Source organism: Alligator mississippiensis, chromosome 8 (genome assembly GCF_030867095.1).
Source record: "Alligator mississippiensis isolate rAllMis1 chromosome 8, rAllMis1, whole genome shotgun sequence".
NCBI lineage: Eukaryota > Metazoa > Chordata > Crocodylia > Alligatoridae > Alligator > Alligator mississippiensis.
The window spans coordinates 41644214-41786420 of NC_081831.1; the positions used below are offsets into that span (position 1 = coordinate 41644214).

General features: G+C 47.9%; 4 protein-coding genes and 2 long non-coding RNA genes across 8 annotated transcripts; 3 read left to right on the plus strand and 3 right to left on the minus strand.

The window, feature by feature from the left end:
• Positions 1-11927: 11927 nt before the first annotated feature.
• Positions 11928-38717, minus strand: MORC4 (MORC family CW-type zinc finger 4). 2 transcript variants are annotated; one of them, XM_059732708.1, is made up of 17 exons: positions 36799-38717; positions 36649-36721; positions 35546-35678; positions 33084-33302; positions 32028-32174; positions 30588-30753; positions 30157-30285; positions 27948-28067; positions 27364-27455; positions 25548-25646; positions 24984-25112; positions 23248-23325; positions 22750-22810; positions 20979-21169; positions 13426-14152; positions 12927-13219; positions 11928-12150 (listed from the first exon to the last, which is right to left on the minus strand). In XM_059732708.1, the coding sequence occupies exons 1-17, from the start codon at positions 36841-36843 to the stop codon at positions 11997-11999; spliced, it is 2856 nt and encodes a 951-aa protein (XP_059588691.1). In that variant the 5' UTR covers positions 36844-38717; the 3' UTR covers positions 11928-11996. The 2 variants fall into 2 exon arrangements, with proteins under 2 accessions (XP_059588691.1, XP_014454709.1); XM_014599223.3 differs by lacking the exons at positions 33084-33302; positions 35546-35678; positions 36649-36721; positions 36799-38717 and adding an exon at positions 30953-31079 and having other exon boundaries at positions 32028-32116.
• Positions 38718-38819: 102 nt separating this feature from the next.
• On the minus strand, positions 38820-48412 carry RBM41 (RNA binding motif protein 41). 2 transcript variants are annotated; one of them, XM_019487975.2, is made up of 8 exons: positions 48305-48412; positions 45744-45860; positions 44650-44842; positions 43819-44023; positions 42670-43064; positions 41134-41281; positions 40215-40274; positions 38820-39560 (listed from the first exon to the last, which is right to left on the minus strand). In XM_019487975.2, the coding sequence occupies exons 1-8, from the start codon at positions 48310-48312 to the stop codon at positions 39487-39489; spliced, it is 1200 nt and encodes a 399-aa protein (XP_019343520.1). In that variant the 5' UTR covers positions 48313-48412; the 3' UTR covers positions 38820-39486. The 2 variants fall into 2 exon arrangements, with proteins under 2 accessions (XP_019343520.1, XP_019343519.1); XM_019487974.2 differs by having other exon boundaries at positions 38820-40789; positions 48305-48411.
• A 1411-nt stretch (positions 48413-49823) lies between these two features.
• LOC132252146 (uncharacterized) lies at positions 49824-65577 on the plus strand. Its single transcript, XR_009463942.1, has 2 exons — positions 49824-50782; positions 63022-65577. It is a non-coding gene; the product is annotated as an uncharacterized LOC132252146 (long non-coding RNA).
• On the minus strand, positions 51720-75035 carry NUP62CL (nucleoporin 62 C-terminal like). Its single transcript, XM_006275488.4, has 12 exons — positions 74616-75035; positions 72733-73124; positions 68502-68612; positions 67880-68020; positions 63217-63312; positions 62292-62403; positions 61973-62117; positions 59673-59722; positions 59393-59527; positions 58852-58963; positions 56717-56783; positions 51720-51943 (listed from the first exon to the last, which is right to left on the minus strand). The coding sequence occupies exons 1-12, from the start codon at positions 74921-74923 to the stop codon at positions 51852-51854; spliced, it is 1761 nt and encodes a 586-aa protein (XP_006275550.3). The 5' UTR covers positions 74924-75035; the 3' UTR covers positions 51720-51851.
• A 180-nt stretch (positions 75036-75215) lies between these two features.
• DNAAF6 (dynein axonemal assembly factor 6) lies at positions 75216-104325 on the plus strand. The gene is made up of 6 exons (XM_006275487.4): positions 75216-75386; positions 92857-92923; positions 94800-94905; positions 98490-98586; positions 99342-99427; positions 103468-104325. The coding sequence occupies exons 1-6, from the start codon at positions 75231-75233 to the stop codon at positions 103595-103597; spliced, it is 642 nt and encodes a 213-aa protein (XP_006275549.2). The 5' UTR covers positions 75216-75230; the 3' UTR covers positions 103598-104325.
• Positions 104326-111564: 7239 nt separating this feature from the next.
• LOC109283310 (uncharacterized) lies at positions 111565-115214 on the plus strand. The gene is made up of 3 exons (XR_002090422.2): positions 111565-111843; positions 114606-114750; positions 114830-115214. It is a non-coding gene; the product is annotated as an uncharacterized LOC109283310 (long non-coding RNA).
• The last annotated feature ends 26993 nt before the right edge of the window (positions 115215-142207 follow it).

Sequence of the window (142207 nt, forward strand, 5' to 3'; positions counted from 1 at the left end):
ACCAAAACTAGACTCACATTACATTTCTGGGACAACAGATCTTGCTTCAGGGACCTGAAAGGACAGGATCTAAACAGATTTGTTTCCAGAAGATAAATGGCCCCAGCAATAAGTTTTCCAGCGGAGAGCTGCTACAAGCAATGCTTTCAAAGCAGCTTACATTTATTTTTTTAAAACCTTTAGTGGACTCCTTGGAATGGAATAAACTGAACTAAAACCCCCTGTAACTAAGGGATGAGTGGCCAGGTGTTCCAGTTTCATACTATGCCTCACTCCCACTTTCCAAGCTGCCAGCAATAAAGGAGATTCATCTTTCAGGGCCTGGATCCTTCCATCATCCTTCAGAGACAAGATACTTCACTGGAGCAGAGATATAAAGCCAGCTCTGTTCCCCAGGAAGCAAGTGTGACAGCCAAAGCAGCCATTTCCAGGTGGTAGAAAGGATAGTGGCCTTTTCAGGATAGCACTGAAGAATATAGCTGCAATTTCCCACTTGGACAATGGAAAAATCATCCTCTTTTGTATCATAGGCCAAGTTTTCAAATACCTTTCCCAGAATCACTCACTATATTCGAGTACCTGCTGAACATGCATGGAACATAAAAGAAATGGCTGCTATTGATCACCTGAGCAGTGAAAAGTCCCATGCCCCAGGCATATTTTGAGAGGGCTAGTTTTTAAGCTTCCCCTGCTTTTTAATGGGGGAGAAGAGCACTGACAGACAGTAGAGTTAAGGGAATTGAGGAAGTTACCTTATTCAAAAGCCCACAAACTAAGTGACGTGGATGGAAAAAGTAGTAAACTAGATTGAAGCCTTAAATTTCTCTAGGTCCAAGTTAAATATATTGATGCCCTTTGAGTTATTCTTTCATAGCTTAACTGTAAAGATAGTGTTGCTCTTTGCCTCCAGATTTTCCTCTCTTCTCCACTGGATGCCTCAAGTTCATCTCAGTGGTGCACAGTAGATACTAAATTTTCAAAAGCACACCTGAAACAGGGGCAATTAGACTCTGATCAGCCCTACTGTTCCAACAATTATATAGGCTGCTTCCCCCAACACACCTTTATTGTAATGTTATTTGTAGATAGCAATCTCTGCAACAGGCAGATAATGCCAGTGTTGACTGTTGATCTTAGTAAGACTAGTCCACACCATTGCTTAACAGAGAGGAGTCCAGATACAGGAGATATGGGTTGCACATGCCCACAGGAGGAGGCCTGGTAGATAAGAGATTGCAGATATAAAAATAATCTGCTTTTGTTTTTTTACCATCATGCAGGGAGGCACTTCAAGAGCCAAGTGATTCCTAGGAGAATCATTTCCTTGCTTTGCTAGGGAAAGAAGCTATAAACTCAGAGTCACAGACAAATAACTTGCAGTCCCAAGTCTTCCAGCTACTGGAGAGGAGGACACCTGAGGTCAACAGTAGAGGATTCACAGCCTGTGAAAAACTGCTGCTACAGTGAGACTATTAAGACATATTAAATTGCCAACTGGCTCAAGCACGTTCCCACAGGCCAGAAAGTAAACACCCCAGAATTTATAAATTAGTAGTTCCTTTGCTTTGAATAATGTCCCTTCCACTAAAGTGAAAGAACCAGCCTGTATGCTCTCGCTTTAATGGGCAGCATCACAATGGCACCCATGTGGTCTTTGTGACTCATGAGTCATCAGAAATAGAATCTGCAATTGAAACTAAGTTAACAAGACTGCTGGGATGTGAGCCAGAAGCAAATCCAGCTAATTGCCACCATTTTATTAGCTGTCCGTTGCTAATGAGAATAGGCAGCCAAGTATTAGACTGAACCCAGACCCAGAGCAAGCCAGTCAAGTGTGAAGAGATCATTTTTACATAGTCACTTCAGTACATAGCCACACTAACCAAGAGGAGTTGAGTCCACTGCTCCTAACAGAGATACAGTATAGATCAGGATTCATCCAGCACTCAATGAAACCATGGTAAAACTGAACGTAGGATGCCTGCCAAAGGATTTGGAAGCATCTGAAGCCCTAGGCTGGGGTGGAGGATACTTACCAGTAGGAGGGCCATATATGGTTCTTGAATGGTTCACATGGATTTGGAATTGACTTGGCTGATTTGACTTGGGACTTGAAATTGTTTCCTTTAAAATCAGGGGATGTCACTGGGACAAGATCACTATTTGAGAAAAAGTGTCACTAAGTCAGATGAGCATCTAGGCTCACAAAAAAGAAAATATCTATAGCAAAGGAACTAGAGTCTAGTTCACCTTTTCACTAGCAAAAGCTATTCTTTGGTTTTATTTATACCCCAAAGCAAGAACATTTCTAATATAAGCAAGTATTTGCTCCAAAAGCCAGAGACAAATAAGATTAGGGTTCAGAGGAACTCAGAGCAAAAACACCATAAGATTCAATTAGGCAGACACTGATACAAAAAATCTGTTGCTTTAAATCCACTGGACACAATTGAAGGAACCTTGCAGAGAAAATTAAAACTTAGGAAGTGAGGGTCTTTGTTTCCTGCATTTCATTACCATATAGCCCAGTGACCAGGGCCTTTAGTGAGGCCTTTCTCCAGATAAAACTCAGTGAAGAAAGGAAACAAGCAGACATCTAGCAAGAGGAAACTTGTTAAACTATGGCAAGGGTGTCAAACTCATTAGACTAGACCGGTAATACAGGTTTGTAGGCTGAATGAGTAGTGCTGGGCCAGTCTGGCCCATGCTGCAGTCTGAGACCCACAGCAACACGACAGGCTGGATAATAAGGACCCCATGGGCCAGATCTTTGACACCACCATATTATAATAATACAGTGCAAATAAATTTAAACACTGGCTAAGCTTTCAAGGCTGCAATAAAGAAGTGCCTCATTTCAGGAACAAAGAAAAATAAAAGAAAAAAAATCTACCATCAAGACAGCTAAGGACCCAAAGAGACTAAACATCAGTGGATCTTATTCCCTCAGTGCTCCACTCTAAGAAAGTATCTGCTCATTTAGTATACAACAAATGCAATAGGGACAGTGAAATTTTAGAAAGATGCTAGGGCTAATGGTTAAAGAAGCTGTTTTGGGCAGAAAAAGATAAAACTTATGGCTATGATTTGGGGAAAATTTCCCAAATAGAGCTAATTTCTATTTGTGGTACCAGAGCTATGAAAGTTCACTAGAACGAAGGCAAAGATATTTAATTGCAGAAGGAAGGTGCGAAAAGGAATTTAGCTTCTCTGATGGATAAGTCTGAATAGGAAAGGATTTTGTTATATGCAAAGCAAAGAAACTGATTAAGAGACCTTGATGTTTCTACAGAGGCAGCAAGACTGCTCAGTTATCTGGAAAGCTGTTTTCAGATTCCAAAGCATACTACTAAAATTAGTTATCTAATATCATTCATGGATCTTATTTAACTACAGCAACCTTTGTTAATTTTTCCACTGGTGAAATCAGAGCACAGAGAGTATGGCAAAAGCACTGGCAGCTATAGAATAACAGGGGCACAGATAACAAGGATCTCTGGAAGTAATCCTTTCAAATAAATAACAAAAAAAGAAACATTAAAAGCTGATTCATCTCCAAGCCCAGGGAATGACAACAGTGAACAAATCTGGACATAACATCAGTTCAGTCACTGATAAGGGGGAGAGCTGGGATGGAGTGCTGCCACCTAACACCCCATGCTGCTGCTGTTCTGCCTCTTGCAGGGAGCAGGGTGGGAGAGCCCAGCTCCCCCACCCTGTGTGGTCCTCAGCCTGGCTTCAGAATCATCATGGCACTCCGCCACGCTTGGAACGCACTGATTGGCTGTTTCCATCAGCCAATCAGAGTGCAAATAAAGCATTAGGGAAGGACAGATAGACTTAAGTTTTTATAATATTAGAATGTTAAGAATCATGAACCAAAAAATGACAAAGCCATAAGTGAAATACATAGCGCCCGAGCGAGGGAGTAACATGAGAGGGATAGGAGTGAGGAGGTGAATGCAACTAGGGTACAGTAAATACAATGTTAGCCCCAGGGGGCACAGTGCCAAGATCAGGCCAGACCCTGGGTGGTGGCAGCACTAGCCCCAGGCTAGCAGGTGTGCTCCAGGAAAGGGGATCGGCCAAACATGAGGCACCCCCAGGGAGGCACTCAGAGCCTGGAAGGTGGTCGGGCACAGTGAGGTGGGTGGGTCAGCGCAGGAGCACCCCCTACTGGCCTGTCACAGGCCCAATCTAGCACATAGCTCACATTCACCTGTTCTGGCCCACAGGCCAGGCCACATAATTCATTCAGCTTGCAGCCCTGAACTACTCGGCATCACTGGTTTATTTATTTACACTATGGAATTTGCAGAAGGTTCAAAGGGAGAGCTTATGGGAAAAAAACATGCACGGCAAAGTCAGTAATACAGAAACGGTTGAAGAGCGCTAGCAATTCTGGGTCTACTATGTTGTACTTGATGTAACGTACCAGGTATTCATAGACTGTAGAGTCTGAAGGGACCACAATGGATCATTGTGTCTGACCCCCCGCCCCTGGCAGGAAAAAGGACCGAGGTCAGATGACCCCAGCTAGGTGACTATCTAGCCTCCTCTTGAAGACCTCCAAGCTAGGTGATAGCACCACCTCTCTTGGAAGCCCATTCCAGATCCTGGGCACCCTTACTGTGAAAAATTTCTTCCTAATATCTAACTTAAATCCACTCCCAACTAGTTTACACCCGTTATTCCTAGTCACTCCCTGGGGCGCCTTAATAAACAGCGCTTCCCCTATTCCCCGTTGACCTCCCCTAATAAATGTATAGGCAGCCACAAGATCTCCCCACAGCCATCTCTTGTGAAGGCTGAAGAGATTCAGCTCTCTCAACCTCCCCCCGTAGGGTCTATCACGAAGGCCACTAATCACGTGAATGGCCCTCCTCTGGACCCTCTCCAGATTCCCCACGTCCCTCTTGAAGTGCGGCGTCCAAAACTGGACATAGTACTTCAACTGCGGCCTGACCAGTGCCGCATAGGGGGGGAGCATCACCTCCTTTGTTCTATTAGTCATGCACCTGCTAATGCACGACAAGGTGCGATTGGCCTTGTTGATGGCCTCGTTACACTGCCGGCTCATGTTCATCTTGGAGTCAATTATGACTCCAAGATCCCTCTCTGCCTCCGAGCTGCTGAGAAGGACACTCCCCGATCTATAGGTGTGCTGGGGGTTCCTCCTTCCCAGGTGGAGTACCTTACATTTATCTTTATCAAATTGCATCCTATTTCTCTCTGCCCATTGATCCAACCTGTCCAGGTTGGCCTGAATCTGCTCCCTGCCCTCCGGTGTACTAACTTTGCCCCATAACTTGGTATCATCAGCGAACTTGGAGAGGGTGCTCTCCACGCCCTCGTCCAAATCGGTGATGAAGATATTGAATAATATCAGTCTGAGGACCGAACCCTGCGGGACCCCACTGCCCACCTCCCTCCAGGCCGAGAAGGAACCATCCACCACCACTCTCTGAGTGCGGTCCCTAAGCCAGTTGGCCACCCACCTGACTGTAGGCGTCCACTCCGCAGTCTGATGTCATCTTCCTGGACTTTAGGAAGGCCTTCGACACAGTTTCACACCCCTATCCTCATTGGGAAGCTAGCAGCCTTGGCTTCCACATCCAGGAAGTGTGTGACCTGGTCATAGAAGGCTGCAAGGTTTGTCAGGCAGGATCTACCTGTGACAAACCCGTGCTGGTTTCCCCTCAGCATCGTTTCCCCTGCTGGGCCTGTACAAATGTGTTCTTTGATTATTTTCTCTAGCATTTGCCCAGAAATAGAGGTAAGACTGACTGGTCTAAAGTTACCCGGCTCATACCTTCTCCCTTTCTTGAATATGGGCACCACATCGGCCCTTCTCCAGTCCTCAGGGACCTGGCTGGAGAACCATGAGTGCTCGAACAGCTGTGCCAGCGGCTCAGCTATGACACTGGCCAATTCTTTAAGCAGCCATGGATAGAGGTCATCCGGGCCTGCTGACTTGTACCCATCCAGCTCCTCCAGGAGCGCCTTAACTATTGCAGAACTAACCATAGGCAGACTGGTGCCATGTGGACATCCATCAATTATCGAGGTGGGGGAATTGGCTTGGTCGGCACATAGAAATACTGAAGCGGAGAACTCATTGAAGAGCTCTGCTTTTTTCCCTGCGTCAACCAACTGTCCTGATCTGTCCTGCAGGGGCCCTATGTTGCACTGAGCTTTCTTTTTGCCCGCTATATACCTGAAGGACTTTTTATTGTCCTTGATTGTTGAAGCCAGCCTGAGCTCAAGCCCCACCTTGGCCTGTCTGATTCCTTGCAATAGTGTGCCAGGGATATATATTCCTCCTTGGTGGCTGCTCCCTGTTTCCATTGCCTATACATCTCTTTCTTTGTCCCCAGACTCTCCTGGAGTTCCCTGTTCAGCCAAGGGGGCTTTTTTACCCCCTTGCCTGCCTTCCTACGTAATGGGATAGACTCCTTTTGAGCCCCAAGGATCACTCCCTTGAGATACCTCCAACCCTCCTGGACCCCCATATGCTCTATGTTCTTGAGTTGCATCCCCTCACTAACTAGCCTTCTAAGCTTGCTAAAGTTGGCCCTTCTAAAGTCCAACACCTTAGCCCCACTAGTTACTTTACCCACCCTTCGCTGGATAGTGAACTCGACCAAGTGATGGTCACTGTCTCCCAGGCTACCATGAACTCGCATGTTCCACACGAGATCATCCCCTGTTGCTAAGACCAGGTCAAGCAAGGCGCTACCCCTGGTGGGACTAGACACCACCTGGGTTAGGTGGAGGTCCTGCACACAGTGTAAGAACCTCCATGAATGGCTTGTTTTGGCTGTCTGCTCCTCCCAGCAGATATCTGGGTAGTTTAGATCTCCCATGACCACTGCCTCCCTCGCCTGTGTGGCGTCTGCTAGCTGCCCGGAGAATACATTGTCTTGCTCTTGATCCTGATGAGGCCTGTAATAGACCCCCACAAACAAGTCCTTTTCCCCTGGCCCCCCTTGGATCCTGATCCACAATGCCTCAGTGTTCCCCTCCTCCACCCTTGCCTTAATGGTGGAAGACGTATACTGCTCCTTATCATAGAGTGCCACCCCCCACCTTTTTTCCCCACTCTGTCATGCCTGAGCCCCTGAGTATGGAAGTGCCCCAAACTTCAAATCACATTGACTGTCATGTTAAGTAGTACAGAAATTATCTTGCCACACGATCTTGATTATGTTCTGTGATTCAAATTTGGGGGGAGGAGGGAGGGAAAGAAACAGTGGCCAAAGCAAACATGCACAAAATCATTAAAATTTAAATACAAAAGATATTCGATGCAATACTCAGTAAACTTAAATTAGATGGAAAAATCTGATGAGTAGTTTTCTGAGGGAAATATGCCAATTCAATAAAATCAAAATGCTACACAGAAATGCAGTGGTTCTGACAATTCTGGTGAAAGTTATGAAAACTTGTTTCAACTTTTATGTTACTGAATACAAGGTAAAAAGGTAATTGTGTTTCCCTGTAATTCCCAAATTTCAGTTTTTCATCCTCACTCAACTGTTCCAAAGTAAAATATTGAGATGTCAGCATGTCAAGGAGAATGGAATTCCTTATCCTAACCTGTTTGATACAAAATTGAATCAAATCAGGCTGTAATGCAAACACTCCTGCTGCCTGAGAACTGGTAGGACAGCTGTAAAAAGAAAGGTGAAAAATGGAACGATGGAGCTGTGAGAAGACGTTTGGAGAAGTACCATAACGTGGTGTAAAATCCTATCTAAATGTGATTTAGTAACCCAAGAAAGAAAGAATAACAAATAGATGTATTCTGCAGATCTAGTTTGAAGCATCAAGGCTACAGAAGCATCTCAAAGACTACAGGAAACTACAAACGTGGGCTGAAAATAAAATTAGATTCAACTCAGAGGAAAAACAACAAAATGCAAGTCAGGAAGGCTAGATTTGGGAACAACAGTCGATTACACAACTCTGTTATAAACCCTCATCACATCCATCCTTCTGAACAACATATTGCAATGCAATTGGCTGCAAAAAAGGGCACAGAATTATATGCTTGTACAGTTCTTGTGCTGGAGATGGCTGCCTGGAGTTCTTCTATTCCAGGCAAAAATTGTCACTTCAATCTGTGCCTTATCAGTAGGGATCCTGGTTTTCCCTGATAAAAAAATTGCAAATTCTTCACTAAAAAAAGTTCACAAATTTTCTAATAAAACCCCCAAAATGTGAGATTAAAATTAAAGGCCCCCCACAACCCCTCCCCCAGCCCTGCTGGTCCCTCTCACTCCCCCTCCACAGCTCCCACAGCCTTGCTGATGCCCCTCACCCCCCACCCACAGCCCCTGCTTCCCCAGCCCTGCCGGAACGGGCCCCCAGCTGCCAGAGCTACAGACCTGGGTCCACAGCCTCCTGCTCCTGCTCTCCCCTGCTGTGGGCTCAGGCAGGGCAGCTCCCCACCACCGCACAAACTCCCAGGAGGCAGGGGGACTTGTGCCCCCCAGATCTGTACGTGGGGCAGACGCAGGCTGCAGACTCAGGCTCCCACCCTGCTTCCCTCCCGCAGGGCCTCTGCAGGCCAACAGGCATAACCTGCTGTGGCACAGAACAGTGGGGCCACATGGAGATCTTGCCGCTGCGAGCTCTGCACTGCCCTGGTGACATGCCTCCTGCGTCAGGGCTGCAGTGAGGGCAGCAGCATGGGGCTGCACCCCTCAAAGCAGCGGCTTGCACAGGGGGCACATCGTCAGATCCCCACGCAGCCCTGCCGCTCCCTGCTGTGCCAGGTCATACCCACCGGGCTGCAGAGGCCCTGGAATAAGGAAGCAGGATGGGAGCCCAAGTCTGCACCCTGCGCCTGCCCTGCGTACAAATCTGGGGGGCACAGGTCCCCCCTGCCTCCCGGGAGTGTGCGCTGTGGCAGGGAACCAGCCCTCTCCCCCTCCTCCAGACAAGCCACCTATGGCCCCATCCTGCTCCACGCTGGGGCCCTGCAGCCATGCATTGCAGCCCCAGGCCCCAAACACCACCCAGCTGCACAGCAGCCCCAGCCCTGCTCATCTCCCTTCTTCCCTCCCTCCAGAGGCCTCAATCCCCCTCTCCCCTCCACTTACATGCTGTAGCTGCTCTGCAGGCTGTCTGGGGGCCACGTACATATCCATGCACATGGCGTCCCCTGTCTCACTGCCCTCCTCCCGCTCCCTGCAGGTTGGAACTCTGCCATCCTGCAGGGAACTCATTGCCAAGTTTGCGGGTTTCTCTGGTAAAACAAGAAATCTGCATTTGCCTCTAGTAAAAGGTAAAATCCATGGTTTACTGTTTTTCCACGGGAAACGGAAAACCCGGATCCCTGCTAATCAGGCCCTTGAAAGCGCTCTCCAGCCATGACCAAACAGCTGCAGAGGCTAGGGACATAAATTACACATAAACCAGTATAAGTGAGTGGAAACTGGTTCTACCCTGTAACACAACAGAAGATCAGTGCACATAAACATACTTTCAAAATGGCCAAAAATGGTTTAAGATAAACCTGGATGTAGTATCAGACTTAACTGATTTAGGTTAAATTGGTTTATTGAAATTTTGTCCCAGATCCCCTCCAGATTCAAGTTAACTCACATTCCCCCAGCATCCCAGGATGCTTTGCACCTCCCTTGCAAACCCCCTCTCGCAGGGTGGGCTGGCTAGCCATGGCCTAAGTTCCAGCCCAGCAGGGAAGCATGCTCTAGTATGCTCTGACCACAGCTTCTGGCCTGAGCCACTGCAAGCACGTGGCTGCATTTCCGGAATCAAAAGTAAATGTCTGCTCACTTGTTTATTAGTTCAATCTATGCAGCTTAGACTAACCTGTGAAGATGGAATTGATTCAGCCTCAGGCTCTTTAACTATCTGTACTTAGCCCATAAGGGCCTGATCCTGTGAAAATCTGAAGCCTCATTGCATGAAAGTTCAGACGAGCATGCTCCAAAATAGAACGCCTTCAGGAACTTGCGTCTGCACAGTCTAATACTTACCTGGCTTGACATGATTTGGTACGATCTGACAGATTTACAGCCGCAAGTGGTATAATTCCAGGACCAAAATTCAGACATTTGCTACCACCTATTAGAATGTTGGTTTCATAAATCTGGACGTCCCAGGGGGATACAAACAGAACCCCAGGGAACCCCTCCCATGGCGAGAGCTGAGGCTGGGGTAAAACCCCAGGAAAAAAAAACCTAAAAGCTCTAAGGAAGGGGTTTACTTGCCTCCAACAGGAGGAGACGTGCCATGCCGAGAAGAACAGCCGGCGTGGTTCATCAGCCGCTTTTATTTGCGGCTGGGAGCAGCGCCGGTGGGCGATATCACCAAAAACTGCTGCCTGGCAGATTTAAAAGCCGGTGGTGGGGAAGCAAAGGGGGTGACAGCAAGACCCGGGGGAGAGAGTGACGTAGTGCCCCAGGCTCCAGGATCGTCGCATTAGGAGATCGGCAGGAGTTCAGAGTGCAGCCCTCCAGAAGGGTTCCAACCCTCTCAAAAGGGTAAATGCCCGACTCAACAGGACAGCCGGGACAAGGAGGACAGCGTTGAGGGATCCAGATGACTACAGACACTGGACCCATGAGGGGGGCGGGCTGTGGCCCAGACCCCTGCTGTTTGTTTCTTTTCTTCTTATTTTCCTTTGGTTTCTTGATTGAAGCCCAAACCCAGGTCAATTGCGGACACTTCCCTGAGGGTCAAGAAGAAGAGTAGAGGCCACCTCGGTGAACCTGATGGCTTGGAGATAGGGCCAAGGCGGAGGTCGAGATAGGGCCAGTCCCATACCCCATAGACACCTGGGGCGAAGACAGATACTGAGGGACGGGCAAGAGGGAGCCAGAGCAGGAGCGAGCATTAAAGAAATGAGCCAGTGGCCCATCACCTGGTCGTCCTGAAGGCTGGCGTATGGCTGGGGTGTAGAGGAGGTGAAGCCCCAAGAACACCTGCAAGGGGCAGTGCCCAGTCTGCGGGTTTCCACAAGGGAGAGTCCTACTACTGAACAAAAGATCAAGTCGTGGAAGGCAAGTGTCAGGGCCTCCCTCGGGGTAGAACGCAGCCCAACAACCAAGTCTCGGGGATACGCCCCGAGGCCTGGACTGGGCTGTTACAGAGCGCCTATATCAAACTAGACGGGTGCACTGGACAAATGCTTTCTGAGGGATAAACTAGTCCATGATCTAAATCAAGTCAAAGCAGCAATGTTGTGCCTGGCCAATTACCTCATACTACATGTGAGGGTGTCCTTCCTCTTTTACCAGAATAGAAGAATTTGTTTCTAAGTAGGAAAATAATTGTATATTTTTAAAGGGCTTGTAACTGCAAGACGCCTCTCTAGGTATTAACATTCACCAAAACAGTGTCTGTATTTCTTGCTAAAAAACAATGATGACAACAAGTCCAAGGGGGTAAGAAATAACACAAGGCAGGTTTTGAAGCTGTCTCTTTCATGGATGTGAGGATGAGGAGGAGTACATAAGATGTACGTAAAGGACAGTTTGGGCAAATAGGTGGGTCTTACACAGAGTACCATCTGCTGAAAGAATCAAATCATTAATCAACACAGTTCCAAAACTCTTCAGTGAAACTAACACCAGGACAATGCCATTGTGTTACCAGGGGTCCCCAAAGCAAATTGGAAAGATAAAATTAGTTCAAGGAATCTGGTCTCCTGCCAGATTATTTATCACAAACAAGGCAATGTGTAAGACAGAACAGTCATCCAGAGATAAGACTTTCCAGAAATCAGCCAGCAAATCCCCAAAGCAGCTTTAAATAAAACAAAATATAGTCTGGCTAGTATACGAGGAGGGTGAAATTTGATCTCCACAAATTCCTGCTAAAAAGCCTATAGAGCCATTAGAAGGAAATGAAAAAGGAAGCCCTCACTGTTACTGAAATGAAAAGAAGACCCAGAGTGGGAACAGAAATTCTGGGTTTATTAAAGCTGCTGTACAAAAAGGCACAATGGCAGTGTGTAGGATGGGCTACTCTGACATGTGGTTCGTCTCCAGCACAGTCTGCAAGATCTCATCCACTTGATCTGACTCAAAGTTAATATCCTGCAGTTCCAGGTGAGGGAGTACTAGTGAGAGGAGCCGAGTGACCTTCAGACGCAAGTTCTTAAGCTTCTCCATAGTGCTGTAGGTGAAAGCAAAGCCAAGAGACACATCAGAGACACAAGCACTGGTCCCAATACAACTCCTTTTTCCTAAAACAAATTCCCTTAGCTGGGGCTCTCAGCTCCATCCCAAAGACAGTGTTGCCCTGGGAATGATCTGAGAGGAGGTTCTGGGGGCCAACATACAGCACCAGAAATAAGGCGGCTGCAACTCTGGTGCCAGCTCTGCGATGAGCTTCCTGTCAACTTTTCTCTCAACAGAGCCATTTAGTCCTCCAGAACCCGGGGCAACAGTACACACTTTCCACACCGAGAGTCTATGTCTTGGAAGAAACCCAAAGTTAGGTTTTTTTCCCCCTGAACACAGGTTTTATCAAAATACAGGCCTGACCTAACAGGTCAGATCATCATGAAAATGGAGGGTCCCATGCTTGCAGAAGAGTTTGGTACCTACAGGGCATTTCTATCTCATGATATAGTTTCCACTCCTTAAAGCAGCCAATATTGCGTAAGTGAAACAGGAATGCTCTGTACGGTCAATGTCCTGCAGAACAGAACCCAGAACTGGAAAAAGGGACTCTGTGTGAGCTGCCCATCAAGACTGGGCAGTTCCTTGGATTCAGTAATCCCCTTCCCTGTACAACATATGAACCCTTACATTTTGATCCACTGTCACTCACACAGCATCTTCAGGGCCTCAACTTTAGAGAAGCACTCCTAGAAGCTATTGTCCTAGATAATATTAACCCACATTCTCCCCCATCATCACCATGATATCATCCACAGGTTAACTCACATTTCTGACCTTTTTGAGTCTCCCCTTTCTGGACTCCTGCAGGAAACATGCGCCTCCTTTAGCACTTCCAGGTGCATCTCCGTCTCCCTGAGTCTCTCCTTTAGCTCAGTCTTCTCCTCTGTGGTCCTCTCCAGCTTTGCTTTCAGCTCCTGGAGCTCAGCCTGACGATAACCCATGTGTTTCTTGCTCCAGTATAAGCCTTCAGTATCCTGGGCTCTGAGGGATGCTAATTCTTGTTGGCTTTTTAGTAAGTCTGCCCTCAGGTTGCACTTCTCCTGCTCTAGTTTCTCCACCTGAGTTAAAGAAACAGGACGTGAAGATACATAGACAGCATGCAAGTGACAAAGTAAAAGCAGATAACCAGGTGGAGTACAGAAGGAACCCTAACCATTACCTCCCTCACAGCAGAGGGTAAGAAGTGGGGATTTATTTTCCCCATCCAATTCCCTGTTGGGACTTACCTGCCCTACTGGAATTCACAGCCTGGCGGTAAAGTTACCTTGCACTGGAGCAAATCCCGTTCAGCCAAGACACTCTTTAGTACCACTGAGACATTCTCTGCAGCTCTTCTCAGTTCTTGCTGCTTCACTGTGTCTTTCTGATCCACAGTCGTCAATTCCTGCAAGTCTCCTCTGTCTCTGTCCCCTTCAAGGGGAGGATCATTGGAGCTCAAAACTTTTTCCTCAACCTTTGGTCTGTCAAGTCTCTCTTCCCTCCCCAAAGGGATCAGCTGAATGGGAGCCCCACTTTCTGCAGCAGTCTTTGAAATGCCCACAACAGCCACAAAGGGCCTCTTGCCCATTTCCTCCATGCTACCATACATATTGACACAGACACTTCCACCTGCTACCTGGCTTTCTGCTACTAAGTTTGGCATTTGCTCTTCCAGGTCCCCCTGGACAACAGCCATTTCCTCCTCAACACCTGCCACAGGACTGTCAGGTGCTGGAGATTTGTCTTTGGAGCAGAGATTCCCAGGGTGGCTGGTGCCACTGGATACATCCTGCTGGTCTCTGGAAAGGCACGGGCACATATTCTCAGTCACACTCACATCCTCCTTGATGTTGGACTTGTAGCAGTCATCTTGTTTTGCTTTAGTGGAAACCTTTTGAAGAGAAGAAATGGGGGGACTGGTACTAGTAAGATCTGGGGGGAAAGATTCCACCTGTTCCTGGTATCGTCTCCGCTTTTCCAGCAGCTCTTCTTCCACAGACAGCTTGTGCTTGCTGTGAAGGAGAAGAGTAAGTCAGCCAGCTTGAACATTCCTGCACAGCAGCAACATGCTGCTACCCCATCATATTGAGCAAGCTAGTACTTTGTGGGGTAATGCTGATTGCCTACAATGGTTGGGATCAACATCCCTCTCCTTTTTCCTCTCCACACAGGTCAGATGCATAGGAAGGATAGGGAGGAGGGAGGTCCCACAAAAATACTGGATACTGGTACTGCTGTAGGTTGTCCTAATGCCATGTTAGAGGTAAGCTTTACTTTTAAAGCACTATACAGAATAGCCAGTTCAAACCCAAACATAGTAGAGGTTACAGAAATGTGGTGGGATTCATCCCACATCTGGGCAGTTAGCATTAGGGGCTATAGGCTCTACAGGCGGGATAGAGAAGGAAGGAAGGAAGGGAGGGGGTGCGGTGCTCTATGTCAAAGAGCAATACACATCCTCTGGCAGCAAAATGGGGTCGGAGAGGCAAGCTGAAGCGCTCAGGGTTAAGATTCAAGGGGGTCGTGGGGTGAGGGATTTAATGGTGGTGGTCTACTATAGACCCCCCCCAACCAAGGGGAGGGGCTGGACCGGGAATTTTCGGGCCAGCTTGCAGAGGCACTTAAGGCAAGGGATGTAGTTATCATGGGTGATCTAAATTACCCAGACATCTGCTGGGAGGAGCAGTCAGCCAGGTCGGATGGTTCCAGGAGGTTCCTGGCCAAGAGGAGGAGAGACTAGAGAAACTGGACCTTTTCAGCCTCCGCAAGAGAAGGTTGAGAGGCGACCTTGTGGCTGCCTTTAAGTTCATCACGGGTGCACAGAAGGGAATTGGTGAGTATTTATTCACCAAGGCGCCCCAGGGGGTTACAAGAAACAATGGCCACAAGCTAGCAGAGAGCAGATTTAGATTGGACATTAGGAAGAACTTCTTCACAGTTCGAGTGGCCAAAGTCTGGAACGGGCTCCCAAGGGAGGTGGTGCTCTCCCCTACCCTGGGGGTCTTCAAGAGGAGGTTAGATGAGTATCTAGCTGGGGTCATATAGACCCAGCACTCTTTCCTGCCTATGCAGGGGGTCGGACTCGATGATCTATTGAGGTCCCTTCCAACCCTAACATCTATGAATCTATGACCTCCACTTAACCCAGGAGGTGCAGTCCCACCAGAGGAAATGCCCTGTTGGACCTGGTCCTGGCCACAGGCGATGATCTGGTAAGGGGGTTCCAGGTCCTTGACCACCTGGGTGATAGCAATCATCACTTGCTGGAATTCATCATCCAGCGCAGGGTGACAATGACCTGCAGCAAGGCGATAGCCCTAGACTTCAAGAGGGCCAACTTTAACGAGTTGAGACTGGTGGGAGAGGCGCTGGGGTTCTCCAGGGCAAGGGAACTCAGTGCCCAAGATGAGTGGTCGTTCCTTAAGGAGACGATACTCAGGGCCCAAGGGGTGACGATCCCAACAAGAAGCAAGGGGGGCAAGAGTGCCCAAAAGCCCCCCTGGCTCACCAAGGACATCCAGGAATGCCTGGTTGCCAAAAAAGCAGCTTACACCCGGGGGGGTGGGGGCGGCTATCTCCAAAGAGGAGTATACCTCCGCTGCTCGGGCCTGTAGGGGGGTTGTTAGGAAAGCTAAGGCAGACATAGAGCTAGGACTAGTGTCCAAGATCAAAGATAATAAAAAGTCCTTTTTCAAATATACAGGAGGATGAAGAAGGCACCGGGAAACGTGGGCCCCTGCAAGATATGCTGGGCAATCTGGTGGTTGCGCCAGAGGAGCAGGCAGACCTTTTTAACAAATTCTTCACCTCCGTTTTCTTGTGCAGGGACAGGGACTCCCCCACCGTAATTCAAGATGGACTCGAGGGGAACACCTCCAGACCTAAGATTGAGGAGGACCGGGTTAGAGTGCTTCTAGAGGGGCTGGACGTGTTCAAATCAGCAGGTCCAGATGCTCTCTACCCCAGGGTGTTGAGGGAGCTAGCAAAGGTTATTGCAGGGCCCTTGGCACGGCTTTATGAGACCTCGTGGTGCTTGGGCCAGGTGCCAGATGATTGGAAGATAGCCAATGTGGTCCCCATCTTTAAAAAAGGGAGGAGGGAGGACCCGGGCAATTATAGGCCCGTCAGTCTTACCTCAATCCTGGGGAAACTCTTTGAGATCATCAAGGAACACGTCTGTGATGGGCTGGCATCAGGGATGATGCTCAAGGGTAACCAGCACGGTTTCATTAGGGGCAGGTCATGTCAGACCTACCCGACTGCCTTTTACGATCAGGTCACAAAAGCACTGGATGCAGGTGTCGCCATGGATGTAGTCTTTCTGGACTTCAGCAAGGCCTTTGACACTGTCAACCACCCCATCCTCATTAAAAAACTAGGTGCCTGTGGCATTGACGCCTTACACGGTCAAATGGATTGCAAATTGGCTGAAGGGTCGTACTCAGAGGGTGGTGGTGGATGGGTCATATTCGACCTGGGGGGAAGTGGGCAGCGGAGTCCTCCAAGGCTCAGTCCTTGGGCCCACACTGTTCAATTTCTTTATCAGCGATTTGGATGACGGGGTGAAAAGCAACCTGTTTAAATTTGCTGTTGATACCAAAATTTGGGGTGAGGTGGGCACGCTAGTAGGGAGGGAGAGACTGCAGCAAGACCTGGATAGGTTGCAGGGGTGGGCTAACAAAAACAGGATGCGTTTCAATATGGACAAGTGCAGGGTGCTGTACTTGGGCAGTAGTAACCAGCAGCACACTTATAAAATGGGAAACTCCCTTCTTGAGAACACGGAGGCAGAAAGGGATCTTGGAGTCGTTATTGACTCCAAGATGAACGTGGGCCAACAACGCGAGGTCACGGTCGGTGGGGCTAACCGGACCTTATCGTGCATCCACAGGTGCATCTCAAGTAGGGCCAAGGAGGTGATCCTCCCCCTCTACGCGATACTGGTCAGGCCACAGCTGGAGTACTGTGTCCAGTTCTGGGCACCCCACTTCAAGAGAGATGTGGACAACATTGAGAGGGTCCAGAGGAGGGCCACCCGCATGATCTGGGGATAGCAGAGCAGACCCTACAATGAGAGGCTATGGGACCTGAACCTGTTCAGCCTTCACAAGAGAAGGCTGAGGGGGGACCTTGTGACCGTCTATAAACTCACTAGGGGGGGGACCAGAAGGGTTTGGGGGAGACCTTGTTTCCCCTAGCGCCCCCCGAGATAACAAGGAATAACGGCCACAAGTTGTTGGAGAGAAGATTTAGATTAGACATCCATAAGAACTACTTCACAGTTAGGGCGGCTAGGATCTGGAACCAACTTCCAAGGGAAGTGGTGCTGGCTCCTACCCTGGGGGTCTTTAAGAAGCAGCTTGATGCCTACCTGGCTGGGGTCATTTGAGCCCAGTTTTCCTCCTGCCCAGGCAGGGGGTTGGACTTGAAGATCTACAAGGTCCCTTCCGACCCTACTTCTATGATTCTATGATACAGATGCTAAAGAATCTTCACACTGAACCACAACCCTAAGATCCTGTTGTGATCCTCATTTTACACGCAAGTAACCTGCCAAAGCCAGAATCTGCAGTAGAGTTGGGATCAGAGCTCAAGTCTCAGGCCCCTGCTCCTCCTCAAACTCAACCCATTAGAGTACACTCCCCCTCTGAGCTACTGTAGCAATGCTTGTGTATCCAGGGTCCTAGAATGGAAGGGTCTTTTGTTTGTTTGTTTTTAATATAACATCAATTTAAGGAACAGGAAACTGCCCTCTTAAAATACCCAATCCCAAATGTAATCTATACAAACCAGGGAGTTGGATGGCTGACTCCCACCCACACCAACTGAAACCAGAACACAACTTCTACCTGGAAAAATACACTGCTCATCTGCCATGAGAGGGGTGGCTGCTTGTTTATGTCCCTTTTATCTGATCTTTGAGCTGTTTAGTTTTGCTCCAAGTGTAAGACTGCATATTCTTTTCTTTTTATTGTTTGTTGTTTTATTGTTTTATTGTGTAGTTTTCATTGTAGTTTGTACAGTGCCAGCCTGCCAGCCAACACATGAAGGACAGAGAAGGTGAGAGACCAAAGCACTCAGATTCATCAAGATTTGTTAGCTGTAGAATATTAAGGATTTGCAATCCTATCTTTTTGCAGATCTTGCAAGTAAGGCACTGAGCTCAAAGCCTCTGAAAAGAGCAAGTAGAAACAAAGGTGAAATACTGGTACACTGGCTCAAAGAAAGAACTCCAAATAGAAGGCAGAGGTAAGGAGGAGAGAGATAGACAAGGACCAAGTGTCATGCAGAACCTTGAAAGCAAGGAGAAGCCAGTGATGAGATCTGTAGCAAAGACACGAGACACGGTCAGAGACGGAAGCACAGGTGTGGAGCCTGTTGGCAGCATTTTGAAAAGCCTGTGCATCAGTGCATCAAGTCAAGAGTTCAGGGTGGAGACAAGCAGCAGCTCCCATAGCTGAAACAAAATGCAACTGGGACATGGATCAGAGTTTAGGTGGTGGGAATGGAGAGGAACAGGAGGATGCTGCAGTACCAGGACAGAAGCAGCTCTGTGGACTACTCCTCTAAGCCAGTTACTTTATCACAAGTCCTTGCCACTGTTTAATCCAACTTCCATCAGGCTAAATAACTCAGCTAGGGCATTATTGTCTCTTCTTGTGTGTGGATAACAAATGCTGTGACTTTGACATTCCTTTCGAGTAAGAGACCATTGTCCTGACCAAACTCCAGTCTGGTTCATTCCATTCTGCCTTCCTGAATTTTGTGGTACTCTGTCACTCAAAAGTTAGCCTTTACTTTCAGCCCAGAAATCACAGAATCAAGAGTCAGAGAGATGTAAAGCAAGAAGGGACTTCCAGAGGTCATTTAGTTAACTCCCTGCCTGAGGCAGGACAATCCATAATCTAAACTCTACATAAGACTACCATCAACCCTGACAACACAGACATAACACCCTAACCTGCCACAGGTAAAACAGGGGAATCACAGCAGTCAATGTCCTGCTTCTATGAAATGTTCTTAATATGTGCTCAAGAGATCCCGGGTAGAGGGCCATGTCCCCTGCTACAGAGGATGGCAAAAAAACCCACAGTCCATACCGATCTGGCCATGGAGTAAAATTCCTTCCTAACCCCCAAATATGGTAATCAGTCTGACCCTGAGAGGAGGAGCAAGACCTAGCCAGGAATCTCGGCTTTAGTCCCAGCAGGAATGTTGGCACACTTCAAAGTTCCCAGCCTTAGCTGTAGCCAGCACCAATGCCTCTGAGGGAGGCTTAAAGACACCTTGTTTGCTTGGCAAACTAAGTATTCCCTCTATTCCCATCCCCACGTGCTGCCTAGCAAAGACTTTAGGAAATGAAGTTACTGTCACCATCTAGTCCACCAGCAGGTTTCACCATCTACTCTAGAAGTTCTCAAGCTTTTCATAGCATAAAATGTGTTTTAATACAGAGATTCTCTTGCACACCTCTCTCCCATCTGCAGCAGCAGCAAGTATTTCAGATGGAAAAGAGGCATCCCATATTCCCAAGTTCCTTCAGGGTTGAATTAGAAGTTGGCAATAAGCTAGCTGCATGTTAATTACCAGTACTTCACTGATCAGCTTGAGAAGGTCTACTTTCACCACTGCACTTGCGCTACCATTTAACTATAAGAGCAAACAAGCCACCACCACAAAATGCTCTTCTCCCCAAGCAGTCTTATAGAAAAATGGACAAACTGCACCACCAAGTGGATAGAATGGTGTACTACATCACTCAAATGAACGTAAACGTTAGTTCACTGACTACCAGTATGATGCAGACAACACCAGGACAAGATACAGGAGGGGAAAACACACACCTAAAAACCCGAAGTGCAATTCAGATTTCCCCAAGAAGCTTCTCTTGGCCAGAAAAAACTATTCACCTGTCAGTTACCAGAAATGGACTGGATTCTTCAGCTAGAACCTGGCTTCTTACAAGAGGTGACTTCACAGGTTTTGCTGAATCTCCTATCTCAATCTGATGATAGGAAGTGCATTCCCCTAACTCAAGGAAATGGAAGAGAATCAACTAGCATAGCACAAAGGATATCCAACAGGAATTCAGCTCAAGACTGACTGTACATAAAGGTGGCCCTTCCACTATTCTCACTGCTCTTCTCTCCTTGTCTGAAGTTAAAAAGGTCAAGGATCAATTCATGCACCAAAATTTAGTTCGTCTAATGAAAGATATCACAGTTACCTAAAGAACCTTGTCTGCTTATAAACTAAAAAATGAACATATAAAACACAGCCACCCACATACCTTGCAACATGTTCCTCTTTGACAGCAACATTCCAACTTTTGGCCTTTTAGCAGTTAAGGGTAGGCTGTATGGGTACTACTGGGGAGAAGCTAGAGAGGCAGAGATGTGCCTAGTAGAGGTACCCAGTAGGGAAATAAGCAAACTCCTTCTGCCATACATCCCTTCCACCAATGTCCCACCTGGGAACCAGCAAGTGCTGCTCTAAGAACAGAACTGACAGTTCGGCAGGAAATATAGTAACGCTGGTTGGAGCCACAATTAAAACAGAACTGTACGGTTCATTTATCAGAGCCCTGCATGTTCCCATTCCAATGCCAGCAAAGCAGTAGAGAAGCTGAACTGTCCAGAACATCTAGTTAAAAAGACATGCAGAGGAACAGAGGCAAATCTGCTGGCTCCAGCAGACACCCATTTTGATCAGATTCTCAGCTCACCCTTTCCCACTCCATCCCATGCTCTTCCTCTCCAGGAGCAAGCAGGCTCAGCCCCAGGGTAAGAGAAGATGCATAACTGACGAGAGTGCAGCAATTTGCACCCTACCACCTACCCTCCAGTTTGCAACATGTTTCGCTTTAGTGGCCCAGTGGTCCAATGGGCAGCACTGAACTTTTCCAGAGCAGGTGGAGGAGTGTTAGAGCCAGCAATCCCATCAGAGGCCTCTTCCTCAGGCTCCTGTTTCACAGAACTTATGATACAGTCATTCTCAGCAGGAGAGGGCTCTGAAGCAGGGGATGACACCTGGAAGGAAGGGAACATCATAAGACCAAGGCCCCTTCTCACAAGACAGCTGCAGTTTTGGACAGATATTTAACCGAACTGAAAGCAACAGAGGAGGCCACTTGATGGTTCAACTTGAGCCCCCTTTTCAGCAGGTCTCACCAGTAAGGGATTACACCAAGTCCCCTCAGTGGTTCCCATGCTTGAGGTTCAGCCAACCGAAAAAAAATCCCCATTGCCTCTAGCAATTAGAAATCCTTCCTCATTCACACACACACACAAGTGCGTGACCCTGAATCTCCCCCTAGTGGTGACCATTTCAGAGGGCTCTGTTAGCTGGATATCGAATCTGGTCTTTTTTGCCATTATCAGCCAAGGACTGAACCAAACAGCTTCACAGTCAGTGGCCTAAAGGAGAATTCCTCTCTCCTTCCTCCCCCACTGTCAATTTAACAGGTGGGACTGGTTAGTGTTTAGGACTGACAGAGTTTGGTTCTTTCTCAGTTTGGGGGATGGTGCTTTAGCTTCTCCAAGCCAGGATGTGAGGTGCTTCCTAGCACTTTAAGAGAACTTCCATGCTTGTTACACAGGGACACATGCAAGAGACAAACTGACTTTCTTTCTACAGACATGCATCTGGCAATATGGTGGGATGACCTTGTCATGAAAGAAACACAAATGAATAAGGAGACAGCAGAGGAACTGATGCCACTACTGCAAGAAGAGATGACAAACATGAGTGAGGACAGAGTAACCACCCGAAGACTTCCTAGGCTCAAAACAGATTGAATGCCTCGTACAGTGATCAAGCCTCATCTACTTACGTACTTTGGGATATAAATGTTTATTGGGAGTCACCTCCCAAGGAAAAGAGAAGGTGGGGGTGGGGTGAGAAGTTCTCCTGTCCTCGCCAGGTTTGTCCCTCCCAATGGATCAGGAAAGGCTAGTCTAGCATGCAACATGAAGGTACCTTTAGAAAAAGAGCATGCAAAAAGACTAAGCTGGGAATGGAGGGCGGCAGGAAGATGTTTCAATACCATGGTGATTGTTGGAAGGGAACTGTCCCTAAAGGACGGCCAACCTGATCATACGCTGCAACAGCCAGAGCTGCCTGGAGAACCCATCCTGGGCAGCCATGTCCGAAAGACAGTGCTCCTGAAAATTCAAAACATCAGAGTCTTTACATAACCAGTAAGCCTGGAAGTGGGGTAGAGGGCCAAACAAAACCAGCCCTGCAACCCCAGGATACCAGGCCCTCTTCTATTGAAGGGGTTAAAATCAAGCCCCTTTAACAAGGCAGAATTTGAGGAAAAGAGTGGTGCATGGGGGTTGTAGATGTCCTGAGCCCTGTCACATTGTTAACATCTGATGTCAGTGTTTCTCTGGTATTCATATCTCCAAGATGTGCATAGATAAATTTTCTTCTCATTTCATCCAATGCTTTTTGATCCTTGTGTCATCTCCTCCCACAGCAGATGGCAGAAATGAAAACAATAAAGGGAGTGGGAAGAGATGCTGCCATCCCCAGAAGCACAGGAGTCCCCTGCTCTCTGAACCATCTCCAAAACACAAAGCCTTCTGCACTCCCTCTTCCTTCTCACCTGGTGCTCCAGGTTTTCTAAAGATGATGATTTTCTCTGCTTCCTGTCTGAGGGCTGATCTCTGAATAATGAAAAGGAAGAAAACATTGAATTTTCTCTCACTATAATACTCAACAGGAACTAGCCAGTAGAAACTGGTAGGAAGTGCACAGATTCCTCTCAGTGTGAAGCAAGCTTACTGCCACAGCAGTCATACCACTTACATGAGTTGAACAAGCAAATAGTTTAGGCTAATTACAGGAGTCTCAGAGGGGCAGAATTTAAGAGTGGGGGAGGGAAACAAAATTGGACATGGTTGATGGAAACCCACCACCCACTTTGAAACACTGGCACAGGTCACCTGCACCACTGTTAGTCAGAGAGGTATTGCTGCTTCCTTAGTCTCATCACTGCCTACCAGTAGGATGTGTAAAAACAGAAAATGTGATGCGAGAACTTGTTTGCTGCCTCCTTGCTGCTCCTGGCTGACATGCAGGAGGAAACATGTACATACTTAACTGTTTCCCGAACTTTCTGTCATAGCTGGAATTCACCTCCTCATCGCTGAGCTCCTGTTCCTCAGGTGCTGAGCAGCTTCTGCAATGAGATCAGTCCATTGTGCCTGAGGATGCTACAACAGTTGTTCTCTACAAATTCCCAACATTTTTAGAATCTCCCAGACTTCCCTAAATTGATCACGTAACATATAAAATATAGTTGCTTTATCATTCTTACGTTTGATGGAGCATTCCGTGGTTCCTATATCATAAATAGTCGTGCTCAAAAGACGACCTTGGTACTATAAACTATACTACATATCTTAAGCCACAGCTCTTCTCTAAACTACATGGTCCTATTCAATTTAATCTCATTTCCAAAAGAAGTGTGTCAGGTATGCAATACATTTATTTAACTTTCCATAACCCTTTTTAAGAGGTGTGCCAAGCAAAGTATTCCATTGGAAAGGTTTCATAATAATCCAGGGTAATTTTTTTTATTCCACTCCCCTCCCCCCATACACACTTTTTGAAAAGCATCTTACAAACAACATCTTGGTGGGTTTGGTTTTTCGTTTTCTGAAAACCACAACTGCACAGTGAGCAGATGTTTTCCTTGAACTGTCCATAATGATATTAAGTCTTTCTCCCTGAGTAGTTACCGTTAATTTAGAAACCATCTGTACGTAAAAGTAATCTTAATCGTTTCTTTTAATGTGCTTTACTCTGCTGTTGTCTACAATGACTTTCAACTAAGCAATCATGTACCAAAGCAGATGAAGTAGGCCCCTTTAAAGATGCTCACAATCAATGTGTCAACTGCAGAAATAAATATTACCAGCAACTTTTTTCCAGATGGCAAAATTTGTAGTATATTGAACAGTCCCCCAATCCTTCTTACCCTCTCACCTCATAATTAGTTTCCTTAATATCCTCCCATGAAGAATTTATCAGATGCTTTCTGGAAATCCAAATGTTAGTAGGTAAGATGGAATTACTTGTTAAAACTGATTCTGCTCAAGAATTCTTTTAGATTGCAGCGGAGTGTCCTTTGGTAAAATCCCATTGGCTAGCCCAATAACATTATGCTTCGAGAGGTGATAAAGTCACCTCTCTAATAGTTGTTTTAGCCAGTTTACCTAGTTGGAAAGCAAAGCTCTATGGTGTACAATTCACATAATCATCATAAAAGAAGGCTAAAGTAAGATACAATTCTAATTCTCCTCCTCTCAAGCACTGTTGAACAATAGACAGCATGGTTTTTATTAGCACCTTCATTATTCATTTCCCTCAGAACATTTGAAGGAGTTCCAATCATTCCTGGTTGCTTGCTTAATTTAAAAGGCCACTTTTTCTAGCCCAAATGGTGGGGAGAGATAAATGGGCGGGGAGAGAAGGAAGGTACAAGCAACAACTAAACAATGTGAGCACTTAAGCAATGCTTCAAAGTATAACCAGAGATGCAACGGATGCAGCAGAGAGAAGAAAAGCACTTAGATAAGAACTAGCACAGTTAAGTACCTGTGTTTCAGGTGAGTTTTTTGTTTTAGATCTGTACTTTTATTTTCCAATGGAAAAGTGTAGAAGTCCAGATATGAACCTGACCAGAGGGGCTTCTACATTTTAAGGTACATGCACATCCACACAAAAGGGAGAATGAAAGCCAGCAAAAGTGGGCATGACATGTATGTGTATTTGAAGGGTATGGAGTGATAGGGAGAAAGGTTTCCCAAGGACTGGAACAAGCAAGCTCCTTACTTGTACTTGGGGTGTGGATGGAGGTAACAAAACCACTTCTCCGGTAACGACGATAGATCTATTTTGTCAGGCAGCTTCCTCCATTTCAAGCACTCCTCACACTGCACCCATGTCTGATCTGGTCTCTCTCTGCAAAAAGTGACACATGGCTGAAATGGCCTACATGCAGAGAAAAGCATTGAGGGCCTGTTGCATTTCATCCCCAGTGCATTGGGAAAGGCTGGACTCTATTAGCACCTGAACAGCAACAGAAAGTTCTGCTGAGACACCTTATATTCTAGGTGGGAAGACCACATTACCCTCCAGTTACCTGCCAATTCCCCTGAGCGCTCATCAGGAACATCCCTTTCATTACCCACTCTGTCCATCCCCACACATAAGCAATGGACTGGGTTGAAACTACCAAACTTACGACATGGATGGCATTTATTAGTCTGTCACGAGATCGCCCAATTAAAAGTGGAGATCAACCCACTAAACCCTCTCCCCTGTCTCTGCAGATGAAAGACCCACTGCTTTTAATGCTGCACTATGAGATTAGACTACTGTAAAACTTGTCCTCACGCTATCATGCTGGATGCATTTGAAGTTCCCAAGTTCATCCGGGCCATCTTTGCTTTCCAGTAAAGATTGAGTTTCTGTCCCAGGGCAGTAACTGTCCGTCTAGTGGGAAAAAGAGAAGAGTGAAAACTCAGGCAGATCCTGCTGTCTTTCTCACCAGATAACAGCTAAGAAGTGTAGAGCAACAGACCTCCCTTACTACCAGCCTTTGTCTTTTGCCACCCTTGCCAGAGACACCCACACATCCTATGGTGATAAGGACCCAAAAACGTGATAAGCTTGCTACTGTTGGGCTTACCTGGATTTTAGAACACAGCTTATATTGTGCCAGGATTTAACCCAGTATATATCATTCATCCCACACTTCAGAATCATATCTAAGTGTTTCCAGTACACAAGACTCCTAACTCAAGGTCCCTGGGGTCAGCAGTTTGCTGCTTCAAACTGTCTTTGAACCTTTCACAGGAACAAAACACCCTGTAGGCTAAGAGATGCACTTGTCTTCAGAACCAGGTGATCAGAGCTTCCTCTTGGATCAAGGAGTCAGGACATACATAGGGAGTCACTAATTTCTGACCCCAAAAGTTTATCAGTAGTATGAATTTACACAATGGGGCCAAGGATGGCAACTCATACTTGATAGCCTTTACCCAGTGGCTTTGTAGCATCATTTTAAAACTGAAGGTATAGCTCAGGGGTGGCCAACCTATGGCACAGATGCCAAGTGACACAGCCACCCTCTATGCGTGGCACACAGCAGATTGAGGAAAGGGGCCAGCAGAACAAAGGAAAGCAGCAGATCTGACATGGGAAGATCAGAATTGGCATTCTAAGAAGGTACAGAGCTTAATTTGTGGCACACCTATGAAAAAGACTGTCCCCCACTGGTTTAGCTAATACAGCTAACCCTATCTAAAATATGGGCGAATTTCTCCTCCTCCTTCCCCACCCTCCAAAGAGGGTCCCTTAGCCAAAGTTATTTACCCTTATGGTCTAATGAAATGTCCCATCCAGCTACTGATTAACATATACAATTAGAAGTACTCTCTGAGACTCAGGACAGCAATGAACTTGTAGCAAATTTGGTACAAACTCAAGCATGAAGGATTTTGGTAGCTGTTCCAAGGGAGAGAGAATGGAGCAGCCACGGGTAGCTTTTTCCTTCTCCCATGAAGGAAAGATCCCTTTCTGAACACTGAATAAGGGCTCTAGATGCTTAAAAAAAATTGTATGGTCCTGCTGTGCTCATCCTCACTCCCTGCTCTCTTCTAGATTCTATGCTTAGATCCTTTTCTAAAACGTTTGTTCCTGCAAGGTAGCATATACCTACAGGATGGGGGTGCCCAACTACACATGTAACTGAGAGAGGGTGGGCATAAAAGAGTGGCAGTACAAGCTCCTGCTTGCTGTTCCTGCCCAGAGCAGGGGGGCTGGACCCAATGATTTCACTAGGTCTCTTCCAGCCCTAAACTTCTGTGAAATTTGTGAACAGAAGACTCAATGGGCACATAGCTGGGCTTTATTTTCCTGTGATGAAATTCAAGTTCTCATAGTTTGGGAAACACTGCTTTTCTGTGTTCAGCAAACGGACATAGAACAGACTATGTTCTAGGTCATACGAGTCTTTCATGGGTGAAGACATGCACTGAAGACAGAGCTGGGTGAACATGGAGATTGTGCTCCTTCTCACCTCAGGAGACCATGGTCTTTCCAGATTTCAGGCATTTTATGGTAAGGGCATCAGAGAAGGAAGATGAGCCAACCAAGAGCTACTTTGTACCTAAAGCCTACTCATGCAACAGCTGCAGAGCCCCCTTACCGGTATTCCTTGTTTTCTTCAAAGTCCTGTTTGTTGTGTGCTGGTTTAAGAAAGTTGCACTCAATCACCCCGATTACTCCCACACCATCTCCCTACACCAATGGCCAAAAAAAAAAAAAAAGAGAAGGAAACAATTGTTTCAGACATTCTGCTTATCATGGTAAAAAAAACTAGCATCTCTGGAAGAATGGTTCTTAACTCCTTTGCAACAAAGGAACCAAGGCAACATAATCCTATACTGTACACTGATTTCTGTACCATGTGCACAGCAAGCACATGCATTAGACAGTCTCCTGCTACCATTTGGCTCTACAACAATAATAAGTGGTCTCTGAAGATGCAAACAGCTATCAAATCTAGGACAGCATCAAAATGAAGCTATGCACACTAAAAACTGCTTGTGATGAGAGGGCCTCAGATACTAGGTTTCCAGGTTCAATTCCTTCTACACAAAGGCTAGAGAAACTCTGGAACCCCATGGAACCCAGAAGAAAGGTTCTATTCAAGGGTCACTTCGCATGAAGCCATATGTTCATCCCCCTTCCTCGTTTCTGAGGCACAGAGGGAAAGCACTGACCACTCACCTTCATCTGGCAGCCAACCTTCTCGTAGGACTTGATAAGTCGGTTGTTGTGGTACATCATGATCCCACAGTGGCTTTTATTTTTGCAGTTGAACCCAAAGGTAATCTTCACTCTTTTATTCTGAGAAAAACCTTGTCAAAGGAGAAACAGACAGCAAGCTTGATAGGGGAGAAGAGGGGAAAAGAATTAGGTGCTTTGTAGGAAGGATATTGGCAGAAGGGATAAAAGCGGAGTAAAGGATGACCAAAAGGTAAGCCATCCAAGTTTTTCACTTCATAATTTCACAATGAATGATATGTGGAGTAGATGCTGCATTCCTAAAGCAACACATTTTCCTCTTTAGCAAGAAGACTAAGCTAAACCTTGGTTCCCTAGGGAGAGAGAGGCCCTGTATACACAGCCAGAAGTGTTGGATAACCACAACTGCAGTTTGTCTGATTTAACAGACTGATATAAGCAAATTGGATAACCAGGTTAAAACATGCCCAGTTCTCTCAAAGTGGTGTAGAATTGATTTTAAGAGATTACAGTTATAAATCACAGTTATAGATCACAGCTATTGTCATATATATTACAGTTGTAAGAGATTCAAACTCTGTCTAAAATAGGTGGCTCAAACAGTTACCATCCAGGTAAGTCACAAATCACTAATAAGGTGATGATGTTTGGCTGATTTGATTTCATAAACCTCAATGAATGCTGAAGTGAAGAATCCAAGGCACTCAATAAAATTCCACTTTCTTCAAGTTCTAAATTAATATGGGTTCAGTTCTGGACAAGAACTTCTGCTACTAGGCTTACAAAAGAAAGAACACATGAACAATAGCTCTATTTCATCAAGGTGGAGGCTATTCCTTTTAGAGGGCTATTTATACCATAGACATCCATATGGCATATTCTCCACAGAATGCCATCTTAACTTTATTTAAGATAATGTATTCCTCTAAGTCAGAGGAATTTTACTTTTTACTCGTGCTAATTCTACAGAACAAAAGCCTCTCAGACAACAAGTCAGAGTCAATTTCTTTTTGAACAGTGTCACCATAGCTTACTAAACTACAATCTGTCAAGCTATGCACACCTACCAAAAACATGCTTCCTAAGAAACTGCTGAAGGCAACATCTAGCCTGCAAAAGTTTACACTGCGGGGGATGGCACAAAAGCAAAAAACAACTCACTGGCTTTCCAATTCCTGACTCTGTATGCAGGGCTAGAAAAAAAAAAAAAAAAAAAAAAAAAAAATCGATTTCTTCAATTTTTCCACATTTGATACAGAATTTGAGTCAAATCTAAATCCTGGAAGACAAGAGTTACTTTTCAGACAAGAACCACTGTTTATGTACATTTAAGGGGTGGGGAGAGCTGCACACTTGGTTTTTCGATATTCAGTTTAAGACTTACTCCATTTTGTGGAGATTTTAAACAAGTAAGTGCAGCTTCCTTTTTTTTTTTTTTTTTTTTGCTTTGACATGGGACACCAGTTTTACTCTGTGGGCAGATTATCAAAAGAAACAAGTGAAGAAAAATGTTCTCATTTAGCTGTATGCAAAAATACTTAAAAACCTCACAAGGCCAACTTCCATTTTTTCAGGAAAAATAAAGTCAGCAAGTAAATAAATACCTTTGAGCTGAATAAGATCTCCCCTTTCTTCATAACCAAGGTCTAGTCAAATGTATTGGTTTATTCATAAGGCTCTTCCCTATTCTCTTTTAAGGGAGTTCATAATTTTAAAATACATTTCTGAAGCATTTTGCCCAAATCAGCTGGGCATGTCAGTCAAGACCTTGTTACCAACACAAAAATGTGGAGTCTCATGATTTTGGCTTGGGTTTTAAATTCAGCTGTCTGCAGTATGGAGGCATATCAGTTCCTTTCTGGCAGCTGGACTTCACCCATGCTTGAGGCGTGCAAGCATTTTTATACTGCTTTCACTTCTTCCATTGTAAGCAGTTGTGAGGACTCCTTCATGAACTGTTCAAACTGGAGTCTAGCCTCTCCGGAGGTAACGGAAAGGTGCAAGGAGAACAAGAATCAGCCTGAGTGTTCATTTAACGTTAGACTCTACACTATTGTCCTTATCCAGCTAAACCAACCCTAAATATAGACATGGGATTAATATTCATTGGAAATAACTGGTTCCAATAGTTGCCTTGATGCAGTGAAATTGCCATGGGAGCAGGAGCGCCATGAGGCAACTGTAAGGATACTACGAAGGTGGGTTTGTATACATTATATTCAATATGGGCCAAGCTCTTGGCCATCAGCTGAGTCTTCACCTTCTTCTGTCGCAGAACAATCTGCATGCGGGGCTTCAGGTACAAGATGCTGCAGTATGCCTGAGAACAGGGGACAGTGCAAGACAAGCATAATGAACACAGATTTCACCAAACAGGCGACTCCCCAACCAGTCCCAACCCATACAGCCAAGCAATTGAGTCCTGTCCAAACAGACAGACACTTGGCATCAGTCCTACACACTTTATATGCCATGTGAATACCTAAACTGAGAATGGCTCCTGTTGTCTGATACCAACATGAGTAGTTCAGCTCACAGTGCTTGCCTGGGATAGACATGGTGCAACTCTTGTCTCAGCACTCAACCACTTCTACAGAGCTAACTCCAGCCACCCTGACTCACCCGTAAGGAGTACTCTGTTTCTGGCGCAGAGGACTCCTGAATCTTCTCGAGGTGTGGAGGTAGTAGCTTCCTCCCAGGATTCTCTGCTTCCTCTGTGTTGAAGTCTGATATCCGAATGTCAAACCTGTCTGTATCAAAGTCTAGCTCTGGCTTTCCATCTTTATTTCTGAAAAATGCCACAAACAAGAGCTAGGAGAACATCCTGCTCAGCCATGGTGTATTAGGACCAAAACAAATTTAGAATAATTAAGCAATAACCTCAAACCTAACAGAATAAAAGTTCAATTCAGTCCTGACATAGGAAAAGTGCAAAAACTGTTCCTGTAAGTGCTACTCTTCCATTTCCAGAGTCATGCATCACATACCTTAAAAGTAGTTCAAAGTGTTCCCGTTCCTTTCCTGTTCCCCTTGGGGCAGTCATTTTTATAGGCTTAAGTCACACAGCATCAAAGTCAAGCACCTCATAAACATGAATTAGACCTCAAAATTGTTCTATGAGGAAGGGAAGAAATACTTCCTTGACTGACTTGACTACAAAAAAAGCATGTCTGTGGCAGACAAAAGCAAACCCCAACCTTCTGATTCCTAGCTCTGTTGCCCAAACAAAATTACACACAGGGAGAAGAAATCCAATGCATCCTAATGAGTACAAGGCAATATCTAGATGGACAATGTAGGAAGCTTCTGCCCTTAGGAAGCATTGTCCATGTAAGTCTTAAGCATTGTCCTACAGAAGTTCCTGCCCTCTTGAGGAAAAGGAAGCAATTGGCTAATATTTGGCATTGGAAAGCTGAGAAGCAGAGGGCCTAGGTCTCTACTTTCAAAACTGCACCCTTAGGTTAGATTTACATGAAGTGCTCAATTTACGCACAAAACGAAAAATTTTCCAACTGCCACCCCTGCAAATTCTACACTTAAGCTGCGTTCTTTGCTTCTTACACACCACCATGTCCAACACAAGGTGCATGTCCTAGCCAGGTCTTGGCAACAGCTGTGAAACCCGCTGCATCTAGCACAGCTACTAACATGGGCACTTAGGACAATTCTATTGCTTCACACAGAAGAATACACTTGTGAGCATTCTCTCCCAGCTGAGATGGATCTGCAGGGTTAACAGAAGTAAACAGCAACAATAGGACCATAGCAAAACAGGTCTCTACCATAGTAAAATGGTACAAACAAGACTGCTACAAACAAGAAGCATCCCCACAGAGTAAGATAATATCATATTTACATTTAAGGGTTAAACATAGCAAGCTATATAAAATTTGGTGTTTCTACCAGGAGGAGGAGGATGGATTGAACTGCCCCTGCTGTAATTCAGACCAGCCTTGTACTCAAACATTATGCCACTGAACTAGTACTTCTCCCCTCATTTTTTCAGTATTCAGCTTTCCACCTCCCAATGCCTAATTCCTCACGTGCCTGGGCTCCCAGTACCTGCGGATGTTCCAGATGAGGATACGTGTGCCCTTCTTGCCTGGAATGGCATCAAACTGTGACAGCAGCTCCTCCTCCGTGTTGAAGAGAGTATATTTCAAGATGGCCTCAAGGCTTGGCACAGAGTCTTCTGTTACAATCATTTTCTTTAGAAGCCACAAAATCAAAGAAAGAACAGGACTGGTCTAGATCTCCCCCCTTCCCTCCTTATACATTAGTGATGTTCTTGTCCAATATTAGAGGCAAGGACCATGTAAGGCTATAGCACCAACAGAAACATGACTGAGCACAGTTCAAGAGCACATTTGCAAAGCGAACCTGAGCCATGAAATAGTAACCCTGTAGGGACTTTGTGGAAAATGCCAACAGACATCAACCTTTCTGTGCATGGAGAAGTAAGGAACTGATATCATACGAGTAATGTTATGCATAGATGGCTGTACAGAAAATGTGCTAAGGGGTATCTGTGTATTCTGGGTTCCCACTGGCATAGAGGCAGCAGAATATGCAATGGAAGTGTGTAAGCATCGGAGTTATGCACTAAAGAAGAGTGTTACTGTTGCAGAAGTATAACTGAGGCAAGCACAGAGCAGACCGCTACTGGGATGCTAGAAGGGGGCACTCTGCAAAGGGGTGCTAGCGTTACTGAATGGATTCCACACAGAGATTAGCAGGAAACCCCAAAGGATTCCTGACAAGCTCTGATATAAAAAAGGATCGACATTTGATGGATGCAACTCTACGCCCCAGCTGCAGTGGCTCTTCAAGTGCTGAGCTGAACACTGTCACTATGTGGTCCTTTGAAAAGATTACACCCTCTGCAGCTGCTACTCACAGACAGCAGCACATACAGGCAAAACTGTGCAAAGCTACTGAGGTGCATCTCCAGTCAGTCTGCATTACCAGCACTGTGCTGCAGAAAGACTTTACGGAAAATGCTGAGTTTTGGGCTCCCTCAGTGCTGTTCTTCCCACATGCTGCCCTCCCCCGCCCCACCACCTCCCCTTAATAAGCAGTTCAGGAAGCATGGCCCCTCTCACTTTTCAGGGAAGGATATTGTTTTGCTGGCTGAATGGTACCAATGGGACAATAACAGCCTGAGCGTGGACACATTCCAGATAGGTCTGTGAAAGGAGCCCCACGCTGAGCGCACCTCCATTCTTAGTAAAGACAATGGCATCTTTTCCCAGCCGCATAGAGCCTGACTTGAAGCCATTGCCATACACCCCTATGGATGGGTGGTTCTTCTTCGCTGCCTTGTCCGTGAAGCCAAAGCTGGAATTCATTCAAATGGAAAGAGTCAGACAAGATAGTTACCTCAGAGATAGTGGTTAGCAAAAAGAGGGGATGGGGGAGGGGAGAAAGAAGAATGGAAAGAGATTTTAAATGCAAGGCCCCACCACACAGTGGATTAAACAAATGAATACTTTTTCCTAGTACAGAACTTCCCAGCCAAAGACTTCGAAGCACTTTGTAAAGATTGTCAAGTCATCCTACAGACATAGAAATGGAAGCTCACAGAAAAGAGATCTGCCAAAGATCACAAAGCAAAACAGTGGCAGAACTATAACTAGTAGCCAATTATCTTGATACCCAGTCTTCCTTTAACTGCTGAACCATGTTGACTGCACCAAAGAACCATGACTTACTGATGACTAATATAACCTGTGCTCCGTATTTACTCTCCAAGAACCTCCAAGTACTAATGAATCCCTAAACCTCTGTAGCATAGGGCTTGTTATCCTCATTTTATAGATGTGAAAAGGAGTTACTAGGAAGGAGCAATCTGCCAGAGTTTACACACTAAGCCAATAACCATCAAGTTCACTGTGCATCCTCTCTTCCTAATTCTCCTCTATACACCAGACAACCTAATCCACTCTTTCCCTTTGCTGTGCATGTGAAATGGAGACAGCTCTTCCCCTCCACTTCACACAGTGACAGAAAAGGGAAAGGAATGCAATGGGAAGGAAAGAGTGTCAACTTTCTGGCTTTGCCACACCTCACTCCAGCCTGTTTTGAACTAGTCCTTAGCAGTTTGGAAACCATGCCCTTATTGCAGGAGAAAGATTTCAAAATGAGTTTCCATGTACCCTGAAACTATCTTGCTCTCAGAATGCTAGGGGCTACAGGGGCCCGCTACATCCTTCCTCCGCTCCAGTTTTACATACACTTCGTAGTGCTTGTTCTTTTAAGCTCTTAAGACCAAGACATTGCTTTCCTCCTTCACCACACAGAGCAGGAAGGGGTCAAAGGTTCTGGTTTTCACTTCCTGAACCACTTGTCTGAAAAACTGTGGTTTTGTGTTCACAGGGTCTGAAGAAATAATAGCTCCTCAGCCTCTTACCCCAACCCCCTTTCAGATCTGTAAAGAAGTTGGTGGGCAACAAAAAACAAGCCACAACCCCACCCACCCCGCACACTTCCCAAGTGACAGTAGTTTGCAACTGGCCTGCTGGAAACTAGTTACTGAGCAACTAGGCTGGGACAGGTGAGTAAATGAGGAATCCCTATATATGTAATATGTGTGTGTCACATGTAAGTTGAGAGTCCAGGAGAATGTACCTCATGTGCATTCTCTACCCTTGGAGGTTTTTAAGACCCAGCTAGACAAAGCCTCGTCTCGGATGCTCTAGTTGGGGATGGTCCTCCTTTGAGCATGAGGTTGGACTAGATCAGAGGTTCCCAACCACCAGGCCACAAAGGGTTGGCTGCCAGGTTGTGGCATGAACTTCCATTGCTAGCAGTCACCTTCCGGGTTAAAGCTGGGCAACCCTGGGAGGGAGGCAGCCAGCTCCGTATGCCCAGTCCCACTCCTACTACTATGGCTATGCCTGATGAGGCAACCAGGCCAGGCCAGGCATGACCCCCCCAACCCCACCTGCAGTGGGGAGTAGGGAGATGTGGGCAGGGAAATGCCTGGGGCAGAGGGTGGGGAGGTGGCTTTGGTGCCTGCTCCTACAGAAGGCAGTGGAGCCCCTTCTTTCTGGGCAGCCCCAGTTGGGTCCTCCCCAGGCTACCACCTGCACAGCCCACTCCCCTTCCGGGTCCCCCAGTGCCTGCGGCTGCAATGCCCCAACTCAATCCCATCTTCATAACTCCCCACCACCCCCCATGTAAAATGAATAAATAAATAAATATGCAAATTAAATTTAAATATGTAAATGGAGTAGTTTCTATACCTGGTCCGGCAAAATTCTTTGAGTGAGTTTGCCGGTCCGCAGTATAAAAAAGGTTGGAAACCACTGGACCAGATGACCTCCTCAGGTCTATTCCAACCCTAATTTTCTATGATTTTATGTTAGAAAGCAGCTTGAGAGCATATGTAATTATAAGAGCAGTTATATTAGGACCTTGTACACTAGGAGGGAGAGGAAGGGGAGAGCAACAAAGAGGGAGCTCATTGTGCATCCAGAGTGGGACTCTTGAAACCTGAAAGCCTGTATCAGACAGCACTTGTGCATAACACTTGAATCTGGGTAGCAGGGCCATGCTGGGGCAAGTTCTTAGGCAGTTACCTGAGCATATGGTGAAGTTTGTGAGGTGTCATTCCAGCACCGTTATCTGTAAAGGCTAAACAAGCCTCTCCCTTAATTTCCAAAACATCAATGCAGAGAAGCTTGGCTGTTACACCAGGGTCGGAGGCATTGTCTGTGGAAGGAAGAAACCTGGCCAGTCAGCACCACTCAGGTGCTCAAGTACTCTCCCAAAGCTCTCACATTATCTCCTGGGAGCTGAAAAGTGAAAATATTTTTGAACTTTTTTTCTCCCAAGTGCAGAGAAATAAGACATACTATATTCTCCTCAAACTGCTGACTACATTCTGTAGGTATGCATGTAAGCATGACTTGCACGGACAGAGAATGAGGAAATGCTATGACGTGGCAAAATGGTTCTATCAGAACAAAGTAGGGAGAGCCACATAAGATAGGTGTAAGGAAGTTGCAAATGAGTTATGTAAATCATCACAAATGACTGTCAAAAAAACATTTACACACTTTGCTCTGTGTTCTCGACACACCACACGTTACAGAAGAAATGTCTTATTAAGAACTTTACCTTCTGTTTACCTGCACAGGTTTGAGCATGTCACAATACACCTGTGCTCGCACACGTGATGCTGTAGCTGGGATGGTCCAGAAATGAGGTGAGGCAAGAAGTCCTTGCCTCTAGGATGTCATAGGCCATTCCAATAACTGCCTTTCTAATACCTAAAAAGGCTGGGATTTTAGGACCTAATCTAGGGACCTTCCAGGACAAGGAAGGAAGCTCCAACAGGAAACTCACTTCTGCTGCCCTGGTGGGGCACAAGATATGGGACCTGAGACCTAGTGCGGCAGACGAGTGTTTGCTCTGAGCCTGACCTAGGTAAAATGAGGAGCAGGAAACAAAGTGCGAAAGGACGTGCCCCCAACCCAGGCAATTGTCTATTAAAGAATAATTGCTTCAGAGAAGCGGCGCTGGGCTGGTGCTCCGCGCCGCGAGGCTGGAGGGGCGGGGAGAGGAGAGGGCAGGTGTCAGGTCCTGCCACGTCCTGACGACCGGCAACACGGCCGGCCCTGGGCCGCGGAACTGCGGGGCAGCCCCGCTCCGCCCCGCCCCCTCCCGGCTCGCGGCTCACCGAGCAGCTCGGCCACGGCGCTGAAGGGCCGCGTGTGGCTGGTGCTGTTGCTCTGCAGGTAGCGCGGGCTCATCTGCGGGGGGACACACGAAGTCAGACGCGCCCCGGCTCCCGGCTCCCAGCCCCCGGCCCGCCTCGCCCCGCACCTACCGCGCTAAGGCGGATGCCCTGCTCCGTGCCCAGCCGGCGGGCCATAGCAGCGGCCAGCGCCCCGTGAGCCCCAGCTCCCGCTCCCCCTCTGGCCCTCCGCAAGATGGTAGCCCCCTTGCAGTAGGGCCAGTAGCGTCCGGCGTCATGGCGGCCCGCGCCACGGGTCGATCCGTACAGCAATATGGCGGCCTGCTGCTGCCGCCCGTCGAGGGCCTTCTTTCCGATTGGCTCCCAGAGACCTAATTTGCATGCGGCCTGCGTTATGGCCGCTACGGGTCAGCGCCCGGTCTTGGCCCTGGAGCTACCTTCCCCTGCGCCCGGCCAGTGACTCGCGGCCTCCAGGAGCCACCAGTTACCCTAGTCTGCCCCCATGCCCTGTGGGATGCAGGGAGGGGCGGCTGCAGGGCTTCTCTACAAACAGGGAATCAAAAGCACAAGACTTCAGGGAGGAAGGAACCTGGTTCTGCCTCCCGCGTTGAGACGGAATCAAACCCCTCTGGGCCCCTCTGACAGGTATTTACCTCTTTTGTCCTTAAAAAGCCTGCACAGCTGGCCAAGAGATCTCTCAGTGTTGCACCAACCACAGGAGAAAACTCTTCCCAAACGGTTTAACCTAAAATCATCTTAGGTGCAAATTAAGTTAGGTTTTTCCTCTCTTTTGTGGTCTTCCTCCCCACCCCCCACACATTCCAATTTCTGAACTTCACCTTGCTTTTTGCTCTCCTCTGGACTGTCTCCACCTTGCCTAAATCCTTCTCAAGAGCAGTGCCTCAAACAGGACACACATCTCCATAAGGGCTAGGAAGTATTATTGTTATTTTGCAGTTGAACACCAAGAATCCTTTCATCTTGTGATTCTAGGAATTGAGCCTTTCAGAAAACAAAACAAATGTCCCAAAACATACAATCTAATTTTAAAAGTTGACAACACCTTTAGGGATCCCAACCCCCAAGTTTTCTTTCCTTGTAAGATGCCACAGCTCTCCATTTCCCCCATCTGATTCTGGGAATCCTCATTAAGCTTCTTGTGTAGATTGATTGCAGCCCATGACTTCTGTCTGATTTCAGACTAGGGATTTCAGTAGGGATTCTGGGAATCCCTACTGCGCTGGACCCAGAACTCTGGCTCCCTCTTCTCACAAGATGCATGTATAATTGCACCACCAATACATGGCCCCTTCCATTGCTCCACCTCTGTCACAAGCCTCAAGCCAACCTTTCACCTCTTCTTTACCACTGTTTTCCTCTTTACATGTCACCACCCCAAAGCTGGCTTTGTACAGAATAATGCTAGGCCTTCTCATATAAGCAATGACTGCCATTTTGTATCCCTCCACTGCCTCCTTGTTGATTTCAAGATTGCCCTCGTTTTCAAGGGTTCACCTCAAATGGCACAAACAGACATCATTTTGTACTAATTTTGCAAGTGATAATACATCCACTTCTGACTAAGTATAAAGACACCCAGTCAATGGTCTCTGCCTGTACCCTAAGCACAGGCAAAGTCTGCATAGTTATTATTCTGGTACTGGTTTACACTGAGCTGAAACTGCATGTGTTTGGAGGGTAGTTGGAGCTTTCATTGAGGTGGCTGAAAACTAAAAGTATCAGTGGAAGAAAGGTAGAGCTTACACTGCTTAAAATCTCTGTAAACTGTGGAATTCTTCCAAAGACAAGGCTCGAACTGCTGAGGTTAATGGAAGTTTTTCCATGTAGGTCACTGGGCTTTGGAATAGGCCCCAGCCCTTTACACAGAATAACTTGGTAGGTATGTGGAGATAAAATTAAGGAGACTTGTCCAAACTCCTTAGCAAGTTCAGTGAAATAAGGCAGATGTTTGGGCAAGTCATTTCCCCATTTCTATGCCTGTATCTCTAAGATGTGAGTGATAATACTTACTGCCTCAGGGGCAGGGAGATGACAGCAGATTAGGAAAGCACATGGAGCCCCTCTGGTAAAAGGCAGACTCCAGCAGTACAAAGATAGCAACACTGCTCGGCCTGAGCCTGTTCAGTCTGAGCATGGGCATGAAAACACTAAAAGGTTTATTGACAAAAGGAAACAAAAGTGGACAATCCAGATACACCTCTAGCTCCCCAAACCTCCCCAACCTCCTGTGAGGTTCCATCTTCTCACTCCCCATGCCATTTGCTTCAATCAAGTCAGTCTGCAGTAACCCTCAGAACCACACCTTTTGGTGACACGCAAATGTTCTGTAGCAACAGGAACCCAACAGGACAGGGTGAACACATATTGAGGCCTCAAGTGTCTGTAGCATTCTAGAATGGTCCTGAGATATTTTGCCCAATAAGTTGCTGTCTGGGAGAATGAAGTATTTTAAGTGGGAAGAAACAAAGTCTGCCAAGGCAGAGGCCACGAGGCAGCTTGCAGAGCATCCTTTAGGACTGGGGGAAATAACAATACTTGCATGTCGTGCCTTTGTGTTGTTCCAAATTTCCCCTAAGCACCACACAATCCTCCATTCAACATTTGTACTCACATGGTACAAGGCTAATACAAGCTGACAAGGAAGACAATGGCCAAAAGAGTCAAACTGACAGCCAAGGAAAAAAACTAACAAGGGAATTAAAAAGCTGCAGACAGCTGGACTCCTGACTGGCTGCTTGAGAAGAGACCCAGCCGGTGTTGGGAATTGGTGCTCTTCGTAAGAGTGGCAGTTTCTGCAGCTCACTTTATTAATAAGGTGTTGGTTCCTTCAATCACCAGGCAAGAAGATTTCAGCTGCGACTCTCCAGGCACAGCTAGGATGGTGCAAAAGAAGCATGACATTATCCTACCATATTTAATGATGGAGGCAGACATTACAAAAGGAAATGGCATCATTTTTAGAAAGCAACAAGGTATTTATATCAACTACTGCACCTGCACAGGTACTAGCTGGGAACAATCACAAGAAGTACCAGTCTTCATGCTTCAGGATATTATTTGCGGTACAAGAGTGAGTGGTCAGGAAGACATACCAGTGGGGAAAAAAATCCTACTACTATGGCACTTTGCAGTTAAACACATTGTGGAAAACAGCAAATGGAGTGGGGACACTTTTGCCACTGCTGTTCTACTCTATGTGGCAACTGGGACTCCTGAAAGGGAGGTAAAGAGAGGCACATTGCACTGAGATCTGTTATCAGCACCTGTTAGTTGCAAAGGATAACATCTGGGCCTTGAGAACCGACTCTACGCTGAGGGCTCCTGTCATCTCCAAATTGGTTTCCTCAGAGCAGGGAAGATAACAAGTGCAGCTCTCTAATTATAGAGGCACATAATCATCTATGACAGAAGGACATCTCCTGGGAAAATATATTTATAAAACACATTTCCCTCCTCCTAAATAGAAGGTATTTGGATAATGGAACCAGTATATAGGCATAACACAGGAGGGAAAAATTAACACATACCTGAATGTGGTGGGATATAGGCATCCTCTCCAAACAGTGCTAAAGTTGCCTGTTTATAATCTGGACAGAAACAAATACAGCCCAGTATCACCCCTGGGAACACTTTGCACAGTGCCCGAGCAATGCACATCAACGTAAGATCCTCAGACTCCTTCAAACCAAACAGTCAAAATATGGACCCCATGCCAATGTGCTCCGTGCTAGGAGAGGCTGGTTCCATTCCTACCATCCTGGTAGCCCCCTCAGCACATGATGGGACTTTCTACCTTTCTTCAGCACTTCCCTGAAAGGAGCTTAGCCCCCAAGTCTCTCCTGTCTGACCTTGAGATTTATACAGGGATAGTCCTTTGCTGGTCCAGTTCTGACAGGGGAGTTACCACAGTCTAGGAGACCCTGTGTAGTATTTGTCTCCTACTTGGTAGTGGAGCTACCCACACTGTTTACAGCACCGCAACTGGGGGAGGCAGAGTCAGAACTTGACTGCCCCTTGTTCTTCCCAAACTCAATCACCAATGGTTTCCCCTGCAAGTTATATCCATTCACCAGCAGCAAAGCCTTCTGGGCAACCTCCACACCTGCAACAGGAGTGAAATAAGATTAGATTATAGGTCTCTGCTCCTCAAGCCCACTGAGCTCCACAACAGATTTTGTGGTCTTCTCCAGGTCATTAAGGGTTCTCATATTCAATCTACCTACAGCAGCTATACCATATGGTGGTGACATCACATTAGTAGGGCAGTGTAGTGAACAGCAGCCAGCATCAGAGATCCTCCTCATCCATGGAAGATAACCTCACTCTTATTCCATGGAGGGTCTGGATAAGCTTGGAAACAGAATCCTCTGCTTGTCCCAGGGCAAGTAGGCCTTCCAGCACATTGCACTTTTAGTAATAAGGAAAAGACTACAGGGAGCAACTCACTGGAGAAGGTGATGAAGGCTTGGCCCCTCATGCGGCCATTCAGCAGGCGGAACTGAATTGGTGGCCTGTCCTTCTCCTGGAATCGAGCAAATAAGGAAACCAGCTCCCTCACTGTCACCCGGGGACTTAGGTTCTTCAGATACAGCACCTGACCAGGACAAGTAGAGACTCAGTTACCACAGGTACGTCAAGTGACATTTCTTTACATCCAGCTACACCAGACCTGAACCTCTCCCTGCTCTACATTTGAAGGGGCTGACTCTATCCCTCTCAGGCACAGAATCTCCACTGTTCCACACAGAGAAAGGCATGCTCTATTCATTCATCCCCCAGCATCTTTTCAACCCCGCACTGGGAAGGCTGACTCTGCTCCTCTCACTTCCATAGGCCTCTGCCTCATATTGATGGCTGTATATTTAAAAGACAGAGATAAGCATATGTAGGCAGGATGGCTGGCGGCTCTTTTGAGGATTTATCACACTGTACATATGTGAGGAGTAGGGGTGTACCGATAGAGATTTTTTGGGTCAATACCGATGGCCAATTTTTAACAAGCCATATTGGCCAATACCAATCCAATTGCCAATAGGCAGCCCAGCAGCATGGAGAGCAGTGTCCGGCTGGTAAGTGTGTTGTGAGGGAAGGGGCATTTGGGGGGCAGATCAAGGCCCCCATGATGAAGAAGGGTGTTGGGCTGGGGCAGGGGTAGGTGATGCATAGCCGGGGCAGGGCAGGGCATGAGATAGAGCTGTGAGCAGTTCCTCTGGGGGTGTGTGGGAGTGCAGCTTCTGCCACTGCACATACCCTGGGAGGGCATGGGGGGGGCCATGTGTCCCCGGATTTGCACATGGGCGGGGCAGGTTGCCACTATGAGCTGGGGTCGTGGCTGTACCAAGCTCTTCTCAGTGGGGCGGGGTGGGGGGCGGATGGGCCAGGCTGTGCTCGGGATGGCAGTGCTGGGAGCAGGACTGCGGAGGAGCAGGGGGGGGTTCAGCCACCCCAAAATTCTCTGTAGCCCCCCAAACTTCCTCCCAGCCGATTGCCGATACTGTCAATTTTCTTTATATTGGTGCTGAGCCAGCATGGGACCAATGTATTGGTGCACCTCTAGCGAGGAGCTGTCAGCTCTGGTTATTTATATCAAAAGCTCTTCTTGCCAATTAAACATGGTTTAAACAGTTGGCAGTATGAGTCAGGCACTTAGACTGTTCAGGACTAGGTATGGAGGCAACACTTTATTGGACTAAGTCTCAGAGCCAGATCTTCCACCCCAACCTGGGACTGGTGTTGGAGCAGGGCTGACCATTGAATACCCCTGTAATCTTTACACAGAGGAATCTTCTCATTCAAATATCTCTTTTCTCACAGCAGAGGAAAGAAACTACCTACTTTTGGGGGGAGGGGAGAGTATGTACTCTTCAGGTGATGGCTTCAGTCATTAACAAGCAGGAACAGCTTCGCCACACCATGGTCCAACAGTAGCCAGGAAAAATAACATACCCTATATTATCACCTCTAGGTTGGCTTTTGCTGTACCTTGCTTGGCTTTCCTGGACTGTATGAGGCAAACCGGGGAATGTTCTGGATTTCCTCCTCTGAGAGACGGTTCTTCTGGATCTCCTCTTCTGGAATGAAATCCACAGACTCCTTTATAGCCACGGGGTTTGGGGTGGGCTGTTGGGCTTCAGATTCCACAGGCTTTGGTGCAGGGACAATGGGATCTCCATCGTGTTCTACCTTCTTTTCCTGGTTGGAAAGTAGCCTTGTTTCTTTATTCACAGGTCCAGTTAGGGCCAGGGAGCAAGGCCAGCATGGATCACCCTCTACACATGGACATTCTTCAGGTAACTGTTTGCTTAGCATTTCTTGATAAACAGTCTCCAGGTTACCCATTGGGTCCTTCTCACTTGCCAACCTCTTCTGAGCTTCATCTGATCCACAGTAAAGAAACACAGTGAAAGAACAATTATGTATATCACAGGGAAGCAAAGAGTTGGAACTTTGGTCCCAAGGGCAGGGAAATGCTTATTTGGCCAACTCCATTCAGCCTGAATCAGGAAGAAGTGCACAGGACTGGGATTCAAGAGACCAGGGCTCCATTGCCACCTCTGTCCCTGACCCTACGCAAGTCACTTTCCCCCTATATTCTTCCATATTCCTCCAACATTTGTGCCTCTTCAGATTGCCAGAAATTTGGGGCAAGGACTGCCTCTTAATAAGTACATGCACATGGCCTAACAGCCCTAATTCTAAATGAAGTCTCTGGGCACTGCAATAATATCAATAGTTAATGGTAAAATGGAGTGTACATGCTGCTATTAAATGTATCAGGCTGAGGTCTGCCTCAAAGTTATCCTCTGCCACCTCAGTGAGATCCAGAGAGTATTAATAGAGCAGCACTTGATCTTCCAGGGAAAGCATTTCTTAATGAGGCCTACTGCTCATATGTTAAACTGTTTGGAGAGCCCACCCTTGAAGGGTTCTGTTCACACAAAATGCTCCTGGCGAGAGGAAAGAATGCCTCCTATGCTGCAGGAACAGAACGATTTCACCAGAGGGAACAGGCAAGAAGGAAACACACATAGCTGCCCCAGATCTGCATTTCTAGGAATGCCAACTCCTGCAAACTCAGGTGCCCAGTGAGTCACTCCTAGCCTGCTAAGGAGGCAAGGGGAGCTCATATACCTTGGTGATAGAGTGCCCTCAGGAAGGAATGACGGTCTGTCCCCTGGAAGAGTGCATTCTCGATTTCCATCTCCCGCCGGCTCAGCTGTTTGCTGCCGGCAAATCTCTGTGGCAGGGAGAGGATGTGCTGGCGTTCTGTGATCTTCTCCTGGATGGCCTGCAGCCGATGCTGCGTGGCCTCGGGGGCTGCCCCCAAACCAGAGCCCTGAAACAGAGCAGTGACCATACTTAGAATGCCCACCACACCCACTTGTGGCAGGGCGATGCTGGAATTCAGACTCCACATCACTTCAGCCCCACTGGTTGTCCCCAGCCAGAGTTGTGCCTAGAGAGTGTCTATCCCCACTGGGTGAACACTATGATGCAGGAAGGCAGGAACCCAGAATCTTTATGTGAGGGGGGGGGGGGGGGGGTAAGCAGTTCAAGTGGGAAGAGGATTGGGACTCCTTTTTGGATCCTGAGATGGACTGTTTAAGATTCATTCCATCAAGTTTTATCTCAGTTGCCTAGGACTAGAATTGGGACCAGGGCAGGAGATAAATCAGCAATTTGCTCAAAAGAACTATATCACACTTCCAAAAGTCTTTAGTTCCTTTAACTAAGTAAATCCAGGCTCTGCTCCTGTTCTCCACTTTTTCTGTGAACATGGCTGTATGGATGATTGATCCCATGCAGCAGTTGTTTCTTGGCAGTACTTAAGACACCTCAAAAACTGCAGTCTTACTGGTTATTGTTAGTATGTTCAGCAGTGCTTGGGTGCTAGGCCCCAGTAAGCCTGAGATGGCTTTCATCCCTGTGTCCCTGCCCCTGCCAGTACAACTCTTTCCTCACCTTCTGTGCTGAAGTCTGGTTCTTCCAGAGTAGGATCTCTGAGTCTGAGAGCCCCAGTTCCCGGAGAGAAGCTGTTTCTTTGTCATTCTCCTGCAGTGCCTGGAACTGTGATAAAGTTAGAGCACCTGCCGCCTCCTCTCCAAAGGGTTTGTAGAAAGCTGCAGGGGCAAAACATCGTCGCTTGGACTTGCACCTGTGAACCAAAGCAACAACAAAGCAAAAATTCCTTGCACCTTGGAAAAGAAGCTCACAAGACAGGATGCTGGCCTGGATAGCCTGGACACACACTGCCTAGGAGCAGCCCAGTAAACACAGTTAAGAAGTTGTGCTTCTGCAGGTGCTATCGTCAAATCTAGACACAGCCCCCATTCTCCTACTAGATACTGTCTGACTGTAGGAAGCCTTGGAGTATGAAATACTGTCTATGTTAGCAGTGCTCAACCTCCAACCAGTAAGGCCATGCCACTCATCTATGGGTCTCTCTACAAGTCTGAAAATATGGCAGTGGGGGAGCGGTGGCTGTGTTAATTGCCTCTCCCGCGCTGCCATATTTCTGGACACATGGAGAGCCCTGTGGGCAGATGACATGGCCTACCATGCTAGACAGCCTGAGAGCCAGGGTTCACTCCAGAGCAAATCTCATGCATATGGTCAGACCAGCATGCTGGGCTGGATCCAGCATGTGGGGCCAGGTCAGCATGCCAGACTACACCCAGAAATCAACCCCAAATACCAACCCCACACCATTCATCCTGCCCACAAGGCTGGAACTTTGAGCACCACTGATCTGTCACCAGCAGCTGAAAAATCTAACTGCACCTTGGGTTTGCACATGAAGAATGCTGGGAGCAACAACCACACTCCCAAGCTCACTGCCTGAGTAAGACACTGCAAAAGAAGCTCCTGCTGTGAAAAGTCCCTAATAATTTCTGTTAGAAATTAAGCTGCACCACTATGCCCTCACCATTAGTGTGATGCTTTCCTGCCATCCTTTGTAATCTGAGCATCCTCGATTTACTGGTACACTTGTGCCAGCAGCAGTAGCCTATGTCCTCTGTCTTCTTTTGTATTTTGCCAGCTGGTTCAATACTCACTGTTCAATGGAGACAGTGGTGTCAAGCTGATGGTGAAGGAGGCTCTTCAGCTGCCTTTCTCCTTCTGTCTCCAAATCCTCCAGGAGGACATCATCAGCAGACAGACAGCTGTTGACCCTGGGGAATCACAACCAATGCACAGGTGGTCAGTAGAATACAAAAGGGGCTTCACTCCCTAATACACCACAGTGAACTCTTGGTAGCACACTGATTGCCCCATCCTTTATTAGGACATTAAGAAGACAACCTGACACTGCAGATGGGCTCCGAAGAACATGATGAAACTAAGACTAACCTGAACCATGGAGCTCCCACTAATACCAAGCATAACGTTGCAGAGAGTTGAGACTATTTCTCCAAAAAAAAAAAAAAAAAAAAAAGATATCCCAAGAGTATATTTTTAATTCAAATGGAAGCTTTTATTCTTATTTCCAGAAGACCTATTTTAAGAAATGGATCCTGCTTAGCTTCCAGTGACTTCATGTAAAAAGAAACAGAACGTAAAGCCATGTTCTTTTCTGCCTTTCGAAGGCACGTCTTGTTCCATGTAGGTTACTCTCTACAGAGTAAAGAAGGACATTAGCATTTACTATTTGTGATCCTTCAATTCTAGGTGTTCACAGAAAGAGGTAAGAATGGGACTAGGAAGGAACATCTGACGTTAGTCTCAAACTCCACCTATAATGTAGGAGGCACTGGATGATTCAGTTAACATGGGGAAGAGCAAAAATAATTAGCAATGCTGGCTTTCTAAATCATTATCAAGTCATACTTTGTTATGACGAATGAGTTAGCTCTCACTGTGCTCAAAACTGGTTCAGGCTGTCCATCAGTGGGAATCAAACATGGCTGTTTGGGCATGCAACTTCAAAAGGAAGACTTCCTGCCCTAGTTTCCAGCATTCAGAGGCCCAGGAAGGGCAGGGGATGGATCACTCTGGAGGAGCCCTGCATAAATACTCTTCTACTTGGCATCCACTCTGCTACTGCAAGATAAATACTGGGCTAGATGTGCCTCTGCTTTGACCTGATATGGAACTTCCTATGCTCTTAACTCAGTCACACAGCCAAGGAGGTGATACTTCCCCTCTATCGGGCGCTGGTCAGACCACAGTTGGAATACTGCATCCAGTTTTGGGTGCCACACTTCAAGAGGGATGTGGATAACTTGGAGAGGGTCCAGAGAAGGGCCACTCGTACGGTTAAGGGCTTGCAGGCCAAGCCCTACGAGGAGACTAGGGCACCTGGACCTCTTCATCCTCAGCAAGAGAAGGTGGAGAGGTGACCTTGTGGCTGCCTATAAATTACTCATGGGGGCGCAAAAGGGAATTGGTGAGGCTCTACTCACCAAGGCGCCCCCGGGGGTAACAAGAAATAATGGCCACAAGCTAGCAGAGAGCGGATTTAGACTGGACATTAGGAGGAACTTCTTCACAGTAGAGTGGCCAAAATCTGGAACGGGCTCCCAAGGGAGGTGGTGCTCTCCCCTACCCTGGGGGTCTTCAAGAGGAGGTTAGATAGGCATCTGGCTGGAGTTATCTGAACCCAGCACTCTTTCCTGCCTATGCAGGGGGTCAGACTTGATGATCTATTGAGGTCCCTTCCGACCCTAACATCTATGAATCTATGAAACATATAGGTGAACAGCTCTGTAACAGGGGACAGCTTTCTTCACAACCAGACCTGGAAAGTTTGTCCTTGGATCCTAAATGAAAGCTTTGATTCTGTTTAACTATAGAGGCAAGAGGAGCCCACTTAGACCAAGCTGCTTTGTGTTAACATGGAGATTTAAAAAAAATCTTTTCAGTGGCTTCATCAGTAACAACAAGCCTGAACCTTGGTACTGAAAAACTGCTAAAAACTCTTCCTGGAAAGCCTGCAGACAGGAGAGACTGGGAAGTCCTTATCACCACATCAGCAGCATTTCAAAATAGCTCATGACTTGGGGCAGCAGCATCTGACAGGACAGCCAAAGACAGGGACCAGACAGCTCAGGAGGTGAATGTTGGGCCTGGTCTGCGTCTCCCTCCCTGGCCAACCAACCCCCTTGCCAACACAGCCCACACTCACTCCGGAGCAACTCTGCTAGGGCAGGGCTGTCAAATATATAACCAGTCCTCCAAATCTGGCCTGTGGAGCCCCATTCTCTGGCCTGCTGTGCTGCCCTGGCTCTGGAGCAGACCCACACGTGGCACATGGTGCCACCCCAGCCCCTCACACTGGCCCGGCCCAGCCAGAGTGGGCATCACGGACTCCCAGAGACGTGGGGCTGGAGGGACCTAGTCCAGCCGCTGCCCGAGGCAGGCTGGTCCCTACCCAAACACCTATCCATGGGATAGGTGTCACGGCCCGGCTGGGGCAGGCACCACGCGGAGCGAGCGCTGGGCCTGGGGTGGCTCCACCAGCCCGCGCACAGGTCGAGGAGACGGCAGGTCAGGGCCAGGCCGCTGGAGAGTAAGCTTCGACCCCGCGCCACGGCGGGCCCCGCCTCTCCCCCGTGCCCTACCCCTGCAGCAGCCCTTCTCCGCGCCCCAAAGCCCGGGAGCGAGGGGCCGTGCTCACCTCCGCATGGCCGCCGGCAGTAGCGCGGAGCCCGCCCCGCCGCGCTGCCTAATGGCGGCAAGCGCCGAGCGCTACGGCAGCAAAGCGCCTGGGGCAGCCGGTGGGGAGGCGGGCCCCGCCCCGCCCCGCCCCGCCCCGCCCCGCCCGCGCGGTTTGCGCGCACGCAGCTGGGGCGGCGCTGCGGGGCCGCGCTCGCTGGCTCGGCTCCATCTGCCGGCGAGCCGACGCTGCCTCGGGACCAAGCCCCGCATCCCTTTCAAGCTCGCGGGGGCTCGGCCCTCCCTTGTCCTTGAAAAGTCGTTTCAGTCATGATTTAAATCCCACCCTCCCCCACAAGCCCGGTTTGAAAAGAGCAGTCATGTAACAGGTTTGGAGCCAGCCGCCGTTCCCATTGTCATCTGTCCATCTGCTTAGCAGCTGACTAAGAACCCAAGCCAGCTCTGCCCTGGGGTGCAGGTGCCTTACCAAAAGTGTTGGTGAGATGACAGTCGTCCCTTTGTCCACCTACCACCTTACTGCAACTTAGTGCCTAAGTGAAGCAACGTAGCTGCCTTAGCATTGAGCAACACTGGAGGTATGCTCTCCTCTTAGCTGGCAGAGGTAGTTGTTTCAGGGCTGTTCCAAGACAGAATATGCACTTACAGAATATGAGCATGCAAGTGCTTTATGGCAGTGCTCCCACGTGCAACAGAGATAACAGAGATACCCTAAGCATGGATGAGGAACAAAATGCATTCAGTATGTTTGATGTTGTAAAGTAAATGCTGACAGTTAGATGTTGCCTCAGCTGTAGGAGTCTGAGTTTTCCCAGCCCAATGAAGCTAAGCTGTTTCTCCCTGTGAAGCCTTATTGCTGTTTACCACAGTTTCATGCATAAAAACCAGCTGCAGGAAGCTGGAGTCCACACTATGCAAAAAAAGAGCAGTTTCTGCTCCTTGCCACCAGACGCTGAAAATAAAGCCTCCGCACCATCCACAAGTAAGCAGGCTCAACTCCCTAGCTGCTGCTACTCAGTTACTCACTACAAGCAACATTTTTTCCTTCATCCAGCCTTTCAAAACTAAGGTATCTACCTTAGGCCAGGACCCACTATGCAAGAAAATGGCATTTGTGTCTTGATGCAAGTCTCATACATCTTCAGTGTAAGAAAGTTACCATATAAATTAGGATCAAGTTTCACTATCTGTATAATTAGTTTAAAGGGGTGTAGGTTGTAGCTGTGTTGGTCTAGAGACACAGGCAGACAAGGTGCTTTGGGTAAATCCGATATCTTTTATTAGACCAACTTAAATAGTTGGAGAACAATTTTTAAGCAAGCTTTTGGGTTCAAAAACCCTTCTTCAGGCTAAGGAAGTTTCTGCATTTGGTGTGTGCTCTTCCTGGCTGGAATGAAAAGTCAAAAAGCCAGAGGCTGGGCTGGTATGCATATAAGACAGGCAGTCAGTGAAAATGGAGATTGAGGAGTCAATGGGTGAGACACAGGCGGGGGGGGGGGGGGGGGGGGAGGGGGGCGCGAAGAGAAGGGGGATGAATAGTGAAGTACCTGGGAAGTCAGCTGTCAGGCAGGTTATAATGCATCATAAATCCAATATCTATATTTAGTCCATGCTTTTTAGTGTCCAGGAGGTTGATGAAGTGGAGTTCTGAAGCCCAGAGCAGCATGCAGCTGAAGCCGGCTTCCCACATGCTGCTGGGGATGGAAGGAGCCCAGCAGAAGTGGTGGTGGAGCCATGTGCCACTCAGGACTGACCGGTGCAGGCAGGGGGAAAGTGCAGCTGAGCCCCTGCTCCTCCACCTCGGCTCATCCCGTCCCAAGTGGTACATGGCTCTGTCACAGCTTCTACTGGCCGGTGCAGACGCAGCCGGGCTCCTCTCAACCACAGCAGCACGTGGGAAGCTGACTTCAGCTACATGCTGTCTTTCCTGGCTGGTGCAGACTGTCACAACCCAGTGATTTTGGTGCCTCGACACTATGGAATTTTCTTGTCACATGAGAGCCTCTTGCACAGCGAGGGTTTTTGCTGCATAAAGAACCCGCGTGCAGGAGAGAGTTCCCGCCAATTTGCAGCCGTCTTTGCAGGCTGCATTTTCCCTTTGCAGCACAGAAGTGCACGGTGCAAAGAGTTCCCGCTATTCGAATGCAAATCTGTGTCCCGCTATTGGCTAGTGCTAAATTATTCACACGTGGTGGCTGGTAATTGGCTTGCTGGCCGTTTAAAAATTCGCGCAACTTCCGCCCAAGTTGAAGAACTTTAAGCACACTGCAGAGCGCCTCTAAAGAGATCTGACTTGTGGCTAGCTGGTCGATAGACTGATCACCTATTGATCCTTCTTCCCGTTGCCGAGCGCAATCCCAGACGTACACTTTTCCCGCTGGCTTAAGTTACGGACGGATTTGCTGGCTTTGGCCTCGCCAGCTGGAACAACTTACATTGTTGTTCAGACGACCGGACCGTTTCCGTCGCCACCACCCGCGACGTAAGTAAAGTTTTTACAACCATTAAACCTTGTCTGCCTCTCCATTCACCAGCCCACCCTGACAAACGAGCAATTTCTAAATCACCTCGAGTCAGCTCTGGCTGGCCGAGACACAGACCTGGCCAGGTCCGTCTCATCCGGAGCAGCATGCAGCTGAAGCCAGCTGCTGGGGATGGAGCAAGCCTGACTGGGTCAGCACTGGCCAGCAGAAGTGGTGGTGGAACCTCCTCCCTTTAGAACCAGCTGGAACGGGTAGGGGGAAAGTTCTGGGGGAGCTGATGCCCCTGAAACCCCACTGCTGGGGCAGGATGTTAGAGGGGTCACAACCCCTTGCTACCTGGTAAGTTGTGCAGGGGGAGGGACTTCCAGTGGCAAAGGTCAGGGTTCAGGATGTCTGGTCCCAAGATGGCGACCAGGGGCTGGGGCAACTGAAGGGGTGGGGCTACCCATGCGGTGCTCCACACCCCACCAAAACTCAACAAGTGGCCCTCCACCCGAAATAATTGTCTGCCCCTGATATAACTAGTTATGACCATTTCGACAGTGCTATTTTACCCCATTTTTGGCATCGCGTTTCAGAGGTAAAAGCATATGAAGCCAATACCATAACACACACATCAAGGTAATCCCCAGGAATGGCATATCCAGTTTAGGAACACACTGGGTTATTAGCACACCTACCTTTGTCTCACATTTTGGAATAGTTCCTACAGGAAGATGATAACGCAGCACTCTTTTCAATCGAGTATAATGGGGGATATTTGACATAAGTATATAAAAGGTCGGTCACTTGACTTCACAAGATTTAAAATTGTTGACAACAGCAAACACAGAGTAGATGCACAGGCTGTATGTACAAAGAACATAGAACTGGAGCGTAGACACTGCAAATTTCAATGTGATATCCATTAAGATAGATACTATGAACTACTGGAGCTTTGGAATGGAAAGTACTTTATTGTAATAAAACAAGATGGTATCATAATATTCACTCTGACCCCCCAACCCCCACAAGTTTTACATAATGATTATCAGATGAATATTCCAGCGGGAAGTTTTCTTGAATCGCTCAATCAAAAGTGATCCGAAAACTGCGTTCCTGCTCCTTGCGGCGACTTTCACATACTTTTGTCACCTCCTCCACCTTCCTCTGGAGCAGGGCTGTGGGCAAAGACACATAGGTGATCAACCTAGAAATGAACGTCCCAAGATACAGCTCTGGAAAGCACGGGTATGCATCAGAGTGTCCAAGATAGGGTTCAGAAACGGGGGATGGGGGGGGGGGGAAGGAGAGGGGATTTGCTGTATATTTAAATGAGTGGTGCTCAGTCTTTTGGCCCTGCAGGCTGATGAGTGGTGCAGGGCCAGTCTGCATGCTGGGATTGGTCCCCGCATTGCCCCTGCACACCAGCACAGGGCCCCACACTAGCCTGCGTGCCCAAGCATGATCACATGTGCTAGATGTCTGGTCTGCAGGACTCCCTAAGAGGGCAGAATCTGGCAGCAGGGGAGCAATGATACTGCTGCCCCGCTGCCAAATTTTTGGACCTATGGGGAGCCCTGTAGGCCGGATGACCAGGGGCTGGACCTGGCCCATGGGGTGCAGGTTGAGCCACCCATTTTAAACCAGTTGTGGGTTTTTTAATTACAGTTTTACTAAACTAACATCAAAGCCCTCTTCAGTATAAGCAGCTATAACAGCTCCATAATTGGATAGATGCAGTTTTATTTTCAAGCAAAGACAACTCCACTCCCATCACAAACTATAACCAGCTTTGAATTATGGTCTACCATGCAAGTTATAAACTAAAACACTAAATGCAAATAATTAACAGCTCCATATGCTGTAGGCATTACACTGAATGAGAAAAATCTTGGTGAAAGGCTAAAGTGACTCCTGAATTATTCTTTATCAAAGGCTAAAGTGACTCCTGAATTATTCTTTATCATAAGCTACGCAATGGATCTGTAACAGCATGGAGATATTTTAGATCTATTTAAGTTCTACACCAAATGTCTAGGATATGATAGTAAACTCTTCCCCCAAAATACATTAAGCAGCATGACTAACGTCTGTACTACATGTTTTCTTCCTTTGTTCCTTCCTGTAAAAGAATAAATTGTGGGGGTTGCTTTATTTTTATATATAGAATAAACTGAATACCAGCAGACACGCACATTATGCTTAGAATAGAAAGCAGAAAGGTTCATATTAATTCCTTGATTTTTGAAGGAGTCCGAATTTGTTCCAGGATTAAACAAAACCCCAGGAAAGCTCTCCTTGGTACAAGTGAGCTTTCCTCTTGCAGATCACATGATTAGAAGTAGTACATGTAATGAAGTACATGTAGTCACCATATTTTCAAGCATTGATAATTAGGCCAATTAAAAATATAATTATCCATATTCTGCAGAGGAGTGTGCTCCACCACCAGCTGTACCTACCCACATCTGAACCTGCTTCCCCATTCTCCTCTCCAGTGCCCCCCCCCCGCCCCAGTTCATTACTCAATATTCCAATTACAGAGCAGAGCTCTTGACAGTGACCAGTCAGCTCTAATAGTTTTACTAATATAAATTAATAAACATCTCCTAATAAAATTATTTGTGGTACTTGCAAGAGAAGATAAGACAAAGGTTTTCTAGACTAGATCCAGGTTCTCAGTAAACATCTGCTTTATCTTCAGGCACCAAGGTATACCTACTTTTCAGGAAATCTATTTAGAAAACAGCTGAAGATGCATTTACAGATCCAGCATCCAAGGAGCCTGCTGTGTGCATGTTCCAGGTTAATAACGCTCTATCCACTCTGGACTAAAGTGACATAATTCTTAACCAGAAACTCCCTCAGACAAGTTGACAGAAGTACAAATACGATCAGTGTCTAGATGAGCTTATCTGCTTTTATGAAGTAGCCCTGAAGGCATTTTATGGAAATGAGTGTTGCAGGGCACCTCGGTGCTCTGCTCCTAAAGAGGAGAAACTGCCAGGGAGAGAGCCCTGGCAGAGCCTAATGAGCACAGCTGCAGGTTGCCAGGGTAACAAGCGCAGCTGCGGGTTGCCGGAGCAACTAAGGGGAGCCAGCTGCCTGTAGGGGGCAGGGCCGGGCCCTTATAAAGCCCAGGGCTAAGGCTAGGCTGGCAATTCCCTGCCAGCAGCCTGGGAGGCAGGAGCTCCGGGAGTTAGGACGCAGAGAGACGCCTAAGAGCAAGTACCGCGGTTACATTGAGCAATGTTGGAGCTACAGGGCTTTGAGTTTAGTTATGGCCATGCGGCTCGTAGTTATAGCCTAGAGGCTTGTACTTTGAGTGTATGTTTGGCTCTGTTGGTTACACCCAGAGGCTTGGGTGAGGCTGTAGGGGTTGGAGGAGGCCTCATAGGGACCCCAGAGAGTGTGGGGTGCCCTAGCGCTAAGAGGGCGCAGTGTCCTCATAGGGACCCCATAGGGGTTGGGTGCTCTAGCGCCAGGAGGGCGCATTGACCTCATAAAGGGCCCCATGGGAGTGTGGGGGCCCCAGCGCCTGAGGAGGGCGCAGTGTCCTCATCGGGGGCTCACAAGGGAGTGTGAGGCCCCAGTGCCAGTGAGGGCGTGCTAGGCCCTGAGAGTTGCAGGGCAGAGTTGTGAGGTCAGGTTAGCTCAGAGAGGAGCGGCTGAGCCTCATAGGTGCCTCCATGGGACCCCAGAGGGGTGGGGTGCCCCAGCGCCAGTGAGGGCGCGGCCTAGTGCCAGGAGAGCGCATCATTTTCATAGCACCAGTGAAGGCGCAGCTTGCACGCCAGTGCAGGAGCAACTGGCGGCGAGGAGTGCCGCCAGTGGGTTGCGGGCGCAACCAGTAGGTTGCAGACGGGGGACATAGACCCCGGATCGCGTGCGGGGTACATAAACCCCAGCCCCAGAGAGGGGGGTGATTTCATTGGGAAGCCCAAGGGGGGCACGGCGAGCCCCAAAGAGGGGGAGCGCCATATTGCATTATTGGGAAGCACCAGGCAACGTGAGGCCCCTGCAGGATATGCTTGGCAATCTGATGGTTGCACCAGATGAAAAAGCAGACCTTTTTAACAAATTCTTAGCCTCCATTTTTCTGAGCAGGGACCAGGACTCAGGACAGACTCCGCCAGGCCTAGGGTAAGGGAGGACCAAGTTAGGGAATTTCTGGAGGGGATGGACGCGTTCAAATCAGCAGGTCCAGATGCTCTCCACCCTAGGGTGCTGAGGGAATTGGCAGGGGTCATCGCGGGGCCCCTGGCAAGGCTTTACAAGCGCTCATGGTGCTCTGGCCAGGTGCCAGAAGACTGGAAGAAGGCCAATGTGGTCCCCATCTTCAAAAAAGGGAGAAGGGAGGACCTAGGCAACTATAGGCCCGTTAGTCTTACTTTGGGCCTGGGGAAGCTCTTTGAAAAAATTATCCAGGATCATATCTGGGAGGGACCATAAACTTAGCAACTGTGGCAGTGATACCTACACAGCCGGATAGGTCAAAAATTGGCTGATGGGGCACACCCAGAGAGTGGTGGTGGACGGGTCGTACTCGACCTGGCAGGATGTGAACAGTGGGGTCCCCCAGGACTCGGTCCTGGGGCCTACACTGTTCAACATCTTCATCAGTGACTTGGACGAGGGGGTGGAAAACACGTCCAAGTTTGCTGATAACACCAAGATGTGGGGAGAGGTAGGCACGCTCGAAGGGAAAGAGAGGCTGCAATTAGACCTAGTCTAAGTCAAATTCATCTGGCCCTCTGGGCTGGTTGAGTGGTGTGGGACCAGTCCATAAGCCAGATAAATGGCATGGGGCTAACCCACGGAGCCCTATTCCTGCACTGCATGCCAAACCCAGTGCAGGCAGCACAGGCTCTGGCTGCTAACCACACACAGTGCCTGTCCCAGCCAGTCCAGGACATGTATTACAGACAACACCTGCTCCAGCTGGTCTGGGATTCCAAGACCCACACTGCACATGGCACGCATTCTGAGCCCTGCACATGGGGCTGGTTCAACATGCTGCATGCGGGTCCGTTCCAAATCCAGGGACAGCACTGGGGGCTGGATAATAGAGCTCTGTGGCCCAGATTCAGACTGCACTCTGTATGTTTGACACCCCTGCTATTAACAGTATCACAGAGTAGGGATGTTAGGTATACAGCCTGTGGGCCAGATCCAACCTGTGGAGCCATTCAGGTTGACCTGCTGGGCTACCCAAAGTCTGGGACATGTTCTGTTGCAGAATCTATGATCCCCAGACCCTGCTGAACTAGGCCATCAGTGGCAGGTGAGTAAAGGCTGTCTGATGTAGCTCTGTTACCCTGCAGCTGCCCAGCTCCATTGCTGCCACATGGCACTGCCACCCCCAGTTCCTCTACCACTGCTCCTAGACCCCTGACTGCCTCAGTCTGGATCCAGCCCAGGGTTTGCTACATGTTTGACACCTCTGTAATAGAGGATGGGTTAGTTCTGCAAAATCATGTGCTTGGTCTGTCTCATGAATAAAGAAACATTAGAAACAAAAAGGTCTTTGACCATTTCCTCCCCCCCCCCCCAACATATTTAACTGATGCCTAGGAATGCCTGGGTCTATGGACTTCTAAAAATGGAGAACAAGAAAGGGAAAAGAATCCAAATGGGGATATAGCGGGCACATGGGGAAAAGATTCCTTTATGTATCTTTATGAAATAATCCATGTTCACAGAAACAAGACGCACATATAACTGCACTTAAGTAGTTAACCTTTGTGACAAGTGAATTGTTCTGATCAATCCATTATCAGAGCTAGTCATGTTTAGAAAGTCACTCTAACTTCATTTAGCAGTGAACAAAGAGATCAGTAAGAAGCTTCCCCTCATTTAAGCCATCCAATTCTTCTTCCTAAGTTTAATTTAAACCTGATAGTTTGCCCAGTCTGCTTCTTCAATCCAAAACACTTTAACAAGGTTCTTACCCGAGTTCTGGTCAATCCACTGCAATGAATCCATATGTGCATTCAAAATTTTGCATATCTGCTGGAGCTAAAGAAAAAAAGACGAGAAATTTTAAATGTGAATTATTCCATTAGGGAAAGTGGAAATGAAAAGTAGTGAGGAAAATATCAGCTGGAAGCCAAACCAGTCTGATCCCAAAGATTCACTGACGCAGCAATGGCTAAACTGTACAGAGTAGTAGCGGTGCACCGATAAAGATTTTCTTGGCTAATACCAGCGGCCAATTATTAACCAGCCATGTCGACCAATACCAATCTAATAGCTGATTTAAAAGTAATGTAGCCAGGCAGTGTGCAGAGCAGCATCCAGCCAGTAAGTTTGTGGGGAGGAAGGAGCGTAGGGGAGGGAAGGGATGTGGGGTGGCAGACTGAAGCCCCCATGGTGAGGGAGGGAGTGGGGCTAGGACAGGGGCAGGCACTGCCCAGCTGGGGCGGTGAATGGACCCCAGGGTGAGGCACAGGGTGGAGTCACACAGGTGGCTTGTCCAGGGGCTGGCTTCCTGCCATGCGTGCACCCCCAGGGGAGGCATGGAGGGCATGTGCCCCCCAGATTTGTGTGCGGGGCAAGGGCAGGCTTCCCGCTGCAGGCTCAAGGGCAGGGGCTACATGAGCCTCTTCCAGTGGGGGAGCTGGGCCAGAGCTGCACTGGGAGAGGTGGCTACAGGGTGGGTATGGGAAATTCTGGGGTGGCTACAGCCCACCCCACAGCCACTCCTCCCAGAAATGCTGCCACCTGCTCCACCCCCACCTGCCCCAAGCACAGCCCCAGCCCAGCCCCTTCCACTGGGGAAGAGGCTGGTGCAGCCCCTGGCCCCAAGCCTGAAGTGGGCAGACCACCCTCACCCGATGCACAAATCGGGTGGGGGGGGCACATGCCACACCCCATGCCTCCCCTGGGGTGCATGCAGCAGCAGGGAGCCACCCCTCCTCCCCACCCCCTGGAGCAACTGCCTGCAGGTCTGCCCCATGCCCTACCCTGGGATCCATTCACTGCCCCAGCTGTGCAGGGCCTGGCCCCTACCCCTGCCCCTCCCTCACCATGGAGGCCCTGATTCCACCCCCTCCGCCAGCTTCCCTCTCCACAGACCGACTGGCTGGAAGCTGCTCTCCAAGCTACCCAGCTGCATTCCCAGTTGCATGCATGCTCCGGCTGTGCACATGCACGTGGCATTTAATCAGTGATATTACTGGCTACCCCCCAAAAAAAGCTGATTGCCGATATCAATTTTCCATTTATCAGTGCCAATCCAATATGGGCTGATATATCAGTGCACCTCTACAGAGTAGAATATTGTTAGTCACATCATTTAAGTAGAGCTGATGTAAAAGCATCATATATAGCTTTTCAGAGGGCCTTTTCAAAACGCTCTTGCAGCCTGGGGTTCCTTGAAATCAGAGGTGAGGTGCATGATAAAAAACAAAAAACTTAAGTCTTGAGGTACACTATGCAGCTTTTAGTGAAGGGGAAGTTCTCCACTAAGAAGCTTACAGGCAAGTAATTAAGATCTGTAGGTTACGACAGAAGCAGAAAACAGAAATAAAAGCAGGTGTATATGGAACGAACAACGCCTCAGATCTGTCACAAACATTACAATAGATCCGGGGGGGAGGAGTCACAGAGATGCTACCTATGTAAGCATACATGATATTTGCCGTTATACTTAGTCAAGAAGTGGCCTGCTCTCACTGGGGCATTGAGTAGCATATAGAGAGGATACTATCCAAAGTTCATGCCTCAAATTTGATAGCTTTCATCATAAATACAGTCTGGTGGGAAACACCCCAGAATTTAGCATTCTTATGTAAAAAGATAGTTCCATTTGAGAGCTGAGTTATAAGGAAGTTTTGCATTCTGCTGATAGCATTTATAATCTCAAAATTATCAGAGTGAAGCATAAGAATGTCACATTAGAATGGAGTTTGACCAAAAGAAGAGATCTCTACAGGAAATTTGCAAAGTTCTCTTTAAATCTCAATACAACTGAGACGAAAGGTATCCACAAAACACAAAACTTAACTCTATGTATGCATATCTGAAGCGTTCTAAGAAGCTTCTCTCCCACCACCTAAACGTATCAATCAAAGCTTATACTCACTGGGTCACTTGTGTCAGCAGGGCCCCCAGAGGTGTTCAGGTGCTCAATGATGTCTTTAAGATCTTGTGCCATGCGCTTCAACTGGGCATCTATGTTTTCTGCCAATTTATAGCTGCAACACACAGAAGATGGAGGTCACAAGGTTCAAATCAGTCTCATCTCACCAGTCAGTTCCCAAAGTATCAATGCATTGACTGCAGGGAATCAGAATTAAACATCCAGGATCCCTCTCAGTAAGGATATACCAGGTACATGGAGGTAACACTGGAAGAAGTATTTTGCCATACAAGTATTACTTTAGGAGTAGGAAAAATGAAGATGCTAGGATCATAGCTATTCTGGGGGCTTTTTTGAATATTAATGCCAGAGAATGTTTCCCCTCACCTCTCATGTAAGTCAAGACCATCTTCAAGAAAAGTGGTATCAATTTCACCAGCCTATCTAAATCTCCAATGTTATGCTGCTTTCCAGATTAAATCTTCCTGTTCATGAATGTTAGTATATCAGCTCTGCCCCAATACAAACAGGATCTTTTCCTTACGTTCTTTCCCGCTCCTCATCTGCATGCTGCAAGTAGATAGTCCCACTCTGTTCTTTCACAGACTCCTCCAGCGGGGTCAGCAAGTCTTCCAGCTCCTTCTGTTGTGACAGAATGAAGTCTAGCTCCTGATCCAACCTTCAAAACCAAGGATATACAAGTAAGCTACTGAAACCAACTTATAGGCTATAAACTCTATGGCACCAAGAGAAGGCTGCAGGGAGATGAACCTCAAAACAAAACAAAACAAAAGACGACTCTAAGCAGCCATTGTGCCTCTTACCTCTTCTGATCTAGTTTCACTTTCTCCACTTCTCTGTGTAATGAAGTAATCTAGAAACAGGCAGGAATAGATAATAGTTAAAAAGTGTTACCTAAATCAGGAATTGTCTGTTGTCCTATAGGGAGAGAAGTAGAAGGAGTAGCAAAACAAAACAAAACATCAAAAATGTATACATTTCATGTTTGCACATACAAATGTTTCTAGAAAACAAGAACCATCCACAGAGGCTAAAAGAACTTTAGTATGAGAATTCTTTTGGGCCAGATAATTGTCTACCACAGGGTCAGGCAATTATTTCAGGCAGAGGGCCACTTACCAAGTTTTGGCAAGCTATCAAGGGCCACATGGGTAGCCCTGCCTCTTGACAGGTGCCCCGCCCCCTGGTCGCTATCTTGGAGCCAGAAGTCTCACCCCCTAACCTCTGACCTTTGCCACCGGAAGTCCCTCCCCTTGTCCCTGGAAGTACTCCTTTAAGGAAGAGGATTTCTCGGGGGGGGGGGGGGGGGGGGGGAGGAGAATTACATACTAAAAATCAAACACCCATATGTTTTAATTTAATTTTAAAAATATATTTTTTTCCTGATGTGTGTGCATTAGTGGTGTATATTAGGGCTGTGCGAAGCTTTGGTCCCTGATTTGATTCGGTGGAGATTCGGCCCGATTCGGTGGCCAAATCTCCAAATCTAAATCGAATCAAAGGACCTTTTAATCTCTCCGAATTTAAATGGAACTGGAAAGGTTTGGCGATTTAGACATAGAGAGACAGCTTTAAATGTTTTTTCTACATACCTCTAGGTAGCAGGTGGCTCATGAATGCTGTGATGCTGGGGCACATGGAGCATCTCACAGAAGCATAGGGGACTCCCCGGCACACTCAGCAGCAGACTTGGAAGTGGACCACAAGTACTTCTGGTCCACTTCCAGGTCTGCTGGGTAGCATGCAGGGGGGCCCCCTGTGCCCCCCCAGCTCGGTGACTGGTGCCTTCTGGATGGGGGGGCACCTGAGGTCCCCCTGAGGCCAATCGCCAAGCCAGGGGAGTGCAAAGGGGGCCTCTAGTGCGCTCCCCAGCGGACCCGGAAGTGGATTACTTCCACTCCACTTCCAGGTTCACTGCTGAGCATGTGGGCTCCCCCACCTCGTGCTCTTATGGGACGCTCCATCCACCCCAGCATTGCAGTGATCATGAGTCACGTCTACTACCTCGAGGTATGTAGAAAAAACTTTTAAAGCTGTATCTATGTCCGAATCTTTGATTGTCTGAATCAGCATCAAAAATCTTCAAATTCGGATTTGGCCGAATTGAATGATCCGAATCAATGAATCGAATCATTGTCCCCAATTTGGGCCGAATCCAAATCGAATAGGGCCTGTTTTGCACACCCCTAGTGTATATGCATAAGTGATTGCATATGGGGGTTTGTGGGGATGTGTGTGGGGGGGGGGGTATGGAAGCCATGTAGTGCAGAGTGGCACCCGGTGGGTGGGCAGGAAAGTGGGAAAAGCAGTTGTTTTTTTTTTTTTTTTTTTTGGGGGGGGGGGGGGGGGGTCTATGGAGCCAGGCCAGCCCCCTCTCACCTCCCTGCTGGTGCAGCCCAGCCCAGCTCCAGAGGCCCCTGCCAATACGTGCCCCGCTAACGCTGGCGCCAGGACACCGGAACAGGCCCTGCGCTCCCACACACTTCCACTTCCCCCACCCACACCTTCCCACCAGCTCCCCACTGCACAGCCAGACCATGGGGCTCAGGAGAAGATGGCATGGCCCCAAGGACTGGGGTAATCCCTGTGGTCCTCCCCCACCTCCCTCCCCCCCACCATCTTACCTGAATTTCATGTGCCAGTGCAGCCACAAACAGCCCCACAGTCCCAGGCCTGCTGCGGGGGTGGGCCAGGCGAGCCCTACTGTTACAGGAGCCTACTGGAGTTTCCCTGGTCATCTTTGACAGGAGCCAGAGGCAGATAAATATTAATTTTATAAATTTTTCAGGGGCCCCACAGACCAAATAGAATGGCCTGGTGGGCCAGATCCGGCCCACAGGCTGTATTTTGCCCACCACCGGTCTACCATCTGGGCATCTTAATCACCAGGGGCCATATTTTTAAACTTGTTTAGAGACCTAAAGATGCAGATAGGCACCTAGTGGGATTTTCAAGAGCGCTTAGGATTCATAACTCCCATATACTTCCATGATATTTTTGTTTCTGAAACTCCTACTAGAGAACTGTCTACATCTACTGGTATCTAAATAACTTTAAAAAATCTGGCAGCGTATGAAAATAAATTGGTAAGATGTCATCTCACCTTTTCACCATTCTCTATCAGTGTCCGATCCCAGGCATTGACTTGTGTGGCCTGCTGGAGAAAGTGCTTCTCTTGGTCCTCCAGTTCTAGACTCCATTTGTTAATTAAACTCTCGAGCTGGGCATATGTCATCACTGGGGGAGTGCTAGGGGTGAGGAAAATAAAAGCTGAAATGGCATGGAACACTACTAGAGTCTGTCTGGAAGAGACTAGTCTGCTTCCTCTATTCCAACACAAACTACATCATGAACTTGAACGTTCACCTTCAAGTGTCTGCTGCTGAACTGAGACATTAAATTAAATAGCTAAATGGACTCACCTGGTAGTTGTGGTAGTTACAGTAGCAGTAGAAGTCACAGCACCAATGGTACCAGTGGTGGTCAATGGTTTAAGATTCAAAGCAAAGCCAAGGTTAGGGGCAGAAGTGGTACCTGGAAAGCAAGAGACTCAGTGGAACATTGCACAGAGAGGAGGGGAAAGCAAGGACACCTATGATACTGTGGACTGAGCATAGATTTGGAACTTGAGATGCATGTTTTTTTCACACTTTTGACCTGGACTCAGATCTCAGAGAAGTTATATCACTTAATTTCTTCCATTTGTAAGATATGGACAAGTAGTATCCACAATTAAATCACTGTGAGCTCTCTAGAAAGTTCTACCTGTACACACACACACTCACACACTTATTTCCCTATAATAGAAACATGGTCATTTTAAAAGTTGGCCCTGTCTGTAACTCAATCGCACATTTTTAGATTTAACTTTTCAGGGAAAACAGTCTTCCCTAAATAAGGAGTAGGACTTCTCCACTGCTGGAGAAAAACTCAGAAATGGAACATGCTCCAGCAGCAGAAGACATACCAGAATCCTGCGTTCCCTAGACTGCAGGACAGGGAAAGAGTATCTTGCTCTCTTTCTATTCCATTTCCACTCTATCTGGTCATTCCAAACCAATTCTGCTGCAGCTCCCAGCCTTCTTCCTTTACATACATTTAAGAAAATTTTCCATGCAGGTGAACAAAAAGGTTATACAGTTTATTCCACAGGTCTTACAGCACGGCTACACCTACAGTGTACCACTTGAATCACAGCAAGAAACAATGGTTTGTTTTCAGAGATTCAACGGAGGAAGACTAAAGCATGGGAGCTCAGGATGATTCAAGTCACCATGTCCCTTTAGTACCGAGCCTTTACTCTATGCTCTTCCCCCCACCCCATTCACTTGCAAAGCAAGTACTTACTTGTGGTTGAGCCAGCTGCAGAAGTTGTTGTTCCAGGGACCTTTAAACCAAATCCAAGAGTCCCAAGAGTGGAAGTTCCAGTTGAGGTGGCACCAACTGCAATCAAAAGAGAACATAAATTTCCTGAATGACTCACTAAACCAGGCTTCCCTTTTGAAAGTTGCTCTTGCTTTGCCCATAGACCCAAGCTTTTATTTCTACTGGCAAAGTACTGAGGGAATATCCAGGCACTGATGGCATCTTATGAAGGTTGAAAACCATGAAGACTTAAAACATAGACACTGTGGACTTCAGAATAGTTTTAAAGAGATGTTATCAATTCACTTGCCAGGCTACTAACAGTTCTGTTTGGCTAAATGCTGAACTGTCCAAACTGGAAGATAGGTGAAGGGACTCAGACCCAGGATTGAAGGCTGTCTGGGAACAGTCTTGACAGGCTGATATCTCAAAAGTTACATAATTTTTTTGAGAAATCTCTCCAAGAGTCTATCTGGTTGGGCACTACAATTTGACAGACTGATAAAAATGCAGTGTAATATCAGATGCAAGACTTTTCACCCCTGGGTGTATGATGAAAGCATAAAAAACTTACAGAAGTGCTTTAATAGAGGATACAAGAATGTCTGAAGGTCATTTAGGAATTCAGTGAAAAAGTCAACTAAGGAGCTGGGGAGTACAGTTAACTATGATAGAAGACAGTACATGCCTGTTCAGTGTGAATGTCAAAAAAAAAAAAAAAAGCTTTACCACTTGAAAGCAGTGGTTGAACACAAGAGTTAAACCATGGAAATGACCAGTGGATCAAATACAACCTCAGAAGACATTGTTAATAACCTTCACAATTATACATTCTAGCAGTCCTTCGAGGAAAGATATGAAGCCAAATCAATTTGTTAGAATTCCATTAATTTCAGCGGAATTAGATTAGGGTCCTATCAGCTCCCCTTTTTCAATGCAGAACAGACTCCATAAACACTGGATGCTGCAACATACATTATACATTTGGTTGGCGCAATCCAGCTAGGCTGCATTCCTCTAAATTCTAAGACTAAGGATCTGAAAATAACTGCCCACCACCTTCCAGTGGAAATAAGTTACTTTTAAGAAAAAGAACCCAAGACTTCTGTGAACACTGACTTGGACTAAGGGAGCAGTGTTGACAGAAGATAAATATTTATCTTTATGTATATTTAAGGGGATTAGATACATCTTTAACTATCAAATCTGTTATTTGATCACTTGGATCCAATAGTACTAATATTTGTGATTACTATCCAGTAATATTTAGATTTTTCTAAAATCATATAACTCTGACCCATTGAGGAAAGCAAGTTGAGTTTACAAACAAGATGCTCCACATGTAGTGTTACCAAGACTACAGGACTTATCTAAAAATGAAGACAGCTGAACAGCTCAGAAGCTCTTGTTCAATGCAAACCCAATTAGTATTCTGTGAGCACAAATCACAGCTAATCAGAACAAAAAACTTCAGGATATGGTGGTTAAAGTCACAGAATTACATATGTTAAATAAGGTGTGAGCAAAGCACACTGCCTGCATGCATGTAGCATGAACTGAACTAATGTAGCTATTGTTAACATAGAGCGTAATAGTAGTGAAACGTAACCGTGTTAGTTTTATTCTGTAAGTAACTTGAAAACTCCATTTTTGTACTCTTTTGCTTGACATAAGTAAATAAACTCTGTATGCCCTTTTTGAATAAGTAAATGTGAAAGGATAAATAGTAGAAGAATGGCATAAAGACAGGAGAAGAAGATTTAACTTTTTATGTAAGCAACAAGGTGCCAAATGTAAGTTACCAGTCAGTAAACTAATTAATAGATGGCTGATGAATCCCTTTGAGGCCAAGCACGAGAGAGAGAGGAAGAAAAATGCACACATCCTGCCAAACAGGCTGCAAAAAACCCCAAAGCTAAGATACTAACTTTGATGACCGAACTGACCTCAAGCTGTGGTAAGCTGAAGACAAATGAAAAAAAAACCCTCTAATTAAAGACTGAGCATGGAAAAACCCAAATGCTAAACAGAGACTTAAAATCCCTATAAGTAAAATGCAGACAAGCCAAAATGGGGAAATCCACTCTGCAACCTAATGAAGCACAGGCATGCATGCCTGTATACCTCTGCTCATATCCTCAATAAGCCTAGACCCGGCCATCCAGTGCTAATATTGAGTAACATCTGCTGATAAATATAACATCTTACTAAAGTAGTTTTGTCTGTATGTCTGTTTGTATGTATATTTGTGTATGTCTGTTTGTATAACTGGCATGTCCAAGCTTATGTATCTGCTTCATGTAATCAATAAACAGGGCATTTTGCCTTATTCCCCTTTTTAAAGTCTCGCTCTTAATTTAAGCTATTGGCAATTTGTATAACACGTGTGGCAAGCAAAGCACAGTGTGTGTGTGTGCATGGGTGAACGCAAGCACACCCCACCATACACATGCACCCACACCCCTCCTCGAACTGCCATACATGCAGACCCTCACACCTACATCCCCTCACAGCCCAGCCACCCTCCCCCATACACGTCCCCCACAAACCCCATACCCACCCACACTCCACATATCCCCACACACACACACACACACACACACACACACACACACACACCTATCCACCCCCTACAACCCCCGCCACACCTATACCCACCCCCCCAATACCCCCACCACTCACAGTATACAAGAGTACGACTTCATTTTATGCTATTATAGACACTCAGTTTTATATACACTACACAAACACAGGTAAATCAGGACAAAAATATTTTTTTTAATCAAATTAATGAATGTTTTAGATGTTCGCTTTTTAGAATCTAATTTTGTATTTTTTCTGGTTCCAAGATGGCCACACCCCTTGCTGAAAGGAGTACTTCCGGGGGCAAAGGGAGGGGCTTCTGGTGGCAAAGGTTGGGGTTAGTGGGTGGGACTTCCAGTCCCAAGATGGTAACCAGGGGGCAGGGCACCTGTCAAGGGGCAGGGCTACCCATGCAGCCCTTGACAGCTTGCCAAAACTCATTAAGCAGCCCTCCACCCAAAATAACTACCCGCCCCTAGACTAGAGACAAAGTACTGGCTTCTATTTACTACCTACTCTAGAGGTGGCCAACTTGTAGCACGCATGCCACAAGTGGCACGGGCACCTTGTTTTACACATGGCAGATAGGGGAGGGGACAGGAAGCACAACAACAGATAGCGCAGGGAATAGAAAGCAGAGCAGCAGATTGGGTAGGGGAGGGGGATCAGAGGGGCACTCTGGCAAGCATGTCAGAAATTAGTCATCTCCAAGATTGGCCCCCCACTAAGCTACTTTAACAGCAAATGCCACTCCTTTGGTGAAAATCCTAACTGCACCACTACTAAAGTAATTTAGCATAATTGCAACTGTTTCCAGGTGGATGACTGGTGTATTTTTATGGGGTAGAAAACTGAGAGAATGACTGGTATGTCAGGTGAGATTAGGATCATTTCTTTACAAAAGCAGAAGTGATCAGTATTTACTTGCAAGAAAGAACATTGCAGTAGCATATATGCAACTACTGTTGGAGGAGTTGAGTGCTTACACTGTGTGAAAACTTGAAGAACATGAAGGCCTGGTCCAAAGATTAAAGCACAATTGTCTAAGACAATAGCGCAGTCAGTTGGTTATCATCTATGAACTATGCAACTGCTAATGAGCCACTGGAAAGGGCAATGTGGTGACAATATCAGGAAAGGAAAGAGGTCAGGGGCAGACAAACAAATTGGGGGGAGGGGGGAGGAATCAGACACCACTCACACACATTACATCTGGGGTGCATAATACACAGATGCAACACTAAAAAGGGACTTTGCCCTTGAGTAGGTAGAGATAAGCTAACTAGTATTAAAGATGAAAAAGACTGTAGACTATAACATACAATTCCCCTTCTTCAGTGACTAACGCTGTTGCTGCAAACAGAGACTGCCAGCCTGCTTTCTCATCATGCACTTGCAAAAATAATATGGGAACTATATGCTAGGGGCATGTGTAGATGAAATGGGAGGCCTAAATTGAAGCAGTGGGTTTTTAAAAACTCCGCTTCAATTTAGGGCCCTTTAAACCCCCATGTCATGCACACACCCAAACTTACCTGCCTCTCCAGCAGCGGGGAGGGGAGGGCGAGCTGCCAGTGGGCAGAATGGTCCCTGGGCTGCAGGGAGGAGGGGGTATAGTGCTTCCCGCAGCAGCAGCCCCCTGCCAGGCAGCACCCACCCACAGGCACCCAGCTCGGGCAGTCCCAGGGGGCACTGTAGCCATAGAGGGAAGCACCAGGCCCCAGCACAGCTCAGGCAGACAGGAAGGCTCCAGGGAAAAAAGGCAGAGCCTGCCTTCCCAGGCTGCTGTCAGGCTGCCTGCAGAGCTCCTGAGAGGCACAGAGCCTGGTGCTTCGCTATAGGGCAAACTAAAACTCCTCCTCGGAGTTTTAGTTTGCTGCACCTGAAGTCATTTAAAGTGCGTTACGCCGCCAAATCTGCTACAGCTGGAATTACTGCACAACACACTGCCAACGCGTGCAAACACCAACACCATTAAAGTGGTGGAAAAGCATTTAACCCACTTTAAAGTGTCGTGCACACATGCTCCTTGTTTTGTCTACATATGGCCTAGGGCACTTACGTGAAAGGCCTGTAGCCGCAGAGGAAGCTGGTGCTGAAGAACTAGCTATGGAAGCAAACAGTGTCGGCCCAGATGAACCAAGGAGGGAAGCCGTGGTGGTAGTGGTGGTGGCAATAGGGGCTGTGGATGTTGCAGTCAAGCCTGGAAATAGAAAATAACCACAGATCCTTCTCTGGGACCCCAAAACACAGTAAACACAGATAATAGATCTATTCTTTGATAATTTTTCCCCTATTCATCTGCACCACTCCCTACTTTGTTGAGGCAGAAGGCTCCTCCACTATGGGTCCTGCCTTCCCCAAAAGCTTTCCATTCTTTGAATTCAATTTTCCATCTTAGCAAATGCAGCTCCTCAATTTCTCACCTCCTTCTCTTTTATATTACCCAAGAATTGTAGAATGCAGTTTTGTATAGAAAATTAAATAAGAGGGACTTGGAGAATTTTCACTGCCTTCGTGTATCTGTACAAATTCACAGGAAAAAAGTACAATATATTTGCCCTCCCCCTTCTCTAATTTATCTTCCTCAGGCTATTTCAAGAATGAGAATTACTTCAAAGAGAGTATTAAGGTCCCATCACTATGAACCACCTTTCAGGTACCATAAATTTATCACTTCTTACCTCCAGGTTTGGCTCCAAAAGATAGAGTGGGTCCCTGGCTAGTAGTAGGAACCAGTGCTCCTGTGGGTGCAGAAGTGGCTGGTGTTGATGTTGGCATTCCAAAATTTAAACCTGGATTAAGAAATATTGTAAATACAATGAAAGAAGAACAAACATGTGGTTCAAGAAGAAGGATCTTACAGCTGCACCTCCAGGAGTGTAGTATACCTCATCCAATGCACCAAATGCCCTGATGGAAGATATGCAGGAGAGACCAAACAACAACTGCGCACTAGAATGAATGCACACCGGAAATCCATCAAAGACAGAAACACCCAATTACCGGTGGGGGCACATTTCTCACAGGAGGGCCACTCTCTCTCCAATCTCTCAGTCCTGATCCTCAAGGGAAATTTACACAACACATCCCAGAGACGAGCCTATGAGCTCCATTTCATCAACCTGCTGGATACTAGAGATCAGGGACTAAACATAGACATTGGATTTTTGATACGTTACGAACTGCCTGGCAACTGACTCCCCAGCCCAGCCCAACCCCTGGCTTGTTTACTTTTCATTCCATCCAGGAAGAGCACGCAGCAACTGCTGCAGCGTCCTTAGCCCGACGAAGGGTTTTTGAACCCGAAAGCTTGCTTAATAACTATTCTCCAACCATTTGGGTTGGTCTAATAACAGATATCAAATTCACCCAAGGAACCTTGTCTGGTTCAAGAAGAGACACTGATATACCTATAGCTGCAGGAAAAGATTAAACAACAGTCAATTAGCATAACTGAAAACCACTCTCATCAGGTTAACACTGTTTTCTTTTTAATGAAACTGGATCCTGCACTGTCAGCAGACTAACTAGATCCAACAAGGACCTTCAGGCTATGAAAAAGTAGGATTTACTATAAAAGACTACCTGAAACCCACTCCCCACTACCCAAGGGAATAGATTTCCTCCCCTTAGCTCCCCAAAAAGCCAGTGTAATTTTCCACTAATATTTCAGAATCAGACCTTTTGCTGCAACTTTTCCCCCTGTCCAAGGTTCTGAAACAACGTAAAGCCTTCAAGACTCTAGCACAGAGTTTGCTGAAGGATTAATAACTTCGGGTGTGTTTACATGTGTTACAGGAGTTGGAGAGGCGGGGGCTTTAATTAGAGTGGCTCCAAGAACATTAGATAAATGAGCTTTAGATAAAGTGCCCCTAGTGCCATTTTGAAGCATAGGGATGCAGATACACAACATATGGAGGCTGGCTGGAGTGCAGCAATTACCATGCTCCAGCAGTCTCAATTAATTGAGTCTACTCTGACACGCTGTACTTATAGCACATTGCAGTAGTCTCTGGGCTCGTGTACAGGCACCCTTAAAGTCTTTCACCCACCTACAGATTATCTTTCTAAAAAAAACAGAGTATAGAAACATAACAAATTTCAAATCTATTACTTCCACTCAAAAAGGGGCAGAATTATTTCAGCCCCCAAGATCCAGATCCAGATGTTAAGACAGGGGTGGGCAAAATACGGCCCATGGGCTGCACGTGGCCCACCAGACCATTCTATCCAGCCTGTGTGGCACCTAAAGTTTAGAAAATTAATATTTATCTGCTACTGGCTGCTGTCAAAGATGACAGATACCAGGGGCAGGACCCATTGGAAGCTGGCAGGAGTTAGGAGAAAGGCGAGCCCGACACCACCCTACCCGTAGCCCCCTCCCACCCCCCACCCGGAAGCCTCTGCCTGCAGCCGCTTTCCCTGCAGACAGCTGCTCCAGCACCACATGCCCCTGGCTACATCGCATCGCTGGAACACGCCAGTACCCTGGGGCCTGGAGCAGAAGGGATATATGTGTCCATGCAATATGAGAGAGAGAGAGAGAGAGAGATTCAGGGTGGGAAAAGCACGCACAGTGTGTGTGTGTGTGTGTGTGTGTGCGTGCGTGTGCGCGCGCACGCATGTGCATGCATACGCTATAAGGGAGAGGGAGAGTGTGTTTGTAGGGTGATTCCCACAAGCACACCCCACCATACACATGCATCCACACCCCCTTTCGAACTGCAATACATGCAGACCCTCACACACCCCCACAAACCCCGTAACACTCACACCCCACATATCCACACACACACTCACATGCTTCCTCACCCCACATACACACCTAGCCACCCCCCCACACAGTATACAAGAGTAAGACTTCATTTAAAGCTATTATATACACTCACCTCTAAGTACACTACACAAATGCATGTGTTTGTCCACTAAGATGTGGGGCGAGGTGGACACACTTGAAGGGAGAGAGAGGCTGCAACTATATTTAGACAGACTACAAAAGTGGGCAGGTGAGAATAGGATGGGGTTCAACGTAGACAAATGCAGGGGGCTGCACCTTGGGAGAAGGAATCCACAGCATACATACAGGCTGGGGAGTTCCCTTCTTGAAAGCACAGAGGCGGAAAGGGATCTCGGAGTCATTATTGACTCCAAGATGAACATGAGCCGCCAATGTCAGACCGCAACCAGCAAGGCCAGCCATACCTTGTCATGCACCCAAAGGTGCATCTCAAGCCAGTCCAGAGAGGTGACACTCCCCCTCTATGCAACTTTGGTCAGGCCGCAGTTGGAGTACTGCATCCAGTACTGGGCGCTGCACTTCAAAAGGGATGTGGCCAGCCTGGAGAAGGTTCAGAGGGCCACCCGCTTGGTGAGAGGGCAGCAGGACAGGCCCTACGAGGGGAGACTGAAGGACCTGAACCTGTTCAGCCTCAGCAAGAGGAGGCTGAGGGGGGACCTGGTGGCTGCCTACAAGTTCATCAAGGGGGATCAACAGCAAATAGGTAGAGCCCTTTTCTTCCCAGCACCACCTGAGTTGACGAGGAACAATGGTAATAAGCTGATGGAGAATAGGTGTAGGTTGGAGATCAGAAGGCAATATTTTACAGTTAGGGTGGCCAAAATCTGGAACCAACTTACCAGAGAGGTGGTCCTCGCCCCTACCTTGGGCAAATTCAAGAGGAGGTTGGACGATCACCTGTCTGGGGTCTTGTGAACCCAGCATTCATTCCTGCCTGTGGCAGAGGGTCAGGCTGGATGATCTGTTCAGGTCCCTCCTGACCCTAGCTACTATGAAACTACGTAAACCAGGGCAAAAATATTTTTTGAAACTGTATTAATGAATGTTTTAGATGTTCGCTTTTTAGAATCTAATTTGGTATTTTTCTGGTTCTGAGATGGCCAAACCCCTTGCTGAAAGGAGTACTTTTGGGGGCAAAGGTTCCAGTCTCAAGATGGTAACCAGGGGGTGGGGCACCTGTCAAGGGGTGTGGCTACCCATGCGGCCCTTGATAGCTTGCCAAAACTCAGTAAGCCACCCTCCACCCAAAATAATTGCCTGCCCCTGTCTTAAGAGGTAGTTCTAACAAGTATCATTCAGTTGTAAGTTTTCAAATCTTGTCAACACAGGTGTGGAATTGCAAATATTAAGACCTACCGGGTTTTCTTAAAGATCTCACTGTCATCTTGGCAGTCTTCTTCTTTCTCCTCCATAAATAGCACTTATTGTTATCCCATCACCTCTGTCCCTTGAGATGCTTACAAAAGATGTAAGCTTGTCAGTGGCCCAGAACTTAAAGGATTAGACAGCAGGCCCCTTCAACACAGCGTTCAATTCAAGTACTATGAAAATTATTCTGGTAAAACTGCTGTTCAAAGAAATGATTCTCCATATGAAAACACACACATAGAACAGCCTTTGTCAGCCAGGCCAAACAAGCTGGGCCCCAAGCTGGTTTGTTCATTTAAACATAGTAAGTATGTATGTATGAGTGTATGATTGCTTATTATGGCAGTCTGAAGAAACAAGTGGATGCAGATATGCCTGCCAAGGTCCTGATGTGTGGGTTTTTCCTTTTGACTGACCAAGGAGGAAAACACAACACACTACAGACCCTTGAGTATATTTGTTACTGTTGGTATTTATTTCCCATTCTTGCCCCGTAAAAATGGGATTGTGAATACCACATGAGAAAACGTTACTGATAACTGGAGCTATAAGGTGGACAAGTGCTGGAAAACACTCACTTGTGGACAAGTTCTATTTCATGTCAAACTGATGCAGCAGCATCTACCAACCAGCTATAAATTCACTAAAACTTCTAATGGTCAGTTACCAGCATGGTTACTTAAATTCAGGTGAACAAAAGAGCCATAACATGGCTAGGGTTACCCAATCACAATATGAAAACTCACCTGCAGACTGTACCCCAAGGCTGAAGGCAGTCACTGGCTGTATGGTAGCTGCTGTGGTTGCTGCAGTGCTGGCAGCAGCTGGGATTGCTCCAAAGCTTAACCCTGTAGGCATGGCTTGCTGTGTTGTGCTTCCCATAGGGCCGATACTGAAGTTGGGAGCACCAGTCTGGGTTGCTCCCCCAGTGGAAAAGTTGAAACCTCCAGTTGACCCAGAGTGGGTGGTAGTGGTGGTGGTAGCGGCAGTAGTACAGCCAAAAACAAACCCAGAAGGAGCTGCTGCCTGACTAGATGGTGCACTGCTTGGTGCAGAGCTACCAAGTCCAAAGCCACCTGTAATTCCTGTAGTCTGAGTTGTACCACTACTTCCCAAGTTTAACTTTGGTGCATTTCCCCTAGATAGAAAAAACACTGAGGTGAACTAATTTATGACCCATAGCCAAGTTTGCTACCAAAAGGGCAGTTTTGTTTTCCTTTAAGGCCTACGATATGCTGAGATAGGCATTTTAGATAAGAGGAGTCTCATGAGGATCAGCTTTGCATCAGATTTCTCCCTCTAGTTGACTGTAGCCCAAGTCTGACATGCTAAAATGCAATTCCTGCCATAACCTCTCCTGTCAACTCCACTTACCTTGATGTTCTTTTAATTACCCACTTTCCAGTCAAGGCTCTTTTCACACTACCTTTATGCCTGAAACAGCTTCCTTGCTCTTACATGCTGCAGATCCTCCCCATCCCTCTTCCACTAAATTCCCACAAGACTATCCTTTCAGGTGGCTTTTCACTGCTAGTCTCCACTCAGGCACAATTCCCAGTAATGTCAACAGGAAGTTGGCAAAGCTAGCCCAATTCTTATTGCCTTCACTCTGCTTCTATCAACATTGACCAAGAAATGTTACCAGAAAGAAAACTTTTCCAGGACTGGGTACTAGACTAGATTCTACCATAGGACTCCCAAACCCACAACCACTACCCAAAAATAGACCTACCACCTGCTGACAGGGGCTGAATGGTCTCCCTCACATTGATAAAAGACTAACAATCCAGATACTGTTCTCAAGAGGAAAGATATTGGAGGGGGGGGGGGTTATTTATGAGCGGTTTTCTTATTTTTTGGAAGGGGGGGGGGTTAAGAAACCCCACCTCCCCTCCCATAGCCCTACCCTGCTCACTTGAAAATGGAGAATCCTCAGTGAGCTTACTTCAAGCCCTGGGCCAAAGTCTCAAAAGAAAATGGTGTACCTGTACCACATTTCCCAGTAGAATAACATCTGGGATGGGCCATAACTCTCCACAAGGCCAAGCTGTTTAGACAAAGGGTGAAAGAAGCCTCTCCAACCACTCTCATGAGATACCATGCTGATTTGGGGTCAGGAAGGAATTTTGTTTGCCCCATGGTCAGATTGGTGTGGACCGCAGGGTTTTTGCCTTCCTCTGTAGAGGGCAGGGGGCATGGCCCTCTAACTGAGCACATACTGGCAACATTTCATAGCATCAGGATGTTACAGGCTGTGCTTCCCTGCTTTGCCCATGGCAGATTCAACTGTTAGGTCTGTGCCATGTCAGGGTTGAGGGCAGCCTCATGTAGAGTTTAGACTACAGCTAATGGGGTGGTTTGGACAAGGATGAACCTGCCTCACACAAAGGCCAAACTGGATGTGACCTCGGGAGGTCCCTTCTGGTCACACTTCTCCGCAGTGGTACAATTCTCTGGCTGTCACCTGCAGACCCGTGTGTGCAGGACCCCTCCCTCTCCTCCACCGACTTCCATTGTGAACTTCTTGTAAGGGCCCAATGCGGCCACAGTAGCGTGGGAAAGTTTTCCTTTGAAACCCCACCACCCCCTCCGCTCCCGGGGCCCAGGTGGCGCCGCGCTCCCCTTTTACCCCAGTGAGAAGACGTTCCCCGCGGGGGCGGGCGTGGCCGTGGCCGTAGCAGGCGCCCCGAAGCTGAAGCCGGCGGTCGGCGCGGAGGTGGCCGGGGCGGGCAGGGAGAAAAGCCCAGCGGGCTGTGCGCCGGACGGCGCCGGGGCCGGGATCCCAAAGCTGAAGCCGGCCCCGGCGCCGGGGGCCGAAAAGGAAAAGCCGGCGGGAGCGGGAGCGGCCGGCGCAGCGGTGCTGGCGGCCGTCCCCTTGGGGGCGCCGAAGCTGAAGCCGCCGCCCGGCGCGCTCGACCCGAAGTTGAACTGACTCATGGCAGCTCCCGCCGGGGGGGCGGTGGGGATCACAGTACTCGCCGGGATCTCCCTCGAGCAGGCCCAACTCACACCGCCGACCGTCCCGCGCGCCCCAGTGACGCAGAGACGTGCCACGCGCCGACGTACAGCCCGTCTCCAGCACGCCTGCGCACGTGACCAGTCTCCCCCAATCACAGCCTGCCTTAGCCGCTATGGGCGTTCTGCAGGCAGAGTTGAAGGCCGCTGCGATCAGGCTCCGCGCGATTGGCTGAGAGCGAGGCCCCGCCCCCACGGGGGCACGAGGGGAGGAGCGCGCGGCGCTGCCATGGTAGCAGCGGACGCGGTCGGAGGCAGCGCGGGGCTGCAGGCGAGGATGGAGGCGGACCTGGGCTCGGCCTCGTCAGTCTCTTCACTACGAGCCTTGGCGCAGCTGCTGGCGTCCCCGCAGGGGGACGCTGCGGACGTCGACTGCGACGATGGGGTGAGGCCCGGACACGCACGTTACGCGGCCGGCGGGGCCGGGGCTTTTCCACGGCCGGGAGTGGCCTTGACCTGGCGGCTGCGAGCTCCGCGCTCCGCACCTCACGTGCCTTGAAGCGCTCGTTGCGGCTCCAGGGCGCGGTCTGTGCCCTGGGCCGCCCGCTCGTGCCGCACGGCGGAGCGGCGCCACAAGGCGACACCTTCGTGTCAGCGGCCCCGCCGTCGCCGGCCCTGATCGGGCCCACTGCTCCCCCGCCCTGCCCGGCTCCCTGCCCTCCGCCCCGCTCACCTGTGGCTGCCTGCGCAGTCCGCTGGGTCCCGGGGAGCAGGCAGGGACCTGCCGGGCCGCTGCCACCGCTGCTTCTGGGCCGGGCTCAGCCTGGAGACCAGCAGCACCCCAGCAGTGGGGGCAAGGGTTGGGCAGGCAGGTTAGCCCTTCCCTGCCTGCTCCCCTGGACATGACACAGGTGACGGGGAGCCCTGGGGAGCAGGGAGAAGCCCGGAATGGGAGGAGAACGGTTCTTACCTTTCAGTCCTCCAGGCCCCTGTGGCCTGAAGTGTGACTGCTCCACACTCAAGCTAGCACTAACACTAACACCTACGACATGTGTGCAGCTCACAGTGTAACGTGGAACAAGGTCCTAACACAGTATGTTTCTCCAGGTTAAAATAAACTATCAGATTGATTAATACGTTAAGGGCCCAGGGCTATGTTGCTCCAGTTATGATTGAAGGCATGAACGGCGTGTGCCCCTGGTGGCTGGGGGGGCACGGCTGTGCTGGGGTTGGCGGGAGCACAGCGGCGGTAAGCTGGGAGCTCCCGCAGACACTGCTGGCACTGGTGGCAGCCGGGGGGGCTGAACACTGACCAGGGGTCCCCAACCACCCGCAGACACCACCGGCAGTGTCAGCGGCAGGATGGTGAGCAGCAACCTTTTTGCAGGGGGTGCACGTTCACCTGTGTGCACTCCCTCCGCATCACCCCTGATTGAAGGAAAAATCAACAGACCTCCCTTGGAACGTGCAGTAATTTGCTATATCATATACCAGGTGTTAAAAGCACAATACACTAGGCAAAATTACTCAAAAGATGTTATTCCTTTAGTCCTGTGGCCATGAGAATCTTTTTCAGGTCCATCTTTTTCAGATTCATGAAACAAAATCTAGCCATCTTGAGCATCTTGACAATGCATTCAGTGCTTCACAGGCACTTATGTCTGCACCTGAGTTAATGCTTGCAGCAAGAGCTAAAAACAGCCTGCAGGGCTGTGTAATAGGAGCTATGTTACCAGGTGTGCAGTAGGGCTGTGCAAATCTTCAGTCCCTGATTTGATTCGGTGGAGATTCGGCTCAATTCGGTGGCCAAATCTCCAAATCCGAATCGAATCAGAGGATCTTTTAATCTCTATGAATCAAATTGGAAACCTCCAAATTGATTCAGAAAGATTCAGAGATTTGGAAACAGACGCAGCTTTAAATGTTTTTTCCACATACCTTTAGGTTCATGATGCTGGGGCCACGTGCAGTGTCCCACAGAACACAGGGAGCTCCCCAGTGCGGTCGGCAGCAGACCCAGAAGCGGACCAGAAGCATTTCCGGTTCACTTCCAGGTCTGCCGGGGAGCACACTGGGGCTTCTGTCCCCCTCACCGCAGCGGCTTAGTGACTGGTGCCTCCTGGGTCTGGGGGGGCACCTGGGGTCTCCCTGTGCCCCTATGGCCAATTGCCGACCCGGGGAGGCACCGGGGGCAGAGGGGGGAGGGGTGGGGGCCAGCGTGCTCCCCAGCAGACCTGGAAGTGGACCAGAAGTACTGCCAGTCCACTTCCAGGTTTGCCGCCAAGCATGTGGAGGGCCTCCCGGCACTCTTGTGGGATGCTCCATCTGCTCCAGCATTGCAGCGTTCACAAGCCACGCTGGTACCTTGAGGTATGTAGAAACAACTTTTAAAGCTGTGTCTATGTCCGAATTGCTGATTCTCTGAATCAGCATTGAGTCTTCAGATTGGGATTCAGCCAAATCGAATCAGGGACAGTGATTTGAATAGATGAATCAAATCACTGTCCCTGATTTGGGCCGAATCCTAATCAAACAAGGCCTGATTTGCACACCCCTAGTGTACACCAATAAAGATTTTTTTGGCCAATACCAATGGCTGATTATTAACCAGCAGTATCAGCCGATACCAATCCAATAGCCGATATGCAACCCAGCAGCTTGGAGAGCAGCATCCGGCCAGTAAGTGTGTTGTGGGGAAGGAGCATGGAGGAGGCAAGGGGAGAGGGGGCAGATCAAGGCGCCTACAGTGAGGGAGGGAGTCGGGCAAGGGCAGGCACTGCCCAGCCAGCACAGAGCAGGGCATGGGATGGAGCTCGTCCAGAGGGTATGGGGGGCTCAGTGGCTCCCCATCACTGCGCATGCCCCGGGGGGAGGCATGTGGGGCATATGCCCCCTGGATTTGTGCACAGGGCAAGGGTGGGCTCAGGGCCAGGGGCTGCACCAGCCTCTTCCCAGCAGGGAGGTGGGCTGTGGGCAGGGCATGGAAAGCAGTGGTGGTGCTGGAGGGGGGGCTATGGGGAATTTTGGGGTGTCTGTAGCCCACCCTGTAGCCACCCCTCCAGTGCTGCTGCTGCCCACCCCACTCCTGCCCACAGCCCCTGGCCCCGAGCCCACAGTGGGAAGCCCATCTTCACCCCCAAATCTGGGGGGCACATGCCCCCCATGCCTCTTCCAGGGTGTGCGCAGTAGGGTTGTGCAAAATTTTGCTGGCTGTTTCGTTTCAACGCTGTTTCAACTTGTTTTGAGCTCAAAACAGCAAAATCTAAATGAAACAAAAGGCTTCAAAACAGCCTCAAAACAAAATGAGGGCTCTCAAAATGTTTTGAAAGTTTCGAAACCTTTCAAGTTTTGAAGCTGAAGCTGGACTTGCTTGCAGGGAAACAGAAAGTAAGGAGAGGGTAGGGGTAGAGTGGGGAAGGGATGCTCTGATATTGACTATGTAGCTAGCCAGTGACTGTGATCCTTCCCTGAGGTCACTTCCAATCCCAGTGCTCTGGGGGAGGAATGGAAAAACAGCATAAAAGCAGCCTTGTTTGAACTGAGCTGCTTTCTGCCTTGGGGTCAGTTACTGAGCTGTATCTTCCAGCAGCTCAGCAACATCAGGCAACAAAGGCAGGCTATCATTCATTTCCCACTTGCTAGCCCAGCAAATGGGATTCATCAATAACTTTTCTTTCTATACCATTTTATTTTATTATATTCATTGATTCTTTTCAATTTATTCCTCCCCAAAAATCCTCTTTTTGTTTTTGATAGTCATTTTGATTCTTTTTCCCCCAGAAAAGAAATCTGTACTTTCTCTAACAGTGTGTATTCCATTCACTGTACAGGGAAGCACAGCATATACTGCATATTATAATATAGAATTTATACAAGAACACATACATACATTTACATATTTTATTTCTTACACAAATGTATAAATACATACATACATACATACATTATATAAATACACATACATATACAATTATCTACATATATTACATAAATCAGATTACATTACAGAAGAACACACAGATTTTCCAGCAAACCAAGGCAAAGACACTATGAAACACACCATAAAGCGTGCTGCAAAGGCAGCTGGCAAGGCTTCAGGGAAGGGCAGAAGAAGGGGCTGAGGAAGAGCTGTAAGTTCCATCCCCCCCAAACTGAGATGCAGCCTCGTTGCTACAACAAGCAGGCATGAGGCTTCCACTAATTCTACACGCAGCAAGGAAAGGGGAGCAGTGCCACTGCCTGTGCCTGAGTCTGCATTCCCTCCAAGAGTGCCAGCCATAACCCACCTGTAACAGGGAACCCTAGCCCTATTATCAAGAAACAGGGCAGCCCTTTTAAATCCAGAACCTTCTGGGTGCAGCTGACTGGTCAAGCAGGGGTTAAGGATCAAGCCCCGCCAGCTGGTCAGGTGACAGGAATGGGAAGGCCAGAACCATATAATCTGCAAGTGGAGAAGGCCAGGGAGGCAGCAGAGAGAGAGAGAGAGTTTCAATGACTATGGAGCAGCTGTAGCAGCCTCCTTGGGAAGAATACACCACTCTGTGAGACAGAAGCACAATTACATGTAAGCAGGCACTTTATGTCTCTTATTTTTTTTAAATTTTCATTATATGGCTATAGGAGCCTATGATTTATGTTTAATGTTAAAATGTCGGTGGTTTGTGACTGAGGCTGTAGGGGGGGAGGAAGAGGAGGAGGCCTCATTAGCGCTGAGGGGTGCTGGGATAGAGGGCTCACACTAGGGGTGCAGCACTAGGGCCATGAACCCAAAGTCACTTGAAGGGGAGATAGGAGCCTTGAAGCCAGGTCCTGGTGGGTAGACTTAGGCAAAAGGCCTGAACTACAGAAAGAGGGGCAAAGCTGGAGGGGGCTGAGGCCCCAACAGCCTGATGCCACAGGGGTGCAGTGTAGAAAGGCCAATAGGCCTGGTGTTGTGGAGAGTATGGAATGGAGGGTCTTGAGCTTGAGTGAGTTAAAGGGCTGGAGCTTCAGAGTGGGTTTTGACTGACAGGCCTAGCTAGAGAGAGAGGGAGTAAGCCCACAGTGGCTGAGACCCCAACATAAAGAGAAATTTATAAAACATCTATTGACTATCTATGAGGCACGGGGTGTTAGCAAATAAAAACCTAGGATTCTGGACTAGCCCAGGGATTAACGCAACACCTTGTTCAATGAGTGACAAAAAGGCTTTTTTTACTAAAAGTATTTAAAATCAAGTCAAGTGATCCCAAACCAAATCAAAGTCCAGTAATTAGCTATAAGGTGATGATTTCTCACCAAACAGGCAACAAAGAGGCAGCCTGTTTCTCTTCAACTTCTCAAGTAAGTTGGATGCATCAGCAGCTGGTGTCAGAGAGATTTATCACTGTTGAAACATGCGTGCTGTTTGCTGTTTTACTGACTTTTAATACCCTTAGCTTAATATCTTCAAAACATTCTTTTAGCTGTGTAAATCAAGAGAGTCCCAAGCAGTAATTGATGGGGAAAATTCTGTTAATTAACCTGCTCATTACTGGTTATCAGAAATTTCTAATTTGAATGAATTGCTTTCTTTAGTAACAAGAGGTTATCCAGTTTGGAACATGCCAAGAAACTAATTAACAGCCAGGAAACATACATGTCCTTGGACTAAATCAGGAGGAGATATCTATCACATATGGAAAATGTCTCTTCCTGCACATAAACATGCGTTAATCACAAAAGAAATATTTACCATACTAATTAATGAAGGATAGACGTGTCATATGGTTACACACCAGACAACTAGGAGCAGGAGCCTGCCTGAAATCATCCTGAATATAGCAAGATAAGCTGAAAGAGATACCTGATTATTTTTTTTTCCTCAGATGGCCTAGCCATGAACTCGCATCCTCTTGTATTATGCAGTTAGCATCAGTATTCTGTATTTTAACTTTTGTGAGTAGGCCCGAGCTTAGCATGAGTTTCAGAGTCATCACAGGGCATGTCAAGGGGAGGTAAGAACATGCATTTTTATTGTTGTTAAGGCAACAGCCCATTATCCTACAGTTGGTGAGCCTGAAGCCTCTCTGGGAACCTGTGGGTCAGCCTCCCTCTTTTTAGAACCAAGTAACGTCGAGTCATGGCCGGTGAGTAAGTTGGGGGGAGCTGATCCCCAGAGAAGGAAAATTCAGCAAGACTTGATGCGGGCACACTCGCCAACCTATTTAAAGAAAGAAAAATGCAGCCAAAGATGGCACCCTGTCACACCGCCCCACCACCACCATGACAACAAAAAGCAGCACCAGCATGACAGTCTCCTCCACCCCCATTTCACTTCCCATCCTGAGCCTTCCAGTGCTAGAGGAAGAGCTAGAGCTGGATCTGAGTGCCATAGCAAGGGAAATTCTGGGGAAGGAGGGGGAGTAATCTGATGTGGTGCTCCATACCCCTCAAGTTTCCCCTAGAGCCAGGTCTCCTTCCCCATAAGGAGGATGAGCTAGAGGGTACGGAGGCAAGTGGCTCATCTAAGTCCACTCCTCCTATTGCTGTGTCTCTTCCTGCTGAGAAGGGGGGAAGAAGTGGCATCTGCACATGTACCTGCATCCCAGAAGCGAGCGGGTAGTCTGGTCTGGGATCATTTTGAGGTGGCAGATGATCCCACATATGCTATCTGCCTGCACTGCCAAGCCAAAACCAGCCAGGGCAATGGAACAAAACACATGAGCACTACAGGGATGCTGATGCATCTCCGCAGGCACCACCCCCTTGCCTATGCTCCTTCTCAGCCTGGCACCAGTGGGAGCATACCCAAAAAGAAGTCCCCCTCTCACTACAAAGCCCCGATCTCCTGAAGCAGAGGCAGGCCACCCTGGAACAGTGGGAGAAAGGCAGACAGAAAGGGAGGCACATTGCAAAGGCAAGTGAAATCGCATGGAGCATTGGGCAGATGCTTTCTATGGATGGCGAGCCCTTCTCCTTAGTTGAGCGGCCAGGGTTCAGGCAGCTCATGGTGCTCATGGCCCCTTCATACCAAGTGCCTGCATGCACCACCTTCAGCAGGATGGTGGTGCCCTCCCTGCATGAGGCGTGGAGGGAGTACTTGATAGAAGAGATGTGCAAGGTAGGTCCACAGGTGGCCTTACACTTCACCTCGGACATCTGGAGCAGCCTGGGTGGAGATCATGCATGCCTCTCCCTCACAGGGCACTGGTGCGACCAGTCAGGCTGTCAGTGAGCTCTCCTTCAAGCCGAGGTGATGGATGAGTCCCACATGGCAACAGAGATCATGAAGGCCATGAACTGCTTGTTTCAGGGGTGACTCGTTGGGTAGGTCGAGATCAGTGGGGCCAATATGGTGAAGGCTGCCTGTGATGCCAACTTTGGCATCTGCTGTGTGGCACACAAGTTCCACCTTATTGTCAGGGATGCCTTGGAGGGAGACAGGGTTGCCAGTGACAGCACCAGCACCACCAGCAAACTCACTTCCAAATGCAGGAAGGTGGCAGGCTACTTCCACCACAGCACCAAGGGGGGCAAGATGCTGAAGGACAAACAGCCAGAGCTGAGCATCCTGCAGCACAAAATCATGCAGGACGTGGAGATGCGGTGGAACTCCACATACCTGATGCTTGAGAGGCTGGTGGAGCAATAGAACACCATCCATGAGATGGCTTTGCCCAGGGAGATTGGAATCAGTGGCCTGCTGTTACCAGATTTGCTCGTCACTTTGGGGTGCACTCATTTATTTGGGATACATTTCTAGGGTCTTTGTAATTCTATCAATGAGCTGCTTGTGTACTATAGTTTCTATACGGAGCTGTATATCTCCCTTCTGCAAGTCCTCACCCCCAATGGAGCTATCTTGCAGGACTCGGTTTCAATGGGGCTGGGTTCCTCCAGTCACCAAATCAGTCATACACACAAACACACAGATTAACGTGACATGCCTGACCCAGCTGGGTTGATCAACATGGACAGGCTAACACCCTCATATGCCAGGAATCAGTTCATTAAGGTAACAATAAAATGCAGTCAAGCACACAGGTGAACAGAATACCTCTGAATCTGGCTGGGTGTCCAGCTGACACCCTCATGGGCCAGCATTCAGTTCATAAGGGCACATCTGAGCCAAACTGGGTCAATCAGCCTGTACAAGCTGATTCCCCTTATGTGTTTCAAACTCAGCACGTCCCAGTCTTTTGCCCTAACTGTCCTAGTAGTGGTAGCCTCTTGATGAGCAGACCCCACAGTATTTCTGGGCTTCACAAGGATCTTTAGCTTAGGTAAAAGAAGCGTTGCTGCAGACCAAATGGGGAAGGAAAAATACACCTGGTTACCACCAGTTTGACTATAAAAGTTATTTATTGCTAAGTATATGAAATATAAAATGGTACTAGTAGTAATAGACATGCAAAGGAAAACAAACATAAACAGTTACAATACTACCCTGGTTTCACTAAGTATTTGGGGAAACTTAGTGTCAGGGGCACAGGGTCAGAAAGGGGGGAAGCCTTGCTCAGAGGCCAACCCCAGACCAAAGAAAAGACAGAGGAAAGCAATATACCTGTTTCAGGGGCTGGGAGGAGCAAGGAAACGCATGGCGAGAAACCGCCCACATGGTTTGTAAGCTGCGCCCATATACAGCTGGAGCTGGGTGACGTCAGGACGAGATGCTACCCGGCAGAGATAAAAGGAAGCCACGGAAGCGCGGGAGGAATGCCGAAGACTGGAGGACCAGCAGGGAACCACCGGGCAGGAGGTGTCTAGCTGCAGCAGCTGGTAACAACAGCAGCAGCAGAGGCAGCGGCGGAAGCAGCGCAGGCTATAGAGGATCCCTGAGCCAGAGAAGACCGGCAGGGATCAAAGGCACCAGCAGAGAGGCCGGCAAAAGCAACAGCAGTGGCTGCTACAGCGGAGAAAGCAGCGGGAGCTGCAGAGGATCCCCGAGCTGAGGACCGGTGGGGATTGAAGACTTCGGCAGGGAAGCCAACAGGGACACTGGCTGTGGCAGTGACAGCAGCAGTGGCAGGCAATCCTGAGCTGGAGAAGCCTGGCAGGGTCAAGGGAGCCAGAGTGAGAGCCCTAACTAGGGGCCATGGGGCCGCTGCTCCAGATCAGAGGCGGAGCTCAGAGAGAGAGAGCAAGAGACCCCGGCTGGGGGGTGAAAGCTCGGGTCTCAACCCAGAGGGTGCCCTAGCCTAAGGGCATTAGGGGATTTAAGGGTGTACGGAGCCCCTCTGTGGGTGCTCTGTCTCCATTGGCATTCTCCTTTTCTTCTTTCCTTTTAGTCACTTTTCACTAGTAGTCATGATGGTGGCCTTGTTCATTTTGCTTCATGTCGAGTGTTTCAGGGAAAAGAGGGTTAGGATCAAGGCAGTGGCAGTGGTCCCCTTTAGGGCTTGTCTATCTTGGTCCCCTTGACGAGTGTCAGTTAGCAGAGTCTAAAGCACCAGGCAAGGGTAGCTGGGACCCTGTGAAAGGAGAGAGAGGAACCATGCCAGAATACACTGGGGCCTACCGCTAGCAGTCACTGAGGGCTAAGGGCACTGGAGAAGACAAGCCCAATAGCCGAGGGTTTCCAGACCCTCTCACCGGAGTTCGACCAGGGCTTTGGGTGGTTGTCGCTGAGAGGCAACACGGAGACCGGAGAAGACACCAGCAGGGCCAGCCGGGAATAGACCTGGAGGCCTGTCTCTAGGGGTGGCACATGGTCAGGGTGTAGGGCAGGTTGGAGCCCCATAAACTCCCGCCAAAACACATGACGGCCCGGGAGAATCCTCAAGGGGGACCCCCTCCACTGAAGAACCACTCAAAGTCATGGCAGATGAGTTAAGGGGTCACCCTGAAGACAGCCGAGGTGCCCTCTGGGATCCATATGTGGGTCCCTGGCAAGCAAGATCAACTGCTTGGGCGAAGGCGCTGTGGGAGCACACAATAGAGCAGAGACGGGTGCACTTAGCTCAAGCTTAACTAATAGAATTCAGGTTCAGAAATCTATGCCTAGGGAGAAAAGAGAAAAGAGAGAGAGCAGGAGCTGGGATCTCACCAGTCCAAGGCACTCGGGTTACAGTGCTGACAGGTAAAGTTGTTAGCACAATCCTTGAAGGGAGATGATCTGTTTCATCCAGCTTCTCAAGAACAACAGCAGATGATGTCAGAGAGATTTCTTCTCTTGAAGCACACAGGTTGCTGCTTTTACAGATTTTTATACCCTCAGTTCAGCTTCTTCAAAGCATTCTTTTAATAGTGTAAATAATTGTCTTTTCTATTGACAAGGGGTTATCTGGTTTTGAACATCTCAAGAAGCTGATCAATAACTAGGAAAAACATAAGGTTAAGGAGTAAGCAGACACTTAGGAGCCAGCTTGAAATCCTTATGGATAGCAGATATACTGGATGGGATACCTCATTGTTTCTTCAGAAACAATAGATAGCTTGCAGTGTCAGGGTTATGTATTTTTACCTGTTGTGAATAGGCCTCAGCTTAGCATGACTTTTCCAGATCTTACTGTAGTCTTTTAACAGACTTAAGGGGGTTACTTGGAGCATTAATACACTTTGTGGGGAGGACTTCCACCGGTCATCCCAGGAAAAGTATGACAACATTTGTGGTCAGGACTCCAATGTTCTGGATGCTGTGATGAACCCTTTACTTTAGTTCAAATGTTGCCCATACCCCCTCTAACTCGATCTCTTGCCTTAGCATTCCCTAACCCGGCAACCGAGTTTTAGTCAATCAGGTTAAATAGGCCTCCCATAGTGGGACCAGGGAATGTACGGCCCGAGATGCCTATTAAACTTTACTTCTGCTTAGTTCTGGTTAGACACCGGGGGGGGGGGGGGAGGAGTCCTTTGTAAATCCAGACTAGTTTTGGTCTGATAAATGCTGAGCTGGGTGTGTGTAAATGTAGGTTGATTAGCATTTGGAGCACAGATTCCCCATCATGCAGCGCTTCCCTGCTTCTCTGATCCCAGAATTCACTGCAGTCTTTGCTTTGTGCTCTCTGTTCTCCATCTCCCATGTAAATGAATTGTCATCTGGTTCCATCTCAGATGCAAATGAGACCTAGGGGAGTTCTTCATTCTTGTCGCCCTTATTTGGAGGGCTTTAGGTGCGTCTCCCACTGCATCTTCATTGTCTTTTGTAATCAGTTCTTATTTAGGTCGAGCTGGGGAGGGGAAAATTCTTTGAGTCAGACAGGCTTCGTCCTGTGTCAGGGTTCCCCAAGAACATGGAGCTGAGAGGTAACACCCCTTAACAGAGCTGAGTGGGATACCATCTCCCAGATGGTGGTCCTCAAGCCTTTCCTTGAGGCCACCAAGACCCTCAGCGCTGGTGATGCCCTCCAATTTTCACAGACGAGCATATGAACTGCACTTCATCAACCTCCTAGGTACAGAAACTCATGGACTCAATATAGATGTTGGAATTCTGACACACTACAACCTGCCTGACATCTGACTCCCCAGGTACCTCTCCACTTTTACCTGCTACATCCCCTTCCTGCACCCCCCCCCCCCAGCCTGTCCCTCATCCCCTGATGCTTCCACTTTCATTTTCACTAACTGACTTTCTTGCCTCTGGCTTCTTTACTATTCCTTCCATCCAGGAAGAGCACACACACCAAGTGCAGGTGCTTCCTCAGCCTTACAAAGGGTTTTTCAACCGGAAAGCTTGCTAAGATATATTTCTCCAATTTTTCAGTTGGTCTATGTGAGAGAGCAAACAAAAGCCCCGAGGTGCCGTACATGCTGGGCAGGGGAGGCCAGGAGAAAAAAAGCAGCCGGCAGCAACAGACAGAGAAAGTGAAAACAAACAACACTCACAGCATGGAGGGCTGGCAGGGTTGCAGCTGGAGACTGGAAGGAAAGAAACATTCACCACATTTCCTGAGCAGCATCTCACTCAGGATTGGAGGAGGGAGGCTGCTCAGAGGTATTTCCTGCCCCAGAGGGGGGTGAGTTCCCTGCAAGCCACAGAGAGAGGAGCAGCTGAATGTCCCTGCAGGCAAGGGTTGCCGGTGTAACCAGTGCGACCCTGAGAAGGAGGCAGGCGGCGGCCTGCACGCACACAACTTTTGTTAACCTCTGGAGCGGAGTGTCAGCTGAAGATCTGGAGAAGAGGACAGAGGAACTGCTGTTCAAAGTTAGAGCCTTGCTGCCTATGGGACAGATCCTATTGGGACTGTGAATGTTCACGAGTAAGCCGGGCAGGCCTATGCAGAACAGTGATTGGACTAATTGATTTGTTTTCTGTTGTGATTGGGATATGAGAGCCTGACCCAAGGCTCTCACTGGACCCCTGCTGAACCAGATGGGACAACTGACAACTGACGCCCAGGAAAAAGCCAACCTATTAAATGGGTACTTTGCGTCGGTCTTTCATCAGTCCCATGGGACACCCAGGCCCACTACAGGACAGGAAAGTCTGGGTGAGGGAGAGCCCCTGCCCTCCATCAATGCTGATTTCGTGAAGGAACACCTCAAGAGGCTGGATACCTTCAAGTCAGCTGGCCATGACAATCTATAACCCAGGGTACTCAAGGAACTGGCGAGCATCATAGCCCAGCCTCTGGCACAGATCTTTGAGAACTCCTGGCTCTCTGGTGTAGTGCCCGAAGACTGGAAGAAGGCCAATGTGTTGCCTATCTTCAAGACAGGGAGAAAAGTGGATCCGGCAAACTATAGGGCTATCAGCCTGACTTCTATCCCGGGGAAGATCTTAGAAAAGTTTATTAAAGAGGCCATCCTTAATGGACTGGCTGACGCCAACATCCTGAGGGATAGCCAGCACAGGTTTGTTGTGGGTAGGTCTTGCTTGACCAATTTCATTTCCTTTTATGACCAGGTGACCTATCGCCTGAACAAGGGAGAATAGATTGATGTCATATATCTGGACTTCAAAAAAGCCTTCGATCTGGTATCCCATGATCACCTCTTGGCAAAACTGGCCAATTGTGGCCTTGGGTCCACCACGATCCGCTGACTGAGCAATTGGCTCCATGGTCGGACCCAGAGGGTGGTAATTGATGGAAGTCAATCGTCATGGTGCCCTGTGACCAGTGGGGTCCCCCAAGGCTCTGTCCTTGGACCCATATTGTTCAACATCATCATTAATGATGTGGACATTGGAGTCAGAAGTGGACTGGCCAATGACACCAAACTTTGGTGCAAAGCATCCACACCTGAAGACAGGAGGGTGATCCAGGCTGACCTGGACAGGCTCAGCAAATGGGTGGACAAAAACCTGATGGTGTTTAACACTGAAAAATGCAAGGTTCTCCACCTTGGGAGGAAAAACCTGCAGCATCCTTATAGGCTCAGCAGTCCTAGGCTGGCTAGTACTATGGAAGAAAGAGACTTGGGGGTCATCATTGACCACAAGATGAACATGAGCTTGCAATGCAATACTGTAGCTAGTAAAGCGATCAAAACGCTGGCTTGCATCCATAGATGTTTCTCAAGCAAATCCCGGGACGTCGTTCTCCCTTACACTTGGCCTTGGTGAGGCTGCAGCTGAAGTACTGCATCCAGTTTTGGGCCCCACAATTCAAAAAGGATGTGGAGAAGCTTGAGAGAGTACAGAGAAGAGCCACGTGAATGATCAGAGGTCAGGAAAACAGACCTTACGACGACAGGCTGAGAGCTGTGGGGCTCTTTAGCCTGGAAAAGCGCAGGCTCAGGGGTGATCTGATGGCCACCTATAAGTTTATCAGGGGTGACCACCAGAATCTGGGGGAATGTTTGATTTACCACAGCGTCCCAAGGGGTGACAAGGTTGAACGGTTATAAACTACTGCAAGACCATTTCAGGCTGGACATAAGGAAGAATTTCTTTACTGTCCGAGCCCCCAAGGTCTGGAATAGCCTGCCATCGGAAGTGGTTCAAGCACCCACATTGAACACCTTCAAGAGTAAATTGGATGCTTATCTTGCTGGGGTCCTATGACACCAGTTGACTTCCTGCCCTTTGGGCGGGGGGCTGGACTCGATGATCTTCCGAGGTCCCTTCCAGCCCTAATATCTATGAAATCTATGACCCCAGGTGAAGGGGACATGGACTGAGCCTGGCAAGGAGACTGAGAGCAGTTGGGGGGGGGGGGTTGGGATTTTTTTTTTTTCCTTTTATTGGATATTTGAGCACAGGGCAAGGCCAGCCCATAATAGACTAACAGACAGTAGTATGACCTGGCTTCAGAGGACTTCAAATACCATCTGGAGAGGCTAGGCTGAGGTAAAGGGGAGGTTTGGAGCCCCACAGAAGAAAACATGGATTGAGACCAGGTAGGAACACCTCGGGCAGTGCCTCCTAGGAATATAATTTCATCAGTCATGGCAGGAAAGAAACACAAGATCAACTTTGCTTTACTCACCAAGGTGCCCCTGGGGGTTACAAGAAATAATGGCCATAAGCTAGCAGAGAGCAGATTTAGACTGGACATTAGGAAGAACTTCTTCACAGTTAGTGGCCAAAGTCTGGAATGGGCTCCCAAGGGAGGTGGTGCTCTCCCCTACCCTGGGGGTCTTCAAGAGGAGGTTAGATAGGCATCTAGCTGGGGTCATCTAAATCCGGCACTCTTTCCTGCCTATACAGGGGGTCGGACTCGATGATCTATTGAGGTCCCTTCCAACCCTAACATCTACGAATCTGTGAACTTCCTGGCAGACTAGGTGATCCAAAGCCGAGGTCTACTCTGTCACACCTGTTTTGTAGGAAAATAAACTCAGGGCAGTGGTAACAAGCCCTACCGACAGCCATCACAGTCTACTAAAAGATATCGGATTGACCCAAAGAACCTTGTCTGCCAGTGCCATGTTCTTAGATTAACACCCCTAGCACCTGTCCCCGGTCAGCTGACCAGAAGGACGCAGGACCCTGAGCACATCTAAGCCCCAGGGCTGGGGCTGGCAAGGACAGTTGTCTGGCAACTGCTGAAGAAGAAGCTCCTGCAGGAAAGGAAGGAAAGGCTCTGACAGTTTGGTTGCCTGTGATGCTAGTGCTACTATGCTGCTTACTTACCTGTTGTTATTTAAAGTGGTGGACAAGGCTGAAGCTTAGGGCAGGAGGAGACCTCATTGGGGAACACTACCGTGTCATGTAGAGGCCCCAGCACCAGTGAGGGCATGCCTCAATACACACACAGTCATACATCACAAGTTTTGCTTGTCAGCAGCTTGAGGAGCAGTTTCCCAGAAACCCCTCCACCTATCTCCTTGAAACTTGGCAGGCTTCATAGTCTCAGCAGGGGCTACCATCCCTGCTGTTTTCAGTCAAATTGGACAAGTAGTGAAAAGGTTATAGGCAGTTTCATGATTCCCCATTATAGCCTATGGGCAAAACATCGAAACAGCGAAGCAGTTTTGACGAAAAGAAATGGAACAGCACTTCAAAACTAAATGAAACATCAAAATGAAACGCTGTCCCTTTGAAATGGCAGTTGAAACCACCGCTAGGGCGTTTCGTAGAGCCCTAGTGCACAGCGGCAGGGACCTTCCCCCCTCCCCACTCCTCTGCACACCCTGGAGAAGCTGCCTGTGGCTCTGTCCCACATCCTGCCCTGCCCTGGCTGGACAGCACCTGCCCCTGCCCCACTCCCTCCCTCACCATGGGGCCCTCAATCTGCCCCGCTATGTTCCTTCCCTCCTACAGACTTATAGGCCAGACACTGTTCTCTATGCTGCAGGGCTGCATTCCCGGCTGCATGCATGTATTAGTGACATTATTGGTTACACCAGTCAAAAAAAGTCTATTGCTGATAATGTCAATTTTCCTTTTATCATTCCCAATTTTGATATGGAACAATATACTGGTACAAATCTATATGTTACTAAGAGCAGCCAACAGCAAGATTGCAGAAGAAAGACTAGTTTAATTAGTGGAACATTAAGATAATTAAAAAAGGAGACAGGGTTGTTAGCAGCTGTGGAGTAAAGGGTTTAGAAGGGATCAGATAGATTATAACGAGTCATGAAATCAATTGACCTTCTCAGCCCTGCCTGACTAGAAATGCTACTACCACTGCCAGGCAGTTGGCTTTAAATTTGGGGTGGACTAAGAATCAAAGTGGGGTGCAACTCCATCACTGCACCTGCTCCCCCTGGATCTGTCCCTGTGCATTTCCCACTAAACTGAAAAGTCTGGGAACTAGTTTTACAGTGGTGTCCCTCCACTGATCAGAGGGGAGTCATTTTGCCTTTAACTAGGGCAAGTGAAAAGAGAATCAAGCCCCAAAAGCCTTTTCATAAACTGAACTTATTGAAGCAACAATATTTTAGGATGTGGTATCAACCTACAGAGGCAGAAAAGCATGTAGATGCCTCAGGAACAGTAGAAGTTTGGGAACAGAAGAGAGAGTGAGTTCAAAGGAAATGAGACTATGTAGCTGAAAGAATCCCCAGAGAGGCTTACCCCTCCTTTTCTCCAGAGCCTGCTTGAGATGGAGGCAATTCCTGCTAAGTATAAAGTACCTGGTAAGAAGAAATAGAAAGCTACCAGGCAATTTCTTAATAAAATCTAAAATAATCCAGAGATGGCTAAGTCTACTAATTGTGTGTGAAGGGTTGATGAATTATAGAGATACCTGGTTCTTCAAATACAATAGATATACTGAAAGAGATGCATTTAAGAAGAGCTAAATCAGAATAATTTGAATCACCAAGATAAATATTTTTTATTCTTTTATAACAGTTCATCTTGGGACTAAAACAACTGTGGCAATTAAAGAAAGTATTTTGCTATTACCATTGTTGCTATCTTCAGTTGGAGTTAGCAGAGATATGTATCTGTGTCTGTTATGCCCACAAGGCTCCTGAGAATCATGACTTACAGACAGGTCCTCCAGGAAGCTTCACAGTTCTTTAAAGATCTCATAGTGTCATGTACATGTTGTATATGGCATAGCTGATAAACATGAGAACTATCTCACTCCTCTCTTGTGACATGGTCCACAAAGACCAGCTGTGAGAGTGAACTGGCTGGCCAGAGAGCCTCCTTATTTAGTACAAGAGACCTGCCTCCTGTAGACAGTGGCTACGAATCCCCCACTTCTCCAACCATGTCTCACAATTTTTCTGTTTGTTGTTTAAACTCAGTAGTATTCTTTAATGGCTTGTCAGTAAAGAAAGTTTCCGGCTTTAAAGTTCATTTGTTTACAGCTTATTAATAACATAAATGACACTTTTGTGCCAAAAATGGAGAGTTGCCCTAAGTGATGCCCATAAAGCCTGAATCAATCTGGTTGGTAATTTAGAATCTTTCTTTAGATTTGGTTTAAGGTTCTGCATCAAACTAAGAAACTATCAAACTAAGAAACCATTTACATAAAAATGCTGCACGCTTACTACCTGCTAGCAACATGATTTATAATCTAAGAAAATTGGGGTTGCTTTGCCTGATCTCTCATATAGAAAACTCTTTGAATGCTGTGATTACATTTGCATGTAATAAATAAAAATTGATATTCAACATTCTTATGGCAGGCCAAGTGTAGCAATTTTCCTTGTTGTCCCATGGGAAGAGTGCTTGTATGTTAACCCATGTGCCTGTAATGTTATAACCATGGGCTTTTATTTAAATCCAGCACATCAAGGCTACTCAGTAATGAGGGTAAGTGAAGATGTGTATCTCTAATGGTTAGAATACCAAAACCCGAGATGGGCCTTTGAGTTTTGCTACTCGTGTAACCTTGGACAAATGATGTAACTTTCCTGTGCCTCATTTTCTTCATCTCTAAAAGAGGGATAATAATACAGAGGAGTTGTAAAAGTTTAATTGAAGTTGGTAAAGTATTCTGATGTGGGCTGATAATGTAGATATTCTTTGGTGAAAAGTGATCCATAAACCCAAAGTGCTATTATTTTTAGAACTATTGAGATGATCTATCTAGAAACTCATAGCATCTGTATTTGGTTGGTTTTTTGTTGTTGCTTTTTGTTTGTTTGTTTGTTTTTTGCAGTCATATTCTTCTGTTAATATCATGAGTCCTGGGAATATTGGACCAGCAAAGAAAGCAGAAGCCACTGGTAAGCTGTAGAGGAAGGCTGCCAGCAAAGACTTGTATTCACCATAACATTAACAAATTCAAACAGTTGTAGTAGCAGCTGCCACTGGCAGAGCTTGCCTGAGCTGAGAGAGTGGCTACTTTACTTTGGGATGAGAAGAAAGCAACAGTATTTTAAATCTATGTTATATAGCACTTTTATCCTGAAATGCGGAAGTATATTATATACAGTGGCAATGAAATGCAGCCACCTTTAAAGTGGAAGGTGACAGTCAGAGAATGCAGCACACTGTCTGGTTGTAGGGTGAGAGGAAAAGTTGGGCAAACCCTCTATTCCTAAAAGAAGTACCATGGAATATTTAAGAAATGCAAAACTCTAGAACTCTTGGTTCAGAGATGATACCTTTTATTAAAGCAACTAAGAAATCGCAAAAAAAAAAATATTTTTTTCTGCAAACTTTTGGGCACATGCACACTTCCTCAGACTCAGGGAAAATTAAAGATACTAAAAAGTTCCCATAGATAGAAAATAAACTTCATTTTTGCACAGAGGAAGCTGAAGGTGGAAGTCTGTTCCTCTAGGTCCGTGAGAGTGTCTTTGTGAGTTGCTCTTTGATGTGCAGATAAGGCAGGATTCCTTCCCTGGTGGTGTCAGATGGCAGAAAGGCAGGGAGGTATAGAAATCTTTCTTGTTGTTCAGTAATGAAGTTTAAATTCAAAATCGGCTAAAATTTTGCACCTTCCATGTTTTAGGGATGTATTTGGTAGCCGTGTTGATTTGAGACAAAAAGAAATGCAAAATTCTAGAACTCTTGCTTCAGAGATGATACCTTTTATTAGACCAACTAAGAGGGGTGCGTGTGCCCGAAAGCTTGCAGAAAAAGATCTTTTTTTTTTTTTTTTTTTTTGCAATTTCTTAGTTGGTTTAATACAAGGTATCATCTCTGAACCAAGAGTTCTAGAGTTTTGTATTTCTTTTTGTCTTAGACCAATGCAGCTACCAAATGCATCCTTGAAAAATGTAAGCAGGTAAGAGCTTGTTTTTTAAGGCATTATCTGAAAGGATTTTCACATAGTAAACTGAATTGAACTCAGTGTGTACACCTCATCAGAGTGAAAAGATATTACCCCACCAAGAAATCCTAGACACCACCCTAAATTTCCCTCCCCACCATCCCCATCTCCAAAAGCCAACAAATCTATTTAAGCAAACAGTTGAGAAGAAATAAGCAGTAAGCTGTGCCCTGAAGACCACCAGACTCAAGCTCTGACAGATAAGGAACAAAGTGGATTCCACAATCAAGTCCTTATTGCAAAAGCTGCCTCCTGTCTTCAGACATAAATATTAGGAATATAGCAAAAGTGCATCTTTGGATGACAACTGCATTGATAGCACATAGAGAGGTGCATTTTCAGACTGCCAGCCCCAAAACCCATTAGCATCTTATAAACAGATGTCAGCACCTTGAAAGCTATCTAGGAAATAAAAAAAGGAAGTCAGAAAGTCTTTGTAGAATTGGTATGACATCTTTCCTACAGTCAGTACTATCAAACAATCAGACGGCTCAAATGGCCAGGAATTGCAGCTGTCGTGTAGTCTTCAAGTATGGCTCTTCTTCAAGGAGACGTAAAGAGCCATTCTGGAAGTCATAAGGGCATGGATAGGTCCATCTTTCTCATTCTACATATGGGTGGACACAGGATATTTAGGTTTATGGGAATAAAGATCTACCTCTTTTTCCAAACCTCCCAAATTCACCTCTAGGTAAATTTTGAGGAGACTGAAATACTTAGACTTTATATCAAAGAGACATTCTGGTTAAACACATACATTCTAGAAAAAAACAGTCCTGTTCTAACATGGGACCGTATCATTCTCTTTCTCACATCTCTCTCAGACACCCCTCAAATGACTCTCACAAATACTAAAGATATCTGGAATACAGAGGAGGTATCAGAAGGTTCAGAGTTTGATGATACCTGGGACCCAAGGGAGCAACCACAGTAAGTGTAACAGAGCTGAGATGGTGTACAAGGATTTTGAGTAGCACTAATCCAAGCAGTTTCTATGTAACACATAGCATGGTTAGAGTGAAGTGCACCCAGCTGAAAAGCTTGTCTCATTGAAGAACAGAATGGATGTATGCTGACTGCCCTTACCTCCAAAACAGTAACAGTTATACATGGTGTTTATCTCCCTTGTGGTGGCCCTCTAATCCCATAACAAAAATGTAGAGTCAGATTCTTATTATAGATAGGGTTTAAGAAGACCAGCATTCTAATTGACTAGCATTCAGACAAACTAAGTTTCTTTAGGAACAAACTGGGTTCAGCTGCTACATCTCCCCATATTAGTAAGAGATCCATTTCCTTGATGACTCTATACTGTATTTTGAGTATTTCTGTTGATTACCCAAAGAATTCTCCCAACAGTAGGTGTACAGGGAAACACCTACTGTTGGGAGAATATTTGACTAATAGTGTTACCCTTCTCATGGATTGTATTCAATCAGAGAGTATAAAAGGACATCCTAAAAATATTAACAGACTTCTCCTTTCCTTCTGTTAAGTAAAACAATCTCAAATAGATACCATCAAGCACATTTGGTTGTAAACAGCCCTGAAAAAATTAGGAAAATCCTTTAGCTCCACATGGTCAAATTATATAAAAACCAGGCTCGGCTGATATAGACTAGCTTAACTGAAATCAGCCGTCCTGTGTAACATACAGCAGATTGAAGATCTCACCCAGAGTTTCTACTTCTCAGTGTCTATTTTGCCATTCAATTGCCTGATCTAGAAACTGGGCTGAATCCCCTTTAAACTTAGAATGTGGGACATCTTTGAAAGTCTTCTGTATCACCTTCCATTATGCATTTATGTGCACTTGTGAATCCTTTTTTATTTAAACGGCCACCTGTGGGTGCACCCACATATGCAGGCATGTGCACTTGCAGCAGCTCAAATAGGAGTGGCACAAATTTGAGCCAGGGATTTTGCCTCAGCGCATATGCCCAGACATGCACTTTGTTGTGGGGCAAGATGTGCCACTTGAGGCAAAATAACCCTGCCCAGCTCCCCCCAGATCTGCAGCCGGGGGAGCTAAGTATACAAATCTGCCCTGGCAAGCAGCTCACGGCTACTTTCTCCCAGGAGCTTCTGGGGTGGTGTTACCCATGTCGGAGACCTCCTGGACTATGATAGGCAGGAGTGGGTGGATCCTGCTAGCTGTGCTGGCGCATGGGTCTACCCACAACATGTGCGACCTGCCATCTGGTCCCGGAGGTGAAATCTGCACTACCTCCTGATACCCTTGCCCCTGTTGAACAGGTCCTGTGTGGTGGCAGTCCCCATCCCCCTATGTCCTCCAGCCCACCAGAGTTTGTCATGGGGCCAGCACCTGGCCCAGCCTCACAGCGCTCCCTGCTCCACCATCTTAGCTGGCTGGAGGACACCAAACCAGTTCGCTTTTCCACTGTCCATTGCCAACACCTCTACACATTTGTGTGCTGCACGATCAATCATACTGCCCTTGCATCCTACACAGACACCAAGTAGTGGGACCTGCTTGGCGAGGGTGTAGCTGGGGCACCTCAGTGGCTGAATCTGTACTCCACCCTCATCTCACAAGCCACTGGGGACCTCAGTTGGTGGCTCCTCCATGGAGCCATCACCATAGGCGTGTATGTGGCAAGCTTCATGGACACCCTAGCCTCCTGCCCCTTCTATGGGCAGAGGCAGACCCTGGAGCCCGTGACCCTCGAGTGTGCCAAGCTGCAGCCCCTCCACCTGCAGAACCTCCTCCTGAGGTTCTGATTGAATTTCACCCCCCACCTTTTTGTTTTTGGCCACCCCATCCATGGCCTCACCAAGTCCTGACCTCCTGGTCAACCTTCTTCTGGCCCTGGCCAAGTGGGTCCTGTACTTGACCAGGAAGGAATCTCTGGCCGGGAAGGTCTGTTCAGCATGTACAAAGCCCAGGTCACACAGCACCGTGTCACTGCCAGCTGGGCCACAGCCACGCTCGCTGCTGCTGCTGCTGCAGGAGGCAGGTGGGTTGTAGATGTGTGGCAGCCCCTGTTCAAGCCCCTCCACCAGCCCACCCACAGACCACACATCCCCAAACCCCCCGCTATTCCTCACACCCTCCAACATCCCTCCACCACTCCTCACACCCCCTACAGCCACAAATCCCTCCACCCCCATGTCCCTAACTTATTTGTGACAGCATCTGGGATCCTGGTCATGCAGGGTCCTTGCCCTGCTCTTCTGCTTGCCCCAGCAGGCTAAGGGTGCATGACCCATGTGCTGGGGGCAGCAGAAGCACCATAGAGATGCTCTGGACAGAAATCAGAGTATCTCTTGGGAGGACTGGCTCCTGGGTTACCTCAGGGCACAGTCAGGAACCATGCCCTGCCCCGCTTTTTACCCCTGTGTTTTATTTTGATACATGGATATCCAGGTATCAAATTTTGAGCCCATGCTGCAAATATACAGCATGGGGAATGTTTTTTTGTTCCCAGCATGCCTTTGATGGCAAGAGGCATGCACAGGCTCATCTGGACGTTACCTGTGAGGCTTTTTATCCCTCTTTATTTGACCTGTTGGCATAAGATATGTTTGTCCAAAGCTAAAAAGGACCAAACTCTTAAGCTAGTCAGTCTCTGCTTTGGGAGGGCCAGCTTTTGTTCAGCCCTGGGTAATCAAGAACTGTGTTGCACAGATAAGATAAGCGTATACATTTTTGTAATATTTCATGCCCCAAAAGGAAAATAGGTGGCGTTAAAGGTAAATCTAGAGCTGTTATTAGACAGATATTATACTAACTGAGAGACTAGGATTGTGTTACATGCCTGTCCATTACAGACACGAAAAGAGCCTTTTTCTGTATGCTCCATCCACCAGTCATTCAGAGATAATTTTCTCTATTTATTTTGTTTAATTTTCTAGAAGTAATATATGGCCTAAGTACAATCTTTAGTTGTATTTCCTTGTTCATTAGTGATCAGCCAAATGAGAACTCATAATTCCAGATTTTCTGCATGCTGAACTAGACAGATTGATTTGGGAAAAAAATTCAATTGCCAAATGGAAAATAATTAAAAGTAGCACAGAGCTATGTTATTCTCAGGTTCCAAGAGAATATTATGACTGATGGAGAAGAGCACAGTACAGTTAGTAGAATGATTACTTGACAGCATTCTTTTCAAATGTTTTCCCCAGAAGGGCTGTTTTGGTTATATAAAAGATAAGTATCACATTCATATGGTTCAATTTTCATTGTCTTATCCCTTATCTTTGCAAAGCCTGATAGTGCTATGGACACAGCTTGTTCAGCACCTCCTGAGGAGTTAGAGGGTGACCCAATACTCATCTTGTGTGCTTCAGCTAACTATGACAGACAGTGGTGATCTGACTAAATTCTCAATGGAAGTGTCCCCTTGAACGCCAGAAAGTGGGAAACAAAGAGCTCCAGCTGACGTGGGAGGGCCGACATTCCCAGTAAAAACATACATTACCCTTTGTTGCCTGCTTTCCCTTGATGTGGAGCTTCATGTGGGGTCAATAACTAGTTTTATCTGTGTCAGGTATGAGATTTTATTCAAACAGCAGGTGGGAACAGAGGACATCTTCCTGGGGATGAGCAGGAAGGACCCATCTACAGCCTGCTGCGAGGACATGCTGGTGAGCAAAATGCCCTTCTCCTATTCCTTCCCTCCTTCCATTCCTTGTGGCCTCCTCCTCTCTTTCTTGATGTCTCAGTCAAACACAGTGTATAACTACAAAGCTGTGTTATTTTCTTTTAGACTGCAGATCTCCTCAGCAGCTTTCTGTGAATCTGCCATTGCTGCTGTCTGTGCTGTGCTGCCACATAGGCATGCAGCTCCTTCAGAACTTGTTGTATTCAAACATTACACAATCCATACTGACCCATGGGCTAAGTTTACACCTAATGTATGTAAAAGCAGCCCCCACAGGGAATTATACTCACGTCAGTATGACTCTTGTTATTGGGGTAAAGTTTAGATCCTTCCTTGAGCAGCAGGTTTGGGGGTTGGACTAAATGTACAATCCCATGTATCAGATTGTGTCCCTTTACTTTATGGTTAGGAACACTTCCCTTCTACAGCAATTAGATGGAACAAAACTTTTTTGGGTTCTTTCTCCATTTGATTTGGGATGAGGCTGGGTCTCACCAGAGTGAATGCAAAATACTCATTTTGTACATTCTGAACTCAGGGTTTTTGCAGATGGTAGGGGTATCTGTAAACACTAGAAATGTGCTGAAAGCAACTGTTTGCATTTTTTCATCTTTCTACTCTTACAAATGCCATGCTCTGGCACTCTGGAATCAAATGGATCATAAGGAGGCTGCTTATTTCTTATGGATTGTAATAGTGCAAAACTAATCCCAGCCTTGTTTGTACCTGTAATTTCAGATTAGAATCAAACTCCCAGATACAAAGTCCTCCGATATTACTCTAGACATTCAGGAGAAGATCCTTGACCTTCGAACCCCCAAAAAGTAAGTGAAGCAGCATGGTTAGAAGCTGGTACTGTTTTTTCTCTCAAATGAAGTATACCCAAGTTTTCAGCTGATGGAATACAGGCAGTCCTTGACTTATGACTTTTCGAGTTACAACAAATGGCATTTATGATATTTGTAAATTGACACCCTGTTTCAAGGTTCCCACATGGGTTTTGCTTATGATAGGCAGCACAGCTGCATCCAGCTGGTAAATCTGTTGTGGTGGGGGCGAAGGGGGAGGGAAGGGAGCATGGGGGCGCAGATCAACGTCCCCACAGTTACGGAGGGATTGGTGACTGGGGCTGGGGCAAGCACTGTCCATGGAGGGGGTGGGGCAGCTTGTGCTGCTGCATGTCGCTAGTTCAAGAGCTGCTTGTGTAGTAGCTCATCCAGTGTCTCTCGCTGCTGCTCCCACCACCAGACCAGGAGGGCATGGGGCGGGGCCATGTGCCCCAGGATCTGTGCAAGGCGGCTGGGTCTGGGGCTGCTCTGGGCAGAAGGGAGAAGGTGCTGGGAGCGAGGGCTATACCTCGCCACCACTTGCCTAGCTAGCATGGGGCCAGCATGAGACTGAGCCACTTTGCTGCCTCTGGACAAGTGGCATGCAACGGCAGGAGCTGACCCAGCCTCCCCGCGCCTCCCAGATGAGCAGCAGCTTCACCCTGGCTGGGCAAGCAGCAGCAAGGCATGGAGGGGGGGTGTGCCTCCGGATTGGGGTGAGATGGGCAGTGGAGTGGAGGCTATGGGGAGGCTGTAGCAAGTTTTCGGGCAGCACACGCCCCGCCATGCTCTGCCATCACTCATCCATTCAGGGCAAAGCTGCTGCTTGTCCAGGAGCTGCAGGGAGGCCTGTCCGGCTCTTGCCACTGTGTGCCACTTACGCAAAGGCAGCACAGTGGCTCAGCCTTGCACTAGCCCCATACTGGCTGGGCAAGCAGCAGGGGGGCCAAAGCCCCCGCTCCCAGTGCTTTCTGCCCAGAGTACAGCCCTGTGTAGCCCCCACCCTGCACAGATCCTGGGGCACACATGCCCACCTCATGCCCTCCCAGACAGGTGGCAGGAGCAGTGGCTAGAGCCACTGGACAAGCCACCACACAAGCAGCTCCTGGAATGGTGGCGCACAGCAGCACGAGCTGCCCTACCCCCTCCCTGGGCAGTGCTTGCCCCAGCCCCAGCCCCAGTCCCTCCCTCACTGCGGGGGCATTGATCTGCACCCCCACGTCCCTTCCCTCCCCCCCACCACAACAGACTTACCAGTTGGACACAACTGGAATCAATCCCCCATATATAACTTTGTTCCTATGGGAAAATTGGTTCTGAGTTACGATGTTTCAGCTTAAGACATAGTTTGTAGGAACCAATTGTGTTGTAAGTCTGAGGACTGCCTGTACATGGTAGCATGCAAAAGTGATGCTGCAGATAGGTTTATTTAATTTCACTTGAGAAATACCAAGACTGAAACCAGCCACTAACAATCTTTTAGGTTAATTGTAGGGCTTGGATTCTCTGAAAGTAACATCTGTGACTTCTCTGGCAACTGTAGCCTTGAAACACAGACTTTTGCTAAATGAAACAGCTAACCAACTGAACCATCCTTTCAGTCATCTAAAATTGCTCCTACAGTTCTAAATGCATACTTGCATGTGTGGCACATAGATGCCAATTGTACATGTATGCAGCTGCAAACAGAAGACATACATGCACAATTTCAGAGGCCATGAGCCAGCTTGCCCTTCTCCTTGGTGATACCCTTGCAGGTCCTAGAATCTTTGTGAGATTTCTCTTATGGCATTTTCCTCTGAATTCTTCCACAGTGGGAAACTTAATTAGAACTTCCTCAGGAGAAAGTGAAGATCTGGCCTGTAAACCCTGTGAATTCCTTAGGCTCCCACTGTCTGGGACTGCACTGAATGGGACTCCCTAGCTAATGCTTGTGTCTGGGATTCCCAGTGAAGTCATTCTTCATTTAACTCAGTTTCATGCTGTTGGTCTGCATTGAGAACAGAAAGGTTCTGCTAGTGGATTTAAGGGGCATATTCTGGATTAAGGCTAAGGGAATTGCTTCCCAGAGAAAACCATAGGACCAGCTTCATTCCCGGCATAACTCCATTAAATTAATGCAGTTCTGTTGACTCTGAACTCTGAAAATAACAAAGCAGAAGGAATACTTATTCAGACAATAACTCATGACTCGGCAGAAATGACATTTGGCAAAATCAGACAACTGATACTGCATAGTTAGGAAAACAACTTCCTGTTCCTTTTGCAATACTGTATCTTTGAGTCAGGGATTTGCCACACATCTAACTTCCACCTGCTTCAAGTCCTGAATCCAGCAAGTCAAAGATCCTTAGTACATCTGAAGTCTGCATGAGAGAGTGTTTGGGCTAGTGCTGCTTTTGTGCGGGTAGATGCAAATCTTTTCAGTATATCCTATAGTCTCAGAAAATCCTCAGTAACTGCTGGGTACAGCTGAGAAGTGGGGCGTGCAAAGGAAATGGTAGTCTTCTCTGACTGTGGGCCTGGTTCTGAGTTAGTTCAGTTTCTAGCTGCTTTAGGCCATTCTGAACGATGTCAACTCCTAGTGCCTCATTCTAGTGGCCAGGCACTGGAGGTTTCTAGCCATCCCAGCTCCAGCTACTCCTCCTGGGTATGGGTGCAACACACAACCAACATGCCTTAGATCTTAGTTGAAAGCAGCTTGGAGGCTGTGCTGCTCTGTGGCATCCAGGGACTTTACAATAAGTGGAGTACTTCTTGGCTAGACATATCCTCCCTTATTGTCAATGGACTGGCCAAGCCTTTAATCAGACTGCTCCCATTCCTTTGCCTTACTGGGGAAGATAGGTTACCTCTTCCTGTGCTACATTCTCTGCAAATACATGTTGAGACCATATTTCAGATTTTCACCATTGTGATATCATAAGTGTGTCTTGTTGTTACTCTGATTTTAAAATGCACAACTCTGCAGCAGCAAGAGCTGTGCAGAGAGCCCCACAATCCATTACTGGGGGCATTTTTACACGTGGTGTAGAACACAGCTCCAGGCACTTTAATTAGCAAGCCATGGTAATTGAAAGCATCCATGCATCACATGTATCAGCATCACTGCGTGTCCCCACGCTGAAAAAATGGTGGCAGGGTACTTTGAAATAAAAAATGTTTGATAAACTTTAGTTCAAAGTACACCACCGCCATTTTCAGCGCAGAGATGCATGGTAACACTGATACATGTGACACAGAAGGCTGCCAGAGCACATGGGTGTCTGATGCCTCTTGAGTCATGGGGGGCCTGTGCCCCCCCATTACCAGTCAAGGTGTGCGGGGGCTCCCCTTGCCGCCAATCCTGCTGACCTGAGGGGGTGTCCCCTGGTGGCTGATCCCGCTGGCCGGGGGGTAGCGATCTCACTCACCAGAAAAGCGGCCATGCTGCTTCTGGAAGTCCCACGGCCACTTCTGGAAGTGGCACGGCTGCTTTTCCTGGCTGCCCTGCTCCCCAACCAGCTCTTGCAGGGGGGCCACTGGTACTCCCACCTGCCCCCCAGCCCGCCGGCTAAACAGGGAGCATGACCTGGCAGGGGGTGCACCAGCACTCGGGGTGCACGTGCAACCCTGTGCAACCTCTACATGTTACCCCTGCTGGAGCACATCAATTTCTGTGCTCCAGCAGACTTGATTAATTACTGTATTAAAGACTGGATTCCCAGCATATTGGAGCAGGCTCCAACATGTATAGGAGCCCTGGAAGTATTTGTCACAGCACACAGCCAACAGCATCCATGCACGCGTATGGGAACCCTGAAACTATTTGTCACAGTACAAAACCAAGAGCATGTGGGGAGAGAACCAGTGTTGGGAGTATTCCACTTTCTTCTGGAGTTGAGCATGAGTTGTTCAAGAAACCCCACAACCTCCTGAAAGAATCACCATAACTTTAAGTAGACCACCGAACTCTGGCTTTTGGATAAACCAAGTCACTTGCATTTCCTTTTCTATTACTTTCTTAATATAAAAATTCCTTGTGTCCTGTTTCCTAGGAAGCTGCTACTGCACCTCCCTTACCCTGTGGACAGCAAGAATGGAAAAGCTTTTTTCATCTCAGAAAAGGAGACCTTGGAAGTCACCTTAAGGATGACGAGAGAGTTGGACTTCATCAACTTTTCTTAAGGGCAGGGAGAATTAGGGAAAGTTTTCAAGCAGGAATTTACATGGCCTTGGAGTTGTCTCAGAACCTGACTGATAGCCAAGTGAGGGACTGTTCCCATTCAGAATGGGTGAGGAGGGACAGAATCCTGCTGCAGCTCCTTCTCAGACATTTGTATGATGCGGTAGACCATATTGTACTTTTCTTGAAGGTGAACAGGAAGCAGAAATGTTTTGGTTTTTCTTCCTATGGGAAATTTAGGCCTTGAAGTCACAACCCTACCATATCCCAACTCATCCCATTCCAAGTGTGGCCCAACATGCCAGGTGTCGTGGTATACAAAACACAAATGGGAGAAGTCTTTCCTGCCTCCTTGATAAATATCCCACAAAGATCATGGCTGCAGATGGTTTCTCATGGGCTTCTGCTGCTTACTGTTTAGGGTTCTCAGGTTAAGTCTTAATCTTGCCGTTAGGTTGTTCACATCACTCCATATCTCCAAAAGGGGTGAGTGGGATTATAGGTTCCGGGTCAGATCATAAACCCGCTGAAGTCAGTAGAAAGATACCTTGTTAGCTTCAAAGGGTTTGGATTAAGCCTCATATAGTGGTGTATAGCTTGTTCCAGGAGGTACAACTGAGGCCAGGATTCCTGTGTACTTAGTTTGAATGATTTGTCATGGGATTGGTACTGTTTAAATGATGCCTTAATATGCCATCTATGGTTAATTAAAATGTTATTCATACACTAATTCAAATTCTTGCACTGATACTTTTTGGAAGAGGTCAGGACTTATAACCAAAACATAAAATGGCAGGGAATACTGGGACATACTCAGAGGGTCCTTTTAGCTTCCAAATCTTGTAGATACGCAGTATACCAGTTTACAGGTATGTTCATTATGAGTTGTGTATTTGCCGAGACTTTGTAAACCACCAGTTACTTTTAAAATAGAAATGTCAGTAATTTCAACAGACAGTTTTGCAACATGCAGTGTGAGACTATCAGAAGGGAGAAGTCCAGAAAATGTTGTCAATACATTTAAATGGGGAATATTTTGATGTAAAAATTCCAGCAGTGTCGAAGTAAGATACAGTATTCTGCTTCTCTTTTTTGATCTAAGCAGTTTGCCCAAGTGCAGAGCTCTGCAGGTCATTTCCCTAGAAGAAGAAACTGATGGAATCTGGTTCTTTGATGCTTACTCTTACAGGAGTAATCAAACAACAGGAGATAGTTTCTTTGTTCAAACCTTTGTCAGCTGGCATTTGGCTGGTAGCTGTCTTCTCAACAATGTGCTACCAGTGCTTCTGCTGAAAGCAAGGCCAGCACAGAGCACACTATACCAGCTGTGCAATTGTGAAGGAGCCTTCTTTGCTGTTTGTTTTCTTAGATGGCTGTTCCCACCAAGTTAAAGGTGGCAGAACAAGGCAGCATGCGCCTACATCCTGATTGTTGGCTTTCAAGAATAAATGTCAGAAATGTGTGGTACAACCTTAGCTACTAACCCAGCTCTTCCTCTGCTTATACTCCTAATCGTTTTATTTCATCTACATATAATGAATTATGCTGGTCCCCTTCCACCTCTGCCTCTTTCCAAAGACTGCCAGTAGAAGTAATAGGGGAAAGCTTATGTAGCAAAGCACCATTTCCTATAGAGGCGGAAGCATTGCAGAAGTCCCTCTTAGGTCCTTAAGTATATTCCAGAGGTATGGAAACATATAACCAAGAAATGCTGCTCTTGCAGTCTCAGCTAGGCAAATAAATCTTTGTAACATTCTCAGTTAATCATCCAGGCAGTGAACAGGTATCACAGTGGAGAGAACAAGCAGGACCTATCCTTTGATGGATTGGGTAGGTTTAACAACCAAGTTCTTGTAATCAGTATAAAACAGCTTGGGACCTGCATTTTGCTGCCAAGTGAAGGAAGGTGACTGGCTAGCTCTGTTGTAGCTAATGCCCATGCATGACAAGCTGTAATAAGGAGATGGATCCCCAGTGATGGAGATGACACAGTGCCAATTATTTCCCAAAATAAGTATTTTTAGCTGGATCAATGGCAATTTGCAAGCTTCACTGTGCATCTGGATTAGACTATGGCACATTTTAAGAGAAAATGCCTGGTCACCTGGTCATTGCAACCACTGCCTTTAAAACTCCTTTTGCTAAGGTCAGGACTGCAAAGCCCAGTCTCTGTTGTAGTGCTAATAAACGGTTTGGAAAACAAAGAAGCCAAGAGTTGATTATATTGCATCTTATAACTTCTGGGAAGGCCTAAGTATCTTCCAAATGATGTATTTGGCCATTTCTTTAAATCACATTGGAATCTACCTCTTACCATCCACTGATTAAAAGCTGCAAACCAGTGCTTAAAAAGATTGCATTCATTTGCCAAAAAGATGAGATCATTCTTGGTGGCTGTGCATTTGTACTTGCTTCTGTTTCCAGAAGTTACAAGCATGGACCCTTCTGGCAAAAGGGCTGGATTTGTTGTCTTTGAGTAAAATGAGGCTGCATCCATCATGTAAAAGGAACTGGATTGTGAAAATGGAATGTAATCCCATATTTATACATGCCCAAACATCCACCCTGTTTCTTCCCCGTGCTTTTAGGTACAGAAAGCAACACTATTGAAGGTCCTTCTAACAGGATTTTTTACTAGTCCATAACAGACTGACAGTCCTGGAGACCAAAGTCCCCTATGGACTAATTCAAGTATAGTATTAGCAGCAACATTTCCGTTATCACTGGACATGTCTACACAAGATGCTACTGTGTATTGGTTACTGCGCCTTTATTTAGTACTTAAATAGTCCCCATCCTGGTTGCCTTAGCGATGAAGTTCTTAATTTATTTACTGATACATTTATTACCTTAGAGGCTCAAAATTGTTTTCAAATCATTAGAATGAGTTTGGCTTGGTCTGTTTTTATCCATTTACTTAGTTATTTTTAATAGAGTAGAAGTCTTGTTGCCCAGAGCCTTTGTTGTGTAGCTTCCCATCCTGATCAAGTGCCCTTCCTGAATGCACAGATGAAGCCCCCTAAAGTAGGGTTATGCAATTATTTGGGTCCATGGGCCACATAAGCAGTTCTGGGGAGCTGCCGCAGGCCAGTCGGCACCTAATCCTAACCCTACCTTCCCTGCAACATCTTGGAGCCCAAACATCCTGCAGCTCCTCCCTGCCACTGCCAACAGCGCACAGCCTCAGCCTGCCTCGTACCCACTCTAAACTCTACCTGGTTGGAGTGGGCCAACCAGAACCCATGCGCGCAGGCCTGACCTCGGCCTGCCCCTGCTCCAGAAAGCCTGCCCATGCTGAGCAGTGGCAGCAGCCAGGCAGAAGCTGCTGCTCTGCACAAGGGAAAAGTGGTCCCTCCCCTCACCGCTGCCAGGCTTGCTACAGCTACCCAGAGCCCATACCCAGGCTGCCCTGCAGCTGCTCTCCGCTGCCATCACCGCCACTTCCAGGCCGCCCAGCAGGGAAGCACTGGCAGTGCAGAGGAGCTGCAGGGCAGCCTGGGTGCGGGCTCTGCGCTGCTGCAGCAAGAATAACTTGTCAGTGGTGAGGGGGAGGGGCCGCTTTTCGCCCATGCTCAGCAGCAGTTTCTGCCCAGCCGCCACCACCACCACCACCGCTGCTGCTGCTCAGTGTGGGCTGGCAAGTCCAGAGTAGGTGCAGGGCAGGCTGGGGTTGGGGCAGTACACACAGGTTCCAGCTGGTCCAGAGCTGGTCTGCTATGCCAGGCCGAGTCCAGAGTGGGCACGGGACGGGATGGATTGTGGCTGTGCATGCAGGTCCCTGCTAATACCACAGGGTTGGGGCCAGCAGTGGTAGCAGCTTGAAGGGGCCACCACTGCCTGGGCTGCCTAGTAAGGCAGTCTATCTGCAGAGCTGCCCCAGCCTCACTACATGCCCACTGCATGGTCCTGGTGGGATGCTCCACAGGGTGGACGGTGCCCGAGTCAGGCAGGACTAAAGAACCCACCACTGGCCAGACAAAGTCCCTCTGCAGGCCAAATTCAGCCTGCAGGCCATATTTTGCCTACCCCTGCCCTAAAGCCTCTCTCAAATTCTCACTTCCTTCCAGCCAAAAAGGACAGAAGTTTGCTGCTGCCTCCTTACCTGCTCCGTCCCCTGCCCCACAAGCTGAAATGCAACTGGACAAGAGGAATACAAATGCCACCACGTTTTGCAGAAGTCTTGGGGTCCCACCAGCCAGAAGAGAGCTAACTCTCAGCCAGGGCCTTATTGGCAGTTACTTTACTGAACCAGTGCTGGCAGCAATCCTTCTGAAGAGATGCAAAGCACCATTTGCCTCTAAACCACAAAACTGCTGCCTAAGTACCATTCCATCCCCTTCAGGCATCTTAATCAATTAAAATTACCAGCCCTATTAAACAGCAGTCCCAGCCATTAAACACCATCAAGCTTTATTTGGTTCCCTAAGAAACATCTTAATTAAGTGTATCTTGGTTAAACAGAATGTACTACTGCTGTAAAACTGAAAGGGAAACAGCTGAGTACACCCTTATGCCTCTAGTACAGGGGCGGGCAATTATTTTGTGCGGAGGGCTTCTTACCCAGTTCTGGCAAGCTGTTGGAGGGCCGCATGGGTAGCCCAAGCCCTTGACAGGTGCCCTGCCCCCTGGTCACCTTGGGACCAATGTCCCAGGGCCAGCACCAGTGTGGCCCAGAGCAGGGTGCAGGCTGGCAGGGGTCTGTGGAGCTGGGCTGGGCTGCACCAGCAGGGAGAGGAGGGCGCTGGCGCAGCTCCATAGAGTGCCTGCCAGCCAGGACCCTGTACCCCTGCTGCCCTGCTCTAGGCCATGCTGGCGCTGGCCCTGGGACACTGGTGCAGGCCCTGTGCTCCCATGCCCGATCACTCCCAGTGCCCCCCCCCAGCCCCGCGGTACAGACAGGGAGGCAGCGCACAGCCCTGACCGCCTGCTCGCCAGCAGGAAAGGAGCTGGTGCAGAGCATGGGAAAAGCAGCCCCTCTCCCGCCCTGTAGTTGGTGCTCCCTGCTGTAGCCACTGGCAGCCAGTGTGGGGCTCTCCTGAGGAGGCACAGGCAGCCCCACACGGGCTGCAAGCAGCTGCAGTGCAGGGCACTGGCTATGGGGCGGGCACAAGCCCACTTTTCCCCCCACTCAGCACCAGCTTGTAACTCACAGCCGCTGCCAGCCTGGGCCTTGTGCCACTTGCTGTGCTGGGAACCTTTTGCTGCTGCTGCCTGCCTGCAGCTCCCATGCTGAGCAGCCCAGAGGTGGTGGTGGCAGCCTCACCACAGCCTACCACGGTGCAAGCTCCGTGGCACTGCAAGCAGGGGGGCCGCAACTGCTGCTGCCGTGCAGAGCCCAGGCTGGCAGTGGGGGCGGGTTACAAGCTGCTGCTGAGCAGGGAAAAAGCAGCCCTGTGCCCACCCCGTGGCCGGTGCCCTGTGCTGCAGCCACTCACAGCCTGCGTGGGGCTGCCTGTGCCTGCTCAGGATAGCCCCGTGCAGGCTGCGAGCGGCTGCAGCAGGGAGTGCCAGCCATAAGGCGGGCAAGGGGCCACTTTTCCCCGCACTCCACACCAGCTCCTTCCTTGCCCTTCCCCACAACTTACCTGAGGTTCTAGCGCCAGGCCAGAAGCCCCTGCTGGGGCTTCCAGCTGGGAGGGGTAGGGCCGGGTGGGCCCTGCTGTTGCAGGAGCCCACCGAGGATTCCCCTGGGTCCTACTGCCCCTGTCAAAAATGACAGGAACCCAGGACAGATAAATTTTAATTTTCAAAATTTTGGCGGGTCCCTGCCAGCTGGATAGAATGGCCTTTTGGGCCGTATTTTGCCCACCCCTTCTCTGGTACAAAGGTACAGATAGGTTGTCATACTGCCTTGACTACATATCACAACCTGCAATATCTGGTGAAGTAGGCTCTGGTGAAGTAGTACTACTGTCCTAAACTACATCTCCAATCTTAAATTGTTCCTGCCATGTGTCTGTACTGTGATACTGTCCAAAACTACACATCCCAGCTGGCATTGTTTCTACCTCCGGTCCTCATTTAACTACATGTCCCAGAATGTATCATTCTTGTCAGGCAGCCTCTCCACCATTCACAAGTCCACATCCCAGCTTGCTTTATTTTTGCCATGTAGCCCAACCTGTAGCCTTGAAGTATATACATCACTACATTTCCTTTTGAAATCCAGGCTAGAAATATTTTCCCTTACCTACAACCTGGAAGTCTTTCTTACTACAACTTGCCATTATCACCTGTATAACTTTTTTTCCCTCCATCAGCTCAGCTCCACCCCAAGTTACAGAAAGTTTCTAAAATTACTGACATTGGTGGTGTCTCTATTTGAGTAGCCCTAGATATACAGAAGTACCCTCTGACCTCACACTGGCTCAGAAAGCTCATTTAATTTGCTCCCTCCCTGAAAGTCCTTTATTTAATGCAGAATTTCACTGTAAATGCTTTGCTGTCTTATGACAGCAAACTGTGGGGAGAAGTGGACACACTGGAGGGCAGGGAACAACTACAAGCAGACCTGGACATGTTGGACATATGGGCAGAAAACAACAGAATGCAATTCAACAAGGAGAAATGCAAAGTGCTGCACCTAGGGAGGAAAAATGTCCAGCATACCTACTGCCTAGGAAGTGACCTGCTTGGAGGTATGGAAGCGGAAAGGGATCTTGGAGTCCTAGTGGACTCCAAGATGAACATGAGTCGGCAGTGTGACAAAGTCATCAGAAAAGCTAATGGCACTTTAGCGTGCATCAGCAGATGCATGACAAACAGAAGCAAGGAGGTGATACTTCCCCTCTATCGGGCGCTGGTCAGACCGCAGTTGGAATACTGCGTGCAATTTTGGGCGCCGCACTTCAAGAGGGATGTGGACAACCTGGAGAGGGTCCAGAGAAGGGCCACTCGTATGGTTAAGGGCTTGCAGACTGTAACAGGAGGGACGGCAGGGTCGCCATGCTAGCCCTTGCCGCCTCCTCTACTGTGCCAAGCTTCGGACTTGCACCCTCCTATTCTCGCCAGCCACAACTTTGATGATATATGTTTTTATAGGGAGGCTACCTCTCCTTCACTTGGCCACAGTTCTCTTGCTCCGGGTGTCCTGCGTATCTAAGCCTTGCGGGCCTTCTCTGTACCCCACCCTTCTCACTAGGGCCTTCTTTGTACTGCTGCCCTTCTCACTGGGGCTTCTCCGTAATGCTGCCCCTCTCCTGGGGTTCTCCAGGCCCTCGCTGGGGCCTCTCCGTAATGCTGCCCTTCTCACTGGGGCTCTCCGCGCCCACGCTGGGGCCTCTCCGTAATGCTGCCCCTCTCACTGGGGCTTTCCGCGCCCACGCTGGGGCCTCTCCGTAATGCTGCCCCTCTCCTGGGGCTCTCCACGCCCACGCTGGGGCCTTCTCCGTAATGCTGCCCCTCTCCTGGGGCTCTCCGCACCCACACTGGGGCCTTCTCTGCAAGGTTGCCCCTCTCCTGGGGCTCTCCCCGGGCTGGGCTCTTCCCTCTACAAGGTTGCCCTCTCCCCAGGCTGGGCTCTGGAGCTGGGGTCTGTACCCCCAAACTCCATGCCCTCACTGGGGCTGGGGTCCTCACTCTACCATGAGTCCCCTATGAGGCCTCTTCCATCCCTTTATAGCCTCACCCAAACCACCAGTGTTAAACAAAACTGCAACATAAACTCAAGCCTCTTGGCTACAACTTAAACCTAAGCCACTTGGCTGTAATAACATTGCTCAGACATCTTGGAGCTGCTACTCTTTACCCTGCTAGCAGTACCTGCAGTCAGGCTTCACCTCACATCATTGCTCCAGGAGCCTGCCTGCCTGCCTGCCTGCCTGCCTGCCTGCCTGCCTGCCTCTCTCTCCCTCTCCCTCTCCCTCTCCCTCTCCCTCTCCCTCTCCCTCTCCCTCTCTCTCTCTCTCTCTCTGGCTGCTGGTAGGGAGCTCCTTCTGTCTTGGATGCTGGTAGGGAAAAACTGCCTCTAGCCTCAACTCCCCTCCCCCTTCATAGGAGCCAGACCTTGCCCCTTATAGCCCGCTAGGCAGGTGTAACCCATTAACCCCCTTTTTGTTGCCTTGGCGACCAGCACCTGACAAGCCTTCCTGGCTCTCGCAGTAGCAGGCACCTTAGTGTCCTGCTACACAGACCAAGCCCTATGAGGAGAGACTGGGGCACCTGGACCTCTTCAGCCTCCGCAAGAGAAGGTTGAGAGGCGACCTTGTGGCTGCCTATAAGTTCATCACGGGGGCACAGAAGGGAATTGGTGAGTATTTATTCACCAAGGCGCCCCCGGGGGTTACAAGAAATAATGGCCACAAGCTAGCAGAGAGCAGATTTAGACTGGACATTAGGAAGAACTTCTTCACAGTTCGAGTGGCCAAGGTCTGGAACGGGCTCCCAAGAGAGGTGGTGCTCTCCCCTACCCTAGGGGTCTTCAAGAGGAGGTTAGATAGGCATCTAGCTGGGGTCATCTAGACCCAGCACTCTTTCCTGCCTGTGCAGGGGGTCGGACTCGATGATCTGTTGAGGTTCCTTCCGACCCTAACATCTATGAATCTATGACTCTCTCTCTTCTTCACCCATTCTCCCATCTTCTATCCAACATTGACATTCTGTTTCATTCTGTTCATGTTCTGTTCACTTTCAGTCACACATTAAGCAACACACATATCCTATGTTATGTGCTTGCTCTACCATCCTTTTCCTCCTGGGTGAAGTGTGTACATGGGCCTGTCTTGTTTTGGAAGAATCAAGGTTTGGGAGGTGAGGTAATGCCATATTTTCTAGCATAAAACAGACATCTTTTCCCCCCCAAATTGGAGCCCATGTATTAAATGGGAAAGCTGATTTTCTGACTGAAATAAAAGCACTCTGTCTTGATTCCTGCTCCACAGTACAGCAGCTGTTGCATTACTGTTCAGACAGCTGAAGGAGTCAATTTACTTAATGGCTCATTGTTCTTCCCTCCAGAGGTGTTAGTGATCATCTCTCCTTTTAATAGTCCCAATGTTCCACTAATCTAGCTTACAAGACCTAAATGTGCTGAATGAGAAGCTAAACATGAGAAGCTAAAGTTAGTTTTTGTTGAATCTGGTAATGGCAATGAAGACATGGCTTTATGTTCTTAATATATTCTGTGCTTGCTACTCTTTCCCACACTTGTGGTCGGGGTCATTTTATTTCAGAATGCCTTTGGACAAATATAGCAGCTGGTGACAAAGATAGGATCACACAATCGTGTAGGTCCTGGTACGCCCAGGGGTGTGCCCTGTTCACAAGTGGAAGGGATGGGGTGGGCAGTCAAGAGCACTATGAGAAGGGTCTGCCACCAGGGAGCAGTTCCCTCTTTTCTCTATAGAGCCAGGCTGGGACAAAGCAGTTAACTAAATACAAATTTATTACTGTTTACCAAAATCCTTTAAAAAAAGGAAATAGTTATTGATATACAACTTATATAAATATTTACAGTTATAAAACATAGATAAATATATATAATAACCACAGGTAAATATAGCTGGGCAAAAAAACAGGTATCCACAGATAAGTTTGAGCAAAAACAATAACACAATCAAACCTCAACTCACTGACATAACCCACAGAAATAATGACAACATTATCTATCTATCTATCCATCTATCTATCTATCTATCTATCTATCTATCTATCTATCTATCTATCTATCTATCTATCTATCTATCTATCTATCTATCTATCTATCACTATTTACAACATGGGAGGTGCAAGTCTTTCCTGACCTTCAGGCATCCTTGTGGCAGAGACTATTTACCATTCCCCTAGGTGGCAACCCTGGCACCCCCCCAGGGGAAGGAGGGTCCTAGTATCTCCTCAACCCTAGATGGGTCCACCTGGTCCCTGATCCTGCTGGATTCCCCTTTCAGGGCCTCCCCACTGGGGAGGGGGACCTGTTCCCCGGGTACTCACGGATCCCAGGGAGCAGGCTGGGAGGAGTTCCCGGAGCCTTGGGGTCCTTGTTGGGGCCATCCAGCGCCCTGCCTTCTGTCCTCTGTTGGGGCTCGGGCTGCCTTGTGTGGGTCATGATGCCCAGGCCTTGCCTTCTGTCTTCCGTTGGGGCTAAGGCCACCTCCTGTGGGTTCTGAAACCTGAACCACTGGTCCTCCATTGCACCCCACTAATGCCTTCCAGGTGCCCAGCCTCATGCTGGGGAGGGGGTTGCAAACCTGAGCAGGGTGGCACCGCTCCCAGGGTTTGGGACGCCATGCACCACCGCATGCACTGGGGTTCTTGGCTATACGCCAAGGGTAACAGACGTGAGCCACCACATGCGGCTCCCAGGGTCTGGTTGCCCCATGCACCACTATGTGCACCAAGTATCCTGGGACCCGAGCTGCCTCCTGCAGCTTCCAGGGTCGGACCTATGCTCCGGGCTGTGCACCGTGTGGGGGCCCCAGCATGCTCTCAGTAGTATATAGGCTCACCGCCCTTCAATGCAAATGTGACAGGTGGGCAGGGCCAGACGTTCCACCCCCTTAGCCCCACCCCTTTCCCCTTATATGGTGTGCAGCATCAGCAGCCCCACTCTGACCCCAGTCACATGGTGTGTGACATCACCAGCCCCACCCCTGACCCCAGTCATGTGGTGTGTGACATCAGTATCTCTGCCCCGACCCCCAGTCATGTGGTGTGTGACACTACCACCACATGGTCCATGACATCAGAAGGACAGCCCATGCAGACCCCCAAAGCCCAAACCCTCATGCTGCAAGGACCAACCTAGATCACATGGTACAGTTATGACCTATCAGGTCCCAGACTGCTCTAGCCCCTGGAGCACAGGTGTGGCCTATGAGGTGGCAGAGGGGTGGTGTCACCCCTCTAACAACTTGTCCCACCACCCCTGACCAATTGGCGGGGGTTTCAGAGGCCTCGGACCTCACCCACAATGATGCTGAACCAATTGGAGCAAGTAGAGGGGCTGGGATTTAGGCTGCAACCCCACCAGGTCTATCTGCTTTCCCAAACTACCCCTCTGTTTGTCTGAGACAGGGGGCAGACATGGAGGAGATTCAGCAGCACGAGCTGGATGCCAAGTCTACCAAAACAAGACCAGGGACCATGACAGAACTCAAGCAGTCCGTATCAGAACCGCCTATGGAGAGCGTGGACAACTGTCTCAAGAGACTCTGCTGAGGTAACTAATTTAGATGATTTTTGTGGGGATGGTTTTCTTGTAACTGTCTGGGCCCGTGTTAATAACCATGTTTTTGCAGGAAGATGACGCCTTCATAGAGATCTTTCAAAACCTGCACATTGGCACCCTGCCGAAAGTAAAGGTCTTTTGCGTGAACTGTTTTTGTTCGTGTCCAAAAGAGAGCAGTTCGAGACCAAGACTGATGCAACATTTTTGTCCAAAGACAATGACTGTTAACCCTGGCTTTGAGCCTGTGGAGATTGCTGAGCAGGGCTACGAGCCCATGGAGGTCACCGAGCAGGGGTGTATTCGGGGGCTATTTTCAAATAAAATGTATCCCACCTCCCTGTTCAGAAGAAGGTTTCTTGCATGACCTGGTTTTGAACAACAGTTCAAGATGAGGCTGAAGACCTCGTTAATGTTGTATTTCTTACCTGCTTAATAAATCTTGCTTTACCATGGTTTAAAAATGTCCTCAAGCATTTGAATGCACCACACAGGTGTTAGCGTGGGGTGGGGGTGGGGGTAGCGGTTACCAGACATGTCTACACAGGAGGCTGTGTTAAAGGAAGTTTATTACTCTCCTGGTGAAGCTGGCAGTTTTGGTGGGGTGAACACACTTTTTGAAGCTGCCAAAAGGCACAATAAGGTTCTGAACAGAAGCGGGGTGACCGCCTGGCTTTCAGATCAGGACGCTTACACCCTACACAAACCGGCAAAAAGATGTTTTAAAAGAAACAAGACTGTTGTTTCAGATATTGATGCGCAATGGCAGGCAGATTTGGTGGATATGCAGCAGTTTTCCAAGCACAATCATGGGGTTAAGTTCATCTTAACAGCGATAGACATATTATCAAAGTAGGCCTGGGCCATGGGTCTAAAAGACAAGTCAGGCGGTGAAATAGCTTGGGCCTTTAGAACCATTTTTACAGAGGGCTGAGTACCTCGAAAATTACAGACTGATCGGCGGAAAGAACTTTTAAATAAGTCTTTAAGCAAACTGTTAAAACAGTGTAATATTCACCATTTTGTGACAAATAGTGAAGTGAAAGCAGCGGTGGTAGGGAAGTTTAACAGAACATTAAAATCAAAGATGTGGAGGTATTTTACAGCCCACAACACCTTTCACTACATTGATGTGTTACTGGAGTTTATAAAGAGCTACAACCACAGTTTTCACAGAACTGTCCACACCAGGCATGTCGACATGAACTTCTCAAACTTTCCATGGGTATGGAAAACCATGTACAGGGACTATTTCAAAATAAAACCAGCAGCACCCATGTTTAGAAAAGGAGACCACGTGAGGGTGTCTAGGACCAAAGGGAAGTTTGAAAAAGGTTATGAACAAACATTCACCAATGAGATTTTCATAGTGCATGAAGTTCTTAGATGCATGCAGACGCCTGTATACCACCTAAAAGATTACGAAGATGAACTTATTGACCATTCTTTTTACCCTGAAGAACTACAAAAAGTGAACCCCAAACAGGACAGAGTTTACAGGGTTGAAAAAGTTCTAGCAATGAAAGGAAAGGGAAGAAAGAAGTGGTTGTTGGTGAAATGGTTGGGGTGGCCGGCTAAATTTAACAGCTGGGTGGAAGCCTCCCAAGTTTGTAACATATACGGGTACCTCAGTCAGAATGCCGAGATGTGTGATGGTGGCTTTTACATCACTTTGCCCAGCAACGCTTGTGCCAGGATTTTTCCACAGAACACCAGCTTGAACTTGACCATACAGCTGGTTAAACCTCTGGATCTGCTGGGGAACTGGGAGATAGGGTCAACAGAAATACAATACCCGCACAGCTGGAACAACATCAACAAAGACACCCCTTTCAAAATCATTTCTGGGACTAAAAAATGGGAGTACCTCCTGCCTCGGGGGTATTATACAACCATCACAGAGTTACTGGATCTTATGAACAATATAATTACCACCCATCCTACTCCGCATGAATTAGTTATGCTCTAGGATCAGGTGAGCAGAAAAATTAGACTGAAAGCCAGCAATAACTCCTATGCTTTTTCTACCGGTGGTGAATTAGCCTATATTTTGGAGTTGCTACCCAGGTCCACTTTTAAAAAAAATCCTTTACGGCTGATATTACCAGTGGGTTCAGTTCGCTGTATGTCTTCACGGACACTGTGGAACATCAGCTTGTCAGGGAGTTTTCGGTTCCTTTGCTACGCTACGTCCCTGTCCATGGAAGCAACAATGAGTTTGTCACCATCGCATATAACAACCCGTATTATGAACCCATCAGTCAGCACCACATCGACACAATCAGCATTGAAATAAAGACGGATCAGAACAAACATGTGTCATTAAGCTTTGATAAGGTGATTGTTAAGCTTCACCTATGGCCCTGGAAAACTTTGAGATTTTAAAATAAGTAAAAGTATGATTGTGATGGTAAAAAACTATGGGGACCCTAACTTGTACAGAAATTATTATAAAGCCCAGGCCGGGTATGGTCTTCCCAGATATCAGGGGGTGCCCGTGATGTACAGGGTTGGTGTGGGAGTCATATTTTGCAGCCTCTTTAGAAAAGCCATTCCGCTTTTGAGAAGGGGCCTGGAGATTAGTAAGCTCCATGCGAAAAATGCAGCGCAAAACATAGCCAAAGATGTGATTGGTTATGTCTCCCAAGCTGTCCTAGATAAGGTGGTCAAGCGGGCAAAGCAGGAGGGGTCTGGCCTCGTGTATATTCAAAGAAAGAGCCTTAAAAGAAAGACAGACGCACCAGAGTCTAGACATGCAGGACCTCCTCAACCCCTTAAAAAGAAGAGAGTAAATTGACAGGGCCACCAGACACAAAAAAACAAGAAACAGACTGGGAGAAAGAAGGGGTGCTCTCCTGGAGGAAACAGAAATATATTTTAACTGCCATGGCCTATGTTCACCGTGGGTCTGAAGAATGCGCCAAATCCGAACTGCATGTGTTTCAAATAGCCCCAACGCAGACCTTCATTAAGAAAAGCCTGAATGTTGAGATCCCCCCCACTCTCGGCTATTACCATGTGATGGGCTAGCTGGTAGTGATTTAGCTTAGGGGCTTTGAAAGGATAAAAGATGATTGGAGGACTTGGGATTCCCTTTTCTCACCAATCAGGCCCCAGAGATTCACCCTTCATGACCCCTGATTGTCCCCTTGGGTCACCTGGAGGGGGATAAAAGGGGCAGTGCAGCTGACTCAGGAGAGACCAGCGAGGGACCACAAGGAAGGAATTTCAAGGAGCTGGCAAGAGCTGAGCCCGCGGGGCTGGAGCAGTTGCCCCAGAAGAGCCTGAAGGAGTGGGACCTGCAGGCAGCAGTTGGACCCTCAGCAGCACAGCGTACAGCCAGCAGGAGAGGCTCCCCGCTGGGCTCCAGGATCCCCTATGAGAGGCTGTGGCCAGCAGGAGAGGCTCCCCAGCTCCAGCAAGGATCTGAGCAGACACCTGAGAGGTTCCCAGCCCTGCTTCCAGTTCCTCCAGCAAGAGGCCAGGCAGCTTGATGTGAGGCAGGGGCTCTGGGAAGGTGAAGATCCCTAACACCTTAGAGTAGTACCAGCACTGGTGGCTGTGTGGTAGAGTTTCTGTCTACCACATGGGAGAGCTGCATTTAAGTCCCGGTTGGGATGATTTAGGGTGAATGAAGTGTCAGGGAGGAAATCTTGTTGCAGTGGAAATGGGTCATTGTGTTTTCCCTCTTTCCCCCACCTCCAGGTACCTAGGCCCTATACTTCTTGTTTTTGACGTTTTGTATCTGGTGCCTTTTATACTTCACCAACCAGTATTGTTTGTTCTGCTCTTTGTTCTTCATATTTTGATTAACTCTCTTTTGTTCCCCTTCCACCATCCTGAGAGCTAAGAAGAGGCTGCCTCAGAGATCCAGCCATAGGGTATAAAGGCGAATCAATGAAATATCTATAACTTTGTTGTTTTCTGTCGGATTTGGATGAAACTTGCAAGGGTGGTAGTCTCTGCTGAGAGCATGAAGCCTGCCAAGTTTACCCTATGGCTGGATCTCTGAGGTTCATAGATTCATAGATGTTAGGGTCGGAGGGGACCTCAATAGATCATCAAGTCTGACCCCCTGCATAGGCAGGAAAGAGTGCTGGGTTTAGATAACCCCAGCCAGATGCCTATCTAACCTCCTCTTGAAGACCCCCAGGGTAGGGGAAAGCACCACCTCCCTTGGGAGCCCATTCCAGACTTTGGCCACTCTAACTGTGAAGACGTTCTTCCTAATGTCCAGTCTAAATCTGCTCTCTGCTAGCTTGTGGCCATTATTTCTTGTGACCCCCGGGGGCGCCTTGGTGAGTAAAGCCTCACCAATTCCCTTCTGTGCCCCCATGATGAACTCATAGGCAGCCACAAGGTCGCCTCTCAACCTTCTCTTGTGGAGGCTGAAGAGGTCCAGGTGCCCTAGTCTCTCCTCATAGGGCTTGGCCTGCAAGCCCTTAAACATACGAGTGGCCCTTCTCTTGACCCTCTCCAGGTTATCCACATCCCTCTTGAAGTGCAGCGCCCAAAACTGCATGCAGTATTCCAACTGCGGTCTGACCAGCGCCCGATAGAGGGGAAGTATCACCTCCTTGGTTCTGTTTGTCATGCATCTGCTGATGCACGCTAAAGTGCCATTAGCTTTTCTGATGACTTTGTCACACTGCCGACTCATGTTCATCTTGGAGTCCACTAGGACTCCAAGATCCCTTTCCGCTTCCGTACCTCCAAGCAGGTCATTTCCTAGGCAGTAGGTATGCTGGACATTTTTCCTCCCTAGGTGCAACACTTTGCATTTCTCCTTGTTGAATTGCATTCTGTTGTTTTGTGCCCATATGTCCAACCTGTCCAGGTCTGCTTGCAGCTGTTCCCTGCTTCTCCCCACAGTTTTGTGTCATCCGCAAACTTGGACAGAGTACACTTCACTCCCTCATCCAAGTCGCTGATGAAGACATTGAAGAGTATCGGTCCAAGGACCGAGCCCTGCAGGACCCCACTGCCCACACCCTTCCAGGTCGATACTGACCCATCCACTACGATTCTCTGGGTACGACCCTCTAGCCAATTTGCCACCCACCGAACTGTGTAGTCATCCAAGTCACAGCCTCTTAACTTGTTCACCAGTATGGTGTGGGATACCGTATCGAAGGCCTTCCTGAAGTCTAAGTAAATGACGTCAACCCCTACTCCTGCATCTAGATGTTTTGTAACCTGGTCATAAAAAGAGACTAGATTAGTCAGGCATGATCTACCTGCTACGAACCCGTGCTGGTTTCCCCTCAGCATAATTTTTCCTGCCAGGCTCTCGCAAATGTGAGCCTTGATAATTTTTTCAAAGACTTTGCTTAGGATGGTGGTGAGACTGACTGGCCTATAGTTGCCTGGGTCCTCCTTCCTCCTCTTCTTGAAAATGGGGACTACACTGGCCCTTTTCCAGTCCTCCAGGACCTGGCCCGTGCTCCATGAGTGTTCAAATATTCCCGCCAGTGGCTGTGCAATGGCTTCAGCCAGTGCCTTCAGTACCCTTGGATGGAGCTCATCCGGGCCTGCCGACTACCAAGCGTAGACCCTGAGATGGTGCAGAGGCACTTGGAGGAACTGGATGCAGACTTCCAAGCGTAGACCCTTAGATGGTAGTAGTCTGGCGCCCTGCTGCTGCCTCTCTACAATCCCAGTGAGAGCCTTGTCTTGCCCCTCACTTAGGAACTCTGAGGCAAAGAACTCAGAGGTGGCTCCGAAGCTTTTCTGAAGTGGTTCGGAAGCTCCAAACCGCTTCAGAAAACCTAAAGAAGCCAGCACTTTGATCCAGACATGCTGCTTCAGATGCCGAAGTGTCCGAAGCTTCTCCAGATCCAAAGCACGGTACAAAGCCTCGCACAGCCCTAATATTCAAGCAATGTGCCATGCTAAGAGGTAATAATAAAAAAGAGACTAATTATAGGAAAGGGAATAATATGGTAGATGTAGTAGATAGGGTCAGTAGTGACACAGACAGCAAGTGTAGTAGCCAGTTGGGGTCTATATCATGTGAATAAGCGTGATAAGTCAGCTATCTGGCTGACACCCTGAGTTGCTGGGATAACTGTTAGAAAAGAATAGGATACAGGTGCTACAGTGTCTGTTACCTCATATTGAGAATGTGAAAAAACTTTTTAAAATATAGAATTATGGAAGACACCGGTGTTGTTAAAAATATATCTACAAAGCAGAAGATTGTGCAAAAGGGTATGATGTCAGTGCTCGCAGAATATAATAACAAGCAGTGCCTCTTGGACTTTCACATCCTTGAAAAAGGGGAATTTTCATGGGGTCATGAATGGTTAAAAAAAAGAAATTCCTCTGGGCTGGAATTCTGTAAAATACTTCAGGCACTTTCAAAAGTCTCTGTGGAAACAGTGAAATAGCAATTAAAAGGTATATTAAACCAGGTCTCCTCAGTGATTATGAAAGTCAGAGGAACTTTAAAACATATCAAAGCTAGGATAATGTTAGATGAAGAGGCATAGACCTAGTTTCACAAATGCAGCCCATTCCTTACAACTTATGCTCAAAGGGAAATGCCGAACTGGGTCACGTAGAAAAAGAAGGCCTACTTTAAAAAATAGCCTGGAGTGAGTGGGGCATGTCTCTAGAGCCAATTGTAAAAAAAATTAAAAATAATGTGGTACAGTAGCGGTATGTAGACTTTAAGGTTACTATAAGCCTGTACTGAAAATTAATACATATCCCTGTAATGGGGCACAGGGGCAAACCCTACTCCCCATGATATAATCTACCCAAGCACCTGCACTGACCTGGGAATCCATGTGGCTTATTCCTTGGAGAGCATTTTTTTTTTTTTGCAAAAAAAAAATGTATATCTAAATGTGTGTATATAAATATATACAAACACACCTTTACAGTTACACCATTCTCATTCCTGTTACAAAATCACACGACACACCTGCATTCCCCTATGTCTTCTCACCTGACCATCCATTTGCCCATCACCATCACCTTTAACTGTCACAATTACTCCAAGGACCCCTCAGTCTCTCCCCACTCCTTTCCCCACTCCCATCTCCCTTGCCTATTTCCCAGTCTTTTCACTTGTCATTGTATTCATTGTCGTCGCTGTTGCCATCGTCCTCATTATCATCATCACTGCTCTTTTTGAGGGACCCACCTCTGACAGTCCCCTCTCCTCCACATGATGTCCTCCATCTCTTCCCTGTCATGGTCTACCATCTCCTGTAGTACCAGTACATCTCACTCAGTCCCATTTTGATGCAGCCCTCAACTGAGAGGCTTGTATGTCTGTTTATGAGCAGGCTTCTAGTCTTCCACAAGGTGCTTCTCCTGAATTGGTTGAAGCAGGTTGTCGGGGTCCCTTGCTGCTTGGTCAGGTGCCTGTACAGAACTGCCTCCTGGTCAAGGTTATGAACCCTGTCACCATGAGGACAAGTATGTGTACTTTCTTCTACACCTCCCTGCCATATGGGCAGAACCAGAGGAGGTGGTTGATTGTTTCTACCTTCCATCAGCAGGTTTGCCTGGGGCAGTTTGATGGGCCTCTCTGCCTGTACTGTTTTTCCTGTGCCCACTGTGGTGGGGCACCACCACAGAAAGATGCTTACCTAAAGGAAGAGAGGCACAGAGCTGGAAGGACGCCGCTGGAAACCAGAAGTCTAGTCGGAATGGGGCTGCTGAAGAAAAAAACCCAGCACTGGGGAAAGCAGAAAAAAAACTGCCTTAGGCCAGGGGAGAGCCGGGAACAGCGCTGGCACTGGCATGGACCAGCTTTATGGTGGCATGCTGACACTGATTCACTGGCCAGGCCCCTTGGCGAAGCATAAAAACTGTGCCAGACAAAGATCAAGGAGGACCGGATGCAAGCTGTTTGCAGCCCCTCAGAGGGCATAGGGTTGCAGCTCCAGGAGAGGCCAGGGAAGGTTAAGTTAAGCCCAGAAGGGCATAACTACTTACCAGAAATGAAGCACTGGATCCTGGATTCGGCCAGCTGGGAGTGGAACAACGTCCAACCTGAGGAAGAGAGAGAAAAGGATCTGTGGGCAGTCGTGGACCCACACCAGAAAGAGACAAAAACATTCCAGGGAGCAAGGTAATCCAGGACCGGTAAAAGTGCAGGCCAGTAGGTGTATGGCCTAAAGCCAGATGATACACCATCCAAATTGTACTTGATTGACTTAAAGTGGACAACAAGTAAACCTGTGCTGTGATGAGTACTACTTGTGGCCTGAAATTAAGATCTGGTTGGTGTAAGGTGGGGTGTAGGAGAGGCGGAGCCCTGAAGCAGAAAGCCAGATGGAAAGATTTAAGAGGGGACCCAGGAAAGGCAGGACACAAGATCATCCTCTCAATAACGAATTTATTCTGACAAAGATGTGGCAGGAGAGAACCCCTGGGGACCATTCAAGATATCTGACTGGACGGTGAGCTATCAACCTTTAAAGGGACAGCAGCGCCCGAAAAGCCAGTATGGGCGAAACGTGCTAGTGAGTGGCACGGGAGGTTACACCCACACAAGGAGTGCACAGTGGGCTACCTGCCATTTCAAGTCTCTGTGCTTCTTCTGTAGATCCTTGTGGAAGATTTGTTCCCACATGTCCTGGCAGCTGTCACTGGGAGTAGGTCCATGGGTGACATGATGTGTCTCACCGTTACCACCTCCTGCATCTTTCTGTGCTTTGTCAGGGTCACTGGGGCCTCGTTGTGCAATTTGTATTTGTTCCAGAAGTGTTTCAGGTCCTCATAGCACCATGGCGACTCCACAGTCCACGGGCTCGCATTGGCCACCACTGTTGTCGTAGTTGCCCTGCAAAGGAAGCTATGATCATCCTGGTAGATGGAGCGGGTGTGAAGCACTGGTTGAACAAGGGGATGCTGGAGATGGCAGTGGCCTTCTACCAGGAGTTCTACACTGCATGACCAGAGGACCTGCGGGCCATGCAGGAATGCCTGCAGAAGCTCACTCAGGTCCTCGGGGAGGACAAGAGGCAGAAGCTAGTGGAGGAGCGGATGCTGGCGGAGATCAACAAAACTCTCCACAGCTTCAAGAACAGTAAGACTCCTGGTTTCTTATGACTCAACGAGTTCTATGTCATTTTCTGGGAGCAGGTGGGCCCAGACCTGCTGGAGGTCTGTAGAGAGCACCTGCAGCAGGGCTACCAGGGGATGGGAATGTAGGAGGGCCTCATAACCTTTCTTTACAAGAAGGGAAGGAGGCGGGACCTGAAACTGGCATCCTATAATGCTCCTGAACTTTGACTACAAACTAATGGCCAAAGTCTTGACTGAGTGCTATAAGTCTGTTATAGGTGCAGTGATCCATGAGGACTAATCATGCACAGTGCCAGGGCAACAGATGCACAGAATCCTGATGCAGCTGCAAGACATGCTACAGTACCAATGGGAGAGGGGGCTGAACACCACTGTGCTGAACCTACAACTGGGTATCCCATCAGTTCCTATTTAAGATACTGAAGAAGATGGGGTGGGGGGTCCCCCTGACCTTCATCACCTGGATAAAGACACTGCACACCAACAGGGTTCTGGTAAATGGATCCCTGACAGCCCTAATTGCAGTGAAGACAGGCATCCAGCAGGGCTGCCCACTCTCCCCACTCCTGTCATTCTGAGTGATGGAACTGCTAGCACAGAGGCTCAGACAGGATCCCAGGATCCTCAGGAGTAATCAGAAAGAGACAAGGGTCCCAACTTACATGGATGGCCTCAATATTATATGCAGGAACAAATGGTCAGTTGAAAGAGTGTTGCAACACTCCCAGGTATACAGAACAGGTATACAGAACACTCCCAGGTATGCAGGGGCCAAGATCAACATAAGCCAAAGCACCTGCCCAGTACTGGGTAAACTTGAGAAGGAGTCTCCATCTCATGTGAAGGAGAAAAGGGGTGGAGTTTGGCACAGGGTGTGGGAAAAAACTGAGGCCAAGGCTAAATAGAGACTGGGACAATGGAAATCACACTGCCTGACAATGCGAGGCAGAGGGGGTGGGCATGGCGCTCATGAAGGTGTTATTACTACCTATGCTTCTACACACCACACTAGTCTTCCTTCCCTCAGAGCAAGTCATCCACAGAATCCAAAGAGCCATGCACATCTTTTTCTGGGACTCCAGATGGGAGAAGATGGTGAGGACCACACTGTTCAAAGCAAAACAGTCCTGACATTCTGCTGTTCCTCTGGGCCAAGTACATGAGCCAGATTTGCAAAGTAGCAACAGGGACAGAATCCAGAACTACTCCTCAAAGAGCATCTAACCAGAAGCCCAGCTCAATCAGCACTGAAAATCCTCTCCTCACTGAGCCTGACTCCCCTTTTCTGTATCCCTCCTTCTGAGGGGGACTGAGGGGGCAATCTGCTGCCCCAACCCCTTAGCTCGGGAAGTCTGTTGCTTCCTAGGAGCCCAAATCCAAGACATTGCGGAGAAGATCCCTGAACTCCTCCAGCCCACTGACCACTACCCTATGCTCCTTATCCATGTGGGCACAAATGACACGGCTCGGAGTGCTCCCAGTCGGGTCATGAAGCACTACAGGGATTTGGGAGCAGGGCTAAAGGGTTTAGGGGCACAGGTGGTGTTTTCTTTGATCCTCTCAGTCTTGGGCTACAGGTGGAGGAGGGAGAGGAGGATTGAGGTAGCAAACCAAAGACTGCGGTGCTGGTGTAATCGGGAAGGCTTTGGCTTCCATGACCAGTCCACTCTGTGGTGAGAGGCAGTGAGTTGCTGGGAAGGGATGGCCTCCACCTCTGTCCGCTGGGGAGGAGGCTCTTCTCAGCCAGACTGGCTGACCTGCTCCACTGGGGGATGGGGGGACTTGACCTTGCAAAGCCAGCAGGTCAAGGCACTTAAGGGAGCCTACCCCTGCCCCAGCCCTGGAATGAGTGGTGGGCAAGGCAAGGGCCCCTAGAGGGACACTTGCCTGCCTGTACACAAATGCCAGGAGCTTGGGGAATAAGCAGGAGGAGCTCATCCTCCTGCTTAACACAAATAATTATGATGTCATAGGGATAACAGAGACCTCGTGGGACTCCACCCATGACTGGGCCACAGGTACATATGGCTATACCCTGTACAGGAGAGATCGAGTGGACAAAAAGGGGCAGGGGTGTAGCTCTCTATGTCAAGGAAAGCTACGCATCCCTGCAAGTTGACATTGGCACCCAGGGTGGACGACTGGAGACCCTCTGAATTAAAATCCATGAGGAACACAGCATAGGGGACACAACGGTGGGAGCCTATTACAGACCTCCTGCCCAGGAGCAAGAGCTTGACCAGGAGTTCACCAGGGAATTGGCTGACACTGCGCTCCCGGTGCATGGTTGTCATGGGAGACTGCAACTACCCTGACATCTCATGGGAAGAGCACTCGGCCAAATCAGAGCGGTCACAAAGTTTTCTCTCATGTGTGGATGAGCTCTACCTGATGCAAGAAGTCGAAAGGCCGACAAGAGATAAAGCGCTGCTTGACCTGGTACTGGCTATGGGGAGCGACCTAATGACCTAATGATCAAAGGGAAGCTGGGTGACAGTGATCATGAGCTGATCACCTTCACCATCTGCCGTAAAACTGCCAAGTCAGTCAGCCATACAGAAGTCCTCGACTTCAGGAAAACTGACTTTGACAAGTTCAGGAGCCTTGTAGGTGAGGCCCTAAGGGACCATGACTCAAAGGGGAGGAGAGTTCAGGAAGAGTGGTTGCTTCTTAAGGGAGTGATTCTGGATGCACAAGCTAAGTCTATTCCATCTTGGAGGAAAGGCAGCAAAAGGGCACAGCAGCCCCCTTGGCTCTCCAGGGAACTAGCAGATTTCCTGCATCTAAAAAGAAAGACCTACAAAGGATGGAGGACAGGATTCACCTCCAAGGAGGAATATTCTGCACTGGTCTGGACCTGCAGGGAGCAAACCAGAAAAGCCAAGGCTATGACTGAACTCCAACTAGCTACAAGTATCAAGGACAATAAAAAGTCCTTTTTTATATATGTGGGGAGCCAGAGGAAAAGCAAGGACAACATCAGACCCCTGCTAAACCAGATGGGACTACTGACAACCGATGCCCAGGAAAAAGCCAAGTTGCTAAATGGGTACTTTGCATCCATTTTTCACTAGTCCCAAGGGGTGCCTCTGCCATTACAGGACAGGAATGCTTGGGTTAGGATGATTCCTTACCCTCTATGAATGCTGACCTCATGAAGGAACACCTAGAGAGGCTGGACACCTTCAAGTCAGCTGTCCCTGACAACTTACACCCCAGGGTACTCAAGGAGCTGGCTAGCATCATAGTTCAGCCCCTGGCACAGATCTTTGAGAACTTCTGGCACTCTGGTGAAGTGCCCGAGGACTGAAAGAAGGCCAATGTGGTGCCTATCTTCAAGAAGGGGAGGAAAGTGGATCTGGCAAACTACAGACCCATCAGCCTGACCTCTATTCTGGGGAAGGTCTTAGAAAAGATTATCAACGAGGCCATTCTTAACAGAATTGGCATGGGACATTCTTAACAGAATTGGGATGGGCTTCACCTGTTTGGGATGGGCTTCACCTGTCCCCCAAAGGTAAGCGTGTGTTTTCTTCTAGGTTGGTGGATTTCCTCCGGCAGGCTTTAAACTAGGCTCGTCGGGGGGAGGGGAAGATGAGGGCAGGGGAAGCTGTGGACCACCAAACCATGTGGCACCCACAAGGACAGCCCAGCCTGAAGAAGGAGAACATTGGGAACCCGCAAGCCATGGGGCGGCCAGCAGCACAGCACAGGTAAGCAACAAGAAGGTAAGAAATAAGGGGCCCCTTGGGATTCAGAGCGGGGGGGGGGGGCAGCAAAGGCACCAGTCACAGGGCTCAAATGCCTATATACTAATGCTAGGAGCATGGGGAACAAGCAGGATGAACTAGCGCTCCTGCTTGCAGAAAACATCTATGACTTAGTAGGGCTAACAGAAACCTGGTGGGATTTGTCCCACGACTGGGTGGTACATATTGAGGGTTATAGGCTGTACAGAAAGGACAGGGTGGGGAAGAAAGGGGGAGGGGTTGTGCTCTATGTCAATGAGCAATATACATCGACCCTCATCAAGATGGAATCGAAGGATGAGGAAGTAGAAGGATTGTGGGTTAGGTTACATGGGGGGCAAGGAGAAAGGGATTTGGTGGTAGGGGTCTGCTACAGACCCCCACACCAAGGGGAAGAACTAGATTTGGGGCTCCTGAGGCAGCTCTCAGAGACCATAAAAGCTAAAGAGTTGGTAGTCATGAGGGACCTAAACTACCCAGACATCTGCTGGGAGACGCAGCCGGCAAAGTCCCACCGTTCACGTAGGTTTCTAACCTGTGTACAGGACCTCCACCTGACACAGGAGGTGCATGGTCCCACTAGAGGGAATGCCTTACTGGATCTGGTATTGGCAATGGGGGATGACATGGTAGGGGACCTACAGATCGGTGGTCACCTGGGGGACAGTGATCACCTAATAATAGAATTCTTCATAAGATGTCGAGTGGGTAAGGTAACTAGTAGGGTGAAAGTGCTAGACTTTAGGAAAGCTGATTTCAATTAACTCAGGCGATTAGTCAAGGACGCACTGCAGAGTAGGAGTTTTGATGGGATGGGAGCCCAAGAAGGGTGGCTGTGCCTTAAGGAAATGATCCTTTGGGCACGAAGGGAGATGATCCCGATGCGAGGAAAAAGAGGGAAAGGGGCCAGGAGGCTTCCTTGGCTGACCAGAGAAATCCAGGGCAGACTAAGGGTCAAAAGGGGAGCACATAAAAAGTGGAAACAGGGAGAGATCACCAAAGACGAATATACCTCCTCTGCTCGCGCTTGTAGGGAGGCAGTTAGACGGGCCAAAGCTACCATGGAGCTGAGGATCCCAAGTAAAGGACAACAAGAAATTGTTCTTTAGATATATAGGGAGTAAAAGGAAGGCCCAGGGAGGAATAGGACCCCTGCTAAATAGGCAGAAGCAATTGGTGACGGACAGGGGGGATGAGGCTGAACTCCTCAACGAGTTCTTTGCCTCAGTGTTCCTAAGAGAGGGACACGACAAGTCTCTCACTGGGGTTGTAGAGAGGCAGCAGCAGGGCGCCAGACTTCCATATGTAGATCCTGAGGTGGTGCAGAGTCACTTGGAAGAACTGGATACCTTTAAGTCGGCAGGCCCAGATGAGCTCCATCCAAGGGTGCTGAAGGTACTGGCCGACATCATTGCAGAGCCACTGGCGGGAATATTCGAACGCTCGTGGCGCATGGGCCAAGTCCCGGAGGACTGGAAAAGGGCTAACGTGGTCCCCATTTTCAAAAAGGGGAGGAAGGAGGACCCAGGCAACTATAGGCCAGTCAGTCTCACGTCCATCCTTGGTAAAGTCTTTGAAAAAATTATCAAGGCTCACATTTGTGAGAGCCCAGCAGGGCAAATTATGCTGAGGGGAAACCAGCACGGGCTTGTGGCGGGCAGATCGTGCCTGACCAATCTAGTCTCTTTCTATGACCAGGTTACGAAACGCCTGGACACAGGAGGAGGGGTGGATGTCGTAAACTTAGACTTTAGGAAGGCCTTCGATACGGTATCCCACCCCATACTGGTGAACAAGTTAAGAGGCTGTGACTTGGATGACTACACAGTCTGGTGGGTGGCAAATTGGCTAGAGGGTCGCACCCAGAGAGTCGTGGTGGATGGGTCGGTCTCGACCTGGAAGGGTGTGGGCAGTGGGGTCCTGCAGGGCTCGGTCCTTGGACCGATACTCTTTAATGTCTTCATCAGTGACTTGGACGAGGGAGTCAAATGTACTCTGTCCAAGTTTGCAGATGACACATAGCTATGGGGAGAAGTGGACACGCCAGAGGGCAGGGAACAGCTGCAGGCAGACCTGGATAGGTTGCACAAGTGGGCAGAAAACAACAGGATGCAGTTCAACAAGGAGAAATGCAAAGTGCTGCACCTAGGGAGGAAAAATGTCCAGCACACCTACAGCCTAGGGAATGACCTGCTGGGTGGCACAGAGGTGGAAAGGGATCTTGGAGTCCTAGTGGACTCCAAGATGAACATGAGCCGGCAGTGTGACGAAGCCATCAGAAAAGCCAATGGCACTTTATCGTGAATCAGCAGATGCATGACGAATAGGTCCAAGGAGGTGATACTTCCCCTCTATCGGGCGCTGGTCAGACCGCAGTTGGAGTACTGCATGCAATTCTGGGCGCCATACTTCAAGAAGGATGTGGATAACCTGGAGAGGGTCCAGAGAAGGGAAACTCATATGGTCAAGGGCCTGCAGACCAAGCCCTACGAGGAGAGACTAGAGAAACTGGACCTTTTCAGCCTCCGCAAGAGAAGGTTGAGAGGCGACCTTGTGGCTGCCTATAAGTTCATCACGGGGGCACAGAAGGGAATTGGTGAGTATTTATTCACCAAAGCGCCCCCGGGGGTTACAAGAAACAATGGCCACAAGTTAGCAGAGAGCAGATTTAGACTGGACATTAGGAAGAACTTCTTCACAGTTCGAGTGGCCAAGGTCTGGAACGGGCTCCCAAGGGAGGTGGTGCTCTCCCCTACCCTGGGGGTCTTCAAGAGGAGGTTAGATGAGTATCTAGCTGGGGTCATCTAGACCCAGCACTCTTTCCTGCCTATGCAGGGGGTCGGACTCGATGATCTATTGAGGTCCCTTCCGACCCTAACATCTATGAATCTATGACTCAGCCTGTCTGACTCACAAAGAATTTCCCCCCACCCCACCTCTACCTGAACAATAACCAATTATGAAAGACAATGAAGATGCAGTGGGAGATACACCTAAAGCCCTCCAGATAAGGGTGACAAGAATGAAGATCTCATTTGCATCCGAGATGGAACCAGATGACAATTCATTTACATGGGAGATGGAGAACAGAAAGCCCGAAGCAAAGGCCGCAGTGAATTTTGGGATCGGAGAAGCAGGGGAGTGCTGCATGATGGGCAATCTGTGCTCCAAATGCTAATCAACCCATATTTACACACACCCAACTCAACATTTATCAGACCAATTCTAATCTGGATTTACAAAGGACCTTCTTCCCCCCCCCCCCCACCTTATCTAACCAGAACAAAGCAGAAGTAAAGTTTAATAGGTGTCTCAGGCCGTACATTCCCCGGTCCCACTATGGGAGGCCTATTTAACTTGATTGACTAAAACTCGGTTGCCGGGTTAGGGAATGCTAAGGCAAGAGATCGAGTCAGGGGGGGTATGGGCAACATTTGAACAATGATAAAGGGTTTATCACAGCGTCCAGCCCATTGGAGCCCTGACCACAAATGCTGTCATACTTTTCTCAGGATGACTGGTAGAAGTCATCCCCACAAAGTTTATGAATGCTCCAAGTAATCCCCTTAAGTTTGTTAAAGACTACAGTAAGATCTGGAAAAGTCATGCTAAACTGAGGCTTGTTCACAACAGGTAAAATTCCCAAACCCTGACACTGCAAGAAACAATGAAGTATCCCATCCAGTATATCTGCTATCCATAGGAATTTCAAGCTGGCTCCTAAGTGTCTGCTTACTTCTTAATCTTATGTTTTTCCTGGTTATTGATCAGTTTTTTGAGATGTTCCAAACCAGATAACCCCTTGCCAATAGAAAAGACAATTATTTACACTATTAAAAGAAAGCTTTGAAGAAGCTGAACTGAGGGTATAAAAATCTGTAAAAAAGCAGCAAAGTGTGCCTCAAGAGGAGAAATCTCTCTGACACCATCCTCTGTTGTTCCCAAGAAGCTTGAAGAAACAAATAGTCTCCCTTCAAGGATTGTGCTAAAAACTTTATCTGTCAGCATTGGAACCAGAGTGCTTTGGACTGATGAGATCCCAGCTCTTGCTCTCTCTCTCTCTTTTCTCTTTTCTCTCTCAGCATAGATTTCTGAACCTGTACTGTATTAGCTAAGCTTGAGCTAAGTTTCCCCAAATACTTAGTGAAACCAGGGTAGTATTATAATTGTGTTTGTTTTCCTTTGCATGTCTATTACTACTAGTACCATTATATATTTCATATACTTAGCAATAAATAACTTTTATAGTCAAACTGATAGTAACTGGGTGTATGTTTCCTTCTCTACTTTTCTTCCCTACTTGCTCTGCAGCAACGCTTCTTTTACCTAAGCTAAAGATCCCTGTGAAGCCCAAAAATACTTTGGGGTCTGCTCATCAAGAGGCTACCCCTACTAGGACAGTTAGGGGAAAAGATTGGGACGCACTGAGTTTGAAACACATAAGGGGATCAGCTTGTACAGGCTGATTGAACCAGTTTGGCTCAGACGTGCCCTTTTGAACTGAATGCTGGCCCATGAGGGTGTCAGCTGGACATCCAGCTGGATTCAGAGGTATTCTGTTTACCTGTGTGCTTGTGTCTGACTGCAGTTTATGGTTGCTCTGATTAACTGATTCTTGGCACAGGGGGGTGTCAGCCTGTCCATGCTGATCAACCCAGCCAGGTCAGGCGTGTCCCGTTAATCTATATGTGTTTGTGTGTATGACTGATTTGGTGACTGGAGGAACCCAGCCCCATTGAAACTGAGTCCTGCAAGATAGCTCCGTTGGGGTTGAGGACTTGCAGAAGGGAGACATACAGCTCCATATAGGAACACAAGTAACACAAACAGCACATTGATAGAATTACAAAGACCCTAGAAACATATCCCTAATAAATAAGCATACCCCCAAAGTGATGGGCAAATCTGGTAACAAGTTGCACCAATTGATAAATTAATTTGGTACAATGTTTCTCTACCCTTAGCCTGTATACAGGCTCAAGCTTTAAGCCAAACCATAGTCACTCAAATCATCCACTCTGGCCTTCAGAGCCATTTGCCAGTAGAGCTTAAAAACATTGGTTGAAACAATGCTACTCAAGGAGAAAAAGACCTTTCCAGGTGGTGGAAGTTAGTTTTTTTTTATCTATAGTGAATCAAACCAACAAATTATGGTTCATGTGGTTACTGTTAGTGCCACTTCTCATATCACCATATATCCACTGGTATCTGTGGGTCTTGGAGTAAGTAAAGGTGTTGTGATGTACCCGTGTGACCATCATCAGTGGGCATTTAAGCAGCAAAGGAAATGGAGGACTGTTAATATCAACGGGTATGTATGTGAGGACCAGAATCTTCTGGCACAAGATGAATGCCTGTATGAACAACATGAAGTCCAGCACTGCACCTTTGATTTCGTTAGTGAAAACCACTCTGTTGTAGTATATTTTGGAAAGGGATGTGTTTGTGTACGTACTCATTGTCCATATATTTTGATTGACCATGAAGTTTTGTATTTTCTGTCAATCAATGTTTTTGTAATTTTTCATCAGTTAATGGTTATGATTTTACATATTTTGTGCCCCGGTGGACTGTTCAGTCTATCCAAGCTAAACCATGGCTATATCAGGATATGACCCCGGTGCCGATGAGATTGAATTTGCCACTTTTGTAGCAAGTTTTGTCTCACTCTGATCTACATGCTATACTCCAATCTATTAAGAAATACAATCAAGAAACTGTGGTTCAAATCAAACATAACAGAAAAGAAGTACTGACAGTAGTAATTATCATAGTAGTACTTAACATAGTAGTACTGTCAGTACAAAAGTACTGACATTAGTAGTAGTACTGACAAAAGGTCTGGAATGCTGGACAGCACTCTTGGTGGGAAACTTTAATTGGATGGAGTCTAATGGCGTTGGGATTTTTTAATCTAATTTTACATCCTATTATTTTGCTTTTTGTACAAATGATATTGCTTGTGTTCATGATTTTATTGTGTTGGAAAATGAAACGGCTATATTTTAGATTAGAACACTATCAAGCTCAACAGCTACAAAAATTATATTATGACAAGCTCTCTCAATAAGCAGGATGTCAGGCAAGCCTGGGGTGAAATGATCACTCCCTGTGTGAAGAAGTTGGCTGATGGCTGCAACCCATACAGACCTTGAGCAGCAGGGGCAGAGTTTCATTACCAGACTGACTTCCATGCAGTGATGGCATAGGTGAACCTAGCCATCAAGGAGGGGACTGTTAGGGTAGCTTGTCATATTTTATGTTTTACAGTTGCACCTGTTCATAGAGTGATGAATTATAGTGTTGTTTAAAGTTTTCTTTACATTCAGCCTAAGTTCTGTATAGTCTCATTGTTATCTGAACTTTTCATTTTCAAACTTTTCAAACAGGTGTTAGCAGTATCAGCTGGCCTTGTTTCTTGCAAGCAGCTAATGGCCTTGAGTTTGCTCACATGATGTTTCTTTCCTTTTTCTATCACTGTGAGAAGTTTTTCTAACACAACATAGTAATAGTTTTGTTACTAGCTCAGATTAACTTCAGTTCTGCTGATGAGGTTAGGTGCTTCTTTGAAATTACAAACCACTTATCAGAGCTGGGCCTATGAACTGCACTTCATCAGCCTCCTAGGTAGTAGGTACAGAAACTCATGGACTCGAAATAGATTAGAAAGTGGAATTCTGACACACTGCAACCTGGCGAATATCTGACTCCCCAGGTACCTCTGCACTTTGACCTATGCTGCTACATCCCCCTTTGCCCCCTACCCCCCACCCCAGCCTGTCCCTTACCTCCTGATGCCTCCATTTCCATTTTCACTGACTGGCTTCCTTGCTTGCATTGTGGGCCAGGGCAGCCTCTAGCTTCTTTACTATTCCTTCCATCCAGGACCAGGAGACACACCAATTGCAGGTACTTCCTCATCCTGACAAAGGGTTTTTCAACCCAAAAGCTGGCATCCTGAGCAGCTAAGCTGAGCACACTGGGAGCCTCACAACTGCACAGCAACCAATAAGTGTAAGGCCTGTCAAAGACGTGACAGGTCTGGGCTTTCCCTAGCCAGGACTCTGTGTGTGTGTGTGTGTGTGTGTGTGTGTGTGTGTGTGTATTAGCCTGAGGTTATGGCACCTCCTACCCGCCTTTCACCAGAGGATCATTGGTCCTGACATTTATGGGGCTGCCGTGCCACCAGCACTCACACCAAGCCTCCCTACCCTGGCAAGGTGCAGTTTTAGTGGTCATGTCCAGGACCTGGGGCCTCCTCCCATACTTCCAAGTTCATCCTGGCAGAGGAATGAGCTCAGCAGGGACATGTTCTTCCCCTGTTGGCTGGTGATGCAGTTAGTGCCCCCTTCAGCTGAGAGTGGGGCATTACCTGGTTTTTAAAAAAAGGAAAAAAGGAAATAGGTGTGGACAGAGTGAGGAGGGTGGCATTCAGTCCATCTTCACCTGGAGCTGGGGAACCCCAGCAGTGGGAGGTTCACCTTCAGGAACACCAGCTGCTCCACCAAACCAGCATCCAAGCAGGTGCGGTGGGGTGTCACTACATCCCCGGCAATGCTGAACACCCTCTTGCTTGGCACACTGGTCGGTGGACAGGACAGGTGTTGCCGGGCAGCTGTGGCCAGATTTGGCTACACCAGGCTGTGGCTTGCCCAGTAGGCCAAGGGGTCACGCCGCAGCGGCTCCACATCCTCCGCAAGATAGGCAGTCACCAAGGTGTAGGCGCTACCAGCCTGATGCTGGGGTCTGGTGGCTCTGGACCCCACCATAGAAGCCATGCCCTTAGCTCATATTGGTAGTGCCTGTGGTGGAGGACAAGACTGGCTCATGGATGGCATGCTAGCATGAGACAGTGGATCCCACTGTTCCATGTCCCCCCGCCTCTGCCATTCTGCCTCCCTGACTTTCTTTACGAGTACCTCTGTCCACTGATTCAGTGTTTGGCTGCTACATACAGTGCCCTTCACCCTTGGGTCACACATGACAGCTAGCACGTGGACTGTACTGGACCACAAGGGATCAAGCCATTTCCTGATGCCCTCCTTCAGCTGCCTCACCAGTGCCTGCACTTCTGGTGACAGCGGCCTGCCCCAGCCAGGAACATTGATCCCCTGGAAGCTCTCCATTAGGCTCTGAAGTTCCCTCACTATGGGGATCACCTGGCTAAGGAGGGCATCAGCAGCACTGAGGCTCTCGGTGGCCTCGAGGAAGGGCTTGAGGACCACCAAGATCTGGGAGATGGTATTCCACTCAGCTTTGTTCAGGGGGCCACTGATACCGATCTCCCTGAGCAGGGCCATCTCATGGATGTACTTCTGTTGCTCCACCAGCCTCTCAAGCATCAGGTATGTGGAGTTCTACCAAGTCTCTACATCCTGCATGATTCTGTGCTGCGGGATGTTCAGCTCTGTTTGTTTGTCCCACAGCATCTTGCCCCCCTTGATGCTCTGGTGGAAGTAGCCTGCCACTTTCCTGCATTTGGAAATGAGCTTGCTGGTGGTGCCGGCACCATCACCGGCATCCCTGTCCCCCCTCCAAGGCATCCCTGACAACAAGGTGCAACTTGTGCACCACGCAATGGATGCCAACGAAGTTGGCATCATGGACCACCTTTACCATATCGGTCCCATTGTCAGTGGCCGTGAAGCTGTGGGTGAGCTCATCCTGTCCAGTGAGCCACGCCTGCACCAGGTTGTTCATGGCCCCCATGATCTCTGCTGCTGTGTGGGACTCATCCAGCACCTCAGCTTGAAGGAGAGCCCACCAATGGCCTGACTGGTCACACCAGTGCCCTGTGAGGGAGAGGTAGGCATGATCTTCACCCCAGCTGCTCCAGATGTCCGAGGTGAAGTGCAAGGCCACCTGCAGACCTGCCTTACGCAGCTTCTCCCTCAAGTACTCCATGCATGCTTCATACAGGGATGGCACCACCTTCCTACTGAAGGTGGTGTGTGCGGGCACGTGGTATGATGGGAATGAAAGCACCATGAGCTGCCTGAACCCTGGCTGCTCAATGAAGGAGAAGGGCTGGCCATCAACATCAAGCATCTCCCCAATGCTCTGGGTGAGCTCGCTCGGCCTTGCAACACACCCCACTTTCTATCTGCCTTTCCCCCACCATTCCAGTGTGGCCTGCTTCTGCTTTGGGGGGACAGGGGCTTTGGAACGAGTGGGGGACTTCCCTTAGGGCACTCTCCTGCTGGTGCCAGGCTGAGGAGGGGCAAGAGTAAGGGGGTGGAGCCTGCGGAGATGCATCAGCATCCCCATGGTGGTCATGTTTTGTTCCCTTGCCGCAGCTGGTTTTGGCTCACCAATGCAGGCATATAGCATGTGTGGGATCATCTGCCAGCTCAAAATGATCCCAGACCACACTACCCACTCACTTCTGGGGTGTGGGTGCATGTGTGGATGCTGCCCCTCCTCAGCAGGCAGAGGCACAGCAAGAGGAGGAGCGGACTCAGCTGAGCACTTGCCTCCACCTCTACATCAACCTCCTCCAAAGTGCCTTCTGGGGAAGGAGACCTGGCTTGAAGGGAAACTTGAGGGGTGTCAAGCACAAACTCAGCTGATTCCCAGAATTTCCCTTGCTGTGGCACTAAGATCCAGATCCAGCACCAGCTATTCTTCTGGCACTGGAAGGATCAGCATGGGAAGTGACAAAAGGGTGAAGTAGGCTACTGTGCTGGTGTTTCTGGTTGTGGTTGTCATCATGGTGGGGGTGGGGGCTACTGCATATGGACAGGATGCAGTCTCAGGCACAGGCAGTAGCTGTGCAGCTGCTACCCTCCCCTTGCTGCTTGCAGCAGATCTCATCCATTTTAGCTGGAGGAAAGAGGCTGCATCTCAGTTTGGTGGGGGAGAACTTACAGCTCTCCCTCTACCCGCTCTTCTACCCCTCCCTGAATGCTGGCCAGTGTGGCCACCTGCCCTTCCACCATGCTTCATGATGTGTTTCATGTCTTCTTTTTCAAGAAATATATAAATGTATTTGCATTCCTATATAAACTGAAAACTGTAGGTGTGGTGCATTGATGAGATTTATGAACCCGATAGAAATATGTCTGTGTGTGTAGATAAACTCAAAAAGAGCTGAGATGCAGTAATGAGATTTATGAACCCAATAGAAATATGTCTGTGTGTGTAAATAAACTCAAAAGGAGCTTAGGTGCAGTAATGAGATTTATGAACCCGACAGAAATATGTCTGTGTGTGTAGATAAACTCAAAAGCATTGGTGTGGTAGAAAGAATGAACATATAAATACAAAAATATATACTAAATTCCTATACAGAGTAAATTCTATAGTAACCCTATCCAATATAAGATTCAAAAGAATAATCGATGAATATAATAATAAAATAAAAGCACCTACAAGAAGAAGGTATTCTGAATTCCCTTTTGCTAGGGTAGCAAGCAGAGAATCCTTTAGAAAATCAGTGTTCCTAGCCATAGCAGTCTGACAGTGAGCTGCAGACAGCTCACTAAGTGACCCCAAAGCAGAAAGCAGGGCAGGTCAAAAAATGCTACCTTTTATGAAGTTTTTCTGTCCCTCCCCCAGAGCACTGCAGTTGGAAGGGACCTCAGAGAAGGGTGACAGCCACTGGCCAGCTACATATGTCAATAAAGAGAGCGCACCTTCCTCCCCACTTTCTCCACTCCTTCCCTTCCCTCCCCTTACTTTACTTTCTGTTTCCCTGAATGGAAGCCATTAAAGGTAAGCCCAGCTTCATAATTGAAATTCAAAACATTTCGAACTTTTCAAAACATTTTGACCTGCCCTGTTTCGTTTTGACCCTGTTTCAAGCCTCCCTGTTTCATTTCAACTTCGCTGTTTCGAGGTCAAAACGGCTTGAAACAGTGTTGAAACAAAATAGTTGGTACTAACAAAACAGATAGAATGGCCTCATGGGCTGAATCCAGCCCACGAGCTGTATTGTGCCCACCTCTGGTCTAGTTGAAAGGGCTTCAATCTATTTTGAAAAAGGATGCATTACTACTAAGCAATACCCGTTTCCATTCTTAGTAGTAGGCAGGGGTCTGATGTAATCCACCTGTATTCTTGACCAAGGCCCATTAATTCTCTGATGCCTCAGATGTATTTTTCATTTACTAGAATCAGCATTGACCACAGCACAAGGCAAATAATTGTTTACCCATTGCTTGACATCTTGCTTTACAGACAGCCACCATCCTGTTTGAAAGCCTATCTCCATAGTCTTTTTCCACCCTAGGTGCCCTTTTTCATGTACAAACTGTATTAACTCATTTCTGACTTCTTGTGTAACTACCCAATGTCTAGCCTGAGCAGGTGGGTCAATCCTCCAAATCACACCATCCAGTTGTATTACATCATCTCTGCCTAGAAGGCTTTTCAAGACTTTGTCATTTTCCTGCAATTGTTTTAAATCACCTACGCGCACCCCATCTGATTTTCTTTGAGATTGCTGAGTAAGCATGGCCACCTGCTGGCATTGCTTTCCCTTTCTAGCTGCTTCTTTTGCCAGTGCATCTGCCTGGTTGTTTTAGAATCCTTCTTTAATCCTTGTCTTCTGATGACCTCTGACATGCCGGACTGCAGTCTTTCCTGATCTATTAACAATAAGCTGATACACCTGTTCCCATAAAGCTGAATGAGCCACTAATTTTCCTTCTCCCATGGTTGCCCATCTTGGCAAAGAACCAAGTTCCTAGTCAGTGCCCTACAAGTCCAATCTGAATCTGTAAGATAGCTACATTTTTTCCTAATGGCTCAACCTCAAGCACTGCCTTAACAGCCTGCACCTTTGCTACTTGTGCAGAATGAGGAGTCACTTGTTGCTGAAACACTTCCTCATCTTGCACCCTAATTCCTGCACACCCAGTATATGGTTTTCCCTCTATGTAGCAACTTGATCCATCCACAAACCAAATACTCCAGTTCTCTGATGCTGCCTTTTCTAAAGTTAAGCCTTTTTGAACTGACCATTCCAGCCTTTGATACTCTGGTAAAGGGCAGTCATGCTTGTCCCCTTGTACCACTAACCCATATGATACAGTTGGTATTGTCTGCTGCTGTTCAAAACCAACATCACAAATTATAAGAGCTAATCTGGGACTTGAAACATGTCCTTCTTTAATTTTTCCAGATATAGTTTACTTTAGACAGGAATGGGCTGTTTGGACTATTACTCTTACCCCTCCTACAATACATTCCCACTTTCTCAACATCCAAGTTAATGTCAAACACTCCTTTTCACATGGATTAAAGTTCTGTTCAGGTCCTGCAAGGGTTCTTGAGGCATAAGCCACTGATCTTTGTTCTTTTCCTTTCCCCTGCAGTAGGGTAGCACCAATAGCTCTCTCGGTAGTTGCCAGCTGCAAGGCAAAGGGTTTTGTCTCATCTGAGTAAGCCAATGTAGGAGCTTGTACCAGATCCCTTTTTAACTGAATCAAAGCTGCTTGTTGCTCTGGACCCCATTCCCACTGTGGCCCCCCCACCCTTTTTTTTTTTTTTAGTAACTTAACAAGAGATTGACTTTTCTCAGCAAACGTGGAAATAAAGTTCTGTGAGAAATATAACATTCCCAACAATGCCTACAGGGATGGCAAGGCAAATTACCCACTCAGACTATCTGGAGTTCTCCCATCTTGGTCCCAACATAATTCCTAGGTACTTTACCTCCTTGACTACCAACTGTGCCTTAGCTCTATTAACCTTGAATCCTGTTTCCTCAATCACCTGCAACACTTCCCTTATCACTTTTGCTACTTGCTCTTATCACTTGTATGTATCAGTACGTCATCTACATATGACAAACACACAACTTTGACTACCTGGAGAAAGCTTGTCCCACATCCTTACCACATGTACATGGCATATCGCTGGGGCATTGTGAAATCCTTGGGGTACTCGAATAAAACAATACTGTTTCCCCTGAATGTGAATCCAAATTTGTACCAGCATTCCTGTGCCAAGGGAATGACAAAAATGCATTAGCAAAGTCCAGTACTGAAAACCACTTTGCCCCTCCTGCTATGGCTGCTAGAATTTCAGGGTATTTTGCCACAACAGGAGCTGCGACAAGAATCACTGCATTCAAAGCTCTGAAGTCTATTGTTAGTCTCCAGGTTTTCCCACCTGCTTTCAGAACAGGCCAAATTGGGAAGTTACAAACACTAAGCATCTGTACTATTACTTCCTGACTCAACAAGCTATTTATTGTGGATTATAATCCCACTTCAGCCTCTGATGGATATTTATATTGCCTCTGTGGTGGAGGTCTGTGGTCTGGTCCCTTAATCAGGACACAGGCCTGTATCTTGCCACATTCTAACTTAACCCTTGCCTAAGCCTTAAGAAATGCCTGCATCCACTCATCTGATAAGTTAATCAGTTACAACAGGAGTCTTGATAGCTGCACATTGATGCACTGCAGAAATCACCACACTCTTTTCCTCTACTGGCCATTTCCAGAGACACCAGTTAGCTGAATCCAGCAGTATTCCTCCTTGCTGCAAAGCAGTCATTCCTAAAATTCCATTCTCACTGTCTCCTCCTGGCTTATCCTTCTGTATTCCATATTTTTCCTGAAATGTCCACTCTCCTTTTTCAGGAACAATAGGTTGGGTTACTGGCAAGTCCTCTAACCATAGGACACTGTTCCACTTTTTCCTTCATGTCATGCAACTCCTTTTCTCAAAGGAACATAAGGACTCAAAGCTTTTGCATCTTCAGGTAGTTCCCTACTTCCACTAGGATCCAGGGAATCTGGATCCAACCAAATTTTTTCATCCCAATTATAAGGCTGCCTTAAACCAGCTGTGACAGTCACCACAACTCTCCAGTTCTGCAACTGAGCCTGAAGACTATAAAACACCTCGACAGTGCTGGTGGTCTACCTCTGACCTATTCTCTTCTTTACCATCCCTTATAACTGCTCGCATTCCTGCCTGTGCTTCAGCAAGATTTTCTTTACACTGCTGAAGTTCACTTTCCAATTTCTTACATTCACTTTTTAATGCATCTTTCTCTTCTGCTATTGCCTTCTGTACAACAGCTGCCTGCAAAGCTTCTGCAGTCATTTGACAGTGATGATTTTTCAACTGCTTAACCTGTTCTTCCAGATCTCTAACCTGGTCTCTCCATGCCTGTACCTCCTCTTGGGACTAAATAACCATTTCCCAAGCTCCCTCTGCAGCCATCCAGAGGGCCCACCTAGCTGCTGCTTTTCTTTTGTTTTTTTGGTCGGGGCTTACCATTAGTAACATACAACATGTATGCCTTACATGCATCTTTCAATCCATCCACTCTATGAAAAGCCCCAGGCTTCCATGGACCAAGCCCCTTCCTTTTCACACACAGAAACAAACTCTCCTGCTCCTCCTCCTCATCCAGCCATATATTGGGTGTTGGCATTGTACAAGTAGTAACTGTCCTTTTTAATTCCCCAATGAAACTTTCTCGTACTTTTTCAGAAACATACTCCTGTGTTTTCACTGTCCACGGGACAAACAACAACAATAGTTTCTAGTTTCTCAATGCCTTAATCTGTAAAAGTTGGGACCCTTTCAACAGAAAAGATAAGAAACCGGTCTCCTCATGAGACTGAATACCATTCATATTTCCAACAGCTCTACATTCACGAAAGGGTTAATCCTGTTTTGGTTTTTTTGGCCATG

Coding starts and splice junctions, on each gene's coding strand:
- MORC4 (XM_059732708.1), bottom strand. CDS start 36,843: ATGGCCCGCCGGCTGGGCACGGAGCAGGGCATCCGCCTTAGCGCG. Junction 35,679..36,648: donor CGCCGTGGCCGAGCTGCTCG/GTGAGCCGCGAG, acceptor TTCCTTCCACAG/ACAATGCCTCCGACCCTGGT. Junction 22,811..23,247: donor GACAGAAAGTTCGGGAAACA/GTTAAGTATGTA, acceptor TTCATTATTCAG/AGATCAGCCCTCAGACAGGA.
- RBM41 (XM_019487974.2), bottom strand. Junction 44,843..45,743: donor ACCACTGTCTCCATTGAACA/GTGAGTATTGAA, acceptor TTTGGTTCACAG/GTGCAAGTCCAAGCGACGAT. Junction 43,065..43,818: donor GAGGGCACTCTATCACCAAG/GTATATGAGCTC, acceptor ACTGTGGATCAG/ATGAAGCTCAGAAGAGGTTG.
- DNAAF6 (XM_006275487.4), top strand. CDS start 75,231: ATGGTAGCAGCGGACGCGGTCGGAGGCAGCGCGGGGCTGCAGGCGAGG. Junction 92,924..94,799: donor AAAGAAAGCAGAAGCCACTG/GTAAGCTGTAGA, acceptor CATCTCTCTCAG/ACACCCCTCAAATGACTCTC. Junction 99,428..103,467: donor GACCTTCGAACCCCCAAAAA/GTAAGTGAAGCA, acceptor CCTGTTTCCTAG/GAAGCTGCTACTGCACCTCC.
- NUP62CL (XM_006275488.4), bottom strand. CDS start 74,923: ATGAGTCAGTTCAACTTCGGGTCGAGCGCGCCGGGCGGCGGCTTCAGC. Junction 62,118..62,291: donor GTAACTACCACAACTACCAG/GTGAGTCCATTT, acceptor CCTCACCCCTAG/CACTCCCCCAGTGATGACAT. Junction 56,784..58,851: donor CTGCTGACACAAGTGACCCA/GTGAGTATAAGC, acceptor TTTTTTCTTTAG/CTCCAGCAGATATGCAAAAT.